Genomic DNA, 105,793 nt, shown 5'->3' on the forward strand with positions numbered 1-105,793 from the left:
AGTCCCTGCTCATGCAAAGAAATCATCTGCTGCAGCAATTTCATCTGCAGATTCCAGACCCGCTAAGAAGATCCATGCTATCACAACCTCTCACAGATCCACAGATATTCATCGGCAGACTGAAGTCAGTGAAAGAAGCTATTGCATCATCGACTAGCCAGAAGTTTCAAGAAATCCACTATCTCATTGGCATCCAAGATCCAGAAACGTCCTGCTGATTTCCAGCATCAACAACAGAATCCTAAATCTCATCATGTAAACTCTGGTTGGGATTCTTTCGAGCCTCTACAAGGTAGGACAGATCGTTTCAGCCCAAGAAAAAGAACTCCAAAGATGATCATCTCACTTCACACGGAAGAGGTAGATGCAAAGGAGGTTTCCGAGGCTGATACCACTGGAAATGACTTAACCAGAGCTCAACATATTTCTTCAAACCCTGCTGACATTGCCTGCCCATTGGACAACGATTTAGACCTTCAGAAGATCAACGCTACAACCACATTGAATCCTGTCGAACTAGCCCGTCTCATAGACATCGATCCAAGACTTCCCAAATTCAGCACTTCCCCTACTCAGGGACCAGGAGGTCGCCTTATGCAGTACGCATGCAGACAACTGAAAGCCATCACAGACGACTCATGGCTGCTCCAAATATTCCAGATTAATTTCTTTCAAGAAGTTGAAGAATGCCTTAAGACAAACAGATTGGTTGATAAGCCTAGATCTCCAGGATGCCTATCTTCACGTCCCCATCCATCCAATTCATTGTCGATATCTGCGCTACCAAGTCAATGGTCAGAGATAACAGTTCAGGGTACTTCCATTCAGCATATCCATTGCCCCATGTTTATTCACCAGGATCACCAATCACGTCATTCGCTTCGCCCACCTAAAACTCATAAGGTTACACGGTGATATAGACGACTTCCTATCGACCAATCAGTACAAGTCATAGATCAGATTTAATATAGCATGCCTTTATTCAGCTACTAACGCAGTTAGATTTCCTGGTTCATCATCAAAATCAGAATTAGTATCCACACAGGACATCACCTACATAGGTGCAAGATTTCTACTCAACACGGGCATAGTAGCCCTCCAGAGGACAGATATTCAGGAGGCAATGACATGATATCAAGGGCACTTGATCAGCCCATCAAATCAAGACGCTGGTGGATGTCTTGCCTAGACACGATCAACTCCATCAAAGGTCTAACCTACAGAAGCAGACTGCAGTTACGACCCCTGCAAAACTGAATGCACACCACCAAAGACCTAGATACACTAATTCAATTTCCGTCAGTTCGAATCTCAGAACTACATTGGTGGCTAACTCGTCAGAACGTCATGCCCGGTATTCCACTCTCATTTCACCCCCCTCTCTACATCAACTCTACACAGACGCGTCAGGAGAGGGGTTGGGTGCCCATGTGGACGATATTACAGTACAGGGAAAATTGTCCACCCAAGAAAAGGAGTTATACATCAACTGCCAAGAAATGAGAGTGATATATCTAGCTCTAGAAGCATGACTAGATCGTCTGTACCACTCGTCAGTAAAGATTGCTACAGTACTGACCATTGTCAGTACAGACAACTCGACCGTGGTTGCTTTCATACAGCACCAGGGGGGCACAAAGTATCAGCCTTTGTTGTAGGAGGCTACACGTGTATTTGCCTTGATAGACTCAGTGAGTTGCAAGATCGAAGCAAGACACAAACCGAGCAAGTCGAATATCCTAGCAGATTACCTATCCCGGGAAAAACAAGATCGTACCCACGGAATGGTCACTACATCCCGAGATATTCAAGTGGATAACCTCCCCATAGAATACTCCAAACCTAGACCAATACGCCACATGTCTCAACAACAAACTGGAACAGCGGGTAATCTGGTGGTTAAAGTGTTCCCTCGTCATGCCCAAGAACCGGGTTCGTCTCCCGACATGGGTACAATGTGTGAGGCCCATTTCTGGTGTCCCCCGCCGAAATATTGTTGGAATATTGCTAAAAGATGCGTAAAACAAAGTCACTCACTCACTCACTCAACAACAAACTACCAGTTTGAAGAATATAGAAGAGACAGACTGCGTCATAATTCTAATAGCGCCCGGCATGGCCAAACAGGGCTTGGTTTCCAAGGTTACTACCCCTCCTAATGAAAGAACCTCTGAAACCCATTGTACGTCACGATTTAATGAGACAACCGAAATGGGACATATTTTACAGCCGCCTAGACAATTTCCACCTCCACGATTGGAAATTATTTCAAATAAAATGCAAACCGCTGGTTACTCGGCTGCACAAAGAGTGGCAAGCTCATGGAGACCAGCATCGTCTGCCCTATACAATAACAGATGCGACAAGTTCGATGGCACAAGTCGAGTGGAGAAGGAGAAATTCTTTAGACATGGAGATGAAGATACGATGTCGAATTCTTGCTGTACGGCAGAAACGACAAGGGATTTCGACATGGCATTATCACAGGCTATAGATCCGCCCTGGCATCAGTATTTCAACTCGATGGCCTGTCAACCCATCTAGTACTGAATCGACTCAAAGTCTTTTGCTCTGGAAGACATCAAAACACCACGTATATTTCCAAAGGGATCTATCTATAGAATTGTCTGCATTGATGAAACCACCTTATGAGCCCATGAGTAGTGCGACATTACTATTAGTTTCCAGGAAAACCGTTTTTCTCCAAGCCATGGCCATTACGGCTGGCCGGATTTTATTGCCAAAAACCACTCATCGACCTTTGGCCGACTCGGACACAGACAATATACGAAACCAGCCTTAAGTAAAAGTGTGGACTATATGGACAGATTACTTTGTCCCATAAGAGCCTTGAGATACTTCATTACAGCTACTCAACCCCACAGAAAGCAGAGAAGGACGTCATAATAGATATATATATATTATATTAATAATATGATGTCTTTTCTATGTCTAGCCTTGAAGTTAGGTGTTTAGACTTATCCCTTTTTGGTCCCATTTGTATATAATCCTTGTATTCCCACTTCACAAAAGCCAACTATCTAAGGGATGCTAGATACCAGATCCCACCGGTCCCTCTGGTGTATACTGGCTATGATGTAATAGAGGTAGGGTATTCACAAGAATTATCTCACAATAGCTATCATTGTGTATAATTCTAAGAATACTACCTCTATTACATCAGGAATTAATCTCCCCCACCTCCCGAAATATCTGCATCTAGTTGATGAGGGTCATGGGTTGAAAGAAGTGAGGTGATTCCCGCCTTGCGCATGCGCAGTGACGTCTCTGATGATGGATAGGATTTCCCTCACAACTATTAGATACGTTGGCAGTGAAGAGGACGTCTGTTTAAAATGTATTTAAATTTGTAGTGTGGTTCTCAGCATAAACAGGAATATATAGCTATGTAATAGAGGTAGTATTCTTAGAATTATACACAATGATAGCTATTGTTAGATATTTGTGTAGATGAAAGATCTTTCTAATTATCTGTACACTTTTAATGATACAGATGTGATTTTCTAGTTGATTTTCTAGACTCAGACTAACTCGAACAAAAGGCTCCTGATAAAGAGGAAAATGGCTCTTCTTTAACGGAATTTTAATGTACAAACGTACCATGTACGTGACACTCCAAAGTTGTTTGTAAATAATATCCAACACTGTTCTATCAATGTAAGCGTATACCCTGATACACATATTATGTTACAGTACGTTTTGGTCTGCTGGGTCAATCCTGTATAAATGTATTTCTGATTTTGGTGTCGAGTGTCTTCAAAATATGAAAGGCTTCACTTTAGTGGACGTTTTGTCTTGAGTATTTATTGTAACATTATAAGGAAAAATAATAATAGTGAGCTGCATCAATCCATACATAAGGTGAAGCATGTGTAACTCTTTAGTGAATTATCTGTAAATATGTGCTTGAATTGTGAGTATGCAAACACTTTAATTTTTTGGTTACTTACCATTGGAGATTGAATGTGCACTTTCCGACATTATGCGTATTTCCGACACTGGCCCACCTGACCAGGAAGTGAGATTGATGAGGAGGGTGTGTCTGAAAGGTGAGGAGTTAGAATTGCTTTGATAAAGATGGTTACTGACTTAATAGAATATCCATAATGTGAGTTGAGTTAATTCGACATTACCTGGTGATTTAAGTCTGTATTTTCCAAATGCGGCAAATAGCTCTTTCTTTGGGAAGCAAAGGCATCGCAGATAAACAGAACGTGAAACTCATCTTCAATGGACCCAGAATTTGAATATGTACAAATAAAATTCGAATACTCTATGTCTCTATGTTCTTTCTAATTTCTTGCATTGAAAGAGATTCTAAAATTACACATCACTCGTAGAAGGGATTTATCATTTATTGTTAAACGTTTCTCAGGTTTAAACATAGATGTAATGGAATAAGATAGAACGTGAGAGGATCTGAAGCTTTCTGACCAATTTTGAACAAAAATATCAAAGAGTCTTTGTTTAAAGATAGAAACAAAGGATAACTTATGCCCAACATCTTGGGCAATCCAAACATAGGTATAACCACATGAAAATAACAGTGTTGTGACATCAGATGCCCATGTACCACTGCCATGATTATCTAAAGATACCAGCAACCGGTAACTCTGGTAAGGGTAATGGTCTCTGCGCCATATACAAGAATTGCTGTTGGAAATGTAACAAACATGTTTTCTTTAAATAATTTATAGATTGGGAGATAGGGAGTTTTCTTGGCCTGAGAAGCAAGCGTTTTACAGGCCATGGACCAATGAAAACATTAAACCTAAATATTTATAATAGAAAAAAATATGGGTTTTTCAGATTAAAAATGATGTTTTATTGGTCTGTTTTCAGTCGTACAAATGGGTATCTCTCATACCCTCACGTCTAGTCGCACGTTTAAAAGGAAGCCAGAAGCTGGAATGTAAACATTAAACTTGTTTCCGTCCGGTTGCGCACGCACCTCCCGATGACATGTCACAAATCTCGAAGAATAAGCCATCAAGCAGGACTGGTCTGGATTACTTCCCAGTGGGGATGGCTGGTTGGGAACGTACGACTGAAAACAGACCAATAAAACATCGTTTTTAATCTGAAAAAAACATGTGTTAGTCTGTTTTCAGTCGTACAAATGGGTAGAATTCGACGGAACACTGGAGGGAGGGTCGGGAAAGTAATCAGGAAGTGACCTCTTTCACGTCGAATGTACCAAGTTCTTCACCCCTGTAGTGACAATAGAATATTCGACCAGATGCACGGACGCACAGCATGGTTAATGCTCTTCGACAACACAACTAATTATCGATGCGACAGGACAACTGCACGCGTCAGTTGAACTGCGATCGAAGTGTGGTCGACGTATAGTTTAGTTACAGAGCAACTCGCAGTATACAAGGTAACTAAAACAGGATGGTTAATGCTCTTCGACCCACAAGTAACTATCGATGCAACAGGACAACTGCACACATCAGTTGAATTGCGATCGAAGTGTGGTCGGCGTATAATTTAGTTACAGAACAACTCGCCGTAGACAAGGTAACTAAAAATAGCATGGTTAATGCTCTTCGACACACAACTAATTATCGATTCGACAGGACAACTGCACACGTAAGTTGAATTGCGATCGAAGTGTGGTCGGCGTATAATTTAGTTACAGAACAACTCGCCGTAGACAAGGTAACTAAAAATAGCATGGTTAATGCTCTTCGACACACAACTAATTGTGGATGCAACAGTAAAACTGCACACGTCAGTTGAACTGCGATCGAAGTGTGGTCGGCGCATAATTTAGTTACAGAACAACTCGCAGTATACAAGGTAACTAAAAAATACGGGCAGTACTATAAAGTATGGGAAGACGATGCATACACCCAATAACCATAATAAAAAAGCCAAAGTACTGCACACAACAAAAAAACATAAGAATGCGTACATTCACCAACAGTTTTTATTGTAACCTGTTATCTGGCACGAAGGGTCGAGCAAAAAGTCCAAAGTGAAAAATTCACTGTCTGTTTCTGGGAGATCTGTTGTGCCACCACGAGTGGGCCAAACTGTTTGAGTCCTTCAACATCTTCTGTTGAGATGTCTCTGAGATAATGCGAATCAAACACTGAAGAAGATCTCCAAAAGCAGCCCTCCATATAATAGCTTGCAGCGAACAATTACTGTGGAATGCTAATGTTGAAGCTATGGCTCGAACTTCATGCGAATGAGAGGAGGTGCGAGTCCTTGCGCCTCATAAGCTCTGAGAATGACCGCTCAGAGAGAGTATTACATGTAATCTCTTTCTTTGCATTGGTTGAGAGCGGTATGAACAGCCGTCGAAAATGTTGTCGTCGCTGTTCACATCGCTGCAGGTAAATACGAAGCGCATGAACTGGGCACAGGTTGAGATCAGCGTGATCAGGAGACAGACAAGGAATGGCAGACAAGGCAGGAATGCGGAACATTCTCGAATCTTGGCCAGGAAGTTGATTTTTCGCTAAAAAATCCCATCTGAGACCAAGATGGACGTTCCCATGGTTACAATGATCGAACGTAATCCGACCGACGTCAATGGCATGTATTTCCGATACTCTCGCTGCCGTAGCCAGCGAGAGAAGGAAAGCCGTTTTCTGAGACAATAAGTTGAACGTGACCTGATCTAGAGGCTCGTAAGTCTGACAAGACAGGTTGCGCAGAACGACATCGAGGTCCCAGCCCGGCGGTCGGAATTTACGTGACTGATCGTCAACCATGAAGGCACGTAGAATCTTCGGTACTTTAGTGAGCTTGTCGCCCGTAGGAGACGGCACCACTGAAGCCAAACCTGCCGGGTAAGTCGAGATCGTCGACCCTTTCAGACGCCGAGATGACCAGAGTGAGTGAGTGAGTGAGTATGGTTTACAACGCTTCGTAACTCGATGTGCCGACAAGACAAGCGCTGCCTCTTTAGCCAAATACCCTTTCTTCATTAACAAGGTCTTAAGCAAACCCAGGCTTGAAGCTGGAAGTTCTTTATCCCCGGATGCAAGTTGTCGGTGTGAGAATGAAGAAGGAGGTCGTCTCGATCTTGCAACGGGAACGGTGGCTGATCGATGATCTGAAGAAGTTCCGGGAACCACGTTCTGGTCGGCCAATAAGGCGCGACCAAAAGCAGACGTAGGTTGGCCGTTTGACGAATTGTCTCCAGTATCGATGGTACAAGCACTCTTGGCGGAAACGCTTAAGCGTCTAGACCCTCCCACGATATGGCTAGTGCGTCGTGGTCCCATGCCCGTGGGTCTGGAACTGGCGACAGAAATCGACGGAGGCGGTTGTTGTACCAGGTTGCGAAGAGATCATCCACTCTGTGGGAACAGCCTCGATGGTCTCGACAGGGTGTCGGCTATCACATTCTTGGTCCCCGGGATGTGACGGGCGCGTACGCCCATGTCCAAGTCGTCGACGATGGCGTAGAACCTGAATGTCCGGTCCAGAAGGGCCGCCGACCGAGTCGTACCCTGTTGGTTGATGCAGTGGACGACTGTGGAGTTGTCCGACTGTATCATCAGCCGTTTCCGACGGAGTCGAAGTTTCCAGAACTCGGAAAGTACCCGAGGATTTAAAATGCAGCAGGAATACCAACTTCACCCGCTGGCTTGTTCGATTTTAACTCATTAATAAACTTCAACACTTCTTCATCAGGGGTATCACAAGACAACATCTCTTCCAAGAAGGAAAATCTGAACAGCTGTTACAGATGTGAGAAACAATATAATTATATCTTATTGTATCGAAGCAAGACAGTAACAATTCTTTTTTTATAATTTAATAATCCTTTAAGTAATCAAGCCATTATTGAGGTGCTGTAACATCAGTTCTCCTAGATTTAAACATATACCATTTGAGAGTCCTCCAGAATGATTTGCAGTGTGTTTCATTGCTGCTTCCTTAATATCTTCTGTCGCATCGAATAGGTACAACATCGTCTAAAATCATGTTTTGCATTCACGTACTCTCGCAGATTTTTATCACACTTGTATTTTCTGAAAATGTTAAGCAACCCACACTTCTCTGATTTACGCTTTGCACAATCCTTGTCGAACCATGAGGGTTGATGTAATGCACTGCACTTTAACGATTTGATATATTTAGCTCCTGCCTTCAAACCGCGAAATCGCAGGATATCAGTTAGCTGCCTTTTGCTGCATTTATGTTTTTATTGAGGAACAACTTGAGTTCTTCTAACATTGTAACAGCGATATCAGTACTGGGAGCATAAAATAAACGGTCTTTCTGTTCCTCGCCTAATTTATAAGAAGTTGTTGTATATAGTAGCATTTCAGACTTGTGAGGGGTATTAGACTCAGTGTATATAATATCATAAATGGCAAATTATAGGCTTTACCTCAAAACTGATATTACTGGATCACATGTCAGTAGATGCATTAATGTAATCTACTGTACTTCATCCTGTGGATAAAATGAAAGTAAGGTTACAGGGTTTGTCAACAGCTGTTCTTCCACTGACAATGTGAAAACTCATGACCTTGCATAAATCAAGTAAACGTCTACTATAACTATTTTGAATATTATCATTAGATTGAGTTGGACAAGAAAATTCATGGAACCGTAATCATGACCAACATGGAGATAATTTAGATTCGTCATTGAGAATAAAGCCAGGTCCACTCGCCGTTCTGGCATTAAAGTCACCAAACAATGGAAACTTGCTTGATTCTCCATAATCGTACATTATCTGCAAGAGTTTATTTTCAAGAATGGCTATCTCGTTGTCATCATTGGCAAAATATACGGGTGACTTCTCAGGGTGTATATATACAAAACCCACAAATACGTGTTGAAAAGTACAGCCATAGTAACTTTAGAGAAGATACAGTTATCCAAGAGGCTGTACAGCCTTTGAAAACAAGAAGAGATATTCCTCCGAATAGAGACGCCTCCTAGCTAGAGTATCTACGAACATTGTGACGTCTCTTGGCATATAACGTTATCAAAATGGGCGAAGTTAGTGTCCAGGATGAGTTGCGCATAAGGGAGCATTGTTTCAATAAAACATATTACATCATGTGACCTACAAAATTTAATATAATCAACATTTATTAAGTTGGACGTAAGCCCACACACATTCCATGAACATATACATGCGATACGTATTGTATTTAATGTGCTTAACTTGATATCATCATGATGAGAAATGGATACATTGGGGCCACTGCCATATTGCTAATCAGAACTAGAGCTAGATGTGCCAGGATAAGGTGTACTCGTACCAATATCTGGCAGCTCACCGCCAGAGTGTAGATTTCTGTTCGACCAGTGTCGACGTTGGCCAATTTGATGTATGTTCTTAGCTTCCTAATCAGAGAAGAAAACATCACCTTAAATTACAAGTTTGTTATAGCTCATGTTGGGGGTCTATTTTTTGTCCCTCGCCTGTTTCATAAATGGGAACAACTGCTGACGAGCCCACCTCACTCTCTCAGTAAAATCCTCAGAAATTCAATGATCATTGTCACCCTTTAAGAGACGCTTGGCCGCGTTGACAATGAAACGTTTATCTACATAGAATGAAAAACGCACAATTACTGGTATACTCCCAGATTTCGAATGCACACGATGTGCTCTGTCAATGGGAACAGTTTCCGCATTTTCCAAGTTCAGTTTCTAAGCTAAGAACGTTCTGACTTTTTCTTCCGTTTTGTCACAATATTTGACACTAAATATCACTTTTTTGGACGAGCTGCTACGATGCCATCCTGGGTTGAACAGTAAAGTGGAATGAGGAATATGCCTAATGCTTTGAAGGTTTGTGTGTATCATTTTGCGGATTTAGACGTGTTGCTTCTGTCAGTTGAGTGTTGCAGTCTAGTTTGGTTTGGCGTGCAGTGTTGTAGTAAGTGTTCTGATGTTTCTAGTTGGTTGCAGTGTGAGCATTTACCTATTTTGTGTCTCTATTTTATGGAGATATGAGTTCAGTTTTGTGTGACCTGTTTGTTGTTTAATAACTGCCCTGTCAATATGTTTGGATTTATTATGAGTCTTTATCTTTTTGAGTGGCTTTTGGAGCAGATGTTATAGTTTGCAGTTTGAGTTTTGGTAGTTATTTTGTCACTTTTGAAATAAATTTCCCTTATTGATGCTCATTATTTTGTATTTGAATATTGGTAAGTTAAGGCTTACTCCTTGCAGTTTCAGGGCTGTTTTGGCTGCTTTGTTGGCGTTTCCGAACACTTCGACGTGGGCAGGGATCCATAAGAATTCTATTTGTTTGCCAAGTTTACTGAGTTGGTTGGTGCTTTTAGATATTTGGTGTATTAGTTAAGGGTGATATTTTGTGTTTTTGCCTTTAATAGCTTGGACATAACGAGTCAGTTTAAATGAGTTTTGTTTGTCTGTTTGTTTTTAATTTGGGGGTTGTGTAAGGCTGTAGCCATCCCCATTAATTCGACCTTGAGGGAGCCTTTAGGATTTAGTTTCTTTTGTGGGTTTGGAAATGTGGATGGCACCAATTTGGCCATTTGTTCATGTATATATGCTAGCGTGGTGGTTTTGGTTGTGTTTGGGTCAGTTGCTTTATTCAATTTTGAGGAGTGTTGTGACCATTTTAGATGTTAGAATTTTGGGTGTGAAGATGTTGTTTGGTTGTGTAGGTTTATGTAATCTAGTATGCGTTGTGATATTGGGTTAACAGTGTTTTTTTGCGAGCAATTTTTTTAGGATTTGTTCAGGGCGTAAATCCAGGGGGATTTTGCCTGTTAGGGCCGCATGTAGTGTGCCATGCAGTATGTGTGTGATTATGTTCAAGGCTTGATATTGGATTGTATTTAGCTTATCGTTAAGTGTTTTGTTTAAAGTGTTATCTATTGCGCATCCATAGTCGATTTTTGATCTAATGAGAGATGTATAGAAGGATAGTAGGGCCTCCCTAGAGGCCCCCTAATTGTAACTTTCCAGGCAGCAAAGTGTGTTTAAATCCTTTGTGCATCTAGTTACCTAGTTTTTAACTTGAGTATCCCATGTGAGAAGATAATTCCTTGAATTTGGTTTGTTTTTGGAATTAGATGGGATTACTTTTTGGATGTAGTATAGGGATGTCAAAGACAAAATTAGTTTATTTGTGTGTAGGCCTTTGGCCCATATGCAAGAGATGCAATGCCAATTATATTAGAATATACTTGCGTCAGTGTATTTTATTAACGCCCAAAACCGTAATTTAAACACATATAATAACAGATCACATACACTCACGGTGCCTTGATTTACAACTAGCTTTAATAGGCCATCCCGGAATAAAAGCGCTCGGTTCAAAATTATAAAAAAGAGGTATCTATTCTACAGTGGGACTACATCAAATTTCAAAACACAGTAGGCTTATCTCCTAATTCATAGATTGCTGTAGATTGTCACAACGATAGTTTGGTTTTTTGGTTTTTTTTCGGTTTTTTTTTCTCTAGGATGGGTTGTAGCGAGGGTATCATGAATGGGCATGCAGCCAAACTCTCTGACTTATACCAGAGTAAGCTAAGACGCTAAGTTCAAAATTAAAGGGTCTAAATGATGAGAAACAACGCTTCTGTATGAATTCGTACTTGGGAATTCCCACGGTTTTCCCCAGGAATGTGGAAATAGTCAATGTTTACGTCACTTCAAGAATATAGTAACGTGAAATGGAAACGCCGTAAACTTCACATTAAAAAATTAATTACTGTTAGAACCAAATGAAACACAACCCATTATCCGATAGAGGTAACTGTGCATAGCGGAGGGATATGTTATTACAATAAACTTGGTAACATGGTTTGGTTTGACTTCTCGCTGCACTGCGCGCGACAGATACTAGAGCAAGGCATGCCAGAAATATGAAACTTAATGCTTCCGAAAGGAAGTCTGAGGCATCACGTGCATCGGGGAACCAGCGCCATCTGATTGGCCGTTAACAGTTGTACAAGGCGGAGCAAAAAGCGTCGTTTGTCCGTCCATTTTACGCTTGAAAAACTCGACCCTTTTCCGGACACTTTCTAGACGCTCACCAATTAATCAATTTTAATGAATATTTAGTCGTTTTTCCGTCCAATGACCATATACGGACTAAACGACGTTTTCGTGTTTGCAGTGACAGAAGGTCAGTGGTTCGATCCACGGCCGCGTCATACCAATAAATGTTAAAAGATTGTACTTGTTTCCCTGCCGGTCGGTCGGTTCGCTAACTAGACTGTGTGGAGAGTAGGCAAGAGAACCTGAGCTTGTGATGAGCCGAACAAGCCTGAGTGTGCCAGGATCACACGAAACCCCTTTTCATTTTAATCTGTAAATACTAGTGCTGTTGTCCCATGGTATCCTTCACATTTCATTAGTGGTTAATGGCCCGTGAAGATCATGTGTAGAATAGGTCTTTAGCAACCCATGATTGTCGTAATAGGCGACTATGCTTGTCGCAATATGCGACTAACGGATGGTCAGGCTCGCTGACTTGGTTAATGCATATCATCGTATCCCAAATGCGTCGTCGATGCTCATGTTGTCAGTCACTGGATTGTCTGGTCCAGACTCGATTATTTGCAGACCGCCTTCATATAGGTGGACAAATGCTGAGTGCGGCGTTAAACAACAAACAAACATTACGGTTTAAACGCTATCCACCTGTGAGCAAGTCGGTGACCCAAGATTATTTGTTACAATATGTTACTTAGTATCTATCTATCAACATCTCCTGGTTCCAATACTTGTTCATGTTCTTATTTTAGAAAAAAGCTTCCAGAGCCACGTTCCACAAAGCGATCGTACTGCAACGACTGTGTTATAGTATGTGAGTAACTATCTTCTTCGCGTTGTGATGGCTGTGGTTAACCTTAACAAGGTTACAAACTGACCATACAAAACACATACATCTTACTGTAGATAGATCATTCATTCAGCTAACACTCGGCCATAGATTGTGATCGTGGATCCCTAGACCGTGTGCCCAGAGTCTTTTGAGTCGATGGTTGTATTCATATAGGCAAAATTCACTCGGTTACTGTTAAATCTAATCAATAGCCGCAAAATGCTGATCATGATTTGCTGGATGGTTTTAATTCTTTAATCAATATAGACCCCGGCATTGTCAGATTTCCTGGAACAAGCACCTCCCTGGGAGATTTTTTTTTAATAATGAGATGCAAAGCCGATATTACCATAGTGATGATATCAACAGTAAACAAGTTGTGCAATGGATATACATAACCACACTGAAACAGCTCCGGCTGATAGTGTTGGGTGGCTGGGACGCACAAGAGCAAGGTAAGTAAGTGTAAAATGAACACTTTTTTATGCATCGTGATCTAACTGTATCAGTTCAAATACTGTTTCCTTATTTTAAAATATAATATTTTAGTAGTCATTTAATCATGAACAGATCATTTTGTTTCTTAGATGAATTTTGGACGGCGTCTTAGATCTAACCACTAACCATGATTTCATATGGGTCACTGTGGGTAAGCCTTGATACGGAAAAAATAGTCATTTGCCAAGATAGCTAGCTAAATGCAATTCTTCATCAATATCCATGTCTACTTATCCATGAGTTTCATTCAAACTTGGTCACATGAGGCTGATTTAATTTAGCTGCATGTTCATTTTTTCCAATCTTCTCAAAGTTGACACAGACGTGTTATAGAACAGGGAAGGGTAATCATGAAAACTTGAAGACACTGAATCCTTTTACCGCATCTCTTGGATATATATTAAGTGTTAAAATAGGGTATCAACTTACAATCAAATATTTATTGAACTTTGCCAGAAAACCTGAAAACGTGATCAGATCAGTTGGGCTTGATTCTCTTCATGTGGTCACACATTGCCACAAAGGGCAGGATTTAGAACAGGCCATATGGTTCCAATCGCAGTTTAAACACTTCACATCCATCCTGCTGTCAGTGGTTGTCACCGCAGAGATAACAAACAGCAGAGGCATGACGTGACTTGGATCCATGTCCAAACACTTGTCAGGTGTAGCGACGGAGTGGATATTTTTAGAAAGGTATACAATTTAACCTGAGAGTGGGATCCACTTTTTCTGACGTCTATGATCAGGAAATGGAAGTTCCACAAGGAAGTATTGTATCTGTCACTCTTTTAGTATCCAAATCTGTAGCTTAGCTAAAGTTGTAAATGACAACATCCGATACTAAAATTGGGTGGAGATCAAGAAACGTTTCTTCACCTCTATAGATCATTGATCAGATCTAAGCTTGACTATTGATGCTTCATTTATTGTTCACTTCGCAAATCATCTTTTTAAGAGCTTGATAATCAATCACAATTCATAATCAAGGCATCAGACTACGACTGGTACCATTTAGAAAGTCTTACTTACTAACTTACTTTGGAGATTTAACATGCGCTTTCCGACTGATGCGTATTTCGCACACGGGCCCGGCCAGGCCATTTAATGTGTTTCCGAAAGGGGCGAAAGTGGTGAGTGCAATCCAAGAGGGGGCTTTAGGGGTTGCTTATATAGAATTTTGGAATTTTGAGATTTGGAATAGATGCCGATGGGGTTGGGGAGGAGAACTAAGGGAGCTGTGTATGGTGGATGTTTGTTTATGTTATGTAATTTTGATTTGGTACATTATAGTGTTTTTAGATGCGTTTTATTAGTTCCGTTTTGATTAAGAATACGCCTAAGGTCTTGAAGTTTTCTAGTTTATTTTGTGGGTTTAGTATTGCTTCTAGAGTGAGAGCCTTGTTTAGATTGAGGGTGGTTTGTAATGCGGTTCGATGTGTTAGGTAGTGTGTGCAGTGGATGAGTGCGTGTTCTGGGGTTTCTAGTTGTTTGCAGTGAGGGCAGTTGCCTGTAGTATGTTTTTTCATTTTTTTTTAGATGGTTATTTAGGTTGGTGTGTCCTGTTTGGAGTTTAGTGATTACTCTGTCGATTTTTTTTGATGGATGGAGAATTTTTGGTTTGGTTAGTGGTTTGCTGAGTACTTTTTTGATTTTGCTATTTGAGTTAAGATAAAGGTTATGCTATTTTTTGGTGATTTTGTGCTTGTTTACACTTTTAATTTCTGATTTTGAGATTGGTAAGTTTAAGCTTATTTCTGGGATTTTGAGGGATTGTTTAGCTGCTTTATCGGCGTTTTCATTACCGTATATTCCTACGTGGGTGGGTATCCACAAGAAGGTTATTTGTTTGCCTGCCTTAGTTAAGTCGTTGGAGCTTTTAAGTATTTGATTTATTAATTTAGGTCGGTTTTTGGTATTTTTGTTTTGGAGGGCTTGCTGTCCACTTAGTGAGTCGGTAAGTATTAGGATTTTTTGGTGTTTTTTTTATTCTTGATTATGGAGGGCTGAGGCCATGCCCATTAGTTCTGCCGTGAATATTGATTGGTTGTTTGGGAGTCGGAAGGATTGTGTGGTTTTAGTTGGTTGTGTGGTATGGACTCCGAAACCTGTGTGTTTTGAGGTCTGATCTGAAGATCCGTCCGTGTAAATGTGACCCCAATTTGGCCAATTTTCGTGTATGTATGCCAGTGTGGTGGTTTTAGCTATGTTTGGGTCGGTTTGTTTATTTATTTGGCTAGCTAGTGTTGTGTCTATTTTGGGTATTTTAAGTTTAGGGGTGAAGATATTTGATTGTTTGCAGTTTTGTTTTAGATTTTTGATTTGGTGTTCATTGAGGTAGTTTGTTATTCTTTGGGATAATGGGGTAAGTAAGGGGTGTTTACGAGCTAGAGCTTGGTTTTTGGGGTTGATGTTTTGGTTTATTAAGTTTTGGATGAGAGTGTTTGATTGGGACGCGGCCCAGAAATTGAAGCTTAGCTGTTCCCTGCGTAGACTTAGTGGCATTTTTCCTGTTAAGGCCTGAAGTGAAGTGTAGGAGGTGCCATGGTGGGTGCGTGTAATTAGTTTGAGGGCCTGATATTGTATTGAGTCAAGTTTTTTAGATAGAGAGTTGTTTAGGGTGTTCTATATGGCGCAGCCGTAGTCTAGTTTTGATCTAATTAGTGATATGTAGAGAGAGAGGAGGGTATCTTTGTAGGCTCCCCAGTTACAGCCAGTTAGGCATCTTAGGGTGTTTAGGTCTTTACTGCATTTAGTTGTTAGGTTTTGAATGTGAGCATCCCAGGTGAGATGTTCATCGAAAATAAGTCCTAAGAATTTGGTTTGGTTTTGAAATTTGATTGTTTGGTTGTTTAGCCGGAGGATTGGGGAGGCGGGTTTCATGTTTTTATGTTTGAATACTATTCCTGTTGTTTTTTCTGAGTTAAGGGAGAAGCCCCATTTGTCAGCCCATTGTTGTATTTTATTAAGAGATTTTTGGAGTAAATTTTGGGCCATTTTAATGCTTTTAGTGCGGATCCAGAGGGCTCCATCATCCGCGAATTTCGATGTGTTTACTTTAGGGGATAGGCCTTCGAATAGATCGTTTATCATTATATTGAAGAGGGTGGGGCTGAGGATACTGCCCTGGGGAGTGCCATGTTCTAGGGGACATTGGTCCGATAGTGTTTGGTCTATACCCACGGTTATTTTACGATTGTTTAGGAAGTCCTGGATTTTGTTTATTATCTGACCTTTGAGTCCTATTTTTTGAAGTTTTTGTATTAGCCCGTCGTGCCATACCATGTCGAAAGCTTAAGAGAAGTCTAAGAAGATGCCTGTGGTATATTGTTTATTTAGTTGTCCTGTCTTAATATCTTGCTCTAGTCGGGCGAGGTTATCTAGGGTTGAGCGGCCAGGAGTGAAACCGCTTTGATCTGGGTTTATGATGTTTTTTTTGGTTAGGTAATGTTGTAATCTATTTTTAGCCATTGATTCCATTACTTTACATAAGTTTGAAGTTAGGGATATTGGTCTATATGAGTTTGCTTGATTAGCTGGTTTATTAGGTTTAGGGATTGGTATGACTAGGGCCTGTTTCCAGGGAGTAGGAACCTGTCCGTTTAGGTAGATGAGATTGTATAGTTTGAGTAGTGCCGGGAGTAGTTTTAGGGGGAGTTTTTTAATTATTTGGTAAGAAGTTAGGTCTAATCCTGGGACTGTGCCCTTTTTCCTGTTTTGGATTACGTAGAGGAGCTCCTCTATGGTGTAGGGCTGGTTTATTTCCAGATTGTTATTGTTTGGTTCTTTTGTGGGTTTGTTTTCTGTTTTAAGTTTTTCGTGGAATTTTTGGCTGAAGTTGGAGTTACTGCTAACGGCCGAAAAGTGGTTGGCGAGATTATTTGCTTTTTGGGCGGGGTTGGTTGAGTTGTTAATGCTAGGTGTTTTTTATGTCGTTTTAAACCGTTTTGGCATCTGTACGGTTATTTATACCTTCGCAGAATTTTTTCCAGTCTCTACTTTTGGCTATTTGGACTAGTTTTTGAACCTGGTGGTTTAGTTCGTGGGCTAACTTTAGATGTTTGTAGTCGCGTTTTGCTTTATTGAAGGCTGATTTACGTTTTCGTCTAGTCTGTTCTATTTCCTCATTCCACCATGGTACGGTCGGTTTGCCTGTCTTAGATGTTTTGAAGGGGATGGAGGTTTTGGCTGCGTTTATTATATAGTCTGTTAGGTTTTTACAATAGGTTTCTGGATCATTATTTTCTATTTCGTTTAAGTTAGCTTCGTTGCAGATATCTCGGAATTGGTCCCAGTTAGCTTTATTGTAATGGAATTTTGGTTCTTGGTTTTCTGTTTGAATTGGTACGTTTGTATTTCCTATAGTTATGTTTATGGGGAAGTGGTCACTACCTAGCGGGACGTCGTGCACTTCCCATTGAGTACTTAGAGCTAGATCTGCGGTGCATATGGTTAAGTCGATAGCCGACATTTTTTGGTTTATCTTATCGTACCTCGTGGGTTCGTTGCTATTTAGGAGTACTAGATCGTTTGTTTCTATCCATTCGGAGATTAATTTGCCATGATTATCTATTTTATCATCTATGCTCCATGTAGGATGGTGAGCGTTAAAGTCTCCTAGGAATATAGTAGATTTATCGCTTATTCGGAGTAGTTTGTTTAGATCCTCAGGTTGGACTTTTTGTCCCCCCCAGTGGTAAATATTAATGATGTTTATGTTTCGGTTATTTAATGTGATTTTAATGCCGTTGGCTTCTAGGTTTGGCGTGTCTATTTTTATTTCTTCGTAATTTATATCTTCCCTGATAAATATGATTAGTCCTCCTGCAGCTCTTCTTGTTTTGGGTTTTGCTCTGTCAGTTCTAACTGAGTTGTAGTTAGGTAGTGTAAATTTTGATTTTTTTGAGAATTTGGTTTCCTGGATACAAGCAATGTCAGGGCCTTTATTTAGTTTAAATTTAGTTATTAGTTCATGGCCGTGGGAGGTGAGTCCGTTGGCGTTCCACTGAAAAATATTTAGTCCTTCCATTATTTGGTTCGGGTGATTGGTGATTTAGTTTTTAGTTTTTAGTTTATTCGGTGACTTCTTTTAGACGGAGGTTAAAGAAGAAGAAGGGTCGATTGGTTAACTTTAGATTGAAAGCTACTTTGTGGAATGATTTTATGCTAACTTTTGGGGAGTTTTGACTATGCATGTATGCTAGGAGTAAGGTGAGGTTATTTAGGTTTTGGGTGTTGTCTGGTTGGGAAGTTTGGTTTGTTTTAGTTGGAGTAGTTTCTATTGTTTCCTCAGTAGTGGAGAAATCTTCGTCATCGGTTAGATTAGGGTTAGCTGTTTGAGTTTCCATGGGGGAGGCATGTGATGTGGAGGGTTGTGTAGGTGTTTGCGGGATGGGTGTAGCTGATGATTTCTTAGTGTTTGTGTTGTTTTGATGTTGTGCTTGCTTGAGGGGGATTGTTGTTGCCATGTGGGCTGTAGGGTGCTTGGATGAGGGTCGTGTTGTTTTGTGGTTTGTTTTGCATGCGTGGGGTGATGTTTTGGCTATGTGAGATGTGGGAGGGTTCGTGGTTGGTTGAGTGGCTGCTTGTGTGTGTGAGGTGGGTGCGGTTTCTTGGTAGGGGCCCCAGACAGAGCTGTCTGTTATGGGTGGGGTGTTTGTTTGTGGGATGGTGTTTGGGTGTGGTGTAGGGAGGAGTGGTTTAGATGCAGGTGTAGCAAATTTTCGTGTTTGGATTTTAGCCGTGTCTATGTTTATGTGTTTGTTGGCCTGCTGGGTGAGTGTGTGTCTGTGTGGGCATTGGTTTGAAAGTGAAGTGTGTTGGGTGGATTTGCAGTGGATGCACCAGGGTGTGCATGTGCCTGTGCAGTCTGTTTTTGCGCATTTTTTACATTTAGTTTTACGGTATGTGCATTGGGAGGCAGTGTGGTTGTATTTGAGGCACGAAGGATATGTGTTTGTGGGCTTCAGGGAATTTAGCGGTCTTTTTGAAGTTGATACCGTTTTCCGTTTCTAGTTGAGGTTATTCTACGCGTGCTGGTGATTAGGGGTTGAGGGTTTTGGTCTTGGTTTATGTTAGCTTCTAGAGAGTATAATTGTAAGTCCTCCGTTGTTTCCCTTGGGTTAACCCTAATTACCCCTCGTGTATATTGTTGCCAATTAGGTGTTTGTTTGATTACCGTGACGTGGAATATTTTAGTTATTTTATTTGCTGCGTTGTAAGATTCTCGGTTAGGGAAGATTATCTGGTATCCTTTGTTGGCTTTTTTAATATTGTTGTAATTTATTTTTTCTCTTTTTAACCAAAGTCCTATTTTATCTGCCGAAAGTTCTAGTGAGAGAGTGGTGCCTGAGCCTGCTGAGAAGAAGTAGAGGGCGAAGGTGGTGAGGAAGGCGGCCGGGGAGGGTGTGGGCGATGGAGGTGGAGTGGATGTGTCGAGTTTGCGTTTTTTGGTGTTTTGAGGTGGCGAGTTAGCTGGTTTGGTGGGGGTGGTGTGTGTCGTGTTTTCGCCATACTCGGTCGGGACGATGTTTTCGAGTGACCTCCAGGAAGTGTTGTGCGCTTCCGCAGGCGTGGGTGAGTAAGGAGCTGGAATGTCTGCGAGTGTGGCGTTACGGGTGTCAGTCATGTTGTTTGGGTGTTGTGTTAGAGAGTTGGAGAGCGTGTGTTGTGGTGAGTGGTGGTGAAGTGGGAGTGGTGTTTTGGGGAGGTGAGTTGGTTTGTTGTTTTTACTGGGTGAGTTGTGTTTAGGAGGCGGAGGAGGTTGCGGTGGTTATTTGTTGTTGGTTTTCGTAGGGGGGTTTGGGAAATGGATTAACTATTATTAAAGATTTATTTTTGTTGCTGGAAGGCTGGGATTAGGTGAGACAAGTGGAAAGCTGGGATTAGGAGATATTTAGTCGAAAGAGTGGAGGTATGTGAGTGGTGGGCGTGGGTGGTGAGTAGGAAAGAGCGTGCGTTGTGTTAAGGAGAAGGGGGGATTAGGTGTTTTTTGATTTTAGGAGTTGGGTCAAAGGGTGTGATTCAGTGGTGGGTAGTGAGTAGAAATGAGTGCGAGCTGTGTTGGGGAGATGGGGGAGGATAAGGTGTTGGTTATTTATAAGAGTTGAGTGTTGTTGTTTTTAAGGATTTAGGGGTTTTGTGATTAATTCGGTGAGAGTGATTTTAATAAGAGTATGTGAATAAGGATGAAAGGATAACGTGATAATTACCGATGATGGAGTTTCCTTGGCTGGCTATCAGGCAATGCTCTGTGCTGGCTTGGGAAGTGTTGCTCGCCTGGGGTACAAACTGCAACTGATTGTCTGGCCAAGACTTGATTATTTACAGACCGCTGTCCTATAGCTGGAATATTGCTAGGTCCGGCGTTAAACAACAAACAAACAAACGGTGAGAGTGATTTTAAGAGTATGTGAATAAGGCTGAGAGGATAACGTGATAATTACCGATGTTGAGGTTCTCCTTGGCTGGCTATCAGGCAATGCTATGTGCTGGCTTGGGAGGTGTTGCTCGCTTGGAGTACAAACTGCAACTGGTTTAGAAAGTCCCCTGTCAAGAGCATATATGTCGAAGGAAAGGAACCAGTCAAAGTTAAGAAGAGTTAAACTTGCACTGCAGAATATGTATCTAAGCTTCACTCAAATCCATCTAACCCAGCTTATCAGAGTTTCTATGATAAGAAGCCGAGGTCGATTCAATCTCTTGATATATGTATACAATCACATATCAGTGATGCAAATTTACATCTTGGCAATAATTCTAACTTTTACTTGCCAGAAATACCACCATGGCAATCCTTACAGCCTGAGGGCTGCCCTTACCACCAGCCTCAAAGACTTCAAGATCAGGAAACTACAAGAAGCCATCAACATCAGAAGACTCCAGCCGTCAATCAACCAAGGCTATTACATACCCCCGGCGTACTATCAACTCATCAAAGACCCCAATCAGGCATAATAGTCACTGACTTCACCGATGATTGTCATCACTACCCGTGTGTGTACATAACAGGCTTCCCTACTCCAGTACAACAATATCTATTCTTCTGTATAAACACTGCATCCTACTTGTATATATACTTGCCATATACTCTGCATATCACTTGCTTGATAAGGTCCGCGTGTCCCAGGGCGTCACATGGTGCCCTAAACCCATTTCTGACCTCAACCATGTTCCAATCCTCAAATGGTTTGTTTGCACCAAAGCCGTCAAAAGTAAGTGACCGCTTGCAGGACATCGCCGCTCCGAAATTGGCGTGCGCCGAAGTGTCCCGGGGTGTTCTAGACCACTTCCGCCATCTACCATGTTCGAGTGAGTAAGCGAGTTGCTATTTAACGTTGCATCGGCAATATTTCAGCCGTATTGTGACGAGACCAATTTATGTATCAAAAGTAAATACATTTAGAGTTCATAAGAACCTGTCGACATTCAATAGACAGTAAAACAACTAGAGTATCACAGATGTGTATTTAAAACTAGCATTTATTCTTAAACTATGTCCCGGGGTGTTCTAGACCACTTCCGCCATCTAATATGTTCGAGTGAGTAAGCGAGTTGCTATTTAACGTTGCATCGGCAATATTTCAGCCGTATTGTGACGAGACCAATTTATGTATCAAAAGTAAATACATTTAGAGTTCATAAGAACCTGTCGACATTCAATAGACAGTAAAACAACTAGAGTATCACAGATGTTTATTTAAAACTAGCATTTATTCTTAAACTATGACTATTCATAAAAAAAACTAATAAAAATAAATATAGATCACCAGCAACCAAAGTTAGGCCACTATACTAGGGACCATGGTACCCCAGCAGGATTTACAACATGCCTCTGGCTACTGGCGATTGCCAGACAGTTAAAAAGCCAAACAGTTAAAATCAACAAGAATACTACGATTAAAATCACAGAGAAATGAACAACACTTCGAATGATATGGTACTTACGGGATATTGATTTACGATACTTCAGCCCCCTTTGAAGATACAGCCGCTAACAATTTCTATTATGAATTCATGCTACCAAATTAAAAATCACTTACTTTATACAATAGATATTAAAATATGAAAATAAGAATAAAATGATACTTAACATTAAAAAAGATAATAAAAGATGAATCCTAGAAATATACTCTTCAAAAAAGAAACGCAAAGCCAGATTTGTGTCGACGACACCAATGCAGTCGTTGTTAACGATGTTGTCGACTCAATATGATGCCTCGAACAGGTCTTGCTGGTATACCTGCTGCTCTTAAACGGTTTCGTACGGTTTGGTCGGAGATTTTGCGCGGTCCGGGTATTTGGGAAGTGGTTGTGGTCGTCCTTTCAAATAGGTGGCGCAGTCGGATGTAGCGATCTTGGGCGGGATGGTTACTCTTGGTCGTCCCGACCTTTGTCGATCACGTGTTAACCCATGCTGTTGAACCCGATCCCATAGCCTTGTGATGGTGCTGGGCGCTACATTGAAAACCCTGGCTACAGCTGATCGAGATTCACCTGCCCGCCAGTGGCCTATGACGTTGTTTCTTTGCACTTCTGTTAATCTTGAACTGTCACTGTTCGATTTACGCAGATACCAGGCAGTCAAAAACCCTGCACTTTAATACCGTTCATAGTGCTGCTGCACGTGCATTACGTGCAGCTCCATGGCCATTTTGTTAATACATAGGATGCGTTTTCCCGAATCGTACGTGTTTCCCGACTAATGGTTTGCACGTCCTTGTTGTGATCATTTTGATCCGGGACATTTGTCACTATAACACATTGAACCTCTTCATTTTGCACCTCTTAGTCAGCTAATGTTTCTTTTATGGCAAAAAATATCCGTTTTGCGTTTCTTTTTTTAAGAGTATAATTATCCCCTGTGATGGAAAAATCAATGCAGTCAAGGGGGACATGCTTGACCGTGATTCTTTCATCACATGGGATACAGAATGGAGGATCTTCACCTTCCAATAGATATTCATGAGTCTATGGCCAACACGATCGCATAATGACCTCTTTAAAGTAAAATAAAATCGCGATTAATTTGCGATTACTTTGCGAATAATTCGCAAATAATTCTCGAATAAGATGTCATATCAAAAAGTTTCTGAGATATTTTAATCATCAGAAGCATTTTTGATACCGTTAATTTTATTTAGTGATATAAATCATTTATTTTCTGATGTATTGTAATGAATTTTGTAATGTCAATATTTCTTTTGTAATATCTAATTATTTTAATGACGAATTGTAGATGTCACTAAATCGAATTTCTGATATCAATCAATATAATGATCCTGCTCTACTCACATAAAATGACCCCTTCACTGTATAGATTACGACAGTTCTTTTAGCACGATGTCAGGTTTAGCCTATTAAAATTGCTAAATATCTTGAAATAAATTATTACTAATTCACAAACAAGCACAAATAAATATATCCATAACATTAAAAGCGTGACAGACGTTTGAAACAACAATATTTTTGACTTATAGTTTATTTGTTGTGATATGTACCAAGAAAACATCAATAAATAAATACATTTCAAATTTGTGATTTCAAGAAATTCATTTTTTTCATTGATGCCCAAAAGTTAATTAGTTTTAATAAATAAATTAATTATTGACACAATATAATGGGGACTAAAAAGTAAAAACCACACCATAGCAATAAACTTGTCAAACATCCGTTTCAGTAAACGCCTTTCATTTGCAAGGTATGCTTGAATATAAAATTCCATTTTGCTTGAAATATACAGAGGATGCAGAAGAGCCAGATTGCCCGTACCATATAGATAGGATAGACAAAACCCATTTCATACTCTGCTACGCCCCTCATGGTTTATTCTCCCTGCAGGGTTTTATTGTACGGTAAACAACGACTACTCGTCGTTTATTTCTTAAGTAAGCTGAAGAGTAAAAATAGAGAGCTTCACTTTTGACGATACATATTAATGTCACGCGATGTATTGTGACATTTTACTGAGATGTGTTGATAGATTAATTATGCTCAAGTAATGCATGTTCGTCATGGGTTTATGAAGATAAAATAAGTGTTTGACTGCTCGGGAGAAATGACACGGACACGTCTAACTGCAATGGGTTCATTTTTTCTAGGATGCAGTCGAAAGGAAGCATGTGTGACGAAATAGCCATTATAGGCGTGGGTTGTCGTTTTCCTGGCGCCACCTGCCTGGAGGAATTCTGGGATGTCCTTGCAAAGGGAGAGAACCACGTGGTGGATATCCCCCATGAGAGATGGAACATGGACGCCTTCTTTGACTCTGACGTCAATGCTGCGGGGAAGAGCTACGCAAAGAAAGCAGGGCTCATAGAAAAGTAATAAAAATCAACAAGAGTCGTATATCCATGAATAACATATTCACTATTGTTTTATTATAAGATGTGATCATGAGGACGAAGCTTGTTACAAACTACTGTTGTGTGATTATGATGTGACCCAATTCAGTTGACTATAATTAAGCTTTGTGAGAAATTACCCTTCGTGTCTCCATTTTGCAGTTTCGATCACTTCGACAACAAGCTATTTAAGATCAACGAAACCGAGGCTGCCCAGATGGACCCCCAGCAGCGCCAGGTGTTGGAGTGCACGTACATGGCGCTGGAGGACGCTGGCATCACCAGACAACAAATAGCGGGACAGAAAGTGGGCGTGTTCATAGGTTCGTTTAAAAATCTGTGTTATTGGGATGGTTCAGAATGGTAACATGCGCTATGAGAAACAAAATCGTAAGCCTAGGTTTACACGGTTGTATATGGTTTATTAACACCCCTTACGATCAACATCGGTTGTACCCTTTCCTTAATTGGGGATTGGGGTAGCCTAGTGGTTAAAGCGTTCGACCCGGATTCGATTCCCGAAATGGGTACAATGTGTGAAGCCCATTTCTGGTGTCCCCCGCCGTGATATCAATGGAATATTGCTAAAACCGGCGTAAAACCATTCTCACTCACTCACTTAATTGGGGCTGATATACAAGATTTACTATTCGTGTGATTAGTAATATACAGGTTATTACATTCCATGTTATCGACACAGTTTTCCAATGGTGGCGCTGTTCACATCGTTACAATGTCTTAAACTGCCCACCATTTGACAGTATATACATCACCTTATACACAACCGAAAACGATGCTCATACAATGTTTGGCCCTCACTCTATGAAGGTTCATACTCCGATGAACTCACACAAAGTGAAAGTCAATTCTTATAATTTCTTATCACAATTTCTTACCTCAAAGGATGTAGGCCAAGATCTGTGCACAATTTATTAGTACGTGTGCCTTCATGTTTACACTGACAGACATACAACAACCAGCTATATCGTGGAGTAAAATAGTTCCTCAAAAAGAGAGGTGACATGAGCCTGTGGATGCACAACTTGCTCTTCAGAAACATCTTAAGCAGCACATGTGTTCAAATCATATCCTCATTAGATGAGAAAGTTCTGTAAAGAACTGCCTCAGTAAGTCAGTCACAATGGCAGCGCGTCGTAATACATTTACACCAAGTACAAGGCGTCAAAATTGCCGACACGATAAACGTTACGGGAGAGATTTCCGAAGTTGTTAATGAACCTGTGGCGGTTACATGTGTGAGTCATCATTGATCAACTGGCCGATCATTAAAAGATGAAAAAAAGATGCGTCAAACAGACACTAAGGTAAATTCATAGATTGCTGTAGACGGTCAGTGTCAGCCTAGACACGGATCGAGTCGATACTACGATAGTTTAGATGTGCATTTCTTCGTTTGTTCATTAGGATAGGCCGTAGCGAGGATATTCGTGAACAATCATGCAGTCACGCTCTCTGACATTTCTCAATGTATACTGAAACGCAGAGACCAATAATAAAAGTTCTAAATGATCAGAAAGAACGCTTATGTATGTTTTCGTGCTAGGGAATTCCCAGGGGTTTCCCCAGGAATGTGGAAGTAGTCCGTCAGTGTTTAAGTCATTTCAAGAACAGGGTCTCGTGAAAAACGTATGAACGTCAAATTGTGTCGTTCATACACTTATGAACGTCAATTTCGCGGACATGTGACCGATCTCTCGTCCTATTGAAAAGCTGTATATCGTGTAAACTTCAAATTAAAACATTATTCGAAATTAAACTCTATAATCAGTCTACCTGTCGGGAACATTTTGACGATTTCCATGGCGACGTGGTTGCCTGTTATGTATACCGTTGTCCGAAGTAACAGGTTAACATTATTCGACGTACATTTTTCATGCAAATCAAACTTTGTAACCTGGTAATGTTTGACGAATTTGAAAAAAGGTAATGTTTGACTAATTTGGAATAAGGAAGGCACATGTTACCCCCCGAAAACCGCCCCCGGACATTTCAGATTATTGAAATACCCCGTGCAAAGTAAGCTGCCTTGTCAAAGATGGCAAAGCAAGAGAAATAAGAAAGACGTATGCTGGGTTTAAGGTCATAGGTGTGGCAGGACTTGTGGGCTTCCCTAAGCTATTATTATAATGAGTTATATTTGGCAAATGAGTTACCAGCAAGCAGTAGCAGAAGCAGCAGCAATGGGCAACTATGTTGCCAGCGGCAAAATACTTAGTTTCTGCTGAAAAACAGATATAAATTAAGTTAAGCCAAAAGGTTCCCATCCGCTGAGAAGCAGAGGGACTGAACAGATTCCCGCTGAAGAGCAGTGACCTGATAATTTTGAAGATTACTTGGTGATTAAGTTAGTATTTAGTAAAATCTTAATATCTTTTACATTGGAATACTTATCCTGCATTACTCCGTTTTGCATTTACTGCTATCTTTCGACAGAAAGAGGAATTGTGTGAGCTCCAGCTGCTGAAAAAAGTTGCTCCAACCGGTAGAAGGCAGCACCCCTCGCACAGTCGGCACGTGACCCGGAAGTCATGACGTCACATCAAAACACATAACTGTTTCGAACATATAATCTAAAAACGTCGTGGGGAGGGAGCGAAGCGAAGGGAGGGCACTTACACTTCGTAATGCAGGAAAAGTATACAAACGTTAAAAAAATATTTAGATTTTACTATTTTTTTAACTAATTCTACATTACTCCGTATTGGATCTTTATCAGACGGCATGGCCGGTGGGCATACCTTCAGATGTAATAAACCCTCGTCAAGGTCCGAGGAATCCGCACCGCATACAAGTGATGACCGGAACATCTACAACCATTCCTGTCTTCAGGAAACAAGAGTCAATGCGAAAATGAAAGCCCGAATAGGTGACAGAAATAGAATGAGGCGGGTAGCCAAAAACTAGAACTTACCTAAGCGCAAAAGCGGAACGCAGTAGTGCCCTCTAATATGAGGTGATACACACCAGAGAGTTCGATGGGGCCCGCTCGGGGTATCGAAGAATCAGCGGCGTCGGCGTCAATATCTACGACCATTCCCAAGAGCGAATGTGGAACGCAGAAGAGCTCACTAGTCCGGAGGTGAGGAACACCAGATAGGTCGTCGGGGTATCGGAGAATCAGCGGCGTCGGCGTCGGCGTCGGCGTCGGCGTCAACATCTACTACCATTCCTGTTGTCAGGAAACGAGAGTCGATGCAAAAAGGAAAACCGAAATAGGTGACAGAAATAGAATGAGGCGGGTAGCAAATAACTAGAACTGACCTAAGAGCAAAAGCGGAACGCAGTAGTGCCCTCTTGTCTGGGGTGATAAACACCAGATAGGTCGACGGGCCCCGCTCAGCTTATCGGAGAATCAGTGGCGTCGGTGATTGACGACCTGTTGGGCTACATCCAGGGATCAAAACTATTAATGCCGGTGACAGCGACCAAGGCTACATCACGTAGGTAGTGGCTGGCGAAGTCTATGTAAGATCGCCAAGAACAGCCTTCCATGAGCGACTGGATGGAACAGTTATACTGTGAAGATCCATGGTAAATGCGATAGCCCTGATCTCGTGTAGGTTGATAGCCTTGGGGGGGGGGGGGGGGGGGGGTCCAAAGCGGCGGCTTTATAATTCAGCTTGGAGGAGCCATAGGGAAAAAAGTATTCCGGCTGACCTCCGGAGGGGAAACCGTGTTTCCTAGACTTGCGGAAGGCTTTAGATCGTCGTAGGAAACCTTCAGTGCCCTTACTGTTCATAATAAACGCTCATCCTCATCCTCGGCACCCACAATGTACGAGGGGGGAGGGGGTTATGAATTATCTACTGTATCAGGCTGTCCTGGGAGTTGATTCTTTACGATGAAGTCCCAGCACGGCCCCTGATGAACGGCGCGTTCGTACCGGACTACGGAGGGCGTGGAGCTCACTGACCCGAGCGGCAGTAGCCCATACCAGTAAAAACTCTTCTTCCTTAGGTTGTAGAAGGGAGACGAGTGGAGTGGTTCGAAGGGAGCCGTCCGAAGAGCGTATAAGATCACATTCCGATCCCACGCAGGCGGTCTGAACATGGCTTTTTTTGGCTTCAAGACGGAACGAGCACAGCAAGGCCTGTAGTTCGGGAATTTTCGTCATTCTCCGATCATTCGGGATGGCAAGAATGGAGTTGATGGCGACCAGGTATGTGGAGATGGTAGAGCCTTTCAACCGACGGGTGCTGTGCAAGTACAGAAGGAACTCAACTTGGAACTGCGGTGACCTTGTCATCGAATCCTTGTGTTTGTCTGAACAGCATGCCTGGAACGAACACCATTTATCACCGTGTGTAGATGGACGGTAGGCTGAAGCAATAACCTTGGCTGCTCTAGCCGAATAGCCCTTGGCTCATGGGGCTTTCTGCAGATGTGCAAGGCGTGCAGACGAAATCGTGCGGGTTTTAGGGTGTGACAACCGACTGTGTGGGTGGAGAAGAAGGTTGGACCACACCGATAGTTCCAGGGGGTTGTCTCTGGCGATGTTTCGGAGGTCGATAAACCAACTTTTTGCCGGCCACCAAGGGGCGACCAAAATCAGTGTCAGGTGCCAAGTGGCCTGGATCTTTGAAGAACCGTGGGAGGGAGAACCGGAGGCGGAAAAGTGTACGCGTGTAATCCTTCCCAGGGAAAACCGAAGGCGTCGACTGCCACAGCAACCGGATCCGGCACCGGTGAAATGTAAGGCAACAGCTGAGATGTGGCGAGCAGATGGATGTTTGCCGTTTGACATAGTCTGGCAAAGACGTCTGGGTGGAGCTTCCACTCGGTGGGAGCCACCTAGTCCGGGCTGGACAAAGCCAGTGCCAGAACATGCTCTCAAACATGTGAGTGCAAGACGAGAAAGTACAGGTTCAGGCTGACCACCAAGTCGAGGAAGCGGAAGGTCTGGTTTAGCAGGGATGGAGAGTGGAGAGTACCCTGGTTCCTCAAACACCACACCATGGTGATGTTGTCCATGGACATGATCAACAGGGCGTGACCGAGAATTCTCTGCCAGCAAGTGACGTCCAGGATAAGCGCTTTTATCTCGAGGCTGTTACTGTGCCGATGGTGTTGATCTCCGGATCACAGTCGGTCACAACGTGAGCTGGACTGGGCAACCCTAGAACACTAGCCACTGACAAGACCGGAAAGTCATGGTAAATGAGTTCGCCTACAAGGCTGCAAAGTTGAAAAGTCAGCAACAGGGGTCTCCGATCGTGTGCGGTCGGCACGATACGTGGAGAGGTGTGCTCGCCTGCGAACCAAACCCCATGTACACGACATAAACGAGCTCCACAATCGATCGCCGAGACATCGACGTAACCGGGTAGTCGGAAGTCGAGGCGATGTGTCCAGAAAAGAATGAGGAAATCTGTGAAACTGGTTCGGGTAGATCGCAACCTACTGCACAACGTAATGTTAAGGCAGGCGCCGGTGGTGTTGCTTCTCGGGAGTGCCGGTGGTGTTGGGAGCGCTGGGAAGCTTGGCTTAGGTGGCAGGGGCGCCGGGAAGCTCGGCTGAGATACTCAGGCGCCGGTGGTGTTGCTTCTCGGGAGCGCCAGCGGCCCCGGTGTAAGCCATATGAGGGGGATCGACGAGCATGTTGAGTGAGGTGTGTCCTGGATACTCGTATCGAGTTGAAGGAAAACAGCGACGAGGGACTGCAACATCGGCACTGCGTTGTGAAAGTACAGGACGTCGTACAATCACAGCAGAAGGGGCGGCCCCGATCAGATTTGTTCCCGCTGCATCTACAAGTGCAGCGAGGCAGAAAATCTGGAATTTAAGCAAAAACATAACCCTGTGGCAAAACCACAAAGTACGGGAAGCATAATGTAACTCAAAAACTTTGAATGTATTTTATTGAAGTTTATTAGAGCAAACAATTACGCTAAAACGTTGCGAAAAGGCAAAGCTTTAAGCACGCCAAAACAAAATACATATTACCCAAGCCAAAGAAACAATTCAAAACACAGAACACGAAATGACGTAGCGAAGTGGTAAATGGCAAAAATGGCGGGAACAACATTGTGTCCGTAAATTACAGTGACTAGAGCCACAAACGAGCGATAAACATTCACAAATTACGAATGGGAAGGCCCTAAACAGGTAACAATGTAGCAGCATACGATGAGTGTAGAAACACGCAAAATATAGAAACAATAAGCTTTGATTTCCACAAGGTATACAAAGTACGCCCGTCCGTGGAGGTGACAAAGCAGTTATGTCACTGCTGACTCGTGTTTGGTTATTGATCAAGGGGAGATAAAGGTTTATGTTCTATATTACCTCCCATGGAGACACAAGCCTCCGGTTCTCCCTCCCATGTTTAGTGACAAAAATGATCTCGAACTATATGGTTACACTACAAGTCACTAATGTTCGCATTTCTTTCTGACTATGCACCAGGACTTTTATATGTTTGAACAAAGTTAAAATTTCAGTCAACGTCGGAGTATGCATGACCAGATCAATACGTATATCTAAATACATTTTGTCCAGGGCTACAGTCAAACTATTCCCAATCGGACATTTTGTACCTATCTCTTGAGACCTACAGTGTGTACCCGGGTAGGGTCAGGTAATAGGTGGGTGGGTACCGAGGTAGTAAATTTGGACTCGTCCCAGCCATAGTTTCTGCTATGATAGTAACGGTACCGGTATGGTAGACATTTTTAACACTTGAAACATCACAACTGTCACGTGTAGCCTACAATTACGAAAATTGCAAAAACACAGCAAATTCGTATTCCCGCCATTGTTTTGACACTGACAGTAGCCCTGTTACTCAATTTACTGAAAAGTAATTAATGCTACTTCCCGCTTATTTCTTCATGGGAATCAGACTCGGAATCGGAATCGAGAGAATCGACTGATATATGCCCGACTTCCCCAAATCATCATCATCATCATCATCATCATCATCATCATCATCATCATCACCATCTCCTTGTCCTACTGCAGACATGCTTGTTTGGACAGCTTCGATCGCAATGTTGTCGTCTGCAACATGGGGCTATTTTTATACCTATAAATATCAAACAATAGTTATCATTGTGTATAATTCTAAGAATACTACCTCTATTACATCATAGCCACAAATTCCCATTTTTGCAATAATCACACTATAAAATCTTTAGATTTTTTCGACAGACGTCCTCTTCACTGCCAATTATCTCATAGTCTTGAGGTAGACCCTATCCCTTGTCAAACTGCATCTGCGCATGCGCAAGGCAGGAAAACATCACTTCTTTCCAATAACCTTCATCGACTAGATGTAAGAGATATTGGGGAGGTGGGAGGGACTATTTCCTGATGAAATAGAGGTAGTATTCTTAGAATTATACACAATGATAACTATTGTTTGATAATTCCTGTGAATATCCTACCTCTATTACATCATAGCCAGTATTTACCAGAGGGACAGGTGGGATCTTGTCATCTAGTACTCCCGGATAATTGGCAGATTTAAATTAAAGGAAACACAGAGGCATAACGGGGTATGACTCAATGCGAGACTTCCTGATTTTACCCTTGGCAAACCTGCAGAAGACTTGGCACTTGTGGCATCCTTCCCGTTTTATTATCTCATGATTGTTACCTGTTTTTTTATATTTGACCTTATTTAAATGATTCTCTCTCCGGTTAATGACTTTTCTGATGTCACTTCCGGTTCTGAGAGCATTTATGATGACACTATTGGTTCATTCTCATGTGACATCACTTGGGTCGTTATGACGTCACTTCCGGTTCTGGGGTCATCTATGACGTCACTTCCGGTTCATTTGTCATTGTGACATTTCTATATACTTGTTGCTCTTTAGCCAACAAGCATACATACTTATCTCACCTCAGGTATGATATTGACGTACTTTAACGCTGATGACGTGTTTCCCTTTATATACTGGTTATAAAACGTACTCTTTTACGTAATTTCGGTTCGGAAGTCTTCCCCGACAACATCTCCGGTAGTTATACATGTTACGCCGAGCGACTAACAATGTAATAACCCTATCACCTTATGATCTATGATCCAAGATGTTAGCCAATGATCTGTCCAACCCAGTTGACATAATGTAAAGGCTAACTTACCTTATTTTGAGGTACTTCTGGGGATCTTCAACAAACTGGAAACTGTTAAAAGTGTAGCCTCTGCCATTGGTTCATATGGAGCTTCCATCAGTGCAGACATAACGATGGATAAATTCCATTTTGGGAAAGTGCGTGGGATTTTAATGTCTTCCAGTGAAAACGATTTCATGAGTCGATTTAATACTGGGTGAGATAATGTGGATAAACCATCATGTTGTAGAACTGAGGCTAATGCTGATCTATAGCCTTCAATTGTACCATGTCTGAACCCTTTCTCATTTCTCAGGTGAAGAAAATCAGCCACTTTAGGTATTGTTCTATTTTCATCACGCAACCCTCTTTCTATTCGCCACTGGCAGAACTTTCTCCATCTGACGTTATAGATAGCTGAGGAAGCTGGTCTCCATGAGCTAGCCACCGCATTTGAAGCTGATTTAGAAAAAACCCGGAAACTTGCATCTTTTTAGCGATAGTTTCCAGGCGTGAAGGTGGAGATTTGTCAGGCTGCCGTAAAATATGTCCGATTTTGGTTGGCGGAGGAGATCGTGACGTTCTGGCAGTTTGAGCGGCTCTTCTATGAGAAGTGGAATCAGTCTTTGATACCACCCTCTGTTGGGCCACGCTGGGGCTATCAGAGTTATGACGCAATCTGTGATCTTATTACTCTGTCCAGGAGAGACCAAGGAGGGAAAGCGTAGGCAAACATCCCTTTCCAACTCATGGATAGGGCGTCGACCTGGAGGGCTAATGGATCTGGGACTGGGCTGACGTAAACAGGAAGTCGATGATTGAGGCATGTGGGAAACAATCCAGGTGAGGGGTATCCCACGTCGTGGTTATCCACTTGAATACCTCGGGGTGGAGAGTCCATTCCGTGGATACAATCTTGTTTTTCCGGGATAGGCAGTCTGCCAGTATGTTCACTTTTCCCGGTATGTGCCGTGCTTCTATCCTGCAACTCACCGAGTCTGCCAAGGCAAATAAAAGCGTAACCTCCTTCAACAAAAGTGCTGACCTCGTGCCCCCTTGATGTTGTATGTACGCTACCACCGTGGTGTTGTCTGTAGCTATCAGTACCGACGAATGGTGTAGTAGGTTAGTCCATGCCTTCATTTCTTGGAAAATGTAATTTGTGTAAATGTTTTTTGTCTTGATCTGACCACATTCCTAGGATTGTGACGTCGTCCATATGTGCGCCCCAACCTTCGCCTGATGCGTCTGTATATAGGTGGTGTAACGGTGGGGGGAACATGAGAGGGATGCCTTGCATAACGAGAGCACTCTGAATCTTTTATATAGCTCTCAGATATCTGACCTCTGGAGGTTGTAAAATGCCCTGTGAAAGTTGAAACCTCGATACCTTGATATGGTAATTGGCCCTAATAATGATGATCCAATTTTTTATAAACAATTATTTACAGATATGCTAGAATTTGAAAATGACTCTTGGGTTATATGTGCACGTGGTGATTGGAATTTGGTAATAGATCCAAACATAGATCTTGAAAATTATAAACATATCAACAACCCTAAACTTTTAATAAATATACCTGGTGGAAAAAGAACCCGCGACAACAAGGTAGACTAGACTTCTTTTTAATAACAGAAAATGTAAGTAATATTACACTAGATGCAAATATATCAGCAGGCTACAAATCGGATCACTCAGCCATCTCTTTAACCTTATCCACATCTGTAAACAAAGAAAGAGGGAAAGGTTATTGGAAATTCAATTCATCTTTGTTATGTAATAAGGAATTTTGTGATATGGTTAAAAAACACTTGAAGAAGTTAAACTTGAATATGCCTGTAATGACCAGGATAATGTTCATGTAGAGATTTTAAAATTAAGATACCCAGCAAAAATTGTATTCGAAACCTTCTTGATGAAAGTTAGAGGGAAATCAATTTCAATATCATCTTATTTGAAGAGAAAAAAGAAGAATAAAATACAATCACTTGAAAAAGATATAAATGAGGTAGAAGATCAAATAAGAAATGATTTTCAATTTGTTAACGAAAATAAATTCGCCCAACTTTCCAAGCTTAAATTAGAATTAGAACAAATAAAAGAGGAAGAAGTAAGAGCTCAAGAAATTAGAAGCAGATTAAGATGGTATGATGAAGGAGAGAAACCAACCAGTTATTTTTGCCATTTAGAGAAAAGAAATTCTACAAATAAATTGATACATAAACTAGCAGATGATTCAGGTAATATGATTACAGATGGAAACCAGATACTAGAGCAACAAAAACACTTCTATCAAAAATTATATACTAATCCAAATTTTGAAAACGATAACCTAGATAGTTTTTTAAAAGATATCAAAACTCCTAAACTTAACTTGAATTTAAGAGATAGTATAGAACAAGAAATCACTCATGAGGAAATTAATAGAGTTGTCATGGATATGAAAAATAACAAGAGTCCAGGTCTTGATGGTTTCAGCATAGAATGTTTGAAATTTTTTGGAAGGAATTAGGCCCTTGGATCTTCAGATACATTAATGAATCTTTTAGTAATAAGAAATTAACAATAACAGTTAACAGAGGTATCATCACCTGTATTCCCAAAGGTAAAAAGTATAGAACTTTACTTAGAAACTGGCGACCTATAACTCTCCTTAATGTATTATACAAAATACAACACTGAATTATTCTTAGATAGTACTCCAGAATGTCTTAAAGCTGTAATTAAAACACTTAATGATTTCTACCAAATGTCAGGGCTAAAAATATATATGGATAAAACAAAGGCTATATGGATAGGCGCCCTCGCTGGGAGCAGATTAAAAATATGTGATCAGCTCATCTTGGAGTGGCAGACTGGAGACTTTGAAGTTTTAGGTATTATTCTTAACCCGGAATTAAAGGATTTACTGGTAATCAATACTCGTAAAAGGTTAGAAAATATCACTAAACTTTTAGCAAACTGGAGAAAAAGGCATTTAACATTAATTGGGAAAATTACAGTTATTAAAACACTTGCTTTACCACAGCTAGTTCACATATTCACTGCACTCCCAAATCCGCCTGATGCTTTTATTAAGAAATTAGATAACATATTTTTTTATTTTCCTTGAAACGGAAAAACAGATCAAATAAAAAGAGAAAATAGTAAGAGACAATATAAAAATGGGGGACTGAGAATGCCTGATATTAAAACTTGTGAAATCTCTAAAAATCTCTTTTTAAAGTAAATGTATTAAACATCAGAAATGTCAGCAATATGACATTCCAGTAAAAGATTTACTAAGATTAGGTTCAAATGCTTTATCTACAAAAAAGCTTCTAACCCTTATAGGAATGATGTTATTAAAGCTTGGTGTGAATATTTTAGAAAATATGAATTAGACCTTTCTCTTATTGAAAACATTATGAATCAACCATTATGGTTAAACCACTACTTAAATTCCCCAAATTTTATCATAAAAGATTGGTATAATAAGGGTATTTGGTCCCTAAAACATATATGTCAGGGAAATAGATTTACTCCATTTGAAATCCTAAAAGAAAGATACAATATTAAAGGGACTTTATGTTTTGCATTATGTTCAACTTATTTCAATTATTCCTCAAAAATGGAAAACAGCAATTAAAAAACAATTTGATGTAGATTTATACTTAGATATGTATATTCTTCCATGTTATCTGGACTTATTGATTTGTAAAAATGGTTCAAGACTTTTTTATGATAAACTTATTTTTTCTGACTTACAACCCAAAATATGTAAGAAATGGGAGATTGAATTTGGTGAATGCTTAGAATGGGCTAATTTTTTGTATCTTTTAGAAAAGACATTAGAGATGTAAAATTGATAGATTTTCAATTTAGATTCCTGCATAGAATGATATATACAAAAAAAGAACTGAATAAAATGAAGATTGTCGATGATGATTTATGTTAATTTTGCAAAATAGAGAAAGAAAACTTGATGCATGTATTTTATGACTGTAAATATGTGTTCGAATTCTGGCAGAACTTGGAGTCTTTTTTTAATCCTGTTGGAAATTGTCATATACTTTTTACAAGATTTAATGTATGTTTTTGTGAAATAAGTGCAAAATCTGCAAATAATCATATTATTATGTTAGCTGAGAGACACATTTTTATTTCTAGTTTAAAGAAAAAGGAAACCCTAAAATGGACGTTTTTAAACAAGTATTAAAAGATTCTATTTATTTGGAATATCTGTCAGTAAAAACTAATAATAAGCTTTGTACTTCTAACAGAAAGTGGAAAATGTATTTTGGTTTACATGATGCCTTGAATCTTACATAGATTGCTGACTGTGTGTTATTATTGATTATTTCCAATCACTTTGACTCTTTTGCCAAAGAAAAACCGCAATGTTTCTCCAATATAATGATTACAATATTATAGTTTGGTAATGTTTATTCTTTTATTATTAGCTTTTAATTTTATGATTGCTCATAAATATGGTGTTAACAACTTTCATGCCAGAACATCTTGCTCGATCCTACATGATCAAGGCCTATCCAAAATATGCGGTGTCAAATTATTAATAATGCTATATATATATACACACACATATATATATATATATATATATATATATATATATATATATATATATATATATATATATATATATATATATATATATATATCGCTGTGTATGTAACCACTGAAACTGGAATAAAAATGATTGGGGAATAAAAAGAGTTGAAATTTCAAGATAAAAATGTTGAAATTTTTATCTTGAAATTTTAAGACACTAAGTTGAAATCTCAATATAGTAACTTGAAATTTCAAGATGGTATTGAGAAAAAATTACAAAAACAAATGGCCCTGAAAGGCTTCCGTATATATGCCGTTGTTACCAACCTACTTTTCAAAGTCTTTTAATAAATTGGCATGCCTCATTAAACATACGAACACGTGGCTTACATATAATCAGTCACAAAACATGAACAACACAGACCCAAAAGGGTGTGTCAAAGTTTCTCATTTGCGTTTTCGTTTCTTCTGGGAGACATGGTTTCGATTTTTTTTCTCTCATGAAAAGTACTTCTGAGCGACCTTCAACTTCGGTCGCCATTATGTTTAAAGTTTCGGCGAAGAAGTTGCGGTACCTTTTCTGTTTTTTTTTCTCTCAGAATTTGAGGTTTAGAAAGCATTTATGGAATTTCTAAGTACACGTATGAATATGAGAAGTGGCAATTTTTCACACAGATTTTTTTTTACAGATGTCAGTAGGTGTGTATTACTCTATGAATGTTTGTAAATACGCTTTGGTACTCAATGTGAAAAACGATGCCTTGCTCAAATACAGTGAAGAAAAAATACACTCCATTCACCATCGATTAACTGGGCATTAAATGGGTTTCATTAGCTTATTAATACATAGATGCGTCGATATTTGATCATTTTCTAACTTTTAACCAAAATATTTATGAAGGTTTCAAACGTTCCTTCGCATGTGGATTATCAGTCGGTGCAATTTGTTCAAATTGAGAAAATATTTAAATGGCGGCACATTTGAACGAATGTGTAAACACTCCAAATGTGTATTTATGGACAGTAGAGTTGTGAAAATGACTCAGATGAGTTGGAAATTTACTATTTTTGCGATGTCGCAATTACTATGGGCTTGGGGTAATCCAAACATATTTTATTCAATTCTTTAACATGATGTTTCAGAAGGACATATATATGTCCCTCTGGCACAGCAACTGCCTTTTGTGTAGGGACATATATGTCCAAATGGCATCCTGGGGGTTAAGTGGGGAATCTTTATGACACGTCTACCAGGCATCATAAGGACAGTCATCAACATTTTGACTGCACAGGACATTCAATCCACACAAGTGCACATACAATTGAGGCAGATATTCATTGTAGGTTTATAATAGTTCAATAATTGCTGATTTGATTTGATGACTTATGCATTGACAGTTTTATTGAGTCACTTTCCATCATCAAGTGGCGATGACACTCATGGTAATATAACTTTGTTTCAATTGTAGGAAACATGGCTGTGGACTATGGTGTCTTGGTATCGGATGTATCACCGGATGTCAGCAGCTACACTGTGACAGGACAGGCCGGTTCTATAATATCCAACAGGGTGTCATTCGTGTACAACCTGACAGGACCGTCAATGACCTTAGACACAGCGTGTTCCTCCTCCATCGTGACAATACATCAGGCAGGACTGGCACTCAGAGCAGGTGGGTAGAGCATCTCATGACAGGCACTCACAGCAGCTTGGTAGAGCATCTAATGACTTGCACTCACAGCAGGTGGGTACAGCATATCATGACTTGCACTCACAGCAGGTGGGTATTGCATCTCATAACTGGCACTCACAGCAGGTGAGTAGAACATCTCATGACTTGCACTCACAGCAGGTGGGTATTGCATCTCATAACTGGCACTCACAGCAGGTGGGTATTGCATCTCATGACTTGCACTCACAGCAGGTGGGTATTGCATCTCATGACTTGCACTCAGAGCAGGTGGGCATTGCATCACATGACTGGCACCCACAGCAGGTGGGTTTAGCATCTCATGACTGGCACTCACAGCAGGTGGGTAGAGCATCTCATGACTGGCACTCACAGCAGGTGGGTAGAGCATCTCATGACTGGCATTCACAGCAGGTGGGTACAGCAATTTATGACTTGCACTCACACCAGGTGGGTACAGCATCTCATGACTTGCACTCACAGCAGGTGAGTATTGCATCTCATAACTGGCACTCACAGCAGGTGAGTAGAGCATCTCATGACTTGCACTCACAGCAGGTGGGTACAGCATCTCATAACTGGCACTCACAGCAGGTGATTATTGCATCTCATAACTGGCACTCACAGCAGGTGAGTAGAGCATCTCATGACTTGCACTCACAGCAGGTGGGTAGAGCATCTCATGACTGGCACTCACAGCAGGTGGGTAGAGCATCTCATGACTGGCACTCACAGCAGGTGGGTAGAGCATCTCATGACTGGCATTCACAGCAGGTGGGTACAGCAATTTATGACTTGCACTCACACCAGGTGGGTACAGCATCTCATGACTTGCACTCACAGCAGGTGATTATTGCATCTCATAACTGGCACTCACAGCAGGTGAGTAGAGCATCTCATGACTTGCACTCACAGCAGGTGAGTATTGCATCTCATAACTGGCACTCACAGCAGGTGGGTATTGCATCTCATGACTTGCACTCACAGCAGGTGGGTACAGCATCTCATGACTGGCACTCACACCGAAGAGTAGAGGATCTCATGACTGGCACTCACAGCAGGTGAGTAGAGCATCTCATGACTTGCACTCACAGCAGGTGGGTATTGCATCTCATGACTGGCACTCACAGCAGGTGGGTACAGCATCTAATGACTGGCACTCACAGCAGGTGGGTACAGCATCTAATTACTGGCACTCACAGCAGGTGGGATCGATTCCCAACATGAGTACAATGTGTAAAGCCCATTTCTGGCGTCCCCCGACGTAAAAGTACTATAATAGTGCTAATAGCAGTGTAAAACCATACTCATTCAATCAATCACTGTGATAATGACCGTCAGATATTATTCGAGAAAACAGTATGACGTTGATGTTATGCTTCACAACCAAATAAAAGAGTAAATTCAAGCAAAAATTATATTCTTTTCCAAAAGACATTTCTTCTTTATCCCCTCCACAGTGTCCTTTTGATACAGGACGTTCGTTTGTTTACATGGTCTATTGTTTTATATTTTTCCCAGGTGATTGTACAATGGCAATTTGTGGAGGAGTAAACCTACTTCTTCATCCAGGATATTTCATCAAGCTTAGCAAGGCTCGGATGTTGTCTCCCACTGGGCAGTGCCACACCTTCTCAGCAAATGCCGATGGTTACACCAGAGGGGAGGGATGTGGAATCGTCATCGTGAAACTCTTAAGTCAAGTAAGACAATTGCACAGTTGTGTGTGTCGCAAAAGTATCATATTTTTTACTTATCCTGCATTACTCCTTAATGCATTCACTGATTACCTTACGACAACTAGAAGGACAGCGCAACAGCAATGGTCCTGGTCGAAGAAATAAAGTTGTTGTTCCGAAGTCCCTTTTACTGACACACCTCTGCTGTCCTGTGACCTTGATGACACCTAAGGTCACCTTCTTTACATCACTGCTTGTCGCAATACATCAAGGACGTACTCCAGCGCAGCTCTCCTTTTGTATTAATTTAGGCCTTTAGTTTTTGTCTACAATTCTAAAATTCATCTGCGATGGGTGATGTATTCTTTTCATATTACTTTCACTATGTTGTGTAGTTTTATATGAATTCATTAGGCGTTAAAAGCCATGATGCAGTCAATACCAATGAGCTTTGGGTCTCAGTTACCTGCGCCGAGCGCAGCGCCTGACTACTACCCAAGCGCCTCTACAATGACTTCAGCGTACAATGTTACGCAACCGGTACATGATCAGCTTAGCGCTGTTCTAACATTTTTGGCACAAGTGTTAGTGCCTACACCTGCGCCTAACGTAAACCAAACGCCTAATTTGTTTTCTGGTACAGCATACATCGCTGGACAGCGCTAGTACGCCAGCGCGTACGGGAACATCGGCACATGACTCCTTATCCAGGCGGGTTATCAAAGCTTTCTGATATAGGAGGCACAAAGCACCGGAGCAGATCGCCGGCTTAGCGCAAGTGCCCGAGTGAGTAGCAGACCATCTCGTGTCAGTGACGCCCTCCCCTGGTAACGGGGTAAATAAGAGGGACACCGCGAGGTCATTGGAGGAAGACTTCTCCAAACTTACATTTGCTCTGTCATTTAAGCCACCAACATCGTCAATGCTTGCGGTGGATCAGGATCTATCAGAGGATAACCGTATCCGGATAGATCACTTCCTAACTATGGTGATTTTCCAACAGCGTCAGATTTACCACATGAAAAGTGTTGCTAGGGTTACTCTCCTCGGCACAGGATTTAACTAGCATAGGCCGCTAACGACTGCGCCCAATTCATCATTTCCTTAACCCTTACATCAGGCATCATGATCCACTCTACCATCACTATACCGGCTCAACAAAGGCCTTAGCTCAATTGGTGAAGTTGGTTTCTTATGAGGAGGCTCTTTATTCGGGTTATCCCCGAATCTACACCTGTTCGCAGACGCCTCCCTTCAGGGGTGGGGTGCTCACTTGCCGGGCCAGACAGCCTGAGGGCTATGGTCCGGCGCTCAGCGAAAGTGGCACATAAACAACTTGGAGTTGGAAGCTTTAATTCTGGCCATATCACATTGGCAGAATCTATTACAGTCAGCCCAAGTCGCAATATCCACAGACAACAAAACTGTGGTGTGGTGCCTCCGCAACCAGGGAACAATGCACTCCCTCTCTCTCCTACAACAGACATTCAGATTTTTTCCATGTAGTGGATCGTCTGCAACTACAGTTCAGCACATCCCCGGATGTCGAAACATTCCAGGGACTGCTCCAGAAATTCGGGCAACCAAACATCGACTTGTTTGCTACTTGCCTAAACCACCAACTGATGAAGTATGTCTCCCCGTTACTGGATCTGCAGACTTGGGCGGTGGACGCGTTCAGCATCCCTTGGGAAGGGCTAAAAGAGTACGCTTTTCCGCCACCAGTTTTACTTCCCTAGGTGATAAAAGGGATCAAGGACACAAGGTATCTTACTCTCACTTTGGTGGCATTGCCTAAAAGTCGGTCCGGGCCGGGCCAAGACATGCCAAAGTGTTACTGCCTAATTACTTCATTATCGGCGATCATACCTACATATAATTGGTGCAACATACACACATGACATTAAGGAACAATCACCAAACACAAATGTGCATCATAAATAAGTAATTCGGAGTAAATCGCTTGAAAACCAGAAAGTGGAGCTGTGTGTAAGCGTCGCTGATCTTGGTAACATGTAGATGGGCAATCGTTAAACGAAACAAGATTTGAAACGTATCAAATACTTCTAGCTATCGTGATACACATTTCCATCTGTCGGCATAACGTTTATATCATAGGAACGTACTATATATAAGTAAATACCACTTTAAAATGTCACGGTACATCGTATTTAAAGAAGATACGTTGGTTAAAGTAGACCTCTTCTCCCTATACTCTCGTGTTCGGCCCCACTTGGCCCGGGCTGTCAAAATCAACTTAGACATCACAGATGTATCGTCAAATGGATTCACATCTATAGATTAGTGTTATATCTACCTAAATACCACTTTAGAGTGTCTCAGATCGCTGTACTTAAAGAAAACAAGGTGCTCAAAGTGAAGCCCTTTTCCCTCTACATTCTCAACATAGTCTCTATCAGAAGTGTTTTGCTTGTGTTGGGTCCGACTTGGCCCGGCCGGTCAAAATCAATTTTCAACACACAGATGTATCTTCAAATGTGTTTGCATCTATAGATGAGTATTAAATCTACCTATACACCACTTTATAATGTCACGGTACATCGTATTTAAAGAAAACAAGGGGCTCAAAGTGAAGCATATTTACTGTATTTTCTTTAGAAAATCTTCGTAAGAAGCGTTCGGTCCGACTTGGCCCGGGCTGTCAAAATCAACTTAAACCTCACAGATGTATCGTCAAATGGCTTCACATCTATAGATTAGTGTTATATCTACCTAAATACCACTTTAGAGTGTCTCAGATCGCTGTACTTAAAGAAAACAAGGTGCTCAAAGTGAAGCCCTTTTCCCTCTACATTCTCAACATAGTCTCTATCAGAAGTGTTTTGCTTGTGTTGGGTCCGACTTGGCCCGTCCGGTCAAAATCAACTTTCAACACATGGATGTATCTTCAAATGTGTTCACATCTATAGATTAGTGTTATATCTACCTATATACCACTTTATAATGTCACGGTACAACTTATTTAAAGAAAACAAGGGTCTCAAAGTGAAGCATTTTTACTGTATTTTCTTTAGAAAATGTATGTCAGAAGTGTTCGGTCCCACTTGGCCCGGGCTGTCAAAATCAACTTAAACATCACAGATGTATCGTCAAATGGATTCACATATATAGATTAGTGTTATATCTACCTAAATACCACTTTAGAGTGTCTCAGATCGCTGTACTTAAAGAAAACAAGGTGCTCAAAGTGAAGCTCTTTTCCCTCTACATTCTCAACATAGTCTCTATCAGAAGTGTTTGGCATGTGTTGGGTCCGACTTCGCCCGGCCGGTCAAAATCAACTTTCAACACACAGATGTATCTTCAAGTGTGTTCACATCTATAGATTAGTGTTATATCTACCTATATACCACTTTATAATGTCACGGTACATCGTATTTAAAGAAAATAAGGGTCTCAAAGTGAAGCATTTTTACTGTATTTACTTTAGAAAATCTATGTCAGAAGTGTTCGGTCCGACTTGGCCCGGGCTGTCAAAATCATCTTAAACATCACAGATGTATCATCAAATGGATTCACATCTATAGATTAGTATTATATCTACCTAAATACCACTTTAGAGTGTCTCAGATCGCTGTACTTAAAGAATACAAGGTGCTCAAAGTGAAGCCCTTTTCCCTCTACATTCTCAACATAGTCTCTATCAGAAGTGTTTGGCATGTGTTGGGTCTGACTTCGCCCGGCCGGTCAAAATCAACTTTCAACACACAGATGTATCTTCAAATGTGTTCACATCTATAGATTAGTGTTATATCTACCTATATACCACTTTATAATGTCACGGTAGAACTTTTTTAAAGAAAACAAGGGTCTCAAAGTGAAGCATTTTTACTGTATTTTCTTTAGAAAATGTATGTCAGAAGTGTTCGGTCCCACTTGGCCCGGGCTGTCAAAATCAACTTAAACATCACAGATGTATCGTCAAATGGATTCACATCTATAGATTAGTGTTATATCTACCTAAATACCACTTTAGAGTGTCTCAGATCGCTGTACTTAAAGAAAACAAGGTGCTCAAAGTGAAGCTCTTTTCCCTCTACATTCTCAACATAGTCTCTATCAGAAGTGTTTGGCATGTGTTGTGTTCGACTTCGCCCGGCCGGTCAAAATCAACTTTCAACACACAGATGTATCTTCAAATGTGTTCACATCTATAGATTAGTGTTATATCTACCTATATACCACTTTATAATGTCACGGTACATCGTATTGAAAGAAAACAAGGGTCTCAAAGTGAAGCATTTTTACTGTATTTTCTTTAGAAAACCTATGTCAGAAGTGTTCTTTCCGACTTGGCCCCGGCTGTCAAAATCAACTTAAACATCACAGATGTATCGTCAAATGGATTCACATCTATAGATTAGTATTATATCTACCTAAATACCACTTTAGAGTGTCTCAGATCGCTGTACTTAAAGAAAACAAGGTGCTCAAAGTGAAGCCCTTTTCCCTCTACATTCTCAACATAGTCTCTATCAGAAGTGTTTGGCATGTGTTGGGTCCGACCTGGCCCGGCCGGTCAAAATCAACTTTCAACACACAGATGTATCTTCAAGTGTGTTCACATCTATAGATTAGTGTTATATCTACCTATATACCACTTTATAATGTCACGGTACATCGTATTTAAAGAAAATAAAGGTCTCAAAGTGAAGCATTTTTACTGTATTTTCTTAAGAAAATGTATGTCAGAAGTGTTCGGTCCGACTTGGCCCGGGCTGTCAAAATCATCTTAAACCTCACAGAGGTATCATCAAATGGATTCACATCTATAGATTAGTATTATATCTACCTAAATACCACTTTAGAGTGTCTCAGATCGCTGTACTTAAAGAATACAAGGTGCTCAAAGTGAAGCCCTTTTCCCTCTACATTCTCAACATAGTCTCTATCAGAAGTGTTTGGCATGTGTTGGGTCCGACTTCGCCCGGCCGGTCAAAATCAACTTTCAACACACAGATGTATCTTCAAATGTGTTCACATCTATATATTAGTGTTATATCTACCTATATATCACATTATAATGTCACAGTACATCGTCTTTAAAGAAAACAAGGGTCTCAAAGTGAAGCATTTTTACTGTATTTTCTTAAGAAAATGTATGTCAGAAGTGTTCGGTCCGACTTGGCCCGGTCTGTCAAAATCATCTTAAACCTCACAGAGATATCATCAAATGGATTCACATCTATAGATTAGTATTATATCTACCTAAATACCACTTTAGAGTGTCTCAGATCGCTGTACTTAAAGAATATAAGGTGCTCAAAGTGAAGCCCTTTTCCCTCTACATTCTCAACATAGTCTCTATCAGAAGTGTTTGGCATGTGTTGGGTCCGACTTGGCCCGGCCGGTCAAAATCAACTTTCAACACACAGATGTATCTTCAAATGTGTTCACATCTATAGATTAGTGTTATATCTACCTATATACCACTTTATAATGTCAAGGTACATCGTCTTTAAAGAAAACAAGGGTCTCAAAGTGAAGCATTTTTACTGTATTTTCTTTAGAAAATGTATGTCAGAAGTGTTCGGACCGACTTGGCCCGGGCTGACAAAATCATCTTAAACATCACAGATGTATTATCAAATGGATTCACATCTATAGATTAGTGTTATATCTACCTAAATACCACTTTAGAGTGTCTCAGATCGCTGTACTTAAAGAAAACAAGGTGCTCAAAGTGAAGCCCTTTTCCCTCTACATTCTCAACATAGTCTCTATCAGAAGTGTTTTGCTTGTGTTGGGTCCGACATCGCCCGGCCGGTCAAAATCAACTTTCAACACACAGATGTATCTTCAAGTGTGTTCACATCTATAGATTAGTGTTATATCTACCTATATACCACTTTATAATGTCAAGGTACCATCGTCTTTAAAGAAAATAAAGGTCTCAAAGTGAAGCATTTTTACTGTATTTTCTTAAGAAAATGTATGTCAGAAGTGTTCGGTCCGACTTGGCCCGGGCTGTCAAAATCATCTTAAACCTCACAGAGGTATCATCAAATGGATTCACATCTATAGATTAGTATTATATCTACCTAAATACCACTTTAGAGTGTCTCAGATCGCTGTACTTAAAGAATACAAGGTGCTCAAAGTGAAGCCCTTTTCCCTCTACATTCTCAACATAGTCTCTATCAGAAGTGTTTGGCATGTGTTGGGTCCGACTTCGCCCGGCCGGTCAAAATCAACTTTCAACACACAGATGTATCTTCAAATGTGTTCACATCTATATATTAGTGTTATATCTACCTATATATCACATTATAATGTCACAGTACATCGTCTTTAAAGAAAACAAGGGTCTCAAAGTGAAGCATTTTTACTGTATTTTCTTAAGAAAATGTATGTCAGAAGTGTTCGGTCCGACTTGGCCCGGTCTGTCAAAATCATCTTAAACCTCACAGAGATATCATCAAATGGATTCACATCTATAGATTAGTATTATATCTACCTAAATACCACTTTAGAGTGTCTCAGATCGCTGTACTTAAAGAATATAAGGTGCTCAAAGTGAAGCCCTTTTCCCTCTACATTCTCAACATAGTCTCTATCAGAAGTGTTTGGCATGTGTTGGGTCCGACTTGGCCCGGCCGGTCAAAATCAACTTTCAACACACAGATGTATCTTCAAATGTGTTCACATCTATAGATTAGTGTTATATCTACCTATATACCACTTTATAATGTCAAGGTACATCGTCTTTAAAGAAAACAAGGGTCTCAAAGTGAAGCATTTTTACTGTATTTTCTTTAGAAAATGTATGTCAGAAGTGTTCGGACCGACTTGGCCCGGGCTGTCAAAATCATCTTAAACATCACAGATGTATTATCAAATGGATTCACATCTATAGATTAGTGTTATATCTACCTAAATACCACTTTAGAGTGTCTCAGATCGCTGTACTTAAAGAAAACAAGGTGCTCAAAGTGAAGCCCTTTTCCCTCTACATTCTCAACATAGTCTCTATCAGAAGTGTTTTGCTTGTGTTGGGTCCGACATCGCCCGGCCGGTCAAAATCAACTTTCAACACACAGATGTATCTTCAAGTGTGTTCACATCTATAGATTAGTGTTATATCTACCTATATACCACTTTATAATGTCAAGGTACCATCGTCTTTAAAGAAAACAAGGGTCTCAAAGTGAAGCATTTTTACTGTATTTTCTTTAGAAAATCTATGTCAGAAGTGTTCGGACCGACTTGTATTATCAAATGGATTCACATCTATAGATTAGTGTTATATCTACCTAAATACCACTTTAGAGTGTCTCAGATCGCTGTACTTAAAGAAAACAAGGTGCTCAAAGTGAAGCCCTTTTCCCTCTACATTCTCAACATAGTCTCTATCAGAAGTGTTTGGCATGTGTTGGGTCCGACTTGGTCCGGCCGGTCAAAATCAACTTTCAACACACATATGTATCTTCAAATGTGTTCACATCTATAGATTAGTGTTATATCTACCTATATACCACTTTATAATGTCAAGGTACATCGTCTTTAAAGAAAACAAGGGTCTCAAAGTGAAGCATTTTTACTGTATTTTCTTTAGAAAATCTATGTCAGAAGTGTTCGGTCCGACTTGGCCCGGGCTGTCAAAATCATCTTAAACATCACAGATGTATTATCAAATGGATTCATATCTATAGTTTAGTGTTATATCTACCTAAATACCACTTTAGAGTGTCTCAGATCGCTGTACTTAAAGAAAACAAGGTGCTCAAAGTGAAGCCCTTTTCCCTCTACATTCTCAACATAGTCTCTATCAGAAGTGTTTTGCTTGTGTTGGGTCCGACTTCGCCCGGCCGGTCAAAATCAACTTTCAACACACAGATGTATCTTCAAGTGTGTTCACATCTATAGATTAGTGTTATATCTACCTATATACCACTTTATAATGTCAAGGTACCATCGTCTTTAAAGAAAACAAGGGTCTCAAAGTGAAGCATTTTTACTGTATTTTCTTTAGAAAATCTATGTCAGAAGTGTTCGGACCGACTTGTATTATCAAATGGATTCACATCTATAGATTAGTGTTATATCTACCTAAATACCACTTTAGAGTGTCTCAGATCGCTGTACTTAAAGAAAACAAGGTGCTCAAAGTGAAGCCCTTTTCCCTCTACATTCTCAACATAGTCTCTATCAGAAGTGTTTGGCATGTGTTGGGTCCGACTTGGTCCGGCCGGTCAAAATCAACTTTCAACACACATATGTATCTTCAAATGTGTTCACATCTATAGATTAGTGTTATATCTACCTATATACCACTTTATAATGTCAAGGTACATCGTCTTTAAAGAAAACAAGGGTCTCAAAGTGAAGCATTTTTACTGTATTTTCTTTAGAAAATCTATGTCAGAAGTGTTCGGTCCGACTTGGCCCGGGCTGTCAAAATCATCTTAAACATCACAGATGTATTATCAAATGGATTCATATCTATAGTTTAGTGTTATATCTACCTAAATACCACTTTAGAGTGTCTCAGATCGCTGTACTTAAAGAAAACAAGGTGCTCAAAGTGAAGCCCTTTTCCCTCTACATTCTCAACATAGTCTCTATCAGAAGTGTTTGGCATGTGTTGGGTTCGACTTGGCCCTGCCGGTCAAAATCAACTTTCAACACACAGATGTATCTTCAAATGTGTTCACATCTATAGATTAGTGTTATATCTACCTATATATCACTTTATAATGTCACGGTACAACTTTTTTAAAGAAAACAAGGGTCTCAAAGTGAAGCATTTTTACTGTATTTTCTTTAGAAGATCTTTGTCAGAAGTGTTCGGTCCCACTTGGCCCGGGCTGTCAAAATCAACTTAAACATCACAGATGTATCATCAAATGGACTCACATCTATAGATTAGTGTTATATCTACCTAAATACCCCTTTAGAGTGTCTCAGATCGCTGTACTTAAAGAAAACAAGGTGCTCAAAGTGAAGCCCTTTTCCCTCTACATTCTCAACATAGTCTCTATCAGAAGTGTTTTGCTTGTGTTGGGTCCGACTTCGCCCGGCCGGTCAAAATCAACTTTCAACACACAGATGTATCTTCAAGTGTGTTCACATCTATAGATTAGTGTTATATCTACGTATATACCACTTTATAATGTCACGGTACAACTTATTTAAAGAAAACAAGGGTCTCAAAGTGAAGCATTTTTACTGTATTTTCTTTAGAAAATGTATGTCAGAAGTGTTCGGTCCCACTTGACCCGGGCTGTCAAAATCAACTTAAACATCACAGATGTATCGTCAATGGATTCACATCTATAGATTAGTGTTATATCTACCTAAATACCACTTTAGAGTGTCTCAGATCGCTGTACGTAAAGAAAACAAGGTGCTCAAAGTGAAGCCCTTTTCCCTCTACATTCTCAACATAGTCTCTATCAGAAGTGTTTGGCATGTGTTGGGTCCGACTTGGTCCGGCCGGTCAAAATCAACTTTCAACACACATATGTATCTTCAAATGTGTTCACATCTATAGATTAGTGTTATATCTACCTATATACCACTTTATAATGTCAAGGTACATCGTCTTTAAAGAAAACAAGGGTCTCAAAGTGAAGCATTTTTACTGTATTTTCTTTAGAAAATCTATGTCAGAAGTGTTCGGACCGACTTGTATTATCAAATGGATTCACATCTATAGATTAGTGTTATATCTACCTAAATACCACTTTAGAGTGTCTCAGATCGCTGTACTTAAAGAAAACAAGGTGCTCAAAGTGAAGCCCTTTTCCCTCTACATTCTCAACATAGTCTCTATCAGAAGTGTTTTGTTATATCTACCTAAATACCACTTTAGAGTGTCTCAGATCGCTGTACTTAAAGAAAACAAGGTGCTCAAAGTGAAGCCCTTTTCCCTCTACACTCTCAACATAGTCTCTATCAGAAGTGTTTTGCTTGTGTTGGGTCCGACTTCGCCCGGCCGGTCAAAATCAACTTTCAACACACAGATGTATCTTCAAGTGTGTTCACATCTATAGATTAGTGTTATATCTACCTATATACCACTTTATAATGTCAAGGTACCATCGTCTTTAAAGAAAACAAGGGTCTCAAAGTGAAGCATTTTTACTGTATTTTCTTTAGAAAATCTATGTCAGAAGTGTTCGGACCGACTTGGCCCGGGCTGTCAAAATCATCTTAAACATCACAGATGTATTATCAAATGGATTCACATCTATAGATTAGTGTTATATCTACCTAAATACCACTTTAGAGTGTCTCAGATCGCTGTACTTAAAGAAAACAAGGTGCTCAAAGTGAAGCCCTTTTCCCTCTACATTCTCAACATAGTCTCTATCAGAAGTGTTTTGCTTGTGTTGGGTCTGACTTCGCCCGGCCGGTCAAAATCAACTTTCAACACACAGATGTATCTTCAAGTGTGTTCACATCTATAGATTAGTGTTATATCTACCTATATACCACTTTATAATGTCAAGGTACCATCGTCTTTAAAGAAAACAAGGGTCTCAAAGTGAAGCATTTTTATTGTATTTTCTTTAGAAAATCTACCTCAGAAGTGTTCGGTCCCACTTGGCCCGGGCTGTCAAAATCATCTTAAACCCAACAGAGGTATCATCAAATGGATTCACATCTATAGATTAGTATTATATCTACCTAAATACCACTTTAGAGTGTCTCAGATCGCTGTACTTAAAGAAAACAAGGTGCTCAAAGTGAAGCCCTTTTCCCTCTACATTCTCAACATAGTCTCTATCAGAAGTGTTTGGCATGTGTTGGGTCCGACTTCGCCCGGCCGGTCAAAATCAACTTTCAACACACAGCTGTATCTTCAAATGTGTTCACATCTATAGATTAGTGTTATATCTACATATATACCACTTTATAATGTCACGGTACATCGTATTTAAAGAAAACAAGGGTCTCAAAGTGAAGCATTTTTACTGTACTTTGTTTAGAAAATCTATGTCAGAAGTGTTCTTTCCGACGTGGCCCGGGCTGTCAAAATCATCTTAAACATCACAGACGTATCATCAAATGGATTCACATCTATAGATTAGTGTTATATCTACCTAAATACCACTTTATAGTGTCTCAGATCGCTGTACTTAAAGAAAATAAGGTGCTCAAAGTGAAGCCCTTTTCCCTCTACATTCTCAACATAGTCTCTATCAGAAGTGTTTGGCATGTGTTGGGTCCGACTTGGTCCGGCCGGTCAAAATCAACTTTCAACAAACAGATGTATCTTCAAATGTGTTCACATCTATAGATTAGTTATATATCTACCTATATATCACATTATAATGTCAAGGTACATCGTATTTAAAGAAAACAAGGGTCTCAAAGTGAAGCATTTTTACTGTATTTTCTTTAGAAAATCTATGTCAGAAGTGTTCTTTCCGACTTGGCCCGGGCTGTCAAAATCATCTTAAACATTACAGATGTATTATCAAATGGATTCATATCTATAGATTAGTGTTATATCTACCTAAATACCACTTTAGAGTGTCTCAGATCGCTGTACTTAAAGAAAACAAGGTGCTCAAAGTGAAGCCCTTTTCCCTCTACATTCTCAACATAGTCTCTATCAGAAGTGTTTTGCTTGTGTTGGGTCCGACTTCGCCCTGCCGGTCAAAATCAACTTTCAACACACAGATGTATCTTCAAGTGTGTTCACATCTATAGATTAGTGTTATATCTACGTATATACCACTTTATAATGTCACGGTACAACTTATTTAAAGAAAACAAGGGTCTCAAAGTGAAGCATTTTTACTGTATTTTCTTTAGAAAATGTATGTCAGAAGTGTTCGGTCCCACTTGGCCCGGGCTGTCAAAATCAACTTAAACATCACAGATGTATCGTCAATGGATTCACATCTATAGATTAGTGTTATATCTACCTAAATACCACTTTAGAGTGTCTCAGATCGCTGTACTTAAAGAAAACAAGGTGCTCAAAGTGAAGCCCTTTTCCCTCTACATTCTCAACATAGTCTCTATCAGAAGTGTTTGGCATGTGTTGGGTCCGACTTGGTCCGGCCGGTCAAAATCAACTTTCAACACACATATGTATCTTCAAATGTGTTCACATCTATAGATTAGTGTTATATCTACCTATATACCACTTTATAATGTCAAGGTACATCGTCTTTAAAGAAAACAAGGGTCTCAAAGTGAAGCATTTTTACTGTATTTTCTTTAGAAAATCTATGTCAGAAGTGTTCGGTCCGACTTGGCCCGGGCTGTCAAAATCATCTTAAACATCACAGATGTATTATCAAATGGATTCATATCTATAGTTTAGTGTTATATCTACCTAAATACCACTTTAGAGTGTCTCAGATCGCTGTACTTAAAGAAAACAAGGTGCTCAAAGTGAAGCCCTTTTCCCTCTACATTCTCAACATAGTCTCTATCAGAAGTGTTTTGCTTGTGTTGGGTCCGACTTCGCCCGGCCGGTCAAAATCAACTTTCAACACACAGATGTATCTTCAAGTGTGTTCACATCTATAGATTAGTGTTATATCTACCTATATACCACTTTATAATGTCAAGGTACCATCGTCTTTAAAGAAAACAAGGGTCTCAAAGTGAAGCATTTTTACTGTATTTTCTTTAGAAAATCTATGTCAGAAGTGTTCGGACCGACTTGTATTATCAAATGGATTCACATCTATAGATTAGTGTTATATCTACCTAAATACCACTTTAGAGTGTCTCAGATCGCTGTACTTAAAGAAAACAAGGTGCTCAAAGTGAAGCCCTTTTCCCTCTACATTCTCAACATAGTCTCTATCAGAAGTGTTTGGCATGTGTTGGGTCCGACTTGGTCCGGCCGGTCAAAATCAACTTTCAACACACATATGTATCTTCAAATGTGTTCACATCTATAGATTAGTGTTATATCTACCTATATACCACTTTATAATGTCAAGGTACCATCGTCTTTAAAGAAAACAAGGGTCTCAAAGTGAAGCATTTTTACTGTATTTTCTTTAGAAAATCTACCTCAGAAGTGTTCGGTCCCACTTGGCCCGGGCTGTCAAAATCATCTTAAACCCAACAGAGGTATCATCAAATGGATTCACATCTATAGATTAGTATTATATCTACCTAAATACCACTTTAGAGTGTCTCAGATCGCTGTACTTAAAGAAAACAAGGTGCTCAAAGTGAAGCCCTTTTCCCTCTACATTCTCAACATAGTCTCTATCAGAAGTGTTTGGCATGTGTTGGGTCCGACTTCGCCCGGCCGGTCAAAATCAACTTTCAACACACAGCTGTATCTTCAAATGTGTTCACATCTATAGATTAGTGTTATATCTACATATATACCACTTTATAATGTCACGGTACATCGTATTTAAAGAAAACAAGGGTCTCAAAGTGAAGCATTTTTACTGTACTTTGTTTAGAAAATCTATGTCAGAAGTGTTCTTTCCGACGTGGCCCGGGCTGTCAAAATCATCTTAAACATCACAGACGTATCATCAAATGGATTCACATCTATAGATTAGTGTTATATCTACCTAAATACCACTTTATAGTGTCTCAGATCGCTGTACTTAAAGAAAATAAGGTGCTCAAAGTGAAGCCCTTTTCCCTCTACATTCTCAACATAGTCTCTATCAGAAGTGTTTGGCATGTGTTGGGTCCGACTTGGTCCGGCCGGTCAAAATCAACTTTCAACAAACAGATGTATCTTCAAATGTGTTCACATCTATAGATTAGTTATATATCTACCTATATATCACATTATAATGTCAAGGTACATCGTATTTAAAGAAAACAAGGGTCTCAAAGTGAAGCATTTTTACTGTATTTTCTTTAGAAAATCTATGTCAGAAGTGTTCTTTCCGACTTGGCCCGGGCTGTCAAAATCATCTTAAACATTACAGATGTATTATCAAATGGATTCATATCTATAGATTAGTGTTATATCTACCTAAATACCACTTTAGAGTGTCTCAGATCGCTGTACTTAAAGAAAACAAGGTGCTCAAAGTGAAGCCCTTTTCCCTCTACATTCTCAACATAGTCTCTATCAGAAGTGTTTTGCTTGTGTTGGGTCCGACTTCGCCCTGCCGGTCAAAATCAACTTTCAACACACAGATGTATCTTCAAGTGTGTTCACATCTATAGATTAGTGTTATATCTACGTATATACCACTTTATAATGTCACGGTACAACTTATTTAAAGAAAACAAGGGTCTCAAAGTGAAGCATTTTTACTGTATTTTCTTTAGAAAATGTATGTCAGAAGTGTTCGGTCCCACTTGGCCCGGGCTGTCAAAATCAACTTAAACATCACAGATGTATCGTCAATGGATTCACATCTATAGATTAGTGTTATATCTACCTAAATACCACTTTAGAGTGTCTCAGATCGCTGTACTTAAAGAAAACAAGGTGCTCAAAGTGAAGCCCTTTTCCCTCTACATTCTCAACATAGTCTCTATCAGAAGTGTTTGGCATGTGTTGGGTCCGACTTGGCCCGACCGGTCAAAATCAACTTCAAACACACAGATGTATCTTCAAATGTGTTCACATCTATAGATTAGTGTTATATCTACCTTTATACCACTTTATAATGTCACGGTGCCTCGTATTTAAAGAAAACAAGGATCTCAAAGTGAAGCATTTTTACTGTATTTTCTTTAGAAAATCTATGTCAGAAGTGTTCGGTCCCACTTGGCCCGGGCTGTCAAAATCAACTTAAACATCACAGATGTATCATCAAATGGATTCACATCTATAGATTAGTATTATATCTACCTAAATACCACTTTAGAGTGTCTCAGATCGCTGTACGTAAAGAAAACAAGGTGCTCAAAGTGAAGCCCTTTTCCCTCTACATTCTCAACATAGTCTCTATCAGAAGTGTTTGGCATGTGTTGGGTCCGACTTCGCCCGGCCGGTCAAAATCAACTTTCAACACACATATGTATCTTCAAATGTGTTCACATCTATAGATTAGTGTTATATCTACCTATATACCACTTTATAATGTCAAGGTACATCGTCTTTAAAGAAAACAAGGGTCTCAAAGTGAAGCATTTTTACTGTATTTTCTTTAGAAAATCTATGTCAGAAGTGTTATATCTACCTAAATACCACTTTAGAGTGTCTCAGATCGCTGTACGTAAAGAAAACAAGGTGCTCAAAGTGAAGCCCTTTTCCCTCTACATTCTCAACATAGTCTCTATCAGAAGTGTTTGGCATGTGTTGGGTCCGACTTCGCCCGGCCGGTCAAAATCAACTTTCAACACACATATGTATCTTCAAATGTGTTTACATCTATAGATTAGTGTTATATCTACCTTTATACCACTTTATAATGTCACGGTACATCGTATTTAAAGAAAACAAGGATCTCAAAGTGAAGCATTTTTACTGTATTTTCTTTAGAAAATCTACGTCAGAAGTGTTCGGTCCGACTTGGCCCGGTCTGTCAAAATCATCTTAAACCTCACAGAGGTATCATCAAATGGATTCACATCTATAGATTAGTGTTATATCTACCTAAATACCACTTTAGAGTGTCTCAGATCGCTGTACTTAAAGAATAGAAGATGCTCAAAGTGAAGCCCTTTTCCCTCTACATTCTCAACAAAGTCTCTATCAGAAGTGTTTTGCATGTGTTGGGTCCGAAATCCTATTCTTTTGTAAAAGATAATAACTTACACGTTTAGAGGCCTCCCAATCCTAAATCCTTGGTAGAAAACGAATGAAAAGGTGGACACAATTGTATGGATAACGTTATCCAAAATTTTGTGTCTACCTTGTCATCCGTCAACTTCTCAGTAATGCCTCTCAAACAAAGAGAAAACGAATGCTTTGATGTACAAATGTTTCAACTGTTTGATGTATAGTAGTCCTCACACATCGTTCGATCATTGCAGTGGTCAGTTTACTGACCAGGTGTATTGACATTTGTCACCAGCAGGTTGTCAGTTATAATTACTGACCAGACCAGATCACACCACGTGTGTTTGTGTCTACGTAAACATACTAATTGTGTTTTAAGATCACAGACACCCCCTTGAATGAAATTAGTCCTTTTTAATTGAAAGAAACGCGGGAAATAATTATTCCAAATAATTAGATACTGACAGGTTGCGTAGACGGGGACGAAACATATAAGTTGTTGGCTTCTAATTGTGTCACTATTAGTACGATGTATTTACTACATGCCATTCCACTTCCCGTTATTAGTATTACTATATTTATAATCCCCAAAATAAGTGAGTAAATGCTTTTGACTTCCCCATTCACGAGATTAATCTAAGCATGTATACCTTGTTTGATCTCATTGTAGTGTAAGTTTTGCAGCTGTGTTGCTGAATAAATTGTAACTTAAACTGTTTATTCCAACAACAGATAAAGTGTGTTGAAGTTTTGGCATGTTTATATGGTGTCATAAGCTATGATCTTTGGTCAAACGTGTTTTGAATTTGTAAGAAATGTAAAAATATCTATTTCAGGACTCACATATATGCTCCTTTGTATGTTGATTCAGAAAACGCAGCATTCATATTCATACGCAGCATTCATATTTTAAACATGTGTTTTTAACTTTCTCAATTATGTTTTGCCATTTTGCGCAATAATTGTTCCAACATCAGGTGTAGACACTTGTCTGTCAGAAACACAACCTTGCGGTTTCTTTGCCGAACGCAAATTATAATCTCAGAAGATAACTAAACTGTAATTATGAATATACCGATGCTGGTGGAGAATGCATTTACAAAACTGATTCACATGTACTCATAGAACAAACGCATAATATTTCCAATTGAGAATTATTCATAACGTACTACTGGTTAACACATGTGAACACATCTCAATGTTGAACATTAGATCAATCGTGAACTGTTACTCAAATAGTATTTATCATCCAAAACTGGCACCCACAGGATATATCGCTTGGATGAAATTACATCACAATGTTTTGCAGACCATTGTGAAGTCAGTGGTTACCATGACGTCACAATTAAATGACATCACTAATAGCTCTGCTACTGAAGCTGTTTGCAGTACCTTTTACACTGAAGTCACTGCTAATTACTGTCTACAAACTGAAAAAGTTGAAAGAATGATGTTGGATGATAAATAAAATATCACCCTCGTGTCTTTTGATATCAAATATATCAACACTGGTTGATAAAAGTGGCAAAAATCCCCCGCAAGCCTCGGAGTTGAAAACATTAATGTTTGGTTTCACAGTTCAAGCATCGTCTCACAATACGCTAATCTGATTATTCGATTACACTGAATTATACTGGAGAAACGTTTTTGAGAATTTTGTGTCTTGTGTCTCATCGATCCTTCTCACAGCGTCCGTATATGCACGTTAAGTGTGGAATTAACCCAAATTACACCTGTACTCAGCTTGCTTAATTGCTCCTTGTGTAATTGCAATCAAGTAGGTGTTGCGTAATCAATCAAATATTTGCCCTTAATTAGCTGTCCTAAGGTTTTAGCTGTAGTTAATAGCATACCGTTTCATTGATAACTTATGCATTTGTTGAGGCTAATTAACAAAACCCATTTAATTTCTTTTGAACTTCCGTTAACATGTTTGTCCTAAAATGCTTCCAGTATACTTTTGTAAGATATGATAGTGTCGTGTCCCTCACAAAAAAGGAAATAAAGTTATAACATATCGCCATATTGGTATGAAAAATACTATTCCATAAAACATACTATCTCTGGCCACTGACAAAGATTAGCAGTATTAGAATAAGAAACATAATTAAATCCAGTATGACGTGGTGATGTGTAAGCATACAGAAAACTAAGAGAGCCCAACTTACTTCAGTTTCTGTACTGTACTTGGGCTCACCTCCTTTTGCATCCTGCGTATCATTCAACCTGTCGGATTGACTTGACCCGGGTGGTTAATAATCTTAAACATCACGACTGTAGTTGTTGTTGTTGTTGTTGCATAAAGTGTTTATGAGGTCGCCTTCTGCCTAGGCAATTTCGGCTGACCTGTCCCTCTTTGGAACTCCTGTGTGCGAGAGGTGTACACATATCTATTGTGAGTTTGGTGTTCACATAATTTCTGTTTTTGTATTGATATGATTTCTATTTTCTTATATTGATATGATTTCATTTTTATCCTGACTGTCTGATATAGGAGATTTAACGTGCGCTTTCCGACTGTAGCGTATTTCGCACACAGGCCTGGCCGGACCATTTATTGTATTCCGAAAAGGGTGAAAGTGGTGTGTGCAACCCAAGAGGGGGCTTTTAGGGGTTGCTTATATTGAATTTTTGGAATTTTTAAATTTGGAATAAATGCCGAAGTGGGTGGAGGAGGGAACTAAGGGAGCCGGGTGAGGTGGGTGTTTGTATGTTTATTGGATTTTGGATTGGTAGATTAATTAGTTTTTAGATGCGCGTAATTAGGTCTGTTTTGATTAGGATTATGCCTAGGGCCTTGAAGTTTTCTAGTTTATTTTGAGGGTTTAGTATTTCATCCGGAGTAGGAACCTTATTTAGATTGAGGGTGGTTTGTAGTGTGGTTCTGTGTGTTTGGTAGTGGGTGCAGTGGATAAGTGCGTGTTCTGTAGTTTCGGGTTGTTTGCAGTGGGGGCAGTTGCCAGTGGTGTGTCTTTTAAGTTTTTTTAGGTGGTTATTTAGGTTCGTGTGTCCTGTTTGGAGTTTTGTAATTAATCTGTCATTTTTTTAGAGGGATGTAGGATTTTAGGTTTGGCTAGTGGTTTTCTGAGCACTTGTTTGATTTGGCTATTTGAGTTTTGATATTGATTATGCCATTTTTTGGTTATTTTTTGTTTGTTTACACTTTTAATTTCTGATTTTGAGATGGGTAGGTTTAGGCCTATTTCTGGTTTTTGAGAGATAATTTAGCTGCTTTATCGGCGCTTTCGTTGCCGTAAATTCCTACGTGGGCGGGGATCCACAAGAAGGTTATTTGTTTACCTGCTTTTGTTAGGTCGTTGGAGCTTTTAAGTATTTGTTTTATTAATTTAGGTCGTTTTTTGGTATTTTTGTTTTGGAGGGCTTGTAGTCCACTAAGGGAGTCGGTGAAAATTAGGATTTTATAGTTGTTTTTAGATTGTTGTTTATGCAGGGCTGAGGCAATGCCCATAAGTTCGGCCGTGAATATAGATTGGTTGTTAGGGAGTCGGTAAGATTGTGTGGATATAACTGGTTGTGTGGTATGGACTGTGTGGTTCCTTCACCATCCCACCAATATCGACTGTCGTGGGAGCCGTAGATGAAGGTGAATTCCTCCTGGGCTTGGTGCGAGCAGTTCAAGTTTTCATCTGCCGCTCCAAGACTAGGCGTGGTTCGAGGACCCTGTTATTTATACCCGTGTATACTACGTCCACTGACCAAAGTTAGACGCAACACCATATCCCTATGGTTAAGCGCAGCCATCCTTCAGGCTTACGTGATCGCTAAACGGAATCCGCCGAGAGCGAATTACCCTCACGATTCCAGAGTGTTAGCCTTTACCATGGCTTTACACAGCAATTTATCTATTAGAGCAATTACGGAAGGATGTTTTTGGAGGTTCGACACAGTTCTCGTTTTTCTCGAAGTTTTGGCCCTGGTTACCAACCCACGACGCAACTTATGAATTCGCCCTATACAGAGCCAGCCTACTTCCATGTGAAGTCGCTCAGTTTCCGCCACTGGAAGAATATCAGACAATCTTGTTTGTCAACACCGGCTTTCTGACATAGTAAGTAAAGAATTAGCTGATAAGCTATTATTTTCTTTATTACTAACTGTGTATGGGGAGTAGTATAGACAATGACAGTTCTGGCTCATTTCCACTAGAGCCAGATTTATACCTATACTGCTACTACAGAGGGAATTTTTTATGTCAAAATGATGATGCGATTCAACGATCGTCAAGAAACTATACAAAATTGTAATGAAAACCTTCTCCATTATTTTTACTTATACACATACCATTATTTTGAAAAAAATGATATTCAACATTTATACTAATGTAAGCATTCGTTTAAATGTGATCCAATGATAGTAAACAATCTGTTTTTAATCTCCAACCAGTTCTTTGGTTTTGGCATGGAATAATTGATGCGCTTGTTGTCTCACCTGTTCTATGAACTTTTTTTTCTCATCTTCACTAATACCACTGGTCTTACAAGAAATTGATCAAATCTCCTGCTTCATTGCGTTGTATTTGGTTAGTTCTGACTTCTGGCCATCTCAATCTTCACTTGCTCCAGTCACTTGCCTTTTAGGTGGTAATACACTGCCCGCTGAGGTAATAACACATAGAATCTTGTGTGCAAACGACATCGAAATGAATCCCGGACCACTTACCTAAGCAGAAGTCAAAGATACCATTTTGAAGGAAATCCAGTGCGTGAAATGTGATCTCGGAAGTCAGATAACCACACTATCAAATGAGGTTCGAGATCTGAGCACCAGATTTCATAACATTGAATCAAAGATGACCAAACTCCAGAGTGACATGGAAACTGTACAACACAACCAGAGCATAATGTACGAGGACGTTGGTTTGATCTCCGGTAAGATGGAAAACGTGGAAGAGAAATTAGCACAGTTCGACGGCAAGATCGACAAGCTAGATGCATTTAGCAGGCGTGACAACGTTATCCTCTATAACGTGACAGAGGAAACAGGGGAGACGCACACTGACTGCAAGGTCAAGGTACTAGACATCTTGAACAGCAATGTTCAGACCAAGACATGGGTTAGTGATGACGTCATCCGTGCACATCGACTCGGCGCCCAACGTGAGGATACCTCTAAACCAAGACCGCTAATTGCTAAATTACGACTATCTGATGACAAGATTGAAGTATTGAAAGCTCGACCAACACTCAAGAATATCGGTTATGGAGTCTCAAGTGACTTAACTATCCGCCAACGCGAACAACTTAAAGCCGTGAAAGATAGAGGACTGATTGGATATTTTAAAAATGGTAAGCTGTTAACTAAACCACGAAATGATGAACATAACCATGACACACACAAATCTGAGAGCTCCAAACGACAATTGAGTAGTACCTCAAAGCGTGGTGGCTACCATAAGAGATAACAATCTGGCCAGGGCCAGTATTCGACACAGAATGGAAATAACACCGGTAACGATAAACATTTGTCATTGTTGTCCTGGAACATTTGTGGCCTTCGTAAAATGTTTGATGATTGTGACTTTATTGCCTACCTCCAATCATTTGATATTGTGTGTCTCTTGGAGACATTTATATCAGATTTCCCAGACTTAAACTGGTTACCTGGTTACCAAATGTACTTTGCCCCAGCAGTTAAAACATCATTGTCAGGTAGATGTTCTGGTGGTGTGTGTCTCTGCGTTAGGCAAGATGTTGTGAACATGTGCACTCACCTTAGCACCGACATAGAAAATTTCATATGTTTAAAATTTCCAAAATCTGTGTTTAATTTGAAATGTGATTTAATGTTGTTGTGTACAAAAGTCCCTCCGGCAGGTTAAACATTTTACAAAGGGAGAACTGATTCAGGTTGCCTTATTGATAAAGTGGAAGCTTTTATATTGGAGCATTGGTCTGATTTCACTTCTTCACATGTGCTACTCTGTGGTGATTTTAATGCCCGCACAGGCAACGAAAATAATCCCATTTCTGAGGAAAGTGATGACTTTGGACATGATGATGTATACATTGATGTCGACAATGCCCCTGTTGAACAACGTGTATCGCACGATGGTACTATCAATAGATTCGGAAGCATTTTATTGAATCTATGCTTTGTACTTCGTATGTTTATACTAAATGGGAGAGTTTATGGTGATAGTGCAGGCGAGTTTACTTTTGTAGGTGATACTGGTTCTAGTGTTGTTGATTATTTTATTGCATCTGCTGATTGTTTCCAGTATGTAGATATGTTAAATGTTGGTGATCGATCAGATTCAGACCATTTCCCTCTTGAGTTATCATGCATGTTTCCTTGTAGCAATCGTGCCATACATAGTTTAGACTGTGAGGATGATGTCTCTATGAACAGTACATTTTCATGGAACGAATCGAAGAAAAGCATTTTTATCACAGCACTTAGATGGTCCTTGGATATTCATGAAAATTCCTTGATGGATAAAATTGAAGCTAATGTAGAGGAGGGGATTACATATTTGGTACAGTTCTAGACTCGGCGTCCTGTATGAGGAAACAGATCAAATATGGTGAAAATAAACACGATAAACCAAAGTTGAATATAGCATGTAGAGCAGCAAGATCTGAATCCAGGAAGCCTCTCAGAAGGTATAGGTTCTGTCGCAGTGAATACAACCGACAACGCTACTGTAAACTGAGAAATGTGTATAAAACCTTTTGTAGAAAGTTCAAATATGATCTTAAATTGTCACGGCTAGTCCGACTAAACAGCACTTTACATAGTCCGAAATTATTTTGGAATACTATACGTTCTCTTCAGAGACATCCTACCCCCAAAGGATCTATATCCCAAACAGAATGGTTACATCATTTCAAGAAGTTATTCTCAAAAGATGATTCGATATATTTGGTAGACAATGAGTGCTTTGAACGTGATGGTGATGGCGTCAGTGAAATTCTTAGTGATGTTGACATGCTTCTGTTGGAATCGCCTATCACGGAAACGGAAATATTTAATGCTATATCCCACCTTAAAACAGGTAAATCTGCTGGTACTGATTGTGTTATAGCTGAAATGCTCAAGTACTCACTACCTGATACTATGCCTTTTCTGGTTAAATGTTTCAATCGGATTTTTGATACAGGTATTTTTCCTTCTGTCTGGTCAAAATCTATTATTATTCCGTTATTCAAGAATGGAAACGTAAACAATCCTGACAATTATCGGGGTATCGGGGTATATCTCTCACATAGCATTTACATCTATCATCAATAATAGATTAACACAGTGTTCAAATATGAGAGATTTGATCCCTGAAACACAAGCGGGATTTAGAAAGGACTATTCTACTTTTGACCACATATTTACTTTGTATGCAGTCATTGAGAAATATTTGTCGTACAGGAAACGTAAGTTGTATGTGGCCTTTGTTGATTTTAAAAAGGCATTTGATTCTGTAAATAGAGCTTATTTGTGGAGGTGTTTGAAAAATAAGGGTTTAGGAGGCAAAATGCTTGTCATTATTTAATCAATGTATGCAAATGTAAAATCATGTGTTCGCTGTGGTGATATTAAGAGTGACTTTTTTGATTGTCCGATAGGTTTACGTCAAGGATGTGTTTTAAGTCCTATACTTTTCTCATTTTTTATAAATGAGTTATATGTTGATATCATACAGTCTGGTAGACATGGTATCCAGCTCTCCCCTGATATAATAGAACTTTTCATGCTACTTTTTGCAGATGATGTGATTTTGATGTCTAGTACTATTATTGGTCTACAGACGCAGCTTAACATACTTTCGGAATATTCAGATAAATGGAAACTTAGTGTTAATCTTGATAAAACAAATATTGTTATATTTCGTAGAGGTGGTCGAGTGGCCACAAGAGAGAAATGGTTTTTTAAAGGTACATGTATTAATGTTGTGCATGAATACAAATACCTTGGCATATTGTTTACCCATACACTGAATCTGAATAAGTCAGTAATTAATCTCACAAACAGAGCAAAGAAAGCTCTGTTACAAGTCCACTTTGTTATGTCTAAGCTCGGAGTTATTTCACCAAAAATGTATTTTAAATTATTTGATTCTCAAATACAACCTATTTTACTATACGGGTCTGAGATATGGGGTTGTAAAGAGTTCTATACAATTGAAAAGGTTCATCTCCTTGCTTGTAAAAAGTTTTTGAATGTTGGTATGTCAACACCAAGTAATATGGTTTATGGAGAATGCGGAAGATTCCCATTGTACATTGGATCTTACACTCGTTGTTTGAAGTATTGGTGTAAAATAATAATAATGCCTGAACACCGTTTAGCCAAGAAAGCCTACAACATGCTCGTACACCTCGACAATCTTGGAAAGAACACATGGGCTTCTTGTATTCGTACATTGCTTTTTACATATGGCTTTGGTTTCACTTGGCTGTCCCAGACAATTGGTAATGCAAATGCTTTCATTAAGTACTTTCGCATGCGTGCCATTGACATGTTTCATCAGAAATGGCATTCAGATATTTATGAAAGTTCAAGATATGATACTTATCGCCAATTCAAGTCATTGCTTGAACCAGAACCCTATTTATCAAATTTACGGTACAGGAATTCTCGTAACACCCTTATTCGTTTCAGACTTGGCCTGAATGATCTAAAAATTAACACAGGGAGATTTTCATCTATTGAAAAATCGATACGATTATGCCCATTTTGTGACATTGTTGTCGAAGATGAATACCATTTCATGTTTATTTGCCCTATATACGAAAATCTAAGAGACAAGTACTTACCGCAGTGGTCTGTCTCTATCTCATTTTAATGCTAAAAGATTGTCTTCATTACTGTCTTGCAAGGATCTTATAACACAACATCAACTGGCTTTGTACATACATAATGCTTTTTTGTTACGAAGTGAATTGTTACCTTGACTTTGTATTTTATAAAATATGTTATGTAACTCCGTTGTATATGGGCCTGTGGCCTTTCATACAATAAAGAATTGAATTGAATTGAATTGACAACACTAAACGAAACTCCTCCTCAGATATCTGAAATATATCTTGAAATATGATCCTCAATGCTGTTCAACTTTGCTTTGGCGAGTATTCAAATATCATAATGTTTGAATGCTTTTTTTTTGCAACTTTTCCTGCCAGTCCTGAGTTTCCAGCTGTTACATCCATACCAAGTACGATATGCGCGGTGATTATAGTTGATAATAAACCAACACCGGCTACACCGAGTCCCATGCCAGCTGTTACAAGTGCAGTGTCAACTCCGTCGAGAGCATTCACAGCTCTGCGATACTTTTTATACAATCCAAGTCTCAACTCCCTCTCCTTCTCTATTCGATGTTTTATGTCGGCTATTTGATGTAATTGAAATCCATCAACAGTATCCATCTTTTCAGATGCTTCATCGAGCACAGGATATTAACTCATATCATATGATAGTCTTTAATTGATCTTGCTTCAATGTTTTGAGAGTATACATCAAACTTATTAAATGTATATTATGCAGCATAAATATCTTAGTAAGTGAAATGCTTTCACCTTTATCAATTTGGACCCCCTCAAGGGTTGCAACGGGTGATACTCCCATATAAATAATACTACAACGTTGACGCTCGTGTTTCTTGAGCCATTTAATTGATAGACCTGGTAATATCTCAAAGGCATCTACTGATGCATCCCCAAACAAGACTTCAATAATAAGTGTAGAAAGATCAGGTATAGCACTCAAGTTCTGTTTTATATCATTGAATTCAGTAACCAACTTTAAACTAACATGTTATAATGCTGGACGACTCAATAACATATGACCTGGGTTTTCTGGCAGGGGAGCGACTAACACACTTTTTCGTTTTGAGGGGATATAAGCCCCGAGTACGATCACAATATTCATTATCTTAGTTAATTGATGTCCTTTACCCGTCATCACATATGGTGGGGCAATGACGATATTCAGTAGCCACTCGATTTTTTCTTCGACCATAGTCCTTTTATTATCATCATTGCGAGTAAGATTGTATGAAGTGTTTTTATTGAGCCTACTAACGTTGACATCACTTAAATCTCCTAGAGTAGCTGTGAATACAACTTCTTTCCGCTTGTATACATTATCTTGTAAATGTAAAGCATAAAACTTGCCATCAGTACCGGGTTTGCTGAATCTTTCTGTGTCTCAAAGATCGGAAAGCGCAATTGTATTACATTTTCTAAGGTTATGCGCTCCAGGGCCTGATGAATCAACCATTATTTATAATATGGAGTGTTACACTCAAGTATCCTATATGTACAGGTTGATGCTTTACATCTAATACAGAAATTTTGAGATCTGAAATAATGCCCCGCTTTAACTTTTTATATTGTAATGATGAGCAAGATTCTGTTCTACCGCTATTATATTTTACATCTTTGACTGGAATGGCTCTTAACAGAGTTGAAGGAATTTCAAGTTGAATATCATCCGTTGTACTGGTCTGATCAAGATGGATGCACAACTCCGTATAGGGAACTAAATCGGGTAATTCAACTCCATGCTCTGTTTTGTTGGGTCGTATCATTACTTTTTGTCTAAAAAATCCAAGTGTTGCTGCTAAGTTCAGGTAAAGAATTACAACCTTTTCTACATCTCCAAAAGGCTTAAACATTTCATCATTGAGTGAGCATACGCTGTAATACCCATCAGATATAATGTACACGTCTCCATTTATCCATATCTCATTATTACCTCTCACAGCACTTATATTGGTCCACCGCGGGTAATATGTTACATCACAGAGAGCCAAGCTGAGTTATCGATTGTATGAAGCAGTTGAATAGACTGGCCATTTGTTATACCTGGGAGTGTAACATACATATTAAATATACAAAGATACCATATCATAACTTAAATCTGGAATCAACTTACATTACGAATTAATAACGCAAACACACACAGGTGAAATGGGAATAGTCAAGCCACAGCCACCACATGTTTCACAGCCATCTACAGACGCACAACCACAAGTGCCGCCACATATTGCAGCTAAAAAACAGCGCTTGTAGTAGGTGGAGTCGCAGCTGGTTTACTCATGATTTGGATAAATAGTCTTTTGCGGATACGTACAACAGCCCGGCAATTGCTCGATCAGTGCCCACAAGTTTTGACTAAGCCAAGTGGTGGTCTTAGCTAATAAATTCAAGAGCCAGGAAACAATACTCCCTATTATACCGGGAAGTGCAGACGCGGCTTTCCTAGCGAGCTTTCACAGTGCTTCTCCTAATGCTTTTAAATGCTTTTTTATCCACTCTTCGACTGATTTGTGAACGAAGTGACTTTCTATTACTCGAAGCCGCTTCGAGGCAAGCAGATCTTTCATCTTCTAAGTAACGCAATCTTTCTGCAACTTTTCGGCGTCTACTGAATTCATCACTCGCCTTTTCACGTTTTGTTTTCTCATAAGATATATCCTCGTCGAGTTCAGATAGCTTGGCTATATTATTGATGAGTTCTCCCCGCATTGTTTGCATTGCTTGGTCAGGGCCTCGTAATTCCCTTATATTGTACTCAAAGGATGGTGGTACTTGTGACATAGAATTATCGTAGTAGGTATCCAAGATTTCTCCGAGTCTGTCCGAGGCCAGCTTCCAACTTTCTTCCAAATTATCTTTATCTATGGCACCGAGTTCGGTTCAATAACATTTGATTCTTTCGAAGCCCATTGTCGGACACATCGAAAATTCATTTAACAACGCTCGTAGTTTAATGTGTATTTCTAATTCATTGGAACTATTAGCATCATAAAATAGTAGCAAATTTACATGAAATAAAAACATTAATATGGCATCATTTTCTTTCTGGAGAATAGTAAAGCATTTACACCAGTCGGTGATCATGCATTTTTGCAAGTAAATCTAGTCTGGACCTATTTATATGATATGAGGTTAATCTGGAGATATATTTTGTGAACATCGGGAACATGGTGATATGTTACAAGTGTCTTCCCTACTTCTGGATGAGTTTTATTTACACTTCCTGAGTTCCTGTGCAATTTACCGGATCGTAGTTTTCTGTGGCGTTCGTAGTAGATTTGGTATATTTGTTTATTTATAATAGTTAACAATTGCAGCATGAAATGAGATATATTAACTGATTTTTAAAACAAATAGAATACATTATAAAATACTTTTGATATCGGAGCGGCTTTTTCTTCACACGCCCTCGAAAACTTACGCTTGTGGACAGACGTCATATTTTCATTTCCTATCTTTTTCTTTGAGTGAAACTTTTTGGGAGATATTACCAACGGCTTAGTAGCAGTAACATCACTGTCATTCTATTTAGACCAAGAGTCATCCGAAACCAACCCCTGGTCGAAGAGAGGGAATTCTTCAAGTGGCATATCTAGGTCCAAGACGAAATCGTCCAAGTTAATGAAGTCGTCCATGCCTGTGGCGAATGTAAATTGAAATAAATGTTCCGGAAGACACACATGTTCAGCAAATAATTTGCAGCCAACTGACATGTGCTAATGAGAGAAATCATAAAAAAATCTTTGTAATCCGCTAAGAGACGTCCTTTTATTGGATTGTCGCTGGTCGTAGTCGGAGAAATCTCGGCTAAGGGAATTAACTCTTACCCCGGATATCATATAATATTGTTTACGTGGTTACCAGAATGGTCAGTCGTGAATGTCTGCACATCTACTGCGTATCTGCAGCGGTTAACAGAGAGGTTAACAGCAGGGTGTCTGGATGTATCAGTTACATGCAAGACCGTAGCGCTGATGGTTTATGATAAACTGTTAGGGAGGGCCGTCCCTCTATTATATGGTCTCTGGTATAAGTTGGGTTATCTAGATAAATATCATCCATTTTTTTATTAAACATAAGGTTACATAATTTAATATAAACAATGTCTTGGGAATACGGACGCAAGTTAAACCCACAACGTAGACTCCGGGATCCATTAGTGGTCAAAGCAATTCGTCAGTCTGTAACTACAACGAATAACCCGAGTACCATTGATCAGAATCAAACACATCTGGTTCGCTTTCCAAATCTCGGAGCTCGTGATGTGTTAGTTCCAGGAACTGCCCGACTATCATTTACAATTCGATTGACTTCTACTGACACTAACGGGGAGCATATTCAGAACATAGGTCATGCAATTGTTAAGAAAATCGCGATTAAAATTAGTTGTAATGAGGTTTTGAATATTGACGATAGCGATGTATACTTCTGTTACATGGATCTCTGGAGAACGGCTAAAGAACGGGAAAACTTACAGTACCAGGTATTTGTAATCAGAACACATTTAGACTGCGTGTGGGTGCTTCTACTGGCGATAATACCATCGTAGAAGATAAGGCTGTTGATGATGCATTAGGTAACCGATTCTATATTCCGCTCAACTTTGAATTGCTAGATAGTCACATGCCCTTTTATTTTAAAGCATCCCTGGGCGATAGTTTAGAATACGAACTCACCTTTAATGACTACGACATAGTTATCAAAGCTACTGAAGATGCTAGCAATTCTATTGACAATATCTCAATGGAGCATGATGTGATAACAGATCCTGAATTAGCCAGACAAGTTTGTAACCAGTATACCGGAAGTTTAGCCAATTTGTACGATCGCGTGCTTCTACAACGAAAGATTACCAGGAACAAAAGAGATACGACGTGGAATATCAATCAAACGTCCCCGCTAGATCGTAGAAGGGTATTTTAATGTTGTTCGAGGACCTTTCTGAAGCATTTGCAAGAGATACCGAGAAGTTCTACAACCCCAAGATTACAAAAGTAGAATTGACTATCGAGGACGTACCTAATCAACTATATAGTCAAGGCATGCGAGCATATCAACAGTGGGTGAGAATAAAAAACTCCCTTCTATAAAACGAAGGCCAGAAGTTAACGCAGTCGTGAAAGATCTGTCTCTCAGGAATGTATCAATGGCTGAATTCCTTACCACGAAGTATGCGCTATGGCTTGACATGAGGACCAACTACACAGCAGTGGGCAGAGAATAGAAAATGCCTGTGAGGGTGTTACTATACAGGTAATGAAGCACCAGGAAGCAGCTGGTAAATTAAACATATATTTGTAAAGTCAAGTCCCGTTAATCCGACATTGTTGGTTACATGTGATTGTGACGGATTAACAAGTATTTCGGATAAACGAAATTAACTAGAATCAACGTGCGTGATCGAAAATCGGACAACCACGTGATAGATAACGATACAAACACGTAATAATAAAAAAAAATATAATTGAAATATTCATAATGTTATGTTACATTGTTAACAGAATATGTTGTCTGATCATGCAACTTCTAAAGCTCAACACAACACAGTATGACTTATTCAAAATACTTTTAAAAGCATAGTCTGGGATGGAAGTTGCAAGTTTGAAACTGGTCCCGCTAAGCTAAGAAAGCTGCCTTCTAAGTGGCTAACATTAACTTCCTGTTAGTTATTTCATTGTTCGGTCATAGTTCATGAAAGGTTGTTCTGATGTGACCACCTGTAATGGGATGTCCTCAGCGATAGCAAGAACTTGTATCTGATTTTGATGAGACTGAGGTGATCTAATCAGGTGATTAATCCTGTTTTCTTAATTCAAACTTTAATTGTTTATTGTTAAGCATGTTTATCTCTGCAACCGTTGTAATATGTAGCTACCAGCCGACTCATCTTGCTTCATAACACAGGCTGTGAATGCGGGCAGATGACCATGGAGTACGCTGATCACTGTGTCGGATTAACGAGACTGATTAATGAGTGCTTTCGGTAATTGTTGCAAATTAGGTGTGTCGGAGATGGAGTGCAAGACTGTCAGATTTACGGGTCTAAATAACACTGATTTAATCGGTTCCCATCATTAGTGTCGGATAAAGCTGATTGTCGGATTAACGAGTGTCGGATTAATGAGTGTCGGATTAACAAGACTTGACTGTACGTGATTATGGACACGCAACTTAATATACAGAATGGAAGATTCGTGCAAGCGATCTATTAATAATCTTTGACCTAAAGAACCAAAGTGCGCTTCCATCTGCGAGCAAACGGGTTGTGGAAAAACAGCTTTTATTCTAGACATTTTACAAAGTAATTACCGGGATGTTTTTGCCCATATTATATTTCTGTGTCCGACTATAAACGTTTATAAAACATACCTATCAAGAGATTGGGTAATGAATGATCCCGGGGTGTACAAAGTTGATCCGGGCGATCGTTTAAAAGACTGTTTACGAGTATGTCAAAAACAAATCAAAGGAAAATCAACCCTTTTCATAATAGATGACTGCAGTGCATGTAAAGAACTTACCAAAAAGAAAGAAATGCTTTCATATTTGGCATTCGCCGGTTGGCATATGGAGCGTAGCATTTGGTGTCCTGAAAGATCTCATAGAGCAGACCAAATTGGTTGCCTTGTTTCATTGCAAAGAACCGAGATTCATTTGAGGAATGTCTACGCGAAAATGATATTATTTCTACCAAGCTCGAATGAGATAAAGTCAGAAAACTGTTAGCGGAAACGAAGCAATGTAAACTCATAAAAACCGATCAGCCAGCTGCTTAAGCAATTGCTTAGCAAAAATATAGCAAAATATAGCAAAAATAAAGCAAAAATAGCAACTGCTGAGCAAAATTATAGCAAAAATAGCAAAATTTAGCAAATAAAGCAAAATTTCGCAAAAAATATAGCAAAAATATGATAAATTGAACATTAGCAATTATTGTGTAATAATGTGGTTTGAAATCCTCATTCTTTTACGTCAGTTTATTATTTCTGGCTGCATTGGATATGCAATATTTCATTATGTTAGACTTAAATATATCCTTAGGTATTGCATTATGGAATGCGATGAACTTATCGAACAAATGTTCAAAGATGAGCCTCATCAACATATAGATCAACATACAGATAAACATAAGAGAAATACTCACGGCTTTGGTAGCTGGTGGAAAATGTTCCCAATATTTTGGGGAAAATTATACCACTATGGCTATGTTACAACTATACACAGTGGTTGCTAGTACGTTTCTTCCTATCCCAACAGAAAATCGCATGTATTTATACAAATCTCTCGAGAAAGACCCATTCATCGAACACACTATAGGCGCAGTAAGCTGTGAGTTTTATCATAGATACAGAATGTTCTTAGCACCACTTACCACAGCTTTAATAACGGCTAGATATTGTCAATTTAAACATACGTGCCCACTCATTAATAATGGAGATGGAAATACCGCAAGCGAATGAGGAAACACAAGCGATTGTGGAAACACAACAAACACCGATTGCACCACAAGTCAGAGTGACTAAGAATCCTCAAAAAGTCGCAGCTGGTAGGAAGGGTGCACTAGCGAGGAAGGCAAAGGACTACAATACTGAACATAGCCCGATTAAAACTTGGGCTCCCTATGTACTAGGGGTTGTTGCTTTATCGGTGGTATGTTGTTTTTTTACCGGAGAAGAGAACACACCACAAGTTCAAAAATTATATGAGTTTCAATAAGAGTTAAGCCCTCATGTAATGTTATAAAAGCATGACTACTCCAGTTACAGACGGTAAAATGTTGGTAAACGCAACGTATCATTCAGTGGTGGTCAGTGGCTTGGCCATTGGCTATGCCTGTATAGCTAAAATGATTACTAAAGCCACACTACCCAAGCAAGATTTTAATGGTCATGATATCGGTATGATGGTTCTTGATATAGGATTAGCAATGGCAACAAAAGATATGCTAATAAAACAAGGGCTTATCCCAGAAGACACAACGAAGTAATTAAACATTTGAATATTTTATAAACATAGTATTATTGAACACAGTTCAAAACTTCATGGCATCAATTGCGATGATGGTCTGTGGAGTTATTGTTAATGCTCTAGCTTTTTCAGGGAGTAATTATTTATTTTCTAGTAGGAGAGGACAGGAGCAGAAAAGACATAATAAAACATTAGAACAACTTGAAACAGCCAAGTCACAATGGGCCAGACAGAGGATGTTAAACGTTTAAGGATGTTAAATCTGCCATGCATGAATACTTCCTTGTTTATGGAAAGACACTTGACCCAATGCCAAGGCCAGCAATAAGTCAGTTTTATACACCATCAGAGGCTCAGAAAGACCCCGAAATAGCATTTATAATGTTTTGGTTGTCAGTAGTTGCAGTTTTCAGCTACACAATTACGCATAACCTATGATCTGTCGAGCTGAGTCTTATCAGCTGTGTCTATTTTTAAGCTACAACAGCTGGCAACATACATAGTAATGACTCAACTGCTAACCAGTGGAGGTGTAATTTGCCTTCTGGACAAATGATATGATAGGTGTATAACCATGAATCTGTGCAGATTTACACTAATGGGGAAGGCTATTCAATGCAGCCGGTGTTGCGTCGGTATATACTGTGGTACTAATGCTTATTAGATCAGACAAAGAAATGTAAATTACACGTGTTCTGTATGTGGGATAGGAGTCAAAGGTCGTTATTGTTTATGTAAGAAACACTGCGCTGATAGGGTCAGGAATCAGATTATTTACACTAGGAAGAGAAATTACACCAACGAGAGGAATAGGTTGGGGAGAATACGTGTTTAGATATACAGTCGTGCCTCGTTTATACGGACACTTGCGTCATTTCACAATTCGTCCGTATAAACGAATTTCCGTATAACTGAAACCAGCTTCTTACTGGAAGAGTTACTTCCCTTCAATTATGCAACTCATGACAAAATTCCTTATACATATTGTTTTTATTAATTTCGGCGAAATCGTGTGTGAAGCGATCGGAAGATCGCACAACTCACCGTTATTAACAGCAACCACGGTCAGAATACCGCTATTGACGCCTTGAAACTAACTTTAGTTGACAGAGAATGGATACATATATCATAAATGACATACTTTGACTCGTTAAAAGTCATATTTGTTTTTGTTTGACGATTCTATGTCAACGTGAAATTTTCACGATCACACGATCACGTGCGCGTGAGCCTTGACGGTGACTGGTCAGACTGGTTCCATGTAAAAAATAATACCCGAGAATAGCGATCAGCTGCTTCGCTTAGGGTTATTATTATTTTAAATATGTTTAGTAAAGGCTGCATATAATTAAGAAAATAATGGAATATATTATTCCTGATAAAAAAAATAGTTTCAGATACAATTGTTGTCGATCCTTGCATTAAAAATCCTATAAAGTTATATCATTGGGTGTGTCTTTACCGAATCACCGGTCGATTCCAAGAAAACGTGTGTACAGCTGATTGCTGTTTCTGGCTTAGTTTTTGAGAAAATACACAAGGTAATCTTAATCCCTAGATATAAAACAATGCCTCGTAATGTTCTCGTAATACGTAATGAAGTTCAACTTTGACCTCCACAGACGCCATATTTATCGAAGGGGATTACATGTACAATAAACAAGCTCGTCTCAAACGTAACTCAGTGTCACTTGGTTAATTGACTTCTCACGAATCAAAGATATTACCACCAGCGGAAGTGTACTGTCCGGATAAGTGAGACAATTTTGAGTGCAATTCAGTGTTTTGTGTATGAAAATGACCATCCGGTTCCGGAAACTGAATCTCCGGATATACGGGTAAATTTATATAGTAATTATTTCGTTTTGAATGAAAATCGTCCGGGAACCGAGGTTTCCGGATATCTGAAGTCCGTATAAACGGGGCACGACTGTATATGAAATACAACCATTTAGACATTTGACTCATTTTGTATATACCATTAAACCACAATGGTTTTTGTTAGAGAGTTGGGGGCTTTGGCAAAACAACGTGGTCTACATGGTTATTCTCGAATGAGAAAAGCTGAATTGATTGATTTACTCGGTTTGGAATACAACAAACCCCAGACTGTTAGAGAACTTAAAGCTCAAGCAAAAAAAAGTGGGCTGAGAGGTTATTCTCGAATGAGAAAAGCTGAATTGATCACTTTACTGAATGTTGATAAAAATCAACCAGATGGTGTTGATAAAAATAATTAACCCATTGAGTTAAGATTTGTACCCACAAAAGGTGTTGGTACGCGAGGGGTGTTCATTAAAGATTTCTCCTAAACCATGATCGAGTAGGGTGTGACAATGGAGCCAGTAGAATACCGAGCAGTGATCAGGTTTTTATATTTGAAAGGTTGCACACCAAAAGAAACTTTTGGGGAAGATGCCCCATCATATGACATTGTTAAACACTGGCATTGCCAGTTCAAGTGTGGTCGGACATCTGTGGAAACAGCTGCCATTCCTGGTTGCCCCCATTCAGCCATTGATGAGGACACTATCCATCAAGTGGAGACCGCCACTTTGGCAGACCGACGTATAACTGTTCGCCAGTTAGCACAAGATGTCAAGATCAGTGTAGGGTTTGTGGAAAAAATCATCCATGACAATTTGAACATGCATAAGGTGTCTGCACGATGGACTCCTAGGTTGCTCACACCTTTCCAAAAGCAGGAACGAGTCAATTGCTCAAAGGATCTTTTGGACATGTGCCAAAAAACAGGCTCATTTTTTGACAGACTTATCACACAGGATGAAACATGGGTCCATCACTATGATCCTGAGACTAAAGTTCAGTCGATGCAATGGAAGCATGTGGAGTCACCACCCCCAAAGAAGGCACATGTCCAACCCTCTGCAGGCAAGGTCATGCTCACGGTGTTTTAGCACCAGCACGGGGTAGTGATGATGGATTTCTTGGCAAAGGGTACCACAATTACAGGAGCTTATTGTGCTTCACTGCTGAGGAAATTGCAGGACGCTATCAAGCTTAAGAGGCGTGGCATGCTGACCAAGGGTGTCTGTCTCTTGCAAGACAATGCTCCAGTACACAACTCTCATGTTGCCCAGACAGAAACGCGGTCCTGTGGCTATGAAATCCTTCCACATCCTCCTTACTCTCCTGACCTTGCACCATCTGACTTCCACCTGTTTCCAACCATGAAGTCATTTTTGAAGGGAAGACGTTTCACAGATGATGAAACACTGATTTCTGAAGTCAAGTCCTGGTTTGAGATGCAAAATGAAGGCTTTTACAAGCGAGGTCTCCATACTTGCATAAAACGATGGGAGAAGTGTGTAACTCTTGGTGGTTCCTATGTGGAGAAAGACTAATACCTATGCCAAGTTTCATTCCACTAGGTCCATCGGAAGTGGGTTAGGGGAAATCTTTAATGAACAGCCCTGGTAAATATCTAAGAGGTTGGAAGATGGATATTAATTCCAACATGGATGTTAATGATGTTAAGCCCATGGTATCGAGCAAAATTAACGAGGAGTTAGATGATTTAAATAGTATAAAATACCAGCTAACGGTTAAAATGTCATTGAGTAAAAATGATGCCGAATATACCAAACCTTATTTCAGGAGCAATCAAGAAGTTATAACCGAATCTGATACTATAAGCGCATCATTAGATGCATCAATTCAACGGATACAAGAAACTTTAGAATGCTGGACTAATGGAGGTTCGGTTTGGGGTGTGGATAAAATCGATACTTTATATTTAGATATAGCAAATTATATGCCTTTCAAAGGTGGATCTTATATAGATTTACCCTTGTATTATAAAAAAAACCAAAACAACATAATAAATGTAAAAAATATAGGCGATGACTGTTTCAGAATGATGATAAGATCTGCCATGTTCCCCGCAGAAGAAAAATCCAGATAGACCTTTGAGCTATTCCCAAAACGATGGACTCAACCTTGATGGTACAGATGAACCTACACCAATCTCACAAATTGATAGGCGGAAAAGCAAACTAATTTACCTATATATGTTTTTGGACATTCTTCTAAAGGAATTGTTGTACACAGGATAAGCTCTGCTCCAGAACATATTCCAAGAATCAATTCATTTCTAATCGAAAAAGATGGTAAATATCATTATACGTGGATAAAGTGTTTAAGCAGACTATTATGTGATCAAACAAAACATGATGGAAAGAAATATTTCTGTGAAAGATGCCTGCATGGGTACAACAGACAAGATCTTTTAGAAGCACATAAAGAAGACTGCAGAGGTGTCGGACGGACTGCTATCGGGATCGATATGCCTAAAGAGGGAAAAAATATATTAAAATTTGAACATTATTGCAATCAAATGCCAGTACCATACATAATTTACCCTGACTTCGTAGCACTTATCAAACCTATAGAAAATACCGAACACAATACTGAATGTAGTTTTACATACAAAGCTCAAAAACATATCCCTTGTGGGTTTGGATATAAAGTTGTAAGAACGAAGAGAGAATAATCAGGGTAAATTTATCTCGCAAAAAACCCAGTGTATGACGAGGGATGATTGGAGGGTCTATAAGAAGTCAACGATTTGTCATGTTTGTAATAAACCACTCAATGGGGATTCCGTAAGAGATCATTGCCATATCACGGGTAATGATAGGCGAGCCGCGCATAACGTGCGTAACTTGAAAATATAAAAAGAATTCTCAAACAATACCCATCCCCGTTGTCTTTCACAGCCTTAGAGGATATGATTCTCATCTCATCATGCAAGCTATCTCAAAGACCGGCGGCGGTTTAACATGCATTCCTAATAATATGGAAAAATATATATCATTCTCGTTGACTAAAATTATACATTATATGGACATGGATGGGAAAGCTAGAACAAAACAAAGTAATGGACTTAGATTCATAGACTCCGTACAGTTTCTGTTATCTTCCCTGGACAATTTAGCTAATGCGAACAATCCCGATGACTTTGCAATGACAAATCAATATACAGATAAGTTAACACGGCATTTGTTGCTGAGAAAACATGTATATCCTTACGAATATTGTTGAGAAAGGATTAAGAGGTGGTATTTCCATGATGGCGAAAAGGTATTCTAAGGCTAATAATAAATTAGTGGAAGGATATGATCCGAGTAAACCCGATACACACATATTATATCTAGACACCTACAATTTGTACGGATGGCCTATGAGTCAAACTCTACCCACGGGTGGTTTTGAGTGAGTTGATATTCATAATATCAATGTGAATGATATCCCCACAGATTGCGATGAAGGGTATATACTAGAAGTTGACTTGGAATATCCAACAGAGTAACATAAAGACCATAACAGTTATCCGCTACCTCCCGAAAGATTAATGGTTAATAAAGATTGGATGTCGGAATATCAACACTCCTTGATGGGTAATACTAGGTTAGCTAAAGTAGAAAAACTCGTAGCAAATTTGACGGATATGACAAAATATATAGTTCACTACAGAAATCTCCAGTTATACACTGATGGAATAAAATGAAGGATCGCATAGATGGTGCAGACATAAGATTTTAATACAACACTTGATCAAATGAAAGCTACATGGTAAATAATGACTTAATCTCAGATCTTCTGTATGATGTGTGACCTCCACAAGCTCTCACAACAGCCTGACAACGTCTCTGAATTAATGCCCGGATTGTAGCCCTTGGAACATTATGCAACTCTTGTCTTAAACAGTCAAACATCTCGTCCAGATTACGAGGCTGATTGGTGCGGTCTCGCACCCGACGACCAAGAAGGTCCCATAAATGTTCTATCAGGTTAACGTCTGGACTTTTAGCCGGCCATGGAAGCACAGCGACCTGGTTCTGCGTAAAAAAATCAGCTGAAACATGAGCAGTATGTGGCCTTGCATTGTCCTGCTGAAACTCGAACAACTGCCCAACTCTGTTAGCTAACGGAAGCACCACTGGGCGTAACACTTCGTCACAGTAACGAACACCACACGAATCCACACGAATCAAATCTGTATGGTTGTCGTAGGTGATTCCACCCCAGACCATCACTGATCCACCTCCGTATCTGTCATGCTGTTTGAAAGTGCATGCTTGGTATGGTTCATTACGTCGTCTCGACACGTATCTGACCATCTGCATTGTCCATATTGAAACGAGACTCATCGGTGAACATGGTGTATTGCCAACGACACAGCTGTCTGGCTCCATGCTGCCTTGCCCACTGTAACTTTTGCCGTTTGTGTTCTCGAGTCATCCTGATTCCTACCATGGGACGGCTACTTTGTAGACCCGCTGAACGCAGCCTGTTACGTACTGTGCGATCACTGTGACAGCTCTGAACTCGGTATTCACTTTTGGGGCAGGTTTAAAGTGATCCCTCAAACAAATCAGCCGAATCTGACGATCTTGACGAGCTGTAGTTTTCTTTGTTCGCTCACGCCCACGTCTCATGCCAACATCCCCGGTCTGCCTGTAGAGGTTCCACAGTCATGAGAGGACACTGATGGACTTCTGAAAGTGTCTTCCAACTTCTCGCAGTGACTGGCCTGATCTAACCATCCCGATTGCCTGCCATTTCTCCTTCAAACACATGTACTGTCTTGGCATGTTTCACGCAGTTGATGTCAATAAAATCGGTCTTACAGTAGAAGACTTTATACCCCATTGTGTCATGCAAAACTACTGAAACACGTGCACTGCATGTCTTTCTATAGGTGATAGCCTGCGTTTTGGAGATGTTGACCATGTACTTAAAAACAACAACATTTGGACTCATTGACCAAACACACAATGCGATCCCTTATTTATTTCCATCAGTATATCTATCGATAGGCATGAAAATAAAGAAAATACACAGAGTTCTAAAGTTTGATCAAAGACCTTGGATGGAACCCTATATAAGACTGAACACAGATTTAAGAAAGATGGCCACCAGCAATTTCGAAAAGAACCTATCTAAGCTCATGAATGTCAGTATTTGGTAAAACTATGGAGAATCTAAGGAGGCTTGTTGATGTTAAATTAGTCAGGTCTAATGAGGAAGAAAGACTGAGGAAACTTATAGCCAGTCCGGCTTGTAACAGAAGCAAGACATTTGATATCGACTTAGCGGGGATGCATATGCAGAAAAGTAACATAAAATTCCACAGACCAGTGTACGTTGGTATGAGTATTTTTGACTTGTCAAAACACTTTATGAATGACTTTTATTACAACGATCTTAAGAAACAATATGCCGATAGGTGCGAGGTGTTATATACCGATACTGATTCTTTGTTGACGGAAATACAAACCAAGGATGTGTATAAAGATAAGTATATTTGCCACATCGCTTGTTTCTTTAGCCAATCCTTGGCCACATCGTTAGATACCTTAGCCGTGGTGGCTTATTTTTGTATTGCTCCTATACCTTTCAATATCCTCGTGGGCTATAGTAAAATTTATCCATTATTAATTAATATTGATGTTTCTTTTAATACGAATGATGACGATCGTTGAATCGCATCATCATTTTCACATAAAAAATTCCCTCTGTAGTAGCAGTATAGGTATATGAATCTGGCTCTAGTGGAAGTGAGCCAGAACTGTCATTGTCTATACTACTTGGGGAATTTCTCTTTAAATCCTTTGTTCAATTGTTTTGATATTTGAACAACCCTACCGTAATGGCGTTTTTTCTGAACTTTTCCTCTCACTGTTTATCGACCAACTGGTGTCGTATTTCAGCTGTGAATTATTGAGGTTTCTGTATTCTGATGGTTTACCCACCTCCAAACCGTTCGATACAGATGCATTAAGGAGTAATGCAGGATAAGTAAAAAATGTATGAAAAACCTAGTTTTTACATTTATACATTTGTATACTTATCCTGCATTAATACGTTGAAGGCCCACCCGTCACAGACTTGCCCTCCCCCCACCCCACCTCCAACACACATACACTTTAGCTTCAGAAACCTCAAAAGTATGTTTTTCTAAGAGCTCGGGTGACAGGACAGAGGCGGTGGTCAGTAAAAAGGACTTCAGGAAAACAACTTTATTTTTTCCCCCAGGACCATCGCTGTTAAGTAATGCAGAATAAGTATACAAATGTAAAAAATATTTAGATTTTACTAAATTGAATCATACTATAACCACGAAACCAGAGTATCATTTGACAGGGGAAAACATAAATATCCATCCCATAATTATATATTTCAGGCTTTGAATGATGGTGACAACATTTGGGGAACTATTGTGACGGGATTGAATCAAGATGGCCGCCAGGTTACGCCCATCACAGCACCTTCAGGGAAACAACAGCAGGAACTGCTCAATGACATCTACACACGACACGGGATCAATCCTACTGAAGTAGACTATATTGAAGCCCATGGTGGGTTCACGACATTTCCTAAAACCGAATCCTCCATTGATGTTGTAGATGACCACAATGTCTTTTAATGTAGGCTATAATATGCACTAACCATGAAATATGGCTCTGAAATGATTTGCAGCAATAGCAAATATTGATGTTTTTTAATTTTCATAAGAAAATGCTATGTTAATCTTATGTCTTAAACAGTAAATATTAAGAATAATCAAAGACTACATATTTAAAACAAAGACTACTTTCTAAAACAAGTATTGATGATGACATTTTGAATCAGTCCGCAATTTGAGGACCCTTGTTAAAACAGGCACGTTGGAAGTCTATTTGTAACAGGTTTGATGTCATCATGTGCCTTTGCTCGGGCTGCCCCCAAGATCCACCCCCAATTTCTTAACATCACAATTATTCTATAATAATGCTGTAACCCTTATTCATGTATTTACAAAAACGACTACAGCACAAACATATTTGTCAATATTGGAAACATGAATACTTTCATGTGTGTAAAACGTTGGAAAACTCTCTAATTCACTTTATAATGCAAAACACTCTAATCTACAAGAATATCCTGATCAAACCACTTGTACCATAGTAAGGCACGAATTTAAGTGATTGTACACATAGTAGTAGCTATTGATTAAGTCTTAACTATTCGTTAACTTACACTGAATGGGACGTCGAGTTTATTTACTTCCGCTGTGGCCAACAGCCAAGGTACGTTACTCTTTACATAAAACTCACTCTGCTTGCCGCTAAAACACTTATGTAGTCCGCTAAAATACCATTCTGACAAAATGACTTTGTACTAAGGCATAAACGCCACTGTATTCGGTCCAAAAACTATCAAAGAACCATTTCTCCTCCGCCTCATCTATAAACTAGCATGATGTAACAATATTTTTGGAAACATTTATCTGCGACTGACAACCGTAGCGGCAACGAACAGATTTTGCCGATGACAGGCTTGCTGACTTCTAAAACTTAAATTCCAGACTTATTGTGTGTTGATACATACATAAAACATACAACATGATCTATGTGTTTTGGGGGACAAGGGGTATGTGTTTCTATGCATTGAGTCCTCTACCGAAGCCAACGAAATTGAATAGATGAAGAGATGAACAAATATTGTTTCGTTCTTGATTTAATACAAAATGTCTGCACGTGAATTAAACTCACATGTCAGTCATGTACTCTTTACCCCAAACAAACTATGCAGTCATAGGCTTCTGATGAATAAAAACTTCCTTTCAACCAGATCATAATCTTACATCATGTTTATAACACAAATATGTTCCAAGGAAAACAGCTTAAATCGACTTTAGAGGGTTTCAATCGAAGTTCACGTAATAACTGATGATCTACCATGATAGTTATACTTCTATCATAAGGCAACTTAGTCATGCTTTTACATATTCATATTAAATATTTGCACCAAAGAATACTGTGCATAATGTTGTTACATATCGACTTCCAAATTGAAACAGCTCAGAATTCTTATATGCAAAAGAACTCAGTGTGAAACCAACAAACCACAAAGAAATGTTATACTGTTAACAATTATATTATAATATTGGCTAGGTTTACAAATAAAAAAGAGGCAGTACGAAATTGGATCTCAGAACAATTACTATGACAGTATAAACTATAATAGCAGTGGGCATAGCAAAAATGTCAGCGAGAATAGCATTTACCTAGCAGCAATAGTTGCCATGCTTCCAAAATAGGCAGAATATCCAGGGTGAAAACAATGATCTTCTCGTCTTGATATAATGTGAGATGAGAAGCATCCTCTTGCTACCTCATATAGTCTAAATACCTAGCTGTTCTAGAAGATTACAAATTACAGTTCACTCCAAAAGCATCAACAGTAACGTCCACACCACTGCTAACCATCGTGAAAACACAATGCTATGAACTTCTACTGAATCTCAACAAAAACAATGTAATACAATTACATCATTGTTAAACAATAAATTACACTGCCACGTAACAATTAGAACAGTCTTTGTCACTTTATATCTTTAAGCATACATGTAGATCTAAGTATGAAATACATGAGGTGGTTTCACTGGCCTCTTTCATTTCTTGTTCAGCTGGGGAAATCGGCAGAAGGGAATTGGCTATTTGACAGCTATTGAACGATATCAGATCATCAATATAACTGAAGCTTAAGTTAAACTTCTTGGCCAAACTGCCTTGTTTTGATTTGTCGACCCGAGCAGAATTTCCATTTTATATGCATAAAGAAACAGATCAGCAAGAAGTGGAGCACAATCGATGCCCATGTAGATGCTTACTTCTTGACTGAATGTCTTACCCCCAGATTTCACATAGATGTTATCAATCAGAAAGTCCAGCATTTCACATATTGTTTTCTCACTAAACTTCAGATGACATTTGATTTCATTTTCAACAAATTGCCCTGAACCTTAAGTTTGATGTGTGGGATAATGGTTTTCAAAGTTGAAAACGTTTTAACATAATTGAATTTGGTTCTTTTCTGAGATTAATTTTTTGGGAGTCTGTGAATATAAAGAACATCCTTCCTCGATTGTATTAAGATTTATGGTTAATCTACATAGAAAGAGTGTATACATTTTTATAGCTCTTTGGAATCCAGTTCAAAAGAGGAATGGACATGTCTTCAGATGTTAGAGTCCAATCAAAAGTTGATACTGCTTATACATGGTTTTGACAAGTTTACACATTTGTTTGAAGGGAGCAATGACATATCATAAGTCATAGTCAATCAATTTGTAGAAATGTAGCTTTAATTGCCATGTGAAGAGATGAGTGTTCCATGGCACAGACGAGGAATGCTGAAGCAGTTGTTCATCTTTACAGGCACAGGGACGAGACTGGGAGACCCTGTAGAAGCTACAGCTATGGGAACCTTCTTTGAGAAGTTTCCTCGGCAACGTTACATTGGTTCTGTGAAGACCAACATCGGCCATCTAGAGGCAGCAGCCGGAGTGGCTGGACTCATCAAAATTCTGCTGATGATGAAACACAGCACCATCGTGCCATCCCTACACTTCGACAAGCCCAATGAAGATATTGACTTTGACAGGTTTCGGTTTGTGGTGCCTGTTGAAAATGTTGACTGGAAACGGGAGAAGAAAATTGCATGTATCAATTCCTTTGGGTTTGGTGGTAGCAACAGTCATGCTGTTCTGAGATCATTTTCTGTGGAACGTTTAGGCGAATGTAACGAAACAGATGAAATTTTACCAGTTTGCTTTTCAGGCTCTGATTATGATACATTACACAAATCAATTTCACAGTTCTTCAAACATCATGGGGAGTTACATTTCAAAGCCGTGGCATACACGTCATGTGTGTGTAGGGAGCACTTTGATTTCAGAAAGGTGTTCTTCGCAGACACCTACAAAGATCTTAAATTACAAATTGAAAGCCAGTTGTCAAACATATCTCAAACTCCCAAAAGAGACAAAGGGCGCATCATATTTGTATTTTGTGGAATGGGTACATCATGGGTTGGAATGTGCAATGATCACCTGAAATACAGTAAATGCTTCTTGGCAAAGATGCAGGAAATTGAAGATTGTCTCCGTCACTTTGTAAACTGGTCTTTAATCAAGAGACTGCATGCTAATCATGATGTGACAGATCCTTTGTTTGGTCCTATTGCCATCTTTGCTTGTCAGGTGTCTCTAGCTCACCTCTGGGAATCCTGGGGGGTGAAGCCTGCAGCTGTTGTTGGTCAGTCAGTGGGTGAGGTGGCTGCAGCACACGTTGCTGGAATCCTGTCCCTGGATGAAGCAGTGAGGGTCATCTACCAGAGGACAAAGATCCTGGCTATGGCGCCAAGTGGAAAGATGATGCTTATCCGAAATGTTGACATTGAACAAGTAAAGACAGCATGCAGGAAGCATCACAATCCGGTAGTTGTCGCCCTCCACTACAGCCCAGTTTCATGTACTATCAGTGGTGATGAGAGGGCTGTTCTGTCAGTCAAAGAGGAATTGGGGCATTTTTCAGATAGTAACACCCTGTTTTATGAACTTCCTGTTACAAGAGCTTTCCACAGTCCCTTCATGGCTTCATCTAAAGACCAGCTGGACAAAGCGTTATTTCCTTTGCAAACATCAAAGATGGCAACAGAATTCATTTCATCAGTTGACCCGGGCTTAAATGAAGAAGCCATCAGGTCTGTTACCTACTGGGGTAGGAACATAAGGGAACCAGTCAGGTTCTGTGATGCCATTATGAAGGCTGCTCACAATTCCCAACGCAATATCTTTGTGGAAATAGGCCCCAAACCAGTACTAAATTCCCACATACAGGATATTTTCAAGCATACATCTCTGGATGTAACTACTGTCTCATCTATCCACAAAGGATCGAAGTACACTGATATGTATAATGCTCTGAGTGTACTGTATACCTCTGGAGTCAGCATCAGGTGGAACAGTTTCTTTGATGAACAGATGCAGGCAACAAGTTATCCAGCTCATGTTTTCAATGGAAAACCTGTTCTATTGGTATCTGACACTGAACACCAAATGCTTATGGGTAGAACAGAGAATTCGGGAGGTCATCTGTTTCTGAAGGGCACTGTTGAATCTGCATCTGCAAGATTAGTTATTGATCCAAACAGTTTTAAAAGTGTTTTTGAGCACAAGGTGAAAGGAACAATTATTCTTCCAGGTGCCGTGTATGCCGAGGCTGCACTTGCCATTGCAAAAAGGATAGCTTTAAATGAACACAAGCTAGTAAACATCTCAGTGTCTTTCAAAAGGCTATTAAACCTACACACAACAGGACACACAACAAACATTGAAATCAAGGATAACACAGACAATATCCCCAAATGTGTGATGGCAGTTACTATCAAGAAAGGCACTACAGAATACGCAGAAGCAGTGATCAGGCAGACTCTGGATGACGTCACACCAGACAGACTTGATGTGCTATCAATTAAAGAAAGATGTAAGCACACACTGACAAAGGAAGATATTTATGAGAAGTTGGACAAGGCTGGATTCAGCTATGGGGTAATGATGTCTGTTATTCAAAGTAGCCAGGTAGCTGAAAAAGAAAGTCTCACTTTGATTGACATTGGATCACTGCTAGGAAGTGAAATTGAACTTACAGTTCTTCACCCTGCTGTTCTTGATGGAATGTTTCAAGCAGCTGTTACTGTGGCAACAAACATGAAAGAGATGCTTCCATTTTTTCTGAAAGGTTTGGTTGTAAAGAAGAAAATATCAAAGAACATGCTCGTCCATGTTAAGGTTCTTCAAGAAACAGAAGCGCATGCAACATTTTCACTGTCATTACTGACAATGGCGGGATATGTCATCGCGCACATTGCAGCTTTCACGTTGAAGGTGATTGGCGTGGAGATTTTTAATGTCAGAAACGTTGCTTATGAAATTCAGCCCAGGGCCATAGATCATGCTGTTCCAGTCTGTAACAGTAAAACATTTCAAGATGTTTTGATGTTTAGTGATGGTGACAGCTCACTCACCTCAGGGCCCTGGAGAACTCATGATATTTCCACTTTACTCAGGAACAGTTTTCCTCTTGAACTACAACAGGCATCAGCAGTGGCTGTCCTATTTCAAGCAATGCCTGAGAAAACTGAAGATGGGATGTATCTGGAGAGATACTTGGAGGATAAAATTCTGCCACTGAGATCTCTCATCCTCTACATATCCGTGAAATTTCTCAAAATACCAATCCTTATCATGACAAAGACTACTCCAGTTGATCGCCTCAATGCAAACAAAAGGCATGATGCACAAGCTTGCATTAATGAAGGTATTCAGGCTTTCATTAGATGTGTCAGACGAGAATTTCCTAGAATGGTCATAAAGCTTCTAAAACTGACGGAAGACTCGGACACCTGTCTTCAGACTGTTATAAACAGTGTTTTAGAAATCCAAAACTATCCAGAGATCGAGATGAACAACAAACAGTTCTATGGACAGGTGTTTGACCCAGTAAAAATATCTACACCATATGTTCGAATAGAAAGTCAAAGAAATGGTATGGGTACAATTTTAGTTTCAAAAACGAGAGAAACTATTACAGAACCATTCTTCGCAGTTTCAAGAGAAGCATCTCAGATGGCAGTGAAAGAGGTTAGGTTCACTACCCATTCAATTGCAGTTCACAATCCATTCCTGACTGAACAGGTACTCTGTGTTGATGATAACGAGGACAACCCAATGACCTATCCAGTTCTCACTTATGAGTCGAGTGGAACCACTGAGACATCTGATTCAGATATAACAGCTGTTATTTGCTACCCACATCTAGTCATGCCAAAGACCTGTGTCCCCAAGAAATTTGTGATGGATTTGAAGGACCTCAGGAATTATAAAACAGGATCCATGTTGAAACTTTATTGCATTTGGCGATTATGTGATCAAGTGATGAAAGAAACTGCAATACTGTACACACACCAGACGAAGAAATATGCTGAGGCAATGAAGGTTCTTTTGTTGGCCACACAAACACAGACAGTTGTATTGTTGACACCCGATGAAATGCCATCTCACCATGGCAGCCCAGTGGTCATATCTACAATACAGATAACTGCCGAGCTAGCACAAATGATTGTTCGGAAATGGCATTGTCTGGAGTGTATTGTCTGCTTCAAAAATATGATGAAAACCTCCATTTTAAAAATGGTGAAATGTGACAGATTACAACTGAAATTATCCATTGTGAGGTCTTTGGAAATTCTTTCCTTCAATGAAATGGAGACACATATTCCAAAGCTGTACAGCTGGATTAAGGACAACAGCAGAAGTGTGGATGAAATATTTCTGTGTTTCAAGTCGTTGTGTGACTCATCTCTAGTGTCGGAGTCTCTACCAATTGACATAACCGAACTTCTCAAAACAAAGGAATGGGATATTTACAGTGATGCAAGCCTCCATACAAAACAAGTCGGTATACCAGAGGATATGCTGTTTGATAAGACTGGAATGTATCTTGTTGTTGGAGGTTTGACTGGATTGGGATGGGAATGCATCTTGTATTTGGCTAGCAAAGGAGCAGGATGTGTTGCAATTCTCAGTAGACGTAATCCTACCGATGACAAAAAAGCAGACATTGAACAGATATCCAAGGACTATGGATGTAGTGTGACATCAGTGCAAGCTGATGTTCAGGATATCAGTGCGCTGAAATCAGCATTGTCGGAGTTGAAGACTAGTTTCCCTATGTTCTCATTGAAAGGGGTGTTCTTTGGGGCTGCTGTGCTTGAGGATGGACTACTTCTGGACATGACAAGAGAGAAGTTCCACACAGCTTCTTCTCCCAAGGTTGCTGGATCCTGGAACCTGCATCTCCTGACAGAGCATCTCCCACTTGACTACTTTGTGCTGTTTTCATCTGTAACATCAGTCTTTGGAAACGCTGGGCAATCAAACTACGGTGCTGGGAATGGTTTTATGGATGGCCTTGCACATGTGCGGAATAAAAATGGTCAGAGTGGACAAACTGTTAACTGGGGCCCTCTGCGAATGGGAATGCTACAAGAAAAGAACGTAAAGATTCTTGAGTCATATGGATATAAAACCATACAGAAAAAGAACATACCAGGATGTCTAAAACATGTACTCATGTTGAACAAACCGCAAATTGTCATTTGTGAACTTAACCTAACAAAGTTTGAAGAGACTCTTCAAAGAGAAAACAACCCGGATTTTGCATCTCGTTTTCGGCTGCTTGTTTCTCCTTCTGCAGCTCCAGTGCAACTGGCTTCTCATCCAACTTGGAATCTGAACGAATTCAGCAAAATCTCAAAAGAAGAAGCCATGTTGAAACTCGTGGAGTATGTGAAAGCTGTTGTTGTTGAAATTGCCATGCTGGACGAGACCGCACTAGATGTCGACCAGGGAACCCAAGAACAGGGTGTTGATTCGATGAATTTCATACAAATCACGACGCAAATCAGGGATGACACACATATTCAGCTGTCGGCAACAACACTGGTCGTCGAAAATGCGACGGTGTCCCAAATTTCGAAGTATATCTATGAACAATTGAGAATAAACGTTCAACAGGAGTAAACAAAAGTGATATCCTTTCATTTACAGTCAGCATGCATGCAGTCATGCCATCAAGGACAAACCTGACACTTGATATTGTCATGTCATCCAGTACCTCGCTGCCACAGCACATAGTCATGTCATCACATTGTTATCTGACACAAAATCCAGTCATGCCATCAATTAGCTCTCTGGCACAGTATACGGTGATGCTACATGGAACTATCAGTAATCTCGGTAGCATTCTGCTGTAATGTTTACTTCATGCTTTGAATCAGGTTTGGTTTGACTGTTGTTTAACGCCGCACTCATCTATATGACGACAGTCTGTAAATAATCGAGTTTGGACCAGACAATCCAGTGATTGATATCAGGAGCATCGGTCCACGCAATAGGGATCGACGACATGCATCAACCAAGCCAGCGAGTCTGACCACTCAATCCCGTTAGTTGCCTCTTACGACAAGCATAGTCGCCTTTTATGGCATTCTACCCCGGATCTTCGTACTAGACTGATTATTATGTTGTAAACACTTTATACAGATGTTTTGATAACATGAATGTGAAGTTTCTGTGTATCTAGGATAACCTGTCAGTGATCATGATTCTTATAAATTATGACCACTTGGATGTGCTTCTATTACACAAATTAATTAATGGATTACACACGAGGAGATTGTCAAAATCCGCACCGCATAACATTCTAATTTGATTTCACTGTAAATGTCAGCGTTGTGTTGTACTGTATGTGATCTATGATGTCTTAATGTGTGGTGGTTGTGTTAGCTGCTTTGAGTTGGCGTTAACTACTTTTTTGCATGTGCTGAGTGATTGAGTGGGTATAAAAGAGATTGAGGCCTGATTATCAATGCAGTCATTTGAGAAATCTAACAAAAGTTAGAGTTTTGTTTTGGTTTTGGTGATGTATTTCCAATCTCGGGGCGTGGGTAATATTCTTATATAAATGTTTTAATGCTTATGCTCTTTTATATTGAACATTCAATCTTATGTCTGTATCATTCTTCCCCGTCCTGAAGGCGAGGAAGTGTTAGGGTTACTTTGTTTTTGACTGAAGAAGAGCGCCATTTTTGTTTCATTAAACCTGGAGTCTGTAAAATGAAATGAGAGTGACTTAATCTGGACATGTTTTAACCAATCGCCTGTTATATTCTGTGACTTAGTCATGCTTAGTAATGTAGATAACCCATGCAATTTGTTCAATATGTAATTTTTTTAGAGAAAGCTAAAAATACTAAAGGGAAATTTATCTGCTTTCGCTAAAGTTAACCGGTCCATATTTGTAATAATATAATATTGCGCATTGAGCTATAGGCGTAGTATATAGTTTTATCACACACTGACATTCCAATGCTGTACATCCTATCTCATTCAACCTGCGGATTTCGAAAGTGAGTGGTTATCTCCCTTAGCATAATAGCTCTATTGTGCACTACCTTTGCAATGGATCATATGTTATTCAGAATTAATTCAGGGACTTCAGATCAAACATGTAACGCGCACTCAATCTTTCTCCCTTCACACTTCTATTGCAACTTATTGTTCAGCATGATTAAATAGCGGGCTTCTATAAAGTGTGCCTGCAAATCTTGTAAAAACAACACATGTACAACAACCGGTTTGACATGATAACTTTGTAATTAGTTGTATGGTGCTTGATGTGCATAGTTAAACACAGTATTATTTCAAGTTATTTGACTGTATGTAATGTATAATTCATAACGTTTCATGCCGTGGCTTACGGTTCTACATGGTTAATTGCTTTGACAGTTTTTTTTACTTCCGGTACAGATTATACACACGTATATGTTTTTGCTTCTAAGTACATATGAAATTAACTTGCTGGTTTGCAATTATTCTCCTAAAAAATAATAAGGTTGCATGATATATTCACGATGTTGGGTTGAACATAGTAACATTCTTCTAAACATACTCCAAATCTTAACCAAAAGTAATAAAAACGCAAACCCAACCAAACCAAACGGAACCGTCCACAAAAGTATTGAATCGTATTCCAGTTATATCATGGCCTGTCAGCTGGATGTGAGAGGAAAGCCCGAAGTGATGCAGGCCTTAGATGATTACCACTTTCGTGAAACCCACGAGCACGGGTATGGTGCTGACAAACCTAGAAATAAAATCAGGTCAAACTGGGATTAGAACACACTGTCGTAGGTTTCTGGCGTATTAGGTTTCTGCATAGCGAATTGCCGCGCCTTAGGCGACTGTGGCAACCGTGCCCCCGTACACAACTGTAACAAACTATCATACAACAAAGTTTTTTTAATGAGATTGCGTAAGATTCCATGAAGAAACAGTGGAAATATTTCGTTAGTACAAAACTACAAAATATATGCACAGTAAGTACAAAACACACAGGTACATTCAACATACAAAGGAAGTACATTATAACAATATATTTTTGAAACAAGTGTATTATAATCATATGGAAACGATATGAGAATGGAGCAAAACTATGGCAATGGTGTACATACAAAAAATATATATATAATTGTAGAAATGATAACTGGTCTTGGAACTTGTTTCTGGATAACTGTTGATAAAAAGTATTAAGAAGTGTTCCTTTTTACAGAGTGTATAAAATTCTTTATAATGATTGAGGATTATTTGTAGACATGATTTTCTTTCTTGGTTGTTCTTTACAGCGCCTAGTATTGCCCATCTTCTAAGACATTGCATCACTACTTTCAATTTTTACTTTGTGATTGCTCAAAAGAAGTTTGGAGAAATGTGACCTATGGCCTTTGTTTTTAAAATATGTAAGATAATTCTCAATATTTATAGGTGACTTGATCAACCTGTATGTTCTTAACTTGTTCTTAACTTGTTGTTGGATATAAGGGAATCCCCTAATGAATGCTTTAACATGTCTTGAAAGTTGGACTGAAGTAGATTCATTAGATATTTTTCGTTGTTTACTATTTCAAAAGTTTATTTTATTTAACACAGCCAACATTTTGTCCGGAAAGATTAATATTTGCTTCCAAAGCTTTTTAAAAATGACATTTGTTTTGTTAATCTATAAAGGACTTGTAATAAATTATTTTATATATACTGTATATTATTGGTCCCAATAGTGGGTCTATGCCTGACAGGTCCAGTTGTGTGTTTTCTTGTCTACTCATAGTAATGATGTATAAAACTGAAGCTGTAGTCTTTCTGAAATAGTTTTTAACATTACAAAATCCACACGCAAAACTTCACAATTGTATTATTAGTTCTATAAGGGTTTTAACAATATGATTTCTTACTTTACCGGGATATGGTCACGAAAGACTGATGTTTTTATCCTTTGGTAAGCACCTGTGGCTTTCCTACTGAGTGACTGCATATAACTTTTGAACTTTCCATTTTTTGAAGTTGTGTACATAGATATGTGTATCTGTCAGTTGTGGCATTGGATTTCCTTGTGCTGACCATTTAAAGAAATTGTTGTTTTTATTGTGCTTTCCAAAAATAACTAAATTAATAACAACCAATTTGTACTTTACACCAACCCGCTTCTCGCTTACACTTCCTTCCTCTGCATATGACATTATATGGCGGGGAACAATTGATGCACTGCAGCAATCTCAACTTGTTTGTACAGTATGTGTATTTAAGTCTAGTCATAGAATATTATGCAGATGTATGGATTTGTGTATACAATGGATTATATAGTGTCAGGTGACCAGAGAGGAACCTGTACAGAGTTGAAGGCAGGTGGGTTCTGTGGTAGAAGACTGACCAAGGAAGTGACGACGACCGACCAACTGGAACGAGAGAGATATGTAACCAATGTGAAAATTGGACATACGTCTTTGGAGACAGTAATATCATTACTGTGTTGACTTTATCATAAATAGACGGTGACTGTGAAGTTCCATAATGTACTAGTGTAGTGTACATTGACCTAGTAGTGTGTGGTGTATTCTGTAAAGCAGAAGCTACCTAATGTTGTGCTGTATTGCTGTGATGATGTTGATGTATTAATATGATGATGTAATATTGTTGCTAAGGTATGTATTAGTGGGGAGCAGGCAGTTAGGAAGGAGAGTGGTGAGTTGTGAATAATTTCTAACTATATGTGTGTATATAATATGAGAGTGGGTTGACATGAAATAAGTCGGTGTGTGTAAGATTTTCGTTAAGTTAACTGGGTTGGGGTAAATTGTTAGGTTTAGTAAATGAATTGATTTTTAATTCATATCTGGCGTTGTCCCTGTTTTGACAATCAAAGGTAAATGGTAAAATCATTTCAGATCAATAATGGGTAAAACAAAGTACTTTGAAAGTGCTAGAAAAGCGTCCCAAGCAGTAAAGGATTCAAGTCTTGTGCTCAAAATGTAATTGAAAATACATATGGCGCTGTTTGTCATAACAGTGGACAGAAAATCATTCTTGAAAACTGTTCTTTTTCTTTTCTCATGTTTACTAAAGGATAAATGTAAATGTCTTGTACTTAAAATGTAATTGAAAATGCATATGGCGATGTTTGTCATAACAGTGGACAGAAAATCTTTCTTGGAAATTGTTGTTTTATTCTTCTCATGTGTACTCAAGGATGAAAGTAAGTGTCTTGTACTCAAAATGTAATTGAAAATACATATGGAGCTGTTTGTAATAAAAGTGGACAGAAAATCTTTCTTGAAAATTGTTGTTTTATTCTTCTTGTGTGTATTCAAGGATGAAAGTAAATGTTTGTATTTAAAATGTAATTGAAAATACTTATGGCACTTTAACTCTATGGCAACAATAAAATACCCTTTAATGATCTAACGGGCACGTTTGGATTGATATTCCACGTCGTATCACTTTTGTCCCGGGAAATCTTCCTGTGTTGAAGAACGCGATCATACAAAATAGCTTAATTTCCACTATACTGGTTACGAATTTGTCTTGCTAATTCAGGATCTGTTATCATACCATATCTCCAGTGAGATATTGTCAGTGGAAAAGCTAGTAGCTTCATCAGTTGTTTTGATTACTCTGTATTAGTCATTTAAAGTGAGTTCATATTCTAACCTATCGCCTGGGGATGCTTGATAGAAGGGCACGTGACTATCTAGAAATTCAAAGTCAAGCAGAATATAGAATCGATAACCTAATGCATCAGCACAGCCTTATCTTCTATGATGGTATTATCACCAGTATCAGCACCCACACGCAGTCTCATTGAATTTGTATTACAAATACCTTGATACTGTTAGTTTTCCCCTTCTTTCGTTGTTCTCTAGAGATCCATGTAACAGAAGTATACATCTCTGTCGTTAATACTCAAGACCTCATTACCACTAATTCTAACCGTTATTTTCTTTACAATTCCATGGCCTGTGTTCTGAACAAGGTCCCTGTTAACGTCAGTAGAAGTCAAACTAATTGTAAATGATAGTTCCTGGAACTAACACATCGTGAGCACCGAGATTAGGTTATTAGTTATAGTTACAGACTGGCGAATTGCTTTGACTCCTAATGGATCTTGAAGTCTACGTTGTGGATTTAACTTTAGTCCTTATTGCGAAGACATTGTTTATATTGAAATTATGTTTCCTTATGTTTATTATAAAAATGGATGATATTAATCTAGATAATCTAACTGATACTAGTACAGTAGAAGGGGGGACTGATGAAACCAGCTTTATGAATCTTAATGAGGAACTTTTGTAATCAACCATTAATGATTATTACGATGTCTTAAAAGAAGACAAAACATATGTTACTCCTTTTGGTCGTGTCTATTCCAAGTTTACAATAGATAGTAAAGGAATATTGTGACTGCCAGGCTCTCCAGATATTTATCTTATGAATTCTCGTACTAGGAAACCCTTAACGTTTCCTACAATAGCTGGATGATACTACACTGGCCGAAAGAATTAAAACATTGTTCAGAGAACAGGGAATAACCATTACCAGTGTTTTAACCGCATTGGGATTTAATATTTTGACCTTCGAGTTAACTGTCGGCAGTACAGGCGGTGGCACACATCCTAGTGATAAGGATGGTGTAAAAAGAGTGGATAAAAAGGCATTTAAAGGCACTAAGGGAAGCACTAGAAGAGTTCGCTGTGAAAGCCGTGTCTGAACTTCCCAGTATAATAGGGAGTATTGTATCCTGGCTCTTGAATTTATTAGCCAAGACCGCCGCTCGGCCTAGTCAAAACTTGTTGGTGGTGATTGTAGCAATTGCTGGGCTGTTGTACGTATCCGCTATAGACAATTTATCCAAATCATGAGTAAACTAGCCATGACTCTGCCTACTATAAGCACTGTTTTTCGTCGATTTTCGCTGTTGCACTTCTGTTTTTGGTTTAATTACAGTAGATGACTGTGGCTTGACTATTCCTGTTTCGCCTGTGTTTGGTTGCGTTATTAATACAGTGTTAAGCTCTGAATTGAAACCTAATGTTTGGTTATCAGTAGCAACCACAATTTTATTATTATAACCTACCACTTGACCAAGCTTAAGTTGCATGTTACTCGTTGACATATACAGACCTATTCCAAAACATAGTCTTCTTTAGATTCAGCATACTGTTGTACATGTTGGTACAAACAAAACTGCTTTTGTGCATCGAAAGCTGTCCCCATGCCAATGATGTTTGAATGTGTTTGTGACTGAGCTCCAAGGAGAGCCAATACATAAGTTCTGATTTAGTCATTAATTCTTTCAATGCCGGGGTTAGTAAAACCTTCTGATTTATTTGAAATGAATTTTTGCAAGCATTTTCAGCATCTTGTGGTTGTTCAACCTTTTGGACGGTGAAAGCAACACCACCCTTAAAGTTCATATGATCATCTGTCCACTCGTTACTCGACAGAGTAAAGCTCGGAAGAAGCCGACCTCTTTTCAGTAAATCATCGCTGACTTCTTCAACAGAGTGTGCACCAGCGTACGGAATACCTAGACCATGGTTAACGCCATGCAGATGTCAATCTTTACGCTATAAAATAGCAAATTCCTCACAAATACGTGCATATGCCCGCCGATTGTACGGATTATTTGATGCATTCCATGCTTGATCCTGCGGTAATGGTGCACTTAATTCTGTAAGGATGTGCCTAATCTGATAGTACACAAGAAAGAAGAAAACAGATTTACTCAGTTTATCGTGATGGTTACCAATAGATACTCTGCAGCCTGTTGTGGCGTACCATATGGCAAAATTTGGCTGGTTTCGCCAGAACTGCATTGGATTGGAGAACCAATCATGAACTGTTTTAACACTTGGTGCTGCGAACCTGTAATTTCTAAAGATATCAGGGAACAGAGTTTTAAACTGAGCACCGGAGACATCAAGAAAAATCATGGGTGTGTAAGGTTGGTTGCACCATCCATATTGAAGTTATAATATAACATCTTTGTATATTTAATATTGTATGTTACACGTCTGGGAATAACAAATGGTCAGTCTATTCAACTGCTTCATGCTATTGACAACTCAGCGGGACTACTTGAAGTTGCTCTCTGCGATATAGCGTATTACCCGCGGTGGACATATATAAGTGCTGCAAGAGGTAATAATAAGTATTATATAGATATGGACCATTGCATTATGGGTATTACAGTGTATGCTCACTTAGTAATGAAATTTTTAAGCCTTTTGGAGCTAGTAACTCACGAAATGAGTCAAAAGGGTTCCTGATTTTAAGCAGTGGAGCACATGCTATGAAACTTTAATTGGGCTTAACAAATACCCTTTTGTATTTATAAGTGAAGGAGTGACACCCATGATACCAGAAGTGCAGGGAGTTAAATTACCTGATATAGTTCCCTATCAAGAGTTGTGCATCCATCTTGATTAGATCAGTACAACGGATGATATTCAACTTGAAAGTCCTTCAACTCTGTATAGAGCTATTCCAGTCAAAGAAGAACAATACCATAGTGGTAGAACAGAATCTATCTAATCATTACAATATGAAAAGTTAAGACGGGGCATTATTACAGATCTCAACATTTCTGTATTAGATGTAAAACATCAACCTGTACATATAGGATATTTGAGTGTAACACTCCATAGTATAAATAATGGTTGAATCTTCAGGACCTGGAACGCATAACCTAAGACAATGTAATACATTTACGCTTTCCGATCTTGAAGACACAGAAGGATTCGATAAACCCGGTATCTAGGGCAAGTTATATGCTTTACACTTACAAGATAATGTATACATGTGCAAGCGGAAAGAAGTTATATTCACAGGACCAGCACCTAATTTAGGAGATTTAAATGATGTCGACGTTAGTAGACTCCATAAAAACACTTTATACAATCTTGTTCGCAACGATAACAATAAATGGACTATGCTCGAAACGAAAAGCGAATGGCTACTGAATATCGTCATTGCCCCACCATATGTGATGACACATAAGGAACATCATTTAACTAAGATAATGAATAGTGGGATCGTACTCGTGGCTTATATTCCCCCAAAACGTAAGACTGTGGCTTAGTGGCTTCCCTTTCAGATGAACCAGGTCATATGTTATTGAGTCGTCCAGCATGAAAAGATGTTAGCCTAAATTTGGTTACTGAATTCAATGATGTATGAAGAAACTTGAAGGATATACGCGATGGTGCTACACTTATTCTGGAATTCGTGTGGGGGGTTGGGCCAGAACATGCCTTCGAGATATTACCGGGTCTATCAATTAAATGGCTTAAGAAACACGAACGTCAACGTTGTAGTATTATTCAGTCAGGAATAGGGCTCGCTACAAACCTTGATGGGGTCCAAGTTAATGGGGGGAGCATTTCACTTACTAAGATATTTATGCCATATAATATACATCTTCCTCCCATACTCCTCCTTTCCCATACTCATGATCACCATCTCTGCTTCCTCCCATACTCCTCCTTTCCCATTCTCATGATCACCATCTCTGCTTCCTCCCATACTCCTCCTCTCCTGTACCCATGACCACCACCTCTGCTTCCTCCCATACTCCTCCTCTTCCGTACTCATGACCACCACCTCTGCTTCCTCCCGTACTCCTCCTCTCCTGTACTCATGACCACGACCTAATTTTCCTGTGACACATTCCTTCTCCCTTGACCAAGACCACCACTTCTTTCTCTCATTGCGTCACTTCACCACTCCACCTCTTCTACTTCCTCACCCACTTATCCTCTCCCGCAACCATGACCACCACTTCTACTTCTTCCATACTTATCCTCTCCCGTTACCATGACCACCACTTCTACTTCCCCACATTTCTCCACTCCCGTAGCCATGAGCACCACTTCTAATTCCTCCACTCCCGTAACCATGACCACCACTTCTACTTCCTCCACACTTGTCCTCTCCCCTAACCATGATCACCACTTCTAATTCCTCCACACTTCTCCACTCCCGTAACCATGACCACCACTTCTACTTCCTCCACTCCCGTAACCATGGCCACCACTTCTACTTCCTCCACACTTCTCCTCTGCCGTAACCATGACCACCACTTCCACTTCCTCCACTCCCGTAACCATGGCCACCACTGCTACTTCCTCCACACTTCTCCTCTGCCGTAACCATGACCCCCACTTCTACTTCCTCAACACTTCTCCACTCCCGCAACCATGAACACCACTTCTACTTCCTCCACACTTCTCCTCTCCCACAACCATGGCCACCGCTTCTACTTCCTCCACACTTCTCCCCTCCCATAACCATGACAACCACTTCTTCTTCCTCAACACTTCTCCACTCCCGTAACCATGACCACCTCTTCTACTTCCTCCACTCCCGCAACCATGACCACCGCTTCTATTTCCTCCACACCTCCCCTCTCCCGCTCCTCATTCCACTGATTTCTGAAAATATTTGTTCCCTCATTGACTTATTGAAGAGGAAAGAAAAAGCCCTGAAACGCCCTGTCAAACAATAAACAGGTGGTCTTCATGTTCATCCAACTTATAAATACCAATCAACGACCTATTCACACAAAATGTTTGCATGTGGTATATTCTTTATAAGTGTATGCATTGAATATATTCATATATTTCAACAGGTAAGTATGGCTCAAACAAGTGACGTAGGAGAAATGTCCAAACTTTCTTCAGCGGATACAAATGAAACAGACATGATGAAAGGGAGGTAACTCCGTGCATGTTCACATGCTAATATTCGAAGTCGCACTAAAACTTTCAACTGCTGCTGCTGGCACCTATCTTCCTCCTCCATCAACTACGCAATAGGACAAATATGCCTTCCTGTATCCCAAGTTCGCCATTGTCCTACTACAACTACTGCTGCTGTTGCGGCAACGACTGCTACCAAGGCTGCTGGTGCTTCAACTGATACTTTTACAACTGCTTCTACTACTACTATTGCTGCTGCTACTACTGCTACTACAACTACAGCTACGACTACTACTACTACTACTGATGCTTTTACTGATGTCTAGGCTGCTATACACTTATCAAATTCATATGACTCTCATTCATCAAGTCACGATATGGCTGAAACTTCTGCCGATGTGTCTTAACATTTAGCTCACTCACTCACTCATTCGTAAAATAGATATTGTACACATTGAATAGAAAATGTATTATGCGAGTCTTTGGTGGGCACTTATCCCTATTCTCTGTGTTATGTATTAGTGTGTAGTTGTAGCAGTTGTAACCCAGCAGTGTTCACATTGTCCATACGAACGTTGACGGTGAAGACAATATATGTCAGCGATGACAATCAACTTAAAGTAATCAATAGTCGCTTGACTGCTGAAACAATGCTGATGCGACGTTAAATTTCAACTCTCACACACTAAAGTAATAAATAAATAACATATCTGCACACTGCGGATAAATGACAATATATCAGATGCACCATATCATCAGATCAAGCATCAGCATGTGTTTTGACGACTCTATACAATATGATTCCTAATACATATTCTTTTCTGTAGACCAGAAATTGATCAGATATCAAATATATCAACGACAGAGAACGTATTCCTCGTGCACCACGCAAGGGCGACACACACAAAGGAAAAATCCAGTCAACAAAGAGTACTAGTTTATTTTTCAAATATTTCCTACAAGAGAAAATATTTTGTTAAAGTGTAAAAGTAGGGATGTGTTTTAAGTAGGGGAATATCCTCATAACTCTCCGTTCCCTAAAAATAATGGTCCTCTGCTCCATTATTTTTAAGGACCGAAGAGTTACTCGGACATTCCCCTCCACATAATTCTAAGCGTGTTATTATTATGCGTGGTTTATTACCCTCCAAAAGATGTGACTGATACTTCTCAGAAAAGATGTTATAAATTGTGTGGAAGGGATAAAAGAACCGGATAAATGAAAAGACAAATAATGCCTCAACCTCCAAAACATGGCGGAATTAACATGCCGATTATGAAGGATGTGATCACTCAAAATGGACTGAGTTAGTTGCTTGCTGTATTCCAAATAGAGAGAGATTATGATTGACAGATGCCTTCTAAGTTGATGTATTTATTGCTCCAAATACCATGAATGTATTTTGGAAGGATGTTTTGTTCGAAGCTTGGGCAACATACTTGTCCAAAAAGAAATTGAAAACTGGTTAAGATATTATGAGACAATCTACATGTTTAAATAGCAGAATACAATCCCAACAAATTATATAGAATATCATGAAGTTGTAAATGCAGTCAAACAATTTTGTGAGGTAAAGGAATACAATGTTTTCACTTCTATATCCCTTCGACCAACCATGCCACTCAATATATCACATCTTCTAAACCAAAATATAGGCGGTTAAGAATTTTACAAAACTTTATCAGCACAGGAGTTTGTTAAATTTCATGGCATTGAAAAATGAGAAAGTGTACAAAAATTACACATTTAGTGAAACAAATTGGCAAGAACATATATTGATGGCAAAAAGATGCACTCAAAGTGGGGATATTAGGTGGCTTCAGTTTAAGATTATTCACTTCATTCTTACAAATAACAAATATTTATGGCATGGAATTCCACAAATAATCCATACAACAGTTTCGCGTTTCTACGAGTAAAGATTGGCGTCTGAGTGGAGTTAACCATGGTCTAGGTATTCCGTATGCTGGTGCACACTCTGTTAAAGAAGTCAGTGATGATTTACTGAGAGCTTTGCTCTCTTGAGTAACGAGTGGAGAGATGATCGTATGAACTTTAAGGGTGGTGTTGCTTTCACCGTCCAAAAGGTTGAGCAACCACCTGAAACGCTTGGAATTACTTTCTTTTTGATAAAACAGATAATAATTTTACTTAGCCAGGAGAACTTATGTATGGGCAATTCTTGGTGTACAATCGCAAACGGGAATAATTGGTTCTGGGACGGTGCTCGATGCACAAAAACAGTTTATTGCAAACATGGAGAATGCTATTATTTCACCAGTTGACATACCATCTTCTATAAAGCGTTTTCAAGATGTATTACAGTACGCTCAATCCAAAGTAGACTACGTTTATGCGCAAGGACTATACATGTCTCAGAGTAATATGGAACTTAAGATCGGTCAATTGATAGGTTATGAAAATAAAATTGTTATTGCTACAGATAAAAAAAAAACAGGTATAAATTCAGATATTAACACCAAATTAATACTGCAAACAAACACAGACGTAACGGGAATAGTCAAGCCACAGTCACCACATGTTTCACTGTCATCTACAGACGCACAACCACAAGTGCCGCCACATATTGCCGCTAAAAATCAGCAACATATGGCAAGTAGTGTTTACTCATGTTTGGATAAATAGTCTTTAACTGATACGTACAACAGTTGGCAATTGCTACGATAAGTGCCCACAAGTTTTGACTAAGCCAAGTGGCGGTCTTTGCTAATACATTCAAGAGCCAGGAAACAATGCTCCCTATGATACCAGGAAGGGCAGATGCGGCTTTCCCAGCGAGCTTTCCCAGTGCTTCTCCTAATGCTTTTAATTGCTTTTTTATCCACTCTTTTACACCATTTTTATCACTTGGTGGTGTGGATAGTGTGGGGGTCTGCTGCCACTGGTTAACACGAGAGTCGATATAATAAATCCCAATCCGGTTAAAATACTGGCAATGGTTATTCCCTGTTCTCTGAACAATGTTTTAATTTTATCGGCCAGTGTAGTATCATCATTGAGGACTTGATCGATAGTTCCTCGAATCGGACTTATTTGTGAACGAAGTGCCTTCCTATTACTTGAAACAGCTTCGAGCCGGGCCGATCTTTCGTCTTTTACGTTACGCAATCTTTCAGCAACGCGGCGTCTACTGAATTCATCACCCGCCTGTTCAAGTTTTGTTTTCTCATAAGCTATATTCTTGTCAAGTTCAGATGGCTTGGCTATAGTATTGGTGAGTTCTCCCTGCATTGTTTGCATGGCCTTGTCAAGGCTTCGTAATTCCCTAATACTGAGCTTCAAGGATGGTGAGACCTGTAACGGAGGATCATCAATGGTGGTCAAGATGTCTTCGAGTCCATCTGAGACCTGCTTAGCGCATTCTTCCAAATTATCTTTATCTATGTCAATCCCACCGAGTTCAGTAGTCCTCACAGAAAGTTTTGCTCGTGAGTGGTCTGAAAAAACCTTATTCATTACGAACAATGTTCATGCCATGTTTACTGGCTATCATAGACGAGGCCAGCGGCTTACGAGTACGATAATTCATAAGATCAATATCGGGGAGCCACACAGTCACAATATTCCTTTACTATCTATCGTAAACTTTAAATTGTCACGACCAATAATAATCATTTAAGGCTGGTTTCAAAAATTCATCGTTAAGATTCATATAGCTGGTTTCATCAGTACCCTATTCGATTGTACTTGGGTTATCAAAGTTATCTAGATTAAATGAATTTGAATGGTCAGTCCATTAAGACCTTTGTGGAAGTGACCATTTTCCAACAATACTTACAATTATTAATCCGTCTGACGAACCACCTTCAACAAGATGGAACTTTACAAAGGCCAATTGGTCTTTATTTCAAACACTATGTACTGAAAAACTAAAACCTGACAGTTTCAGGAATGTTGCTGATCCTGTACAACGTTTTTCCTCTGCAAACCCTCATACGTAAAGCATGGTTTGATAAGCAAGAAGAAATAGGAAGAAAGCTGAGAAACATTTCCACCGACATGCCACTGTCTGCAACTTGAATAACGTTAAACTTATGGGCACCAAAGCAAGGCGTACATTTAAACAAAATAAACGTCAATCCTAGAGGAACACTGTATCCAAAATCAATTCCTGCACACCCATGTCCAAGGTGTGAAACATGATTCAAAAGATCAAGGGCAAAGGATCCACATCTGGAGTCACCATCTCACCGATGGTAATACTAAATCTGAAATTACCAACAAACTTGGTGACACTTTGGCAAACCATTTCTCACCATCAAACTATAATCCTCAATTTCAGAGGTTTCAATAACAGCATTAAAAGAAAAAAAAATGAATATTAACTCTAATAATGGTGAAGACTATAACGAAACATTTTCAATCCATGAATTACATAATGCCCAAGGGCAAGCTCATGACACCGCAGCAGGAGCCGACAACATCCACTATCAGCTCTTGAACACTTGCCGGATTTATGTTTGGAAACGTTACTTAATATATTTGATGAAATATGGACAACCAGAAATTGCCCTCCTGGCAGAATGCTATCATTATTCCAAAGCCTGGACGGGATCTTACAGATCCATCAAATTACCGTCCAATATCATTAACGAGCTATGTTTGTGCAACCACGCATCCAGTGGCATCGAGTGGCATCCAGTGTGGTCTCCGAAATAAACAGAAGTACTATTGACCATTTGGTGCGTTTGGAATCATTTATTGCAAATTCCATTATCAACAAACAATATAATGTATCAATCTTTTTCGATCTAGAGAAGGCATATGATACAACGTGGAAACATGGTATTTTAAAAGATTTGCATGAATTTGGAATTAGGGGCAGATTATCTCAGTTCATATCTCAATATTTAAACAACACACGATTCCAAACACGAATGGGCTCTACCCTGTCTGATTATTTCGATCACTATCAGGGCGTCCCTCTAGGCAGCATAGTATCAGACACGTTTTTCAGCATCAAAATTAATAGTCTCACTAAAGTATTCAACAATAGCGTTGATGGTTCACTTTTTGTGTGATTACAATAGGAAGACAGCAACAGCTCTGTCTTAATACAATTCAAAAATGGACCAAATTGTATTCACTGTGTTGTAAATATACTGAACCGCAACAGAAACGTCACCCCAAGTAACATTGCATGAAAAGTTATCATTTAAACATCTTGATAATTTTTGTCAAAGTTTCTAAAATTTAACATTACCTTGTCCGGAAAAATAAAATTTGATGATAAAAAACAAAGCAGATGACAATAAAACCGATCGGCCAAACGCATCACGGCAATAGCCATGGTAACCCAATGTACGCGAGTTCCGCGCAAACTGAAATGCACATGCGTTCTCCAATTTCTTGTCCTATAAAAATCCACCTATGGTTAATATTCACTCTTTATTGAATTGCTACCACATGCCAAGATTGACAAGAAATCAGCGACACCAAGCCCTTGGACGAGTGCAAGCTGGACAAACCGCCAGGCAAGTAGACAATGAATTTCAAGTCAACCTAAGGACCATATACAGGCTCCAGCAACGGTACCAAACCACCAACACTACAGATGACCGACCACGTAGTGGGTGACCAAGGGTCACCACCCGACGTCAGGATTGTCAGATTGTGCGACAGCATCTTCAAGATCGATTTGTTACTGATGCGGGAAACTGCTCGACAGACCATGGGGACACACCAACGACACATTAGTGTGGACACCGTGCGTCGACGACTGACGAGCCTACACCTCCACTTTCACACCGAGGACCCATTCTGACACCACGTCATCGCCAGGACCGTCTTCAGTGGGCAACACAGCACCAGCATTGGCGCCACCAGCAGTGGAGAAGAAGAGTCCTCTTCTCAGACGAGAGCCGTTACTGAATCTCAACAGATGGCAGAGAGAGAGTCTGGCGACACCATGGGGAACGTTATTCGGATGCTTGTGTTGTTGAGAGAGACTCGTGGGGTTGTCCAAGCATCATGGTGTGGGGTGGAATTGGTCTTGCACAGAGGGTCGGCCCTGTGGTCTTCCTTCCAGAACATCGGTCCATGGAGAGGCAATGGTGTCACAGCAGCTCGGTACATTGATCAAGTCTTGAGACAACACGCCATACCTCATTTGGCACGTCGCCACAACCACGAGTTTCAGCATGATAACGCCCGTGCCCACACTGCGAGAGCAACAAGAGACTTCCTCCAGCAGAATGGCATCAGAACCATGCAG

The 105,793-nt window shown here is 39.5% G+C and overlaps 1 protein-coding gene across 1 annotated transcript; it reads left to right on the top strand.

Annotated features, from left to right (window-relative positions):
* The first annotated feature begins 24,418 nt into the window (after window positions 1–24,418).
* LOC139474821 (phthioceranic/hydroxyphthioceranic acid synthase-like) lies at window positions 24,419–89,570 on the top strand. Its single transcript, XM_071257952.1, has 6 exons — window positions 24,419–24,639; window positions 24,823–24,983; window positions 38,761–38,964; window positions 40,504–40,685; window positions 81,262–81,436; window positions 84,281–89,570. Exons 1-6 carry the CDS (start codon window positions 24,419–24,421, stop codon window positions 89,485–89,487), a joined length of 6,150 nt encoding a protein of 2,049 aa, XP_071114053.1. The 3' UTR covers window positions 89,488–89,570.
* Window positions 89,571–105,793: the final 16,223 nt, after the last annotated feature.

Source organism: Haliotis cracherodii, unplaced genomic scaffold (assembly GCF_022045235.1).
Source record: "Haliotis cracherodii isolate W230 unplaced genomic scaffold, xgHalCrac1.p SCAF_3, whole genome shotgun sequence".
Classification (NCBI taxonomy): domain Eukaryota; kingdom Metazoa; phylum Mollusca; class Gastropoda; order Lepetellida; family Haliotidae; genus Haliotis; species Haliotis cracherodii.

Coding starts and splice junctions, on each gene's coding strand:
- LOC139474821 (XM_071257952.1), top strand. CDS start 24,419: ATGCAGTCGAAAGGAAGCATGTGTGACGAAATAGCCATTATAGGCGTG. Junction 38,965..40,503: donor AGGACTGGCACTCAGAGCAG/GTGGGTAGAGCA, acceptor TATTTTTCCCAG/GTGATTGTACAATGGCAATT. Junction 81,437..84,280: donor AGACTATATTGAAGCCCATG/GTGGGTTCACGA, acceptor TCATCTTTACAG/GCACAGGGACGAGACTGGGA.